Source organism: Scophthalmus maximus, chromosome 22, assembly GCF_022379125.1.
Source record: "Scophthalmus maximus strain ysfricsl-2021 chromosome 22, ASM2237912v1, whole genome shotgun sequence".
Classification (NCBI taxonomy): domain Eukaryota; kingdom Metazoa; phylum Chordata; class Actinopteri; order Pleuronectiformes; family Scophthalmidae; genus Scophthalmus; species Scophthalmus maximus.
Genome location: NC_061536.1, coordinates 6,160,484 through 6,304,662, shown reverse-complemented (window position 1 = coordinate 6,304,662; position 144,179 = coordinate 6,160,484). Strand labels below are relative to the sequence as shown.

The window sequence follows — 144,179 nt, the reverse complement described above, 5'->3', positions numbered from 1 at the left end:
GGCATGGGGAACCAGGTGGACAAGCTGGCACATCTAAGTTACGCGGAAGTTCCCACGGTGGACCCGAACGGCGCGGACGCGGACGACGGACCGCGGATCGGCGTCTCGTACATATTTGCCAACGACGACGACGACGGCGACGACGGCGGCGGCCTGGAGGATGGCTGCGCGCTCGACGGCACGGTGAAAGACCCGAACCAGGAAGAGAAGCAGTACGACCGGCGCGACGAGGTGGAGTGCGCCGTCTTCTACAGGGACGAGTGCATTTTCGAGAGGAGCGCCAAGTGCGCCGGCCTGGAGGTCTCCTCGCCGGAGAATCTGCTCAACAAATGCAAAGCGGGCGACCTGGTGGAGTTCGTGGCCACGGGCCAGTACCCGCACTGGGCGGTGTACGTGGGCGACTTCCAGGTGGTGCACCTGCACAGAGCCGAGGTGAAGAACAGCTTCCTGACGGACGCCGGCCAGGGACGGAGGTGCCGGGTCGTGAACGAGCTGTACAAGTTCAGGAGCCTGGGCCCGGACGTGGCGGTGCAGAACGCCATGGAGCAGGTGGGCCTGAAGGGCCGGGAGCTGAGCTGGAGGAACTCCGAGTGCTTCGCCGCCTGGTGCCGGTTCGGCAAGAGGGAGTTCAAAACGGGCGGCGAGATACGGATAGGCAAACAGCCCTACCGACTGAAGATCCGCGCGGCGGACAAGCGCGCGCACGTGCTGGAGTTTCAGAGTTTGGAGGACATGGTGATGGAGAGGCGGAGGAACGAGCACCTGGGCCGGAGGGCCGCGCTGCAGGAGCTGGCCACTCACCTGCACAGCGCGGGGGACACGAGAAGTGAGCCAGCCCGCTGACTGATGCCAGACTCCTTTCTTCCTCTTCTTCTTCCTCTTCTTCTTCTTCTTCCTCTTCTTCTTCTCCTCCTTCGTGCTCTTCAAAAGGAAGACGCGTTGCGTCAAACAGACTAGCCGTTACCAGACCATCCGTTTCAGAGCCTTCCCCCCCCTTTAGCTTCACGTGGAGCACACGTCCCTCAGTTCCGTGGGGCCTGTTGCTCCGTGCTCTCACGGGTTTAGGACGATGGTTTGTTTTGGGGTTCTTTTTCGCCTTAGAGCCACACTTCTCCACACACACCGTGACGCGCACTGGACCGAGCAGTGGTTGCGCGTCGTCGTCTGTGGCTCCCCCTCCGCGCAGAGTGTGTAGTTTTCTAAGAGCTCTGTCAGAGTGAACGTTTCTCTGTATGCGCACGGTGCGTCCCGTTGCTCGGCCCAGGCACAGAACATGTCAGCGCTGCTGAACACAAGAAGGATTCTCTCTCCCTCCGCCTGTTCGAGGTCAAATCCCCCCCCCCCCCCGATCTGTGTTGCTCCGGTCACCGTTTGTGTCAAATGTACCCAAAGCTCGAGTAAACCGTGAACCCCTGTGTCTGTCTCGACGAGTCTTCTTCTGTCCCCCTGTGCGCTCCGCACGCCTGAGGTTCGGTCCATCAGTCGATCAGTGTGCGCGTCCTGTCTTCATCGGAGACTTTCACACGCCAGATCATTTGCCGGGTTGGAGGGGTTAAACGATTCTTTCCAGGGAAGAGGAAAGTTGTCAAAACACAGAAGATGAGGCGAGCTTTTGCTCGACGTGAGATATCAGTTGGTAGATGTGCGGTGTTTTATTTTGAAAAGTCACCACAATCACACCAGCAGCTGACGTGTTAACTGTCATTGTTTTTGTTTTTTTTATACATTTAAGTGTTTGCATCAAAAATCCAAATGTCCATGCCCTGTTCAAGACAAGTAAATGGTTGGTACACTTTTGATTTGACTTTTGCCAGAGAGGTTTTTCTGACCGGCATAAAGCTGATGGGTGCATCCAGTGCATTGCCTTGCAAGGCAAGACTGTGAAGACAGTGAATGTCAATCCATAATCTATACTCATCTTTACAGGTCAATCATTAAGAACACAAGTATTGGGTTTCCACATTGTAAACAATCCCTCGGAGTGATTTGTCTGTATGACCACTTGTCTTCTTCGAAAACCGCATGATCTGGATCCATCTATCAAGACTTGATCGAGTATTTATTGATGTATTACTGAGGTCGCAGTCTTTAGAAGTGCTAAGTCAGAGGCCACTGCACTTGCTTTGTCTGCATCAAATTGAAAAGCAAAACACCATCTTGTAAGTATTTTATAAAACGTTAGAAGACTAGAATGGCACTCAGTAGATTGTGTTCCTCTGCGAGGCCCAACAGTTGCCTCGTGAAACCTCATTTAAAATCTGCTACATTCAAGTTACTCTCTGGAGCCGCACCAAATTGCGCTCACTCATAGATATCAGATGCCTCAATATGCCTGATTTTATTTTTTCATCAACATCCGTGAATCATTCCTTGGGAAACTGGTGAAAACTTGCAGAGTTACAGAAAGTGATTAAAAAAAATAATTAAAAAAATCCTGGATTTGTGCCTTTGTCCGGATCTGTGCCAAAATATAATGGGTTATTTCTTGGCCCAAGTTTCGTGGAAATATGATGAGAAGTTTTTGCTTAATCCTGCTGGCAAACAAACAAACAAACAAAAACAGATGGGGGTGAAAACCACCTCCTTAGTGGAGGTAATGATCCATAACCTATTGACACACCATCAGTTACCTGTATTAGAAAATGATGCTGCATGCTTTATTTAGGTTTTGTCATAGCTAACTTTGCGTTTTAATCGTGCTGTTTTGGTCTCACAAAGTTGGCTCGCGTTTAACCGAGGTGTCACCGTGGCAACCTATACGCTGCCGGGCTAATCTACCTTGAACCCGCCCCGACATTTCAAAAACGTGCAACACCTGCTTCCTCATCAGTCAACCGTCTGGGACGACGAAGCCCAAACCCCTGGAGGCGACACCGTGACGGGCTGGGTGAAAGATTGTGAGGATTCCAGCTGAGGAGGGCAAACAAAAAGAACCTTAGCTTTAAAAATGAATTGCGCTCAGCTCAAAGTGACAAGTGACGAAGTGGAGAGTATAGTATTTGGAGGAAGAACTTTATGACAGAATCAATTCTCCTTGAGTGTTTGTATCAGAACTACAATGATTCTTTTTTTTGCAGCAGCATTTTCAGACCATCTGCACACTTGGGCAGTAAACTAGGGCTTGAAACAAATAGCAGGTGGCAAGTTGATCATTATATCATTAAACCTAATTTGCTGTCGCATATAAATTCCGCTGCACAGTCTTCGTAGGAGTCCAGACACTGAACCGGGGGAACATTGTTATCGTGTTTTCACAGCGTCGACGATGTGATGACACATCTTTGCATCAGTGGCAAGAATGCTCATTGTGTGCCCCGATGACGCCAGCGATAAGTGTATTTAGTAAGAGGCGCAGAAGACTTTAACAATCCTGCCAAGATATTAACTTCACTCACAAAGAACAAGACTTTATTGTGCCCGGACGAATGTGGCGAGAGTGAGCGTTAGGGGCCCGCTGGAAGAGAGAGACGACCTTCAACCAATCCTGTGGCGGTAGACTCCCGTCCTCCGCACCTAACTGTCGGCCTCCTTTGTGCCTCAGTCATTTTTCAAACAATGATTAGATTTTCTTTTACGGCATTGTTCACCTGAATTCTTCCGTGCAACAGAATGACAAAGAAGTACACCTCCATAGCTTAAAACCTATTGACTCCATGTATGAATGAGCTGTGAGAATCAGCACACGGTCGGACTAAAACAGTTTTGCTACGTACTGCGTGTTACACAGTGACCACACTGGCGGATAACTGGCTTGTTTAGACACCAGGTGCTGCTCTTCCCAGAGGCTGCCTCAGTGTGCCCCGTTGCGCCGCCATCAAAGTAGGACACGGCAAAGCCTACTTACCGGCGGGCCCTGTCCAGCCCCGCCTCCCCTGGACTACATGAGACAATCCCATGTTGACCCAAGAGCCCTTCAACGAGACCGGAGCGCAGCGGCGCAGATGTTTCTGAGGGAGGTTCTGTTGTAAATAAACGCGGGGCCGTCCCGTGGTGGAGTTACAGGGTCTGGGTCTTTTGAGACGTCGGGCGGAATTTGAACTTCACAAAGAAACTAGGGTTCGGCGGATGCCTTGTTTGAGTGTGGAAACGAGCTCTGAGCAGTTTTCCTTGTCCAACTGTTTAATTTGAAGGTTTAAAAAAAAATAAAATATATCCTTTATTTAACCAGGTTAGTCCCATTGAGATTCAAATCTCTGGAAAGGTCTTTATTTTTCTTTAAACTATCATATTAACACTGTTCTGATCCCTGTAGGTTGGGAACCACCACATTAAAGAATGCTTAATCCATGACTTTTCAAGCAGGATGTCATCTCTCAGGTCATTTCTCACTGTCGCCGCCCAGACTCAAAACTGTTTTTTGCTGTTTTGGTTCAGGATCTGGAACAGCCCTCTTTTGTGTGTCTGTTTTTAGTTTGCTGCTGTGTTTGTATTGACCTGGGAATCACTTTATGACATTGTAGAAAGGTACTTTAGGAAAAAACTTCCCGAGACATTTAACTCAGGCAGATAGGAGGATAGCATTTGATCATAGATATGAATGTGTGAGTGACATCTGTTCCTCTGTGATGGACACGTCCTGGATGTCTCATCCACCTCTGCCTCCTGCCTGATGAGACCAGCCGGACAACCTCCAAATTAATATCGCCGGGGTTGTTTTATTTGTATCTGTCGTATACAGTGAGAGAGTGCACCATGGTCTGTCTGCTCTTACAGTGAAGCAGCACTCGTCCAGCATTAACTGTCTGCCAGGACGTTCCTCGTGATGGGATGTGAAAGCCTGGACGTAGCAGACGCAACCCAATTATATTCAACTGTCAGCGCCTGCCGTCGGGTACCTGGGCCTGCTGCGGCTCACTGTGTAGGTTCTGTTTCCACCGGACGCGCATTCATTTATGAGATTAGTTGTGTTTTGAGATGCAATGACATTCACTGGAATTCATGTGGTGCAAAAGTCCGGAGATGTTTACTCTTAAGTGATTGGTAGGCAATGCAATTTAAACAATTTTATACTCACAGTTAGATATAATGTGCTTCCCCATTCACATTAACACACGGACAGCTATAAAAAGATGGTGGTCATTTTTTCATTTCCACCATCCAGGAGTGATTTAGATTTGAAAAAAAGAGAAAGAAATACGCAGTTTTCCAATCTGTTAACCAAACACTAACAGAAGTCTTATAACACCAATAGAGGCCACATAATACTTAAGGTTTTATTTTTAATACAAGGACCTAGAGACTGTTATAATTAGCATACATTTCTTTTTTGTGCTTGGGATGTTTTTGATTCAGTCCCCTATAAATCCCTTTATATACAATAAATTTGCAGCCTGTCTGACCCAGTCCAATGAAAAATAATAACACCTTCCATCCCATAGTTCATAAATTCATTGCATCTCACCTACTTTCGGCAAGAAAGCAAATGACCTCATTTCCCAAAATGTCATAACTATTCCTTTAATGGTCAAGAAAAAATGTCATTAGTGCCAAAAGATTGCATCATGCCATGTCTTTTAATATCACTGAAATGAAAAATGTGTCACAATCACATAACTGCACCATAGCTAAATAAATACCACATTTCAGCTATAGAAATAATAGTACAAAAGTCAATGGAAAAATGAATGTCAGTGCAGCATCTATAAATAAATTATTTCACAACCAAAGCAAGGGGCATAAATACATATACATACTGTACACACACACACACACACACACACACACACACACACACTTCTATAACAAAATAAACTAGGTAGCAACAAAGGCTCCCAATTAAGCTCATTAAAAACTGCTTATTTACACTCAAATGCTTTAGGATTCTCTCTGTGGCATGACCTGTGTGGACAAACAGAGAGGATGGTGGGTAAAGGCTGGGTGATTAGAAACTGTCCTGATGGGGGTGATTAATAGCCACCCACTGGGGCAGCACAGCCTCTCTCTGTGTGCGTGAGTCATGCCAACAAAACTCCCCAATGCCCAGAGGACCGTTGGCTGTTGTCTGTTGACATCTGTAGTTCTTTTTATATAAGTGGGAGACATGGTTGGTGAGAGAAAGTACCAATTCTTTCAGACTAGGAAATACACGTTCGAGGCTATCCTGAAGCTGCTCATAATTATGGTCTGAATTATGTGGCATTCAAATGTTCCTCCTGCTACATTCAACTCCTGTCCAATATCAGTGTAACACTAGCAACAAGAAAAACAATTTGTGGTCATACATTTGAACTTTCTTTTCCAGATTTTTTCGACATGTAACTGTTTCTGAAAAGCAGCCGCTGTGGCCAGAAGTGTCAATCAAATAATCTTGGTAAAGGCTAAAGAATGGTGTAGCAGTAGCACAAACAGAGAGGAGCCGTTGTAAAAGTAGCTATCTGTCTTTTGTCTCACTCAAACAGCAACATCTACCTTCGCTCTCATTAGCATGACAAGCTAATGGTCAAACCAGACCAATTCTGGCGAATGGCAGAGTATAATTAGATGGCCAACTTTAAGTTTTGTTGCTCAATGATTCATCTTTTGATTTGTGAGAGGGAGAATTTGTTAATTCTACCATTGTCATACTTTAAAGGGGTTGTAAGTGATTTTAATCCAATACACTTTTTGTAAAATTCAATATCTCCTAACGGTCCGCTAGCTGTCGGTTCTGTGTGTTCGGCGGCAACAAAAAAAAAATCCAGTTTTTCAGCGCAGCCCCGGCTTTGTAAATGGAAAACCCCAAAATTGGTGCGGACCGCACCACACAACATCACTCCTCAACTACTTTAGAGACGTGCTAGCGACCAATGCTTTAGGGGTTTTGGCCTCGTGGTAAGCGCTTCCGTCTCCCATACCCGAGGCTGTGGGTTCCAGCTTCGACTACTACAGTTAAAAAAATAACATACAATCGTTTTCAAAAATCGCTTACTGCCCCTTTAAGGAATGTTCCTTTTTCATGATGGTCGAAAAACAGTTTTTCATGTGTGCAGTTTCAGAGCTTCTGTTACACTACCCCCCCCCCCCCCCCCCCTTTGTTTTACTAGATGCAATTTGTTTTCCTCTCAATTTTTTCCTCTAATTACTGGGAAGGCTGCCCGAGTGTGTTGCACACAATGTCGCCTGACGCCGTGGTCTTTTATTTGAGGGGCCATGGTGGAGTGGCACAGCTGACAGGCTTGAGACGCAGAAGTGGCAGGTGGCTGCATTGTCTGCCCAGGCCTTGTTTATTTCCGCTGTTGTCTTTCCTGTGACAGCACTTTCTGGCAGTGGTTCTTTAAAAATGGTCACTTTGACATGATAGAGCAGGAGGGATTCAACAAAAGCTATTACATGCGTGTTTATGTAAAGCTTTTAGCAACTAGGCATGCCTTTTGAATATCATGATCGGTTGTGTTAAACACCTTTTATATCTTACAGTGGCTATAATTATTCCAGCTGTGGAACATTTGACTAGAAAGTCACTTTGCTGCAAAGACAACAACACATAGACACATTGCAACCCAACAGTGAAGGCTTTCCTCTTCTGTGTTAACGCAACATTAGGCTGCTAAGTGGAACGACGCGAGGGCAGAGTGTGAGTCAAAGGACACAGTCGCTCAACAGTTTCTTCCCACTGCTCCCTTGTCTGTTTAGAAAAATGCAGGCAGAGATCAGATTTGAAAGGACAGAACAACATAATAGACTTTAGTATGAATACATCTTAATCATTCATTTTTCAATGCAGCTGTTTATTTCACAAGGACACCAAACTTGTCCCTTTTATCAATTCATTTAGCAACTCCAAATCTAAACATCTGGATAGCTACATTGTTCAATTTGGGAATAATTACCTATTTGTGGTTTAATGACTTTGCAGTTCATCCCAAGTTAAGGAATACTAATGTCTCTTATTTACCTTGTGTCTAATTATCCTTATTTGCAAGTTCCATTGACCTGCTGCTGGTGCAGATTAACACCGACTATGAATCAGAGCTCTTAGTCATTAACCGATGTTTTGCATAAATCCCAGACTGTTAAGTGAAGGTGCAGCGAGTGCGTTGTCTCGGTCCTCCATACACATAAAAAACTATAAGATCAGATCACACTGGACTTAATATATTTAACACTGAGCGAATAATTGCGTAATGGTGCAATATACTTGTGTGTGTTTGCCAGATCTCACCTCTTACAGCCAAACTCTGGTGCTCTGGCTACATCCCTGCATTTACATCCTCATTATGTGGCAGCCTCTGCTCAGACTGTGTTCGCCCGAATCCCTCCTGGCTCACAGCTGTTCCACTGTCTAAAATAATAAGCTTTTCTTTTAGACTCTTCAGAGGCCATTTAAAGTAAGGGAGAGCTTACAAGACACGGTAACAAGCAGGGGGCCAGTGCTCCAAGATTGATTTGCATTCCGCCGCTCCTTCCTCTTCCAGTTACAATTTCCTCAGCCCTTGACAAATAAATTAACGGCAACTTTCATGAGACTGCCTGAGCAATTGCTTGTTCAAAGTTCGATGCTCTTGAAAGCACCGAAAATTGTCCTGCACCACCATGCCAATTTTCATATTAGTTATGAATGCATGTGAGACTTTGAAATGACTGACATCCACTTGTTCACAGTTATTTTCACACAAAAGGTAATTTCCTGAGTTCACCCGAGTGTATCCCGTGTTTTTAGTCACGTCGACACGCTTTTGGCCATTTGCAAAAGTGATGATGTATATTGTCTGTATTGATTAGATCTCAGATATGAGGCAAAGTACCTCATATCTAATGGAAGAGAAATGGTCCCTCTACAATTGATGGTGTGTTTTTCCAATGTTGTTCCCTAATATTACTTTTTTTATTGGCTTGGAAGAGAAAATAGGCCATAATGACATATTTTCCTGACCCCCTCCCCCAGCGGAAACGGAGCAAATTGGTCATATCATTTTGATGGCGGATTGGAGTGTAGTGGATGGGTGGATTGTTGAGGCTGCCATGCCGCTGTAGACCGCTGAGGGCAAGCTCTTACTGGCACATGCCATCTGTGTGGAGGTCTGGGGACCAAGGTGTTGCTCCGAATCCACGTCACTGTGAAATCGGAGCAGGACAGTAATCAGTCACACTCAGAGGCTAATCTGGGGCTGTTTTTAATTTCTTACCTCAGCAGCTGAGGTCAGGGTTTCAGGGAAACGGAGGGACGATCGAGGACCGAAGACTGATGGTGTACAGCAAAAAAGGGCATTTGAATTTCAGGCTTGATAATCAGCCGGGACTTGGATGGCCCCCCCCCCCGAAGACTTCATCAGCTTGAGGAGCGAGCAGTCTCGCCTTTGTCCACAGCGTTAAAGGCTTTGCCTTACCTGTCTCTACAGGGAGGCCATTTGTTCAGATAGAGTGTCAGTTTGCTGAGCTTCCGCTGCTAATGACTCCACAGGCGGTCAAGGTGCTGTCACTATCAGCTTTGCCAAATGAGAGAACTGACTCCTCTGGTATGGTACAGAAATCTGCAGAGTTTAGACTGCAGGGAGGCCAGCCAGCGTGTTATATGACATATCAGTATTCATGAATCTTTACCCCATGGCTTTCCCTTCCTTGATCTCCGGTCATTGTCGGCGGAGCACGTTGGGCCAAATGAGCATCCACGTACAAATTGCTGCTCATTTGCATAAATATTTGACTTCCAGATGCCGAGAATGAGGCAAGTAGCTAACACAGCTGTCGAGATCACCTCTGTGGTGTGTGTGCGTGAGCTCTGAACTCCATTGGGGGTCTAATTCTGTGTGACAGAATTAGACTTTACTTTAAAATTACTCTAATCAATATTTTTTTTCCTACCAAAAGAGGATCAATTTAGATGATTATGTATATTGTGAACTTGGTCACTAGTAGTTGCTGCTATCTCACATGCACTGAAGTCTGGACATTTACCAGTACTTTTCTGGAGGGGTGTGTGAGAACGCAAATGTGGCTCCGGATATCTTCTGGAACATGTCCTGCGAGCCCCCTTGTAAAACTTTATTAAAAAAATGTCCGAGTGAGCCCATGTGAGAATACAGCAGGAAATGGATAGTTCACCGTGCACAGTTCTGATGACTGTAAGGCGTCATGTCCTGCCTCCTGCATGTTGTACCCAGACACCGAGTTATCCGGACTTCAGTCGAAAAAACCTCAGCTCAGCAGAGAGTTGTCACCCAGTTCTGCAGTTTTCCCTCAACTCTACTCACCGATTTCACATCTTCAGCTCATTGTTTTGTGGTTTGACTGCAGCAGGCATCTGTCTTCAGCTCAAAAAACTGTAGAAAGGCTAAGTTAGTTAAGGAAAGTTAAGTGTTTTTTTAAAAAAAAGTTGTTATTTTTAAGCCCAAATTTATTTTACTTTGGTCAATTTTACATGTTACCTGTTTCTCATTGAGATAAGGAGTCTTGTTTCATATTTTTTCTTATATATTGAACATTTAGCAGTTAAGGATACAGATATTTGATCCAGGTTTCAATGGACCCCCAAAAAAAGGGCTTACCTTGAGTCAATATTGCAGTTACATTTGCCAGTTGTCCAGAAAGAAATAAGTTCACTACATCACCCCAAAAGTTGAAAACATAACAGTGAGGTGTTCGCAGCTTGTTTCCGCTGCTCTCGACCGTCCAAACAATCAGTTATTGCAGCTTTTACGCCCTGTCTAACATCAGAGGGATGAACCCTATTATTTCTTAAACCAAACTGTGTTATAGGAGAGAGGACAAATTCACAAAGACACCATTTCAGATATGTGCCTCTGGTGCTTTCCATGTGGTCCAGCTCCTGCACCGCAGCCGCTACCCGGCAGGAGCAGAGCCCCTTTCATATCCTGAAACACAATACCCACCCAAGGCTGGTATGATGGAAAAAAGGAGTCTAATAATCAGGCTTAACCTCGAGAAAACATCAATACCTCCAGGTAGTCGCTGGAATATTTGATGAAAGGAAACTCACATTTAGAGGTTGACAATGATCGTCAGGTAATTTAGAATTCAGTATAAACTAGTGGGGGCATCGCCGGACACCGTATCCCTTGCAATAAGGCGTAGTATGCTTTTATTCAATCGATCCTAAGAGCCAGACATGCAGAAGCCTTTAATGGACATGGATTTTTTTTTTTCATTTAAAAAACAAACAAACAAAAACCCAGCATGAGTAAAGTGTTCTGTTCAGTTGGTGAAAGAACATTATTATCTCCACCAAGGAAGTTGTGTTTTCACCCACGCGTCAGTCGGTTGGTTTTGCCTGAACCAATTTCCATCAAATTTGACAGAGGGATGGGGCCTGCGGAGAATCCATTAACGCGCGGTGTGGATGCACATTTCATGATTGATCCAGGAGCCCCCCCCCCACCTTCTTTTCAACATAGGACTTCAAATAAAAGAATAAATAATCATTATTTTTTCATGAAATAATGCAATGATCTTGATTTTCCATTGTCATGAACAATGTTTTGTGACAAATAAGTTATTCAAGTTGTCAGACCACTTCCTTTTTTTCTTTTATAGTTCTACTCTGAGAGCTGCTGTTGACAATCATGTGTAGGGCTCTCCGGCCTTGGCGGAGGTATGCGCTCTACTGAGTGCTATTAGGTTATGTAAATGTTAAGGCAGCCTGTGTTTGCTGCAAAAACCTGTGCCAGCCGTGAATTCAAGATGAAGATTATGTGATACATTGGTAAAATAGGAAGCAATGCACATGAATATCACACCGGAACCTTTTGTAGCCATTGACTGGAAATAAAAACAACCCAGGACACAAACTATTTCCCCCTATTCACAAGAGGGGAGGTACACAGGTACATCCACTTCATTTATTGAGAGTGTGTAAAGCCAGGAATATTGAACTCATGAGGTGCATTTTTCTTTTTTGTTGCTCCCCTTCTGGCGGGTCAGCCAGAGCAGAGGAAATTCCAGCACTTCAAGAAGCTTGATTACGATAATAACAGTGGCGCAGAAAACAAAGGATCAAGTCAGATACATGGGGAGGGCAGAGCTCAAGAGCCTTATTCTGATTAGCGCACGGGTGTTTTAGCAGCATGTGGAATCAGAGGGAATGTTAATAAAAGCGGGTCATGCAGTGCTACGATTCAGAAACACAAGCGTGCCCCAATTGCGCTGCCAAGTGCACATTTCACAGTGTTTATGTTGTTTAGACAGCTCACTGTTTGGCAACCAATGTATATACATTAATGTCAATATTAAACTGATGTAATGAGGCCTTTTGCTGCACAGGGGGGGTAAAAGTTGAACAGTTATGCAGCTTTCATATTCCCATTCTCCATCTCATCGAAGCACATTATCTACGTTGTTCAGAAGAAAAAAACCCCAATTGTTTTCATTTCAGTCCTATGAAAAATGATTTGTAATGTTTGTTTGCTACCCTGTGAATAAACACTTCATTGTTACATTATTATTGTCCTCACGCGGGACGACAGTCATCAAATTCAGCCTCTCTATCACAGGAAGCTGCTCAGTGAGAGTATGGCCAGGCTCTCGGGCCCAGCAGGAAGTGGGCTATGAATCCAGTCATGAAGAAATGAAAAAATGTCTGCGTGTTCGTGGAAAGACTGCATGCATCTGTCATCCCCGCGCCCCAACCCGTCAGCCGCTTCCATCAGCAGCAGCAGCCGTACTCGTACGTGTCGACCAGGCGAAGGTCCTCATGTTTGCCGAGGTCAAAGTCATCAGTCAAACCCGCGAGATGTCTGGCTGACTCCGCTGGGGTAATTGGTAGCATCGCTGCCTTCTAGGAGAAGCGTGGAAAAAAACGAAAAAAAACCCCCAACCATGTGTCAGGGAAGTTTGTCGGAAGTTGCTGGGAAGCAAACGCGCAACCTGACTGGGCAGCACATTGAAGAGACACACACGCAGCCGTAATCAGACACTCAAGAAGCAGTTATCACTTTTTATTGTTGCTCCAGATGATATCACCACAACATACAAGAAGCTTTTCACTGCCACGCAGCTGCCCAGAGAAGTGACGAGTGGGGGATGTAAATTGTGGGTACCACGAATGCTGTTTAAAAAAAAAAGACCAGGCTTGGAGGTTTATTGCTGTTAAGAAACCACCTGAAGAGAGGTTTTGAATTGTGACATACCTGCGTCTCGGAAATGCCCCCATGGAGATGTTTTAGCTCCAGGCCAGGGATAACTTCCAATCACATTTCAAGGCCAATTCTATGGTTGCCAGGATACAGGGCTTTATAAAGGGAGGATTTCCAGTCAAGCTTTATGACAGCTGAGCCAGGTACTGAAAGTCAGGGAGCTAGTTAGACATTTTCCTTCTAATTCTCTCGTTTGAATTAGTTTTTTGTTCCCTTTCGTCTGTTTTCTCGACTTTTAGCAGGATATTTCGGAAAAGCGAATTGACAGAAAGCAATGCAGTGTGGCTGGAAGTTAAACCTCTGGCCAAAGTAGAAATGACCAGTGTTTGGTGAGTGTAGTGTCATCGATAAAGCCTGTTACCATTATGCTAATATTCCTTGGTTCAAGGTCGGAGAATTATCACCCAACGCTGCAGAAAAGTTAGTTCTCAGCTTAAACCTGCACCTTTTAATCTTCCAATTGTCTTTCATAAAGAGCCAGACAGTGAGCTCCGAAGAGATTCTGTCCAAAATGACTCAAAACCTTGATGTCACAAATCTATGAGGTCCATATCTTTATCTCGTATCAGGGTCTTTTTGGCCTGCAGAATGACATCAGGGCCCTGTCGATGTCCACCGCCTCATCCCCGCTGTCTCTGAATGAGCAAGTCGTCTGCAGTCACGGACACAAGATCGTCGTATCTGTTGCATAATGTTCTCTTTTGTTCATCACTCTCCTCATTATCTTCCTCCCCCCCTGTCACTTTACCAGACTCGCATGTAGATCAGGTGAAAAAGGTGCCGGCGAAAAGCAAACAACGCGGACTGATCTCAGACTGGCCTGTATCCTGCAGAGATGTTCCCGAGCTCTGCTCTTGACAGATGCACACCAAGCCCAGAATCTTTTGACTTTGCTGCGACTGAAGGTCCTTCCCAGCCTTCTTTTCTTTCTTTTTTTTTTTGATTTTTCGCTCAGCAGGAAGGCGCTGGACTGCAGGATGAGGACGGTGTTCAGAGACCCCAGGCAGCTGTGTGAGATGGCTCTGGGAGGTGCGACCTTCAGACAAGTGCAGGCAATGGTGGCCTCGTGGGATGTGGAGTCTTGGAGGCGGGCTGCCTGGCTGGACAACACTTCAATGGACGCCTGCAGCTCCATCATTATGCCATCTGATCCCCCTGTTTGGTTCACTGGAGAGTGAGTGCAGTGGGGGGAGACAGAGGGAATGGCAGCGATGGAAAAGGGAAGATCAAAGACGGAGTGGATATATTGGCAGCAGCAAGAGAGGTGGACAAACAATATGTAAAGGAGGTTTAGAGCCTAAAAACAAACAGGATGAAGGACAACGATTAAAGTCTTAATGTGCCGTAGCAGCCAATTCAAATCGATTCATTTCGTTAAGCAAGACTGTGCACCGAAAGCTATGCTCGCACGTCTACGAGGGGGCACTTGGGCGCAAACGCTAATGAAAAAGAGAAAATCCTCCAAAGAAGGCGAATTCTGGCGAATGGGACAGAAAGTGTATAGCAGGTGGGACGAGGTGGGAGGTTGTCGAGTCACAGTGCAGCGCCTCGGCCTGACAGACGGATCAACACCACGCACACGTGTGGCGCACACGTGTGGCGCACACACGTGGCGACCACTGGCGGCAGGTGTGTTGAGCGGGAAGCATGTGTCTTAACTCTCAACCGCGAGGCTGCATTGCATTCACAGTGGAGGGAGTCAGAAGTGCGAGGCAGCGCTCCCCTTTGTTTTGAAGAAGCATGGAGCTTTGGCTCATTTTTGCGGTCAAGTTCACGTCTTTTTTCTTTTTTGTGCAAGTCCGTCCAGAAACTGACCTGCTGTTAACACCAACCTTGACAAAACAGATGGTAATTGAATAGCATTATCAAACGCCAATTTTTATGTATGCGCCAATTTTTATGTATGCGCCGGTCTTAACCTTTAAGTTCCCCAGCGCAGTTCATGTCTGAAGGGAAGAAGAGCACTAATGGCTTTGTGAGCCTTCTGACGTGCTGAGATGCTCTCCAGCGCAAATGTAATTATGGCCAGACGGCGGGCAGGGGCCCTCACAAAGGCCCAATAATCAGAGGCGGGTGATCAGAGCATGCAGCCCATGACCAGCAGAGGCAGTGACGCTGAAAGGTAATTAAAGTCACCCACAGAGTGGAGCCATGCAAACTGCACCCGCAGCTCGATACAACACACCTTCTTGACGTCTCGCTGTGCTATTATTGCCTCTCCCTCCTCTTTCTTGTTTCAATTTCTCTCACATCCTGCTGCTTTTCTCTTGTTTAACCCCCCCCCTCCCCCTCCCGAACCCTTGACTATCTCCCCCTAAACTCCTGTCTCACTTTCCTCCCCATCTGTCCATCATCCCTCCAGCCCGTGAGCATTCTTTTCTTCTCCACGTCCATCATCCGTTGACTCGTGAACCCGGCTGCCGCCTGCTTAGTGCGAAACCAGTGAACAAATGGACCAATGGCATCCCCTCGACATTATGTTCATCCCAAACTTGAGCGTGTCAAATTCATTTTTAGCCAATTTTACAGTATGTTACGATTATGGTGCTAGTTTTAAATGACAAAAATCTTTTTCTGTTCTGTGTTTCTGTTCTGTGCGCACAAACATGTGAGCTTCTGTATCTTTGCATGTATAATTCATTGGCTCACGTTCATCCTCTCAGATTTCTCAAATGTGTGACCAACTTTCCTTCTAAGTGTTGGTCCGTCGAGGGGGGTGTCTGTTTTATATTACTTGCCATGTGTGCTGCAGAGTGTGAGCTTATCTCCAGCTAAACCTTTGTGCTATGCAAAGGAATGAATGATTACTGGCTTTTCTCTGCCCCCATGTTTATAACCCCCTGACCCACCCATGGGGAGCTCAAAGTAAAATTGAGAAAAAGGGAGCCAGGTCACTGTGCAAGCATGTGGATTGGTGACTTGATCGACTTTCTTGTCTGACACAGTTCAGGAGCCTTGTCTACCCTGACATTGTCACCAATGAAAGGATTGTACAGAGGTAAATATCACACTATTGTACACTCGCAATTCCACCCACTCAGGGACAGCCAATGAGCATGCATGCGAGATAGCGATGATCCAATGGAAATGGGCCTCAGTAGCAGATTTAATGAGAGAGTAGACAGCATGTCAGGGGAACGTTTAATCCCTCATTGATCCCCTGTGAGGATCAATGACCTTCTGTTCAATTAGACATCACACCCTCGTCATAAGTACAAGAATAAGAAAGTGCTCACGGTGATTTCTCTAAATGTAGACATACCATTGTTAAAATTCTCCATTTACCTGCGCACTAAATTTGAATTTCAAGTGGCTATAAGTTATATTTTGACACTCAAAATGTTTGAAATGTGTAAACAGTGATGGATTTAAATAACGAGTCGCTTGTAGCAAACCCACAGAGAATTAGAACCTCGGTCTGCAACACCCCTCAGCTTCACATAGCTTTATTGTGATTTTCAGCTCATTGTTTCACTGTTCTGGTTTGCTCTCACCAATCGCATGGCATCATTTTGGGCCCCAGCAGGCAGCTGGGGCCAGAATCCCTAAAGAGCCACTGTAAGTTCACCACACAGCACCAGACAGGAGACAAAGTTACCAATAAGCTGGCAAACAAAGTACCACATTTTAGCCGATAAAGAGACTCTGATATTTCCCTCGTGAGTTGGTCCAAAGCAAAACAACACGGGGCAAAAAGGAGAGGGAATATTAGACACATCATTCTGAAACATGACTCCAAGGGAAGGGAGCTGAAGGAGAGTTAATGTTGGACTTACATTTTCCAGGTCAAGTCCATGTGAATGCTAATGTTGGATGTGTGTGAATAAGAAAACCCTCTCCATTGAAGAGCCATGAGATGTCAAAGTTGTGTTCACAACTTGATTCTGCTGCCCCCACATGGCTGTCTCTGTAGTTGAAGCATCGAAAAAAAATACTTATTACTACTACTTATTATGCACAATAGTCCCTGTGTTAGATAATTGTATCATAATATAATATTATATAATATTATATATGATGTTTGTTATATAATTTCCTTTTTTGATTGTAAGATTAAATCAACCAGATGATGAAGTGGAGATGATTTAACTACTTTACACAGTTTGTCAGAAAAGTTTTGCTCTGAAATGTAGTGGAACGTGGGTATAGTCAAAGTACAAGTACCTCAGAATTACACAAAAGAACAGTACTAGAAGTGAATTAACTTGTTATTCCTCACATACATGCACAATGGTTCTCCAGCATATTTTCCTCTCCGGGTGTGAAGTTTTGAATCTGGGTACACAAGCGGGACAATAAGGGTTAATGCTGCCGCTGGCTACAACCAATCCGTGTATTTTCTCCAACATACAATGGCACCTGTGTACTCAAACATCTAATCCACCGGCTTGAAGTGAGCAGCAAGTTGGCTCATGGGCATTTTTAAATAATGAGAATCGTTGAAAAGCTCAGTGGCATTACAGTCCACGAAGGCCGTAGCTATATTGTATACTCATTTAGTCGACACAGGCTGAGCAAATCCCCTTACACTACGCTCTTTGTTTGATTTCGAGCTAATCTGTTCGGCTAATGCACCACATTCTCTCTGCCATCGGTTGGAGAAACTGCTGATCTGTCATTTCAGAGCCAGGGGGAGAGGAATTAAGCAACTTATATATATATATATATATATCCCACAGTTCACCCTCAAGTAGCGATACAAATGTCAGGTCTCTTTCTAACTATTAAAATACCATTTAAAAAAAAATCAGGTCAGGTCTCAAACTAATTAAGTTGGCTATTATCAGGGGATCGGCCTTCTTTGTGACCCATCAGCTCCAGGAGCAGGAATGTCACAATACCAGACATTTGGTAGTCCGTACGAATACTTTGGATTTTTTTTAGGATATGCCTTTCTCATATAAAGTTAACAGTTGAAACTCTCTCGCCCTGAATTCTGTAAACACTTTCAGATGCCTGTCTTTGAGGTGTATGTTCAGACTGCCCTGTGGCGCCCATTAGCCTTTGGCTGACAATGACTTCCTCCCAGATGAACTGCTTCAAATACAAAGACTCCAAGGACTGAAGAAATGACAGTGGACCTGATGTTACAGCCGCATTCCATTTGTCGTTCATATTGTTAATATGTCTTTTTCTTCCTTCTTCCTTCGTCCTCTTGCCTTTGCATTTGACGGACTCGATTTGTTGTCACTATGCTGCTCTCGTCAGTCGAAGAAGAATCACACCTCCAGTACAACCGCGACCATCTACAGTATTTTGGCATTGACTTGGTTCATGACGCTCCTCGGCTCTTCACCGGAGTGTTCAGTTCTCCAATGCGGTACAGATGATAACACCGAACAATCCGCCCGGCTCGCCCAGCTCATCATCTTTCCAAAACGTCACCAAACGGATGTTCAGTAAAACTGTTTTTCAAACTGTTGAAATTCTCTTGTCTGTTTTTGGTCTTTGGTTACAAACTAAACCATGAAGACAATAAATATTTGTTCTTTCTTTCTCATGACCTTCATATTCTGGAAGAGCTTTTTACCTTTCCTGAAAGAAATAATCAACTCGTGGTTGTTGTTTTTTTCTCTATCCTCTTCACTTGCATGGGTCTATCGCAGAGAGACTGTGTTGTGATTGTGTTCCAGCATGTGAGTCTGTGAAGGGAATCTAAAAAGTTCGCCAAGTTGATAATGCGCCATTTGAACGAAGCAGCCCTGGAGATCATGTTCCCCCTGAAGCACGAGAGACATGCAAGAGAGGTTATGTTTTTATAATTTCTTCTGACTAGAGAGTACTGCTTCATTACAGTAAATATCAGAAGGCAAAAGAATACCACTCTACTCGAGCAGACAATCCTTTTGTTTTTGTGTTGCCTGTCTTAATTTCACTCTTTATTTAGCCAAAAATAAATGTGATATTCAACAGCTCTGCAATTAAAGGCAGCACATAAGAGAGTCACTGCTGATGTTATTTAACTCTAGTTATAAAGCATTGTTTCGCTGCGAAAAGATTGCGTCTGATCTCGATACTTCTCATGACGAGCTTGGATAGTTTGTGAGTTATTTTACTTTGCATCCATGTTTCCTCCCACTGCATCAAAGATTTAGTCAAATCAAAGTGTTTGAGATTATCTATGTGCTATAGGCTAGAGGTGGTTTTTCGGCCTGTTTGTCACCGCTCGCCATCCAGTTCATGCTTGAATGGGCGTGATCTCGTCATGACCCTGACCACAAATAATAAGGACTATATGTACTACATGCACTATATGTACAACATGTCAGAATTAAAGTCCAGATTAGTCAGAGCTGGTTTTATGAATTACACAAAGCTTATAGAAAACACTCTGGAACACCCCGTTGTCGTAGCTCGTTTGTTCCGCTGACATTCAGTCATGTCAGGCCGAGTGCACAGTGCCTGTGGTGAAATAACACATTTCTAAGAAAACTGCAGTGAAACATGAAGTGGTTCTCATGGATGAAATGACACGCAGCCCACTTTCTGCTCCACTGCCCCTTTGAGAGATGAATGCATATAATGATGAGCTTATGTGGGATTTTGAACGTATAGTATGTGTTTGATATTGGACGAGATCACTTCTCTTGTTCCAACCAGCAAATGTTGGTACAGAGCAGATTCTTGTCAGAATTTCAAGTTCAACCCTCTGCCCTTTTTGAAATTTGACTTACACTACAGGGTTATGTGCGGTATGGCAGAAGCACTTTTCCACTGAGAATGATTTCAGTAATCCACAACATTACGAGCTGTCTTTTCACTATATGATTGGCTAATTTAGCAACATCTTTCTGTCTTTGGGTCTGAGCTGAGGCCAAGAAAATCTGATCGGTTCCACAGACAGATGGCCGGTTTAACAGCCAAACGCTAACAACAGTATTGGTCAGCTGTCGTTTATGGCCCCATAAAACACAACGATGAGGTTGATTCATGTAAAAAAATATATAAAATATATATATATATATATATATATGGGTCAAATTGTGTGAGCATGGGACCTACTCAAATGACAACCAACTGGTGTAATATAATAAAAAACAACAACTCAGTATTCACATGTGCTTCATGTAGATTTCACCAGATACATTATTGTTTCTATTCAGAAAAACAAAGGCATGTTAAATCTGTGAGGGAAATAATAATTTCACTGTTGATCCCATGCCGTCACATACGATACGGATAACCTCAGATTCATCGGTTTCTTGTGCAAAAGAGGACAATTTCATTACCAACCATGTCACTGCAGTGACACAGAGGAGTGTCAGTGTTAGTAGTAGGAGTTAACAGGAGGAGTGAGAGGTCCTGTTTTCAGTGTAAAATCTTTGTTTTTTTTCCACCAGTCGACAGCACAGCTGTAATTGGTAATAATCTGTAACAAAAGCCTCTGATTGGTCAAGTGGATCTAAAATGGACGGCTAGAAGTCCGCTAACAAAACCAGGAGCCCTTATACATCTTGAAAAACGGGATAGAAATGATCATCAAAGTCATTCAATGTTGGATTTATCATCACGGACATGTTGTACAAAGTCTCCGAAAAGACACGGAAGTTCCAGGCCGCCCTACAAATCTTCTGAAAGGGCCACGGTCGCACGGAAGCCCTGCATGGACCGGAGCAAGTGTTAGCTTCCCGTCAAAAACAAACCGTAAGTTGCTGGCATCAAATGCTATGAGGACTTTTATAACACAACGCATTTTCTGTCGCATACGACAGGTTTCGGGCTCAGACAGTTAAATGGTTTAGCACAAGCTTGGTTAGGAAGAAAAAAAATTGTATTGATAGATTTGTTTTTTCCAAGTCATGATAAACAAAGCCTGTAAATCCTGGGGTCTTGCCATCAGCATATGATAATATCTGAACCATGTTTCATCCTGTTTCACCTTGTGTGAACAGGAAACAGTTGTGGTGATAACACAAAGCCCCCAGGAGCCACTTGGCTCGAAATAACCTCATCAGAGAAATCCTCATCATTCCCCTCCTGTCGGTGTTTAAGGGGCTATTGACCCAGACAACTCTCAAGACTCCCATTTACCTCCAGCGGTGACTCACGCTCTCTGACAAACATGAAGCGACTTCATGGTAGTTTTTTGTTGTTGTTGTATTTTTTGGTTTTTTCTGAATCCATTTATATGGTGTTGCAAGTGCTCTTCACTGCTGATTAATTTGCTAATTATTTTCTCGATAGCATGTGAAGTGTTTTTCAGTGTTGTTATGAGGGAGTTTAGTTCCTTTTTGTACAATGACACACATTCCCCGCGGTTTCATAACAGTGGTCGACAAGAGGTGCAGCAATATGACGACAAAGGTAGTGAAGGAGCCAGTTAACATGGAGGGGCGGACAATGTAGGTTTTAAAATTTGAAAAATTGGCTTTGCAAATACAGTTGAAAAGCATTAGTTTGTTGCGCTTCAAGGAGACACGTGCAGTTTTGGTGTGAAACACTGAATGTAAACATACAATTTGTTTGTTTACTAGGAAACACTATCTTTATTTAAATGCATACAGCAAAATTATCCATTGCGATTTTCCAATATCTAAGGTGACAAACTTCAGATGCCTCAACAACAGCCAAAGAACCCCCAAATGTTCCATTTAACACTGATGAAATAAGGGGAAAGCAACAAACCCTTCATTTTAAGAACCCCAAAAAATGTGATTAAATGATTATCAGATTAGTTGCTGATTCATTTTCTGTCAATCAACTAATCTATTAATCAACCAAGCATAAGTGATTTCAGCAGAGAAAAAGAATTGTCCAAAATGTTCTGTGGTAAATTCAAATAAGACATACCTTGAAAAGATTTTGGAAGTAATTGCTTCAATTATTGTAAAAAAAAGAAAAACAAACCCAACCATAAACCTCAATAAACATGTCTGATACTTTATATGACATCATGTTTGCAGTTCATTATTACTTTAAAGGGTTCTTCCTCAACAATGATCCATCAGGTCTGAATGTGTTAACTGGAAAATTGTAATAAGCTGTTATTTTTCTTAAATGTCTTATTATAAAGTTGCAGCATGTTTTCTTTTATAGAATTACAATGACTGTTGGTGTATTGGAACTGTGTTTTCAGTGCAGCACCTATCTGACACAAAGCTGCAGTCTGCTGTACCTCCACTGGGCGGCGTCGGAGATCACGGCTCGACTTCATTCAAATGAATTCCAGGTATGCCTTTGTGATTCAAGATACCAGCAGAAAATACCAGGCCTGTTACGAGCACTCAGTCTCCTCGCGGAAATATGATCAACACAATAACTCGGATTCCTTCAGGGATTTGTATTATGAAATAAATCAGGTCAAAGAGTCATTTAAACATAAGGGTCTGTTTCCATTGCATCAGTGGAGCGCTCGGCCGCGCCAGCGAGTTCCAGGAAGAAGCACAATACCTAACATATCACAGTGGAGACTGGAGCAGGTGTCCGATCTGTCAGATCTCAGATCTGCTTCTTCATTTCCTTATTTGGTTTTCCCGTACGGTCTACAATGGAAAATAATAAAACAACGTAGTCTTTTGTCGGAAGAGTTCACATTCCTACCCGGTTAATAGGTGGCTATAAGCAGTACACACTGTGTTGTGTCATTTCTGTTTTATCAAGTGAGGTCACAGTGGATCAAGGAAATATCTGATGGGACTCTGGTGTGTGTGACAACCACCGCGTCATGAGGAAGTTTGTCAAGTGTGTTATAGGCTTACGTGGCGGGGAAATTTTCATGATCCCAGATTACAAGGAAGGAAAAGGAGTTTACACTTTTGGGCGAGGGACAGGATGAGCTCACGCAATATTCAGACTCCATTTCTTAACGCCTAACCTTTATCATTTTATCCTCACTGTGACTGTGTCAGCTAATGCTAACCTGGAGGGGAATCATTAGACATTTTTTTCCGAGAGTTGCATGAAAAGAGCGAAACCATTGTTGCTTCTGAATGATAAATATGGGAAGCAGTCTGTGAGCTGAGCACAAAGACTGAAAACAGGGACACAGCTGGCATTTCTCGGTCAAAAACCTACCAACACCTTGAACAACTCACCAAATAGAACATTAGAAGAACACCAGGGTCTGTGTAGGCTACAAGAAGTTGTGTTTTCTTTTAGGGGAGTTGTGGATCAGACTCTCGATTGTGTTCCTTTCCTTAAAATTAAATCTTGCACCCCCCCACCACCACCGTTCCTCAACCAATCTCTCGTCCCACCCCCCATTACTTGATATCTATCACAGTAAATAAGACCATTATTAGCCTACTTTTTGTGGGGCCCTGTTGTCGTCCCCAACTCTGACGGGTTAGGCAATCGGCATTTTGGCAGCTTCCCAGCAGCGGAGGCATTCCAGCTACCCTGTTGATACCTAATCTCACTCTTGTGCTCTTTCTCTCTCTCTCTCACACACACACACACACACACACACACACACACACACACACACACACACACGCATAAATGCAGACACGCAGGCAGGTATGCGCATGTACACACGCACACCCAAACGCTTACGCAAGCCCCGGCCAGCCGTGCCTAGGGTAGTCATAACACACACAGAGTGTAAACATGCCAAGTACTTATAGGTCAAACAGTGGTTCACTGGGGAAAAAGTGGATTAAAGTTTTATTTGAGTTTAAATGGTGCTGGTGTTCTATGTTTGGTGAGTTGACCTTGAGTCCCACCCATTACTGCCGAAGCTGAGAGGGGAAAAAAAGAATGAGCGTATGCTCTTCATCGCGTATTCCAGGAAGAGCCACTGACCCATTATTGACATTTGAGTGTTTGAGGAGTTAAATGTTACATTACGCAAAGGTCAGAGAAGAGTAAATGGTTGGAGGCAGCGATTGAGAGAGGGCGAGTTTTTTTTTGTTGTTTTTTTGACTTGCAAGGACGAATTTGAAAGCGTTGAGGAAAATGTGGAAGTGATGAAGAGCTGTGTGGGGAGACTTCTTGCAGGGAAACCTTGCAGGCATGCAGTCGAGCTGTGTAATGTGCAGGTGTTTGTAAGGGTGTGAGAGAGAGATAGAGAGAGAAAAGGAGAGAGAAGACCAAAATAATCCGTATGAAAATGAAAAAAATGTGATCTTTATTCAACATCTCCACACGTTTCAAATATACAGTACATATTTACATCTTTTTATACAATGAATATAACTCTTTTGTGTAACCCGTTTGGACCAATAAAAGTCTCCAGGTTCTGTCACAATTACATAATTCACAGTGCAATATGAAGTTTGTGCACCCGTGTCCGTTCACTCTACATGTCACATGAACGTGTGACTCACTCTACATGCGTCAGCCGAACCAAAAATCCTAAACCTCTTAATTTACTTCTCTGCAAGAAAAGAACCCCTGATTGTCACGAGTCTGTTCCCCACCAGGTATCTCATGCAGATGAGAGAAAATAATGAAAGAACTGCAACATACGTTGCACTTGCCGGCTGCTTGACCAAAACATTAAATGCAAAGCGCTTCTCGGATATGCCAGATTTGGTACAGTTGTCAAGATCATTGTACCCAATTTGAAATAGCTGGCTGCAGACCTACAGTAGGCTGTGAGGCTAAACGTCACTGAAGCGCTGCGTCCGTCCGTCACCATCAAAGATAACACATCATTTAGAGCGTGGTACATCATTTCACTAACTATGATAACTAGTCTCCATGCATCCACAGCTTCCAACAGCCAAAGAATAAAATGATAAAAAGGAAACGGAGGGGAGGGGGGGGGGAAAGTACCATTAAAGAGCTGAAACAGTCGGGGCAGATTCTTCGTGCCGAGGTCAGGACCATTCTCTACAGACGCGCTCAAGTGTTGAGTCATCGTCAGACAACCGACATCAAACGTCGCCTGACTGTGACTGATTCAGAGCCGTTCAGTTTATGAAACACAGTGATACAGGCACAACACTCAGAACAGCCCGGCTCTGTTTGAGCAACACAGAGCTCCAACGGAAATGCACAGAACACGTCCAAACGCTCGACTGAGAGCGTCTTCGTTTTTTTTCCTGTTATATGTTTCTCTCTGATTTGGTGGATATTCTTTAAAAAAAAAAGAAAAAAAGCAAGTATTGTTGGACAGAGAGGGAAGGCAGATTGTATGTGTGGGAAGTACCATTTCAACAGCTCCGACAACAGTCTCCTGCCTCTGTTGCGGCTAAGGCAGGTGACAGACTCTTTAAAAGATTTTAATCCCTGCATCCCTGCGTTCTTTTTTCAAACCAGAAGCATTAGTGTTAAGTTTTCAGCAGGGCCGCACAAATTGATCATCGTCTAATTCGGAAGGTCTGACCATGGTGATAAGACACTTCCCGAATATTTAACCTTTATGTTAAATATTCAGCATGGAGCATGCTTTGATTTTTTTTTTAAATGATTAAATGTTGGCCTAGTATCACTGCTATATTTTTTGAGCATGAGTGTGTGTGTGTGTGTGTGTGTGTGTACGTGTGTGTGTGTGACAAACACGTCCCACTTTTCCCGCAAGTCTTGCACCAGTAACACCCTGCCATTCTCCACCCTCTGCGCCTGGTGTGAGATTTGTAAATGCTCTCCACTTGCCGAGGGGTTGCCAGATTGGCAGCGAGACACTTTCGTGGCGTCCCGCTGAGTGTGACACATCAGTCCACTGCTAAGCGTCGCTCTCAGTCCGTGTGTCACTGCCCGCTGTGCGAGGCCGAAGCTTGTGCGAGGCCTTCCTCGAGCCGGTCCGGTGAGTCAGTCTGTGAAGCCTCCAGGCTGGTCAGAGAGTGAGAGGAACAACATCCTGATCCCCTCCACTGCCCTTCAGGATTAATCTAATGCTATCTGGAGTCCGGGCATTGGTGACCGCTGTTTGCCAGAGTTAAATTCCTGTAATCCACTCGTATTAGCCTGCAGTGATTATTTTTGTTAAAATAATCTGGCAAGTTTTGATTCCTTGTTATTTCTTTTAGCACCACAAATAATTTCAAAAACACACATACAGAAACACAATGAATGATCATTGTGAGCAATGCCCTTAGCAAGTAACACATATACGACGACAAAATACAGTACAGTAGAAAGCTTGAGGGTGTATGTACACACAACAGTAGACATATGACTTTCTAAAAAGTGCCAATATAAAAAACAACAACAATGAATCCCTCATAGCAATTTTGGTTTTGGTCCTTCAGCCTGACTCTGCTGAATCAAGTCCATCAGCAGAACAGATCGTGGTCCTCTTCCACGTCGAAGGAGGGCACCGTCTGTTCCGCCGAGCTCACTTCCTGTTCTCCCAGTGCCACTTCCAGTGACGACGGTGGCTGATGGAACCACGGATGAGCGAGCAGCTCAGTCGCTGTGAGTCTCTCCCAGGGTTCTTTCCTCAGAAGGCTCTGGAGCAGACACTTGGCCTTGGGCGACAGGCCCTCTGGCAAACAGCACTGGCCTCTGCGGATTTTGGAAAACAGCGTGGCCGGGTCCGGGTCGTGGAAGGGGTAGCGGCCGACCAGCATGGTGTACAGCATGACTCCCAGGCTCCACATGTCAGCCATCTTGCCGGAGTAAGGCGCGGAGCCGCTGAGGATTTCTGGGCTGACGTACGCGGGGCAGCCGTGGGTGTCTGACATGGAGTCGTTTCTTGGGTCTTCCAGGACGCGGCAGTCCTCGAGGCTTTCTAGTCTCACCTGTGTCCTGAAACAGAAAAGTCAAAACCCGGTCAGGACTTTTGCCGTGACCTTTAAGAGCATTCAAAATGCTGAAGAACGTTTTGTTTAGCTTTTTGTCCACTTACGACACATACTTGAGTTAGTGCTTAAACCGTGCCGTAAATTAGCACGAGGGGCTGTGGCAATGACTTAATCTGTCATCTTGTACAGCAAGCAACTTGACATGTTATAGTTACATCTAAGAACATAATGTCTAGTACCTCCTACAAATCTGCATTTCAGAAATGGATTTCTTTTGGTGGTCATGTTGTCTTGTTCTTTCAAAGCACACAGGACGTTCTTTGATTTGATACAACACAGAGTGAGAGCTGTGTGTGTGTGTGTGTGTGTGTGTGTGTGTGTGTGTGTCTATTTCCAACAGTGACTTTGTTTAACACTGTCAAACATTTCAGAGATCTGTTAAATGTAAGTCACTAATTGCATCATGGAAAAACAAGCCTCCATCTTTTATGTATCCTTAAGCTGTGGACAGACAGATGGACACATAAATGCAACACATGCATGCACACACACACACACACACACACACACACAGGTGCCAGTGAACTTGCTGTGACCCAAGTGCACAGCAGTGAGTCCCGTTTAAGAAGCAGAGCTGCCTAAGCACATCTTCAATGACTTGCTGTCACACACACATGCTCACATAAACACACATATAAATATACCCCCCCCCCCCCCCCCCCCCGCCCCCCCCCCCCCCCCCCCCCCCCCCCGCCTCCTCCACTCTCTCACACACACACACACACACACAGTGCTATATTTAGCCATGTTAATGACAGGACATACATTTAGTTCAGTCGCGATTAAGATTGTGAGAGTATATTTGTAGAATTAGACATTTACCACAGAAACACTTTTGCAAAATGAATAATGAGACAAAGACTATTGTTACATAATTTCAAGGGTGATTAATTTTCTACAGCAACAGACTTAAATGTTTAATTGAAATTTCATTTGTGCCTCTTGAAATTTGCTCCCAAAACTGAAACAGGAAAAGGTTTTATTCAAGTCAAATACTCGAACACACAGGAGAAGTGAGCTATTTTATCTCACATTCAGGCGATGTGAGACTCTCCAGTCGGAGTCAAGACAGAGAGGCTGGAGAGAGAGAAATAGACAGCCAGGGAGTGGATGGACAGATTGGCAGTTACAAGGACCAAGATAGAACGCAACTGATATTTAAACACCAAGATAGTGGAGGAGATAAGTCAGCAGAGGACAAAGAGAGATGGAGACAGAAAAGGAAACAGAGCAGAGAGAGTTGGAGGGGTGGAGAGAATGACTCATCCTTCTGTTGAGAGTACATATCTCCTCTCCTCCTCCTCTCTCTCTCTCTCTCTCTCTCTCTCTCTCTCTCCCTTTCTCGAGCCGAGGCTATCTGCACCTGGGTCCCACACTCGCGGCGCCAGCCATCCCATAATTACCCTCAAATGGCTGTTGCCACATCAGTGACGCACGGGAAGGCTGGCCTGGCAGTGAAGCTCTGCATGCTTCACAGTGCTAGTCACCTTGCCTAAATTGGCTTTTTCTGCTGCAGTGTGTGTGTGTGTGTGTGTGTGTGTGTGTGTGTGTGTGTGTGTGTGTGTGTGTGTGTGTGTGTGTGTGTGTGTGTGTGTGTGTGTGCGCGCGTGCACGTGTGAATGGAGATAGCATTTGTCAAATTGTTGTAAATTTCTGTTTCTGGCTTGAGTGCTGCTTTGTTGGCCGGGACATTGCATCACAACGGGATCGTCGGGGGGTTTGAAAGATGCCCCGATTGTGAATTTGGAAGAATGTGTGACTGAATAAATGAGGTCATGCAGAATTGCAACATCTTCGTGGAGACTTGTGTTATTATGTCGGCGTGTGTCAAGAAAGTCTGGCCGTGATTGGACGGAAGCGACAATGTCAGGGTGCAAAACAAAACCGACGGATTTTTCAGGAAAAGGGGAAGTCAAAACCTATGATGTCACGCCGCCATTTAATGTTATCATCAAAATCTGCAGCTGTTGTTCTCACTGTCACGTCGCGGTGGGGCCTGTCGCAGTGGCGCTACAGTGTGTCACCTGGCAAAGAGTAAAGGGAAGTGAGTTTCTAAAAAGGAGATGTCAGCCCACACCTCTGGGGTCAGGCGGGGCTTGCGGGTCAGTCTAACAGCATTAATGTTGCAATGCCGTCACTCGGATAGAAAAAAAATTTCAGAAAAACACACGTTTGAGCTTGCAGTGAACCACAGCTTTACAGCTCTGAATGTGCACACTCACAAACACACACACTTGCCATGCAGCCCCCCCCCCCCCCCCCCCCCCCTTTCCCCGCTGCACATATACACTGTGACTCATCGTTCTGCAGCTGTATAGCTATCGGAGGGACACGACCAACCTCAACTTCTCTCACTGGCTGTCTGCGCTCATTCATCCAACGTGACCCTGAAAACCCGGAGGTCATGGCTGGAGAATGTTACTGCTGAAGAATCTCCATGAAAAAATCGGCCTTTGGAAAACAGGGGGGGGGATCAGCGGACGCTTACAGGAAAGAGAGTGACGCAAGGGCAAAGAGGCGACAAATAGTTTTCGTAAGCACTGGGGTTTTGTGTCTTCCTGAACAGAACGTAGTCCTCACAGATGCAGACAACGTGAGTGTGTGTGTGTGTGTGTGTGTGTGTGTGTGTGTGTGTGTGTGTGTGTGGGAGCGAGTTCAAAGGACAGTGCTTTCATCAACTCCTTCGTGGAAGTGTGTGTGTGTGTGAATGAATCTTTGTTGGAAGCGTCAGTTATTCTGCAGCATAGTTATGATGGCATTTATTAATAAATAATGAGTAATGAATATATTCCAACATATATGGCCACAGAGGGGGACGATTGTCTCATTCACCAGCCTCGTCTAGCAGCTCTGCCAAACTACCACCCACTACATTCACACATGCATACACACTCTCACACACACTCACTCACACACACACACACACACACACACACACACACAAATGCAAAACAAAGACACAACACGCTTACAAAGAGACACATCCAGATCCAGAGTGTGAAAAGGAGACAGACAGAGAGGGCGAAAATCTGGGAAGCTCTGCAGTCTGCCTCCACAAGTACACAACCTCCTACTCTATCTGTACCCACGTTGATATCTGCACACATGGCCCGTGTGTATCAGCTGCTGCCATGTTTGCTGGCACGTCCCACAACTCTGCATGTATTCAAGTCTGAGATCATCCACAGAAAGGTTACCTGATACTGCCAAGGTTGGATGAGAATCGGTTTAGAAGTAATGTGATTGCTGAGTGGATTGTACAACAGGGTGGGAAACTTTCCGAGTTTTCCGCGTGACATCTGACACTGAGCATCAGCATTTTGTTTTGTTTTCGGTCCATAAGTGGACGGCATGTTCCCACCATCTCACCTTTTCTCGTCGGTGAAGACAAACTTGCGCAGTTTGAGGTCCCCCAGCACGATCCCAGCCTGATGGCAGTGCGCCACAGCCAGGGCCACCTGACGGAAGAGCCTGCAGGCGTGCTCCTCGTCAAGCCTGCGACAGCTCTTCACCAAAGTGTGCATGTCCCCAAAGTCTTTGTCCAGGAACACGTAGGCCTTGCATTCGCCAAGGATGATGTCCCTGATGCCGGCCACATTCTTGTGGGCGGGCAGTATCCCGTAGGCTCTGATCTTCTCCTGGTACAGCCCCATATCAAAGACCTGGGAGAGAGATGGGAGGAGACGGAGGAAGGACAGGGATGCAGGATGGAAATTAGGAGGACGGAGAAGGAGGAGGGGGGAGAGAGTGAGAGAGTGAGTGAAAGTGAGGGGGAGGAGGCAATGGGTCAGTGTGCTCTTAATGATCATCTGAGGAAACAACCTTGCAAATCTGGCAGCATGATAAATAACAGGCGCAGAGGATACACTTTGATCAAGAGCGTGATAAATGAATCACCAAAGCATGAAGTGATTAACTTTATTAATCAACAAAGTCAAAAGCTTGCAGGTCCATCGTGCAAAATAAACACATGGATCTGTGAACAGTGGCGGGGCCCTTAGGTTCCCCACCAGGCTTATCATGAGAGTCTCTCTTTGCGTCACATGTTTGCATTTGTATCAATGGCCTGGCCTATTGCAGTGACGTGTATGCAAATGAGCCGGGTTGACACACACACACACACACACACACAGTGCCATGGATAGGTGCGCTTCAGTGGGTAGGCTGTTTCCACACCCCAGTGTGCCTGCGTTCTCCGATGTATTAATAATAAACGACCAAAAATCACATTCAAAAAAATGTCATTGTGCCTTAAATATTCCAGGCTTTAAAAAAACGAAAGAAAGAACAAAGCTCATTGGGAAACACTTTCATTACGCAAAGTGTGACACATTGCGCGTGAGAGTGACTCTGGGTGAAAAATACTGATGACACGTCAGACGGGCCGTTGAGCAACGCGCCGTCTTGACACACCATTCATTCAGAGAAATTGCACAACGGCGGGATTGCGCATACCTTGCACAGCACCTCGTCGCCGGTGTCGGTGTTCATCGCGCTGTGCACGTTCTCCCGGTCCGCCAGAGGCAGGAGCAGGAACGCTCCTATCCTGGACGGGCCCTGGTGGGTCGCCGAGGGGGGCCGCGGGACGGGGCTGCCCGGGGCCCCGGGCGAGGCGCCCAGGAGCCCCTGCGTGTCCCCCGCCTCGGCGCTCAGCCGGGCGCATTTCGCCGGCGGCTGCTCGTCCGCGTCCAGCCGCTTGTGCGCGACTCTCGCGGCGCGGACGCAGGGCGCCGGGCTGCCCCGCTGCAAGTTCATCCTGATCGACCGATTCACCATCGCCGCCGCCGACGAGACCCCGACTTGGCTTGGGACGTGTCCTCCGACTGCTCAGGGGGTCCGGTCACATAGTGCGCTCCATTGCTCCGCGTGAGACTCACTGCTGTAGATGGAAGTTGCGCGGATTCAGCGACGCTGCGGGCTTGTTTCTGCTCTTCCCCCGTCTCTCTTCTGGTAGTAATCCAATCCGCGTCCGCTTGGAGAGCGATTGCGCGCGGCTCCGAGGTCTGCGTACTGCTGGTGAGAAAATCCGGATCCCCCAGAGCCCTCCGACTGAGAGAGGGAGGGAGAGGGAGGGAGACAGAGGAGAGAAGGAGAGACCGCCTCACACCCCGAGGGAGAGAGAGAGAGAGAGAGAGAGAGAGAGAGAGAGCTCCGGTGATGTTGAGCCCCGAGCTCCAACAGTCCAGCCTCCTGGTGACACAACCGTTGAGCAATCCTGTAACGGCACCGTCTCCAGCTCAGCTCGGCTCTGATGAAACCGGCTGCTGTTCGAGGCTCTTCCTTTCACACCAGACTGCCACACGGATCAAACATTCATCTTCTCCATGTTTCTTCCCCTTCTTCTTCTTCTTCTTCTTCGTCTTCTGCGTGTGTCACGGTGCCACGAATGTGCCAATGCCCCGTGTCGACCACTCGGATTTTAAATTGAAGAAACAGCACGTCTTAGATAATAATTAACCATCTTTGAAAGTCATGACTCAATTGTTCCTCTGCATCCAGCTCTTATTGCCGGTCGTTAGTTGCAACAGTCTCTCCTCGAAGGGGTTGCTCTCCAAATGAACGTGAACCTGTATGGGGGGCCCCCAAATCACAAAACACAATCGCAAATAATAAAAACACCCCCTCCCCAAAACAACAACAACAACAACAACAAAAACAGGATGGAAATAAGAAAACTCTTTTTTAAAAACAGTATAGCAAATAAGAAATTTGTCATTATTGTTTTTAATTAATTTCTGAATAGCCACTTCAGGGGCCACCGTAAACTAGGCCCAAACAGCGCTTCAGTGTATGAGCCTCTAGCTTTAACATCACTGTGATAAGTTCCCATGCTGGGCCTGTTTGTTATGTGGACATGACTCACCCCCATAAAGCCTTGTTGGTGTTGGGCTATAAGCATTCACATAAAATATGCCAGTGCCGCTCTGTAAACAACAGCAGCTGGGCTCCCACAGACACCGATCCCGAGTTAAAACTACATGTATACCCCAAATACCACAAAAAGCAGCCCGCCGACGTTGTGCAATCTGCGTGAAAATGATGCAATATTCTTGAAAAATATATAATCAGTGAACTATGGACTATTACTTAAGGATGTGAGGGCCAGAAATTGAAGGGTGAAGTACAATATGCATATAGTCACTTCGAAATGAGTGTTGCGATGTCGTGGCGGTACGAGGTGATTAAATGTGCATGTGTGTTTGTGTGTGTGTGTGTGTGTTTGTCAGGGTGCGTACATACCCATAACCATGTGCTTGTTGCGCAAGATTTCCCTCTTTTTTTCCTTCTTTTCTTTCCACTGCTTTATGTTGAACAAGCACAGTGGCAGCAGTAAAGTCTTTTTGAGCGTTCACAAAAAAAACCCCCACGGAGGACCAGCTGGCCTGTGTGTGCTTGTGTTTGCACCATCGACCCTCCTTTGTGCAGCCCCACCTCCTGCCAAACAGAAGCACATCGTTCCAAACCATTTCTTTTCACATTCCCAACACAATTCCTTCCCTAAGAGGTTGCACACTCCGCCGGGTCGCAGTAGCTCTACTCAGAAAGGTCAATCGGACCTGTCTCTGAGGGGCCGTCCAAACAGCGATGAGCGGCAGATTCCGTAGAAATGATGGCTGTTATTTCTGGGCCTCGCATTCTTTCTCCGTGCGGTGGTCGTCCTGGGGATAAGGTGACTCAGCGGCTGATTGATGTGTGTGTGTCTCTCTCTGTGAGCAAGTGTGTTTGTCATGCCGTCGAGCAGGCCCAGGGAACAGGTTCCCTCTGTCGCCGCGGTCGCTCTGGCTCTTTTGAAGGAGTTCAAAAAGCAGGATGAGCAGTCACAGTCGAAACTGGAGGCAAAAGTACAGGAGGCCGAAAGGTCAATTGTTTCCTGACAATAGGTCGGACCATGGTGTGCCTACGCATCAGAGTGATGGTGCTTGTTTGTAGCTTCTTCGTGTGATGTAGTGTTCAGACGTACACTGGGAAAAGGGACTTTTTTGTGTCCAATTTAATAATTTGTCTAAAGGTAACTGAGAGTTTAAGTGCTGGTAGCATGACACAAGAAAACACCACTTGTTAAGCCTGTGTATTACTCAGGTGCAAGACAGTTTACGTAGCTGGACTCCAGTGTGCGGCTCGCGAGTTGCGCGGGTGTGTGTTATGTGTGTATATACCATGCCTGCGTAGGAGTGTGTTTGCATCCCCACGCCAGCGAGCGAGAAGAGAAAACAGTATTTAGGGAATGCTCTCCCTTGTTATAATTAGCCGAGTCACTCACCACCAGCGGCAGTGAAGAGAGGCTGGGAATTGATCTGCTCTGAGAATAGTTCAATCTGCTCTGGCTGACAGCCAGCCATTGCCGTGAATTATTCCTCCTTTGAGCGGCTCCATCACGTCACGCGTAAACACACGCTGCATGGAAACCAGAACTACAGTTAGTGACAGAACTCGATTGTCTGCCTCCAAACTGTGAAAGATCTTTTAAATGATCCCCACCGCAGATATGCGTGTGGATTGTGACGATGGCCCGACGCCAAATGAACACACACTGCCAGCTCCTTTGAGAGTACGTATTGTAAACTAGGAGGCACTAGTACACCTGCTCAGTTCACTTTGTGAGTCTTTTTTAACTTCGGAAAGCACGGGTGTTACTGACAACTTCAACAATGGGAGAGACGAGAAAAAAACTCCCCATTATTCTGACTTTCCACAAATTACTCATAGTCTGGAACTAAATGACCTGTACTGTGTTTGAGGTTTGTTAACAATTAAAAACAAGAGATTTAAAATGTTTTTATTTTTCATTTGCCAATTGAATGTATTAGTGGTGATGCTGGTTTTTATTTAGATATTGAAGGGTAGAGTCATTTTTGAGTTTATTTACACTAGTTTTAATAGTAGTGCATTTTACTAATTTAGAAACACCTGCTATCCCCACGTCGGAAATCCTCTGAGTTACGACTATGAGGCGGAGGTTAAATTGTTTTTTGGACTTGGCTGCTTATAATAGCAGTCTCAGCAATATGACAAGGCATCAGTGTGACAGCGAGCACTACATGCAGAACTATACTAAATATGGTGAATATTGTAATCAAAGCTGACGTTTGACCCAATTCATGAGTATCTGAATGTGGTCACATGGCAATAGAAGGAAGTACGGATGCAACTGTAGTCTATTTTCAATAAGTCCATTATCTTCCTCTATTGGTTTTTATAACTGCTGCCACTGTTACTCTGATAGTTATTTTACAAAGAAGAACTTGTTTTCCGAGAACGTTTGGTTGTCAGCCATCAGTGGTGTGTCGTTGGACAGACGACAGTTTGCTGTGAATGTAGAATTGGACTGTGGGAGATAGAAGTTGGCCAGTGGACATTCAGCTACATGCCTGTAATAAAAATGACTGAATTTCTATTCAGGGTGTAAATTCGCCCCGTAGAACCCAAAAGAAGGTTTTATAAGACTGCAGTCCACCTCTGGTCCACCGTATATCTTGATATAAGCTCCAAGACTCCGAGAACTGAATGAACCCAAGAGTTGAGGTCTCATCCAGAATTAGTCATCAGTCCGCCATAACCATCTCCACTGAATATGCTCTATATTTTCACAACCTCGACCGACCTCGAGGACAATCAATCAAACCAGGAGCCGACATGGGGGATTGTTTCATGTGGATGGACTCCAGACTGTAGTCTGGCCAAAGAAATTCTGCCTTCCTTTGCTAGTTATCCCAATCTGTCCATCACTGTGGCTTTGAACTGCTTTTGCTTCAGTTAGGGTTGGTTTGGAGAGACTGGCCCATTGGCAACACAGATGTTTTTGCAATTCAAAACCCAGTTCATGTCTAATACATTCTTTCAATTTCTTACACCATGGATTTTAAAACACATGGCTACTAATTGTTTTACCAACACCTACACATTGTTCCCCGATGATTGAAAACATTTGTTCCTCGCACAGGGGGAGTTTTCATGTTGGCACACACTCAGCACAAAGACTTCCCCAAAGGTCTTCTGAGAAGCCGTTAAGCTTTGGCTGGATACAAAAGTTCTTCATCTACTCTCGACAGTGTGTTCACGTGAAGTGTTCCTCTTAAGAGCTCGTAGCTGTTTCATAAAACCAACTGTAATCTTCATTTCATTCTAAAAAAAAAGCAAAATGTTTTGTTGTCAGCGATGATTGGGATGTGGCAACACACTTTTACTCTTCATCCACATTTACTCTTTATTATTCTAAGAGAAAGGATTTCCTCTTCAACACACACCGTCCACATGTTGAGCCCTATTGAAAACAAAACAAAATAATGCTCTCAAACTTCCTCTTCTCAGAAATATATTTGAGATCACATTATCTGGTTGGTTGATGGACTTTTGGCTTCATACTGACAACAAGGAGACCTTCACTAACACAAGACACACTGTCACCTTTAATGTAGTTTGAACTCACGGATCAATACTAATATCAATAGGATTGGAACAAAACCCCCCCAAAATGGATCCGCAGATTGGTGAGTGTGTCCCTAGTATTGCTCAGTATCATATCCTGGTTTCTTGCGATGGTTGTTGTGCCTCCACGAACCTCCAGCAGCTTGGAAAATACTGCAGGGGATTAAACACCACTCTTCCAAAGGATAATCCCTGGTTTAGTGTTTTTTTTTTAGTATAGTGAGGAAGAGCGCTAACAAACTGATCTGCAACATAATCTCCCATAGGTATTCAGCTTGGTTGAGATCTGGTGACTGTGAAGCGTATGATCCACACCACTTTCATACTCATCAAACCTTACAGTGCCTCAAAGAGCAGCATCTGCCTTTGTTATTCTTCCACTCATTTATATGTTTTACCAGTATTATAAACACGTGATTTTAATGACATTGCCAGAAACACATTCATTCTTGTGGTGACTACTTATTGGCTACACAAATAAGGACACCAGACAGACACTGTAGATCCAGAAGAGAGATAATTCAGCCTGCATGACTGAGGACCCTGCTTTGAAGATCCGCTCACATAAGATCTGGTTTAGACAACATGGGGAATCCTGTTGTACCCATAGACTGTATATAAAATTGGCCATAGTCACTGGGTCTAGAAAGTGAAGCCAATGCGGAAGTGCCCGAAGCCTGAATTCTCTGGAATCACTCGCAGAGGGCGACTCCACTTGTTCCGAAAAAGATGTCCATTTGGAAACGTCTATAAGGAAACGTCTGCATTGCTGCAGGTGCAGGTGGACGTGCTCTCAGTCAGGCCCACTCACACTCCCCCAAATACTGTACTAGTTTAAAACAAACAAAACAAGATGGCGCTGGCCAAAATTCCAAACTCAAGGCTTAGAAACTGCAGTTTTGCAAACTTTAGGGTGATGTCACGGGGGGGGGGGGGGGGGGTTACCACTGGATTGTACAGCAGCAGGAGACGGAACTGTAATACCACTGAGTTAACTCAAAGTGAAACAGCCGTAACCCTCTTTTGGAACAATTACACCATATCTCCCCTCAAAACCTCATCAGCAGAATTTCACTTCAAAAAGTTCAGCTCACTTCCCTTCTTATAAGAACAGAGCACGGATTCATGAATCCATCTTCATCAGACACTCTTCTACACATGGTTTCACTGAAATAGACAACATTTCACTCGGTGCTCCTCTCGAGAATGACTCAAGGGGATTCCTGTTGCTAATGGGAAGTGGATTGCAGTTGTGTGTGTGTGTGTGCGTGTGTGTGTGTGTGTGTGTGTGTGTGTGTGTGTGTGTGTGTGTGTGTGTGCGTGCGCGCGCTCGCTGTGGCCACAGCAGACACGTCACCACCATACTGTCACCAGCACATCACTGAGGTTACACAAGCTGTCTCCGCTCGGCCAGGGCCAGTCCATGATGTCACCCTCAGTGGAATGACAAAACAGCGATTGAGAAAAGGAAACGAGAAGTGACTGTCATTTATTTATTTATTTAAAGATGATGTTGTTTTTACTATTGTTGGTTATTTTTGTTTCACCTTTGTTTTCCGAACGGCAGTGTCGCAGTGGGGGAGGGGGGCGCACAACGATTTTAGGTCAAAGCTTGCTTCCAGTTGCTGACGCTGGTGTGCATCACCGTGTTCACCGTCATCGTTCAAGGGTGTTGACATGCTAACATTTCCCATCAGCGATAAACACAAAGTACGACTGAAGTCAATGAGAATATGATTAGTTGCAGCCGGTATTTAGCAATTTAGCCGTTCCCCCTTCAACGTCCACTCTCACACAGTTCCTCCCAGGTATGACTCGCTTTTGATTTATTTTGTCGCCGCAGTTAAAATGATTATTTTACAAACAGCGCCTCAGAGGACGGCGCATGAAACTGTCATCCGACATTAATCTCCTCGTCGTAGCCTGATGAAATATAAGCTACAGCTGCTGCTCAACAGGGGCGTCTGCTTTTGACATACCTGCACTAAATAACATTCTGAGGCGAGCGGATCCTCGGCCCCTCGCCATTAAATTAACCGAGGACACAAAGCACCTCCTCCGGGCCAAAACACAAGGGGTCGGATCATCACCGATGACACTTCTAGTGAGAGAGTGAGACGGCGGCATCGAGTAAGAACTGTTCTTTGTTTCCAGTTCCATCTACAAGTCCCCATAACCCCCAAACTCTTTCCTACGTGAGTCATCCAGCGCTGAATGTATCAAAGTGTGTGAGCACGAGAGGGCGAGAAGAGCTTAGCGTTCGGAAAAAGCAATTAATTGTCGGATAATACCCCGTGTAACAGGATTTAAATGTCTGTTAGTGCTGCTTCACTCCAAAAGGAGATTTATTCTCGTAATCCCGTGATGAAAGGGATGGCCAATTATTTCTCATGCATTTGGAACACACTGCCTGAACCAGGGCTAGACCAGCGGGAGAGGAGGGAAGCGAGGAGCAGGAGGAAGAGACGAGAAAGTGTTTACACATACACACTTACTATTCAGCCAGCAACAACAACAACCTGTCACTCTTTACAAATTACCTAACTCGCAGCTCTTAATGATATGATTGCACTGCAACTCACGGGAGGAAGATGAAAGGCGCGCGTTGCTCCATTAACCGCCGACTCCATGGTTTCTGAAAATTAGGGTCCTGCGTTTCGCGGCGTTTCATCAGTTCTGAAGGATGCTGAAAGTGTGGCCTAAAATGTATGTAGTTTGTGTTTGAGTTTTCAACGGCAGAATGTCATCATAAAGGCGTACACATGATGTTATTGAAACGGGCACTGAAATCTTTCAACGGCATTTATTCATGGACTCTGGTCCTGATGGTAGGGCCTCCTTATTACTTGGTGATAGTAGACGAGAATGTGGTAAATACATTTTTTCAAAAAAACTGTTGATCCATAACTCAATCAAATATACCTCATGGAGTGTTGTTGTCCTATTTGCACGGGGCATATTGTTTGTCGTCACCAAAGCAGTGAACAACACTAACTATTTCATAAACCCAAACTTCAGAAAAATGAAAACTGTTGGCAGCACAGCAAAATACATAATAATAATAATAATTCATTTCATTAATAGAGCACTTTTCATTGCTAAAGCAATCTCAAACACATCACATTACCTCAGGGAACTTTTCTCAAAGGCAATTTAACTGCCTGACTGCAGATTTAACATTGTGACGTAATCTCATTTCACAACTGATTTGAATCGTTGTTGCAAAGTTGTAAGGACACATTGCTGATGTTATTTATTTTTCTGGTATTGCAGACAGGTCACAGGAGAGATACAGGCAGGAAATGATGACAGAGACAGAGAACCGTATGCAACAAACATCCCCAGTCTTTGTTTCTTCACCACGTCGTGGTTCAGAAGTGTGTATGTGTTTTTGGATGCTTTGCGCACAACTAACAAAATTCAAATTCATGTCCATTTTAAAAGGGATTGATATGACTCTGGTTTTTCTGGGATAAATGGGAAGTGACTCTTGATCAACAGCAGTCAGAAGCAATTTGTATCCATGTGCGCTTCCTGTTTTTTCCTTGGCAACACTATCAGTTCAACATCAGATAAGGTGCATGAGAACTGAAACCTCTCAGTCGGTCTTGAATCTTTAATAAACAAGGCCCCGTCGAGATCATTATCATGCATCACTTTGTTGATTGGTGATTTATTGCACCAGATAGAACGCAGGCAGCCCGACCTGCAGGAAATAGGTTTTGTGTTCATTGCGGCACATTTAGGTTCATGCTGAGTCAGTGTAACAGGATCACTGTGGGTGCGTGACGGCCGAGTGAACAGCGTGTCCTGCAGTGGCTGTCCAGGGACAGACAGCTGCACTTACTTCGAGCACCTCGTCCGGCGCTTTGGGTGCCGTTGATGTGCTCCCTCCGCGGGGAGAGAGTGTCTGCGTGTCTGGTGCTAACGGAAGGTTTTGTACGTGTGTGTTGTTGTTGTGTGTGTATAGGGTGTGGGCGGAGGTAATCAAGGTGTCAGGAAACATGCATTATGTAACACGACGTAATAATGGAGAGGCAGCGTGATCTGTCATGCCTGGATGCTTAAACAGCCCCTGGGTGTGTGTGTCTGCGTGTGTGTGTGTGTGTGTGTGTGTGTGAGAGAGAGATTCTGGTGGGATTTTGGTTCCTCTGACGAAAAAACGCACTACAAAGTTTGTTGAGTGAGTTTGTTGCATCTGTGCCATACATAGCCTACATGACCCATTTCAGCATGAGTGCTTTCAACAGCACGTGTCCTATTTCGGATACTCTCTCGCTTTCGTTTCATGCGGCCCTTTTTTGTGTGCCATTCAAGCCATAACAAAAGCGCTAAGGGACGCTCGGTGAGTGTAGTCGTGACAGGGCCATCACACCATTGAAGACAGAGGCAGCTTTTGGCTCAGCGGGCCGAAGAGGAGCCGTGCGTGTTAGTGCTACGGCGTTGAGACAGAGCTTCGGTGTTGGGCAAGTTACCAGGCTGTGACTCAGTGTTTGGTGTTGATTTTCCCTCAGGTTAAATTCTGAAGGGGGTTACGTTCATCCAGTTGTTTTGAATCCAGGTTGAGCGGTGATATAATAGCCAATGTTACAAGAGACTTGTGAAGGCTCGGAGAAAGTTGTTTTCACAGATCATAAAGCAAGCCAAAAAAAAGAAGACCCAGGGGCAAAAATCTGTAAATTAGTTTCAAATAAAAGCAAAGGTGCTTTTCAAGAACAGAGTACCTGCTTCACTCACTTCAAATAAACGCTAAAACACATAAAAGGTGAGTCTATAATTTGTTTTCAGATAATGAAAGTTCTGCTCATACGGCAGATGTCTACAATGTGACATGCAAATAATTGCAAAATTCATATCTGCATGTGGTTTTTGTTTTATGGCTTTGCAGTGACATTGGCAACCATACACTATAAAGAGAGTAATAAATAAACATTATTATTACTATTATTAACGTTATTAGTCTTGCTGGACCACAACCGTCAACAATTTTTAAGCCAATTCCTTTTTAATTCTCCGAGGCAGCAATTGAAGATGTTTTATGTGGCAATCTTACAAACAGCAATACAATAATGCTGGGGTTACAGAACTCTCCCTGGTACAGTTAACTCGTAGCACAGCGAGGTAAATCAGGAAAGTCGTGCCTCAGTGTTTCCTTGTCCCCTGATCCTGAGCAGTAGCCAGGGGTCGTGGCACTCAATAAATTCAAGAGCACCGCGAGAAATCTTGAAGTGTTTTTCCACCCTGCGGCATGTTCCATTTTCTGAGGCCTGTGCTGTTGTGAGCTTCTTTGACGTGTTATTATTCTTTACCGTGCCTGGCTGTGCATCTGAGCGAACCGCTAAAACCTGCATGGAGGCTTGCCTGGAAAAGATGGGGGAAGCATTCACAGTGTGGAGAGGAGGGAGGAGAGAACTAAGTACTTGTTTCATCGCTCTAGTAGCTGCTTAGGGTCTGAGTCTTACAATTCCTATCTGTTCAGAAATTCCAATAAAATTTGCAGAGAATGAACACCGCCGGCTCTAAACAAGTCGGTAATAACTAAATACGTTTTCCCGCTGTTCTGTTTTCAACATGTGAAAGAGGAAACTCTGTATGGCTAATTACACATAGCAAACATTACATATTAATTATTCAAGAAATCCCTATGACGATAGATAGACAACATAAATGCTCCAAGCACAGCTCGCTCTCTCAAACCAGTCTAGGTGAGAAGTATTATCGGCATTAGGGTTGGGTTGTACATTAAATATATTGTGATTGAAAGACTTAATCCACAGTTGTGTCACACAATAGGCAGATGGTGGGTGTAACATCCTCCTGTAATCTTTGTTGATGCAGTCCAGTCTCGTATTTAGTCTTGAACATGTCAGATGGATTTGAGAAGCAGAAACTGTGGAAGATTGAGCAACACACAGTGAAGGGAAAAAAAACAAAAAAAAACATGACGCCAACAATACAGGTTGGCATTTGGACCCACTTCAAATATACCGCCGCCAAGAGAAAAAGTCAGAGTGTAGTATTTTCCGGGAGAGAAGCCCCGAAGCTATGAAATCTCTGGTGAGAAAACCACAGACCTGAAGAGACTCGGGATGCACCTCGAGATGCAACAAACAGAAATTGAGGTAACACGACAGATGTTGAATACCTCATCTTTATGTCTAAAGTCATATCGAGCCGACGATTAAAGGCAGTGGTGCAACAACAATCCGTTAACATATCAACTCCGGTCCTTCACAAGTGTCCACACTGACAAGTATGGCAACCTGCACTGCCCTATAAGCACCCGGATGGTGCATTTGAAACAGTCGAAACGTTGAGTGTGATCGCCATCTTGGTCACGTGGTGGACGGGTACCTTGTGAAAATGACAGCTGAGGAAGGAGGAGACCTCGTCGGTGCCGATCTCCATGTCTGGTGAAAAAGTCGGTCGGGAGGGAGCGTGCCTATGTTCCCACAGCCCTATGTTCCCACATTTCCTTTTTCATAAATTTGTATCAGATTTTATCGCCCTTTCCTTCCAATTTGATAGCCAATTACACCCAACCTATTACCCAGTAGCCCTAACCCTAACCCTAACCCTAATTTTGAAAATGTCCTAGAAATGTGGGAACATAGGGCTGTGGGACCATTGGGCTGTGGGAACATAGGGCTGACCCCGGTCACCGGTCAGAAGGTTGTAAAGAGTCCATTTTTAAGTCAAGCGAGCGGAGCAGCCCCGTAGATCACATGTCGCATTCTCCATTTCCAGCTAGTGTGCAATTGCCGTGTTTGATTTGGGTCACTTCCCTGTTGGAAATCATGCACTATGTCGGTAATCCTTCTGTGTACACAGCATTAGTCTGACTGGAAGTCAGCGGCTCAGCAAACTTAGTGTTGGTGTATTAAACATAGCTAGCTGATGCACTCCTACTTAGTTTTCCGTGCACATTTTAGGTCTTCTCAAATTTGGATGCGCACATGACGGCTGAACTACGTGTTCAACGGCATATACAGCATTGTCGACGATTGTTCTGGGCTTAAATAATGTCTGCTGGGCAGCATTAGATGTAGTAACCTACTGTAAAGAGGTTCCAGATATTGTCTTGATTTAAATTTATTGAAATGTATTTAACTCTTACTGGATAACACAGTCTAGTACTACACAACCATTGTAAAAAACCTCTCTGGCACAGTCTTGATAAAAGCCTTGATTTATTGCATGGCTGTTGTACAAGGTTATATTTGATAATGAAGGGTTTAATGTTTTGGATACGTACGTTTTAGTGTGATTGACTCACTTAGCAAGAGTTAGATTGCTATTTGTTTGCAATGATTTTTATTTGAAACATGTTTGACTAAAATGGAAATTCTTGGTCTTGACAGTTGTTGTTTTACGACTAAGAAAAGACTAGCATGTCTACAGTTTTAGTCGACTAATAACTACTAAAAAAGAAAGGATGAGGTTGATTTCTTTTAAATCTCAGGACTAAGAATCAAACAAAATCTTAAAATAGCTGACAAATGAACTCTAGCTTTAAGATCCTCTAGCTTTAAGAAGAGGATGAGGCTCACAAGCGTTGCAAATGAGCATAGTTAGTATTCTTTAAGTATTTTAAAGGATTGTGTGGTAACTGAGAGTTGTCCTGTGATATACTGTATGTACATACGGTGCCAATCTGACAACTGAAAACCTGGCAGGTGGCTGATAAGCATGATGATGATCTATCTGAACCATTTAAATATCCTTAAAAAAACCATGATACATGCTGGACACCATCTTTCTGAACTCTGTGGAGCAATGCCATGCCCTTTCCTAAATCGTATTGTAATTTATTTAATTTAATTTTCACTAAACAATACTGTTTATTGTTTAGTGAAATTTACACTCACTGCTATGAGTTTATACACCAATGAACAGCTCACACATGGGTCACAAAAGAAGACTACAAACACATGGTGTGAATCCTTCAGAGATGTCATGATCATCGACAGTGCTGGACGGTGTGTTTATTTGAGAGCTGTCATCACAATGACTTATTATTCAGCCATGTGGTTTATACACTGAGCTGGTTCATGGTCCAAAGGTTGGGTTTAGTGTGCAAGAGGCTCCCTGAGCAGACAAGGGGAAGGATCAGTGCAAGTAAGAGCAAGACTGTGCACGTATTATGTGACCTCTCAGGTTAGTGATAAATCTATTAATGAGAAGCTTTCCATCTGCGGACACTCCCAACGTCAGAGTGTATGTACAGTCACAAAAGAGGAGGAAGTATAATAAGAATGGGAAATGGGCCTTCCCATTGTGTGTGTGTTTCTTGGTTGTTTGTTCAGGTACTGTGGTTTGTGTGTGTGTGTGAATGTCTGCAGATGACTTCCCCTGTGGGATCGTGAAACAATACACTTCTCTTATGATTATCATTCTCCACCACTCAAACACACACACACACACACACACGCACACACACACACACACACACACACACACACACACACACACTGAGGGTCTTCTAACAAAAGCCAGCTGTCACCTGGAACAGTGTTTGAGATCATCCTCTTTAACTTTCAGGGGCAAATACTTTTCACCGGTGAAAGGTGACTGGAAACAGCCAGATTGAGAATCGGCATTCTACTTAGGCGCTGTGTGATCGATAATACAAGACAAGATAAGAAAGACTTTCCCACCTAGGAAATTAACATGGAAACAGAATGAGGCTGATAGAAAAAGAATAGAACTGAGATCGTTCATTTTACCTCCCCAAGCTGTGATATACGGCTTATTCTCCCAAGTTTTACAGGCATTCTGACTCATCCAGTCCTGTGTGAACCTTACACTTAATCCTTTTCCGTATAGTCCTTCCAACAGTGTTATGGCTGCTGGTTCTTAGTGTTGTGTAAATTCATTTTACATCTAGAAAAAGGACTATTACATGTGAGGGTTTTATGGTTGTGAAAGCATTGGACTCCCCAAAGTAGAGTGAAATTTGGGGACTCAACAAAACACACATAATTACATAAATGATAAATTCACCGCCCGACTCCTGACGTCGGAGCTCAGAGTTCCGAGGTGTAATGGAGCGCAGCATTAATCAGCTAGCCTGTAAACGTCTTAGCCCTGTGCTCACTTCCTTATTTTTTCTGATCCACTGAGTTTTGAAACAATAACTGTCCTCAAAACTGGCAAGCATCTTTCTTTTCAACTTGAGATGTATAGACAATGAGGACCAAAATAACTGAGGTTAAATGTCCCAGGTCTATCATGTGGAAATTGAATAACCTGTGAACTTTTTACATATATATTTCAAAATGGTCTGATATCAGATGCCTGCCCAATTACTTTCTTTTGGCAAAGGGTCTGCCTGATAAGCTATAATTCCTCACTGAACCAGCCATCTCGGTGCTATTTGGGTGATAATTTTACTGATCTTACAAAATGTATGATCATCTGCTGATTTTTTTTTTTGCCTGGTCAGACTTCCTCTTAGGGAAGTTGCTGCAATCGCGGTCGTCAGCTGTTAACTTTGTGACCGCGGTGTTATCATTAATGACGGGAGAGATGGCCAAATGTATCAATAGCTGGAATTGTAGTTTCAATTACATTATTAATGAATACCTGCTGAAAGTCAGGGTAGCCGTGGTAGAAACCGCCAAACCCTGGAGGAAAGACTTCTTGCTCCAGGCAGCACAGGAAGAGAGATATTGTATACTGTATTTGGGATTAATCTGTCCAGATGTACCCCCTGTATCCTGTCCAGCCCAAGCAAATCCTCTCGGAGGGACAGCAGGAAACTTTGTGAATCTGTGTATACGTCTCATTCAGGATATGTGTCTCTTTCTTACTCGCCCCATCTCTCTGGTTATTATCAGCCTTTGCTCTTCTTCGCGCATTTATTCTCTTTCCTCCCGTCTCCCTTTCTTCCTTCAGCTCACTCCGTAAAGGGCATTTGGAAAAAACGTTAAGCTCTGGGGATGTTTACATCATTGAATGATTGATGGGATGTAATGAACCAATCTAACCTTGAGTCGACAGAACGTGTTCCAAGCAGCTATGGATCAAACTCCCTTCAGAGTCAGGGGCCTAGTATACTGTTACATTATTTAGGAGAGAAGCAAGAATGAAGTAATGGATAAACTTAATCAAGATAAAGTACCATGTGTGAAGACATCACCTAAAAAATTTCCAGAAGTCCACAACCTGAATTCTTGAACTAGAGCGGCGGCTTTACTGTAGGTTTGAACAGGGATGATAATCGCAATTATAAATAGAGCCTTGATACCTGCCAGACTTTTTTTTTGCGGTATTTAATAGTGTATTGTCAGGAGTGATAATGAAAGTAGAGGAATATAAAAGAATATGCTCAAGTTCAAACCTCAGTTAAGACGATGAACAATATCATATTGAATTTGTGAAATTGTTTCATATAATTGTTTTTCGTGTGCACTGAAAATAGCATTGATTGACTGGGTATTGTAAATGCAATTAACAATTTGTGCAAGGTGCGACAATCTCTGTCCTCAACTCTCGACAGGAGCGAGGAAAAACCAATATAACCTATGTTTTACTGTATCTAGTCAAGAAAAATAAACTTCACACAGTATTATATAGCAACGCAACATATGTAAAAGAATAATTGCATTAACAACAATAATAATAATAATATTATGAAGTATTCTGAAAAAGTTAAAAAGTTAAACACTCATAACTTTTTTGAATCAAGATCTTTGCATTATTCCCCCGAAAATGGAACTAAAATGGAAAAGTCTGACAGACATCACTTTAAAGAATGAAGGAATCCTCTCTGATGCCAGTGTGGACCCTGTGTCCTGTGGCTCCTGCAGCAGTCACACAGCCGGCGAGCTGAAACGATGTATTGTTTAACGCGGCGTGTCTCTGTATCTCTCCTGTTGTATACAGGACAGCATTCCATGCCTAATATAGACTCAAGTTATCCGAAAAAAATGTTCGCAATGACACATTAATCAAGATAAGATGTGGTGTAATTCAAGAGACGAGCACTTTTAGTTTTAATATTTCTTTCCACAGTCTGTCCATTTATTGTCCAAGAGTCATGGCTAGGACGTGTTTGTGTTTGAGCTGGAGACAGACTAAAAAGAAAAGAAAAAGTCTAATCTCAATGCTTTACGGCAGATGATTTTTTATTGTTGAAAGACGCGTATTCATGGGAATGTGTTCATTTAGCCCTGTGTGTTGTATGCGTAGACTTTTGAGATAGGAGTTTGTTTGAACTATACAAGCCAAAGGAATCATTTTACTTGGCAGCGTATTGAAACCACAGTCAAACTCATTTTCTTTACAGTCAGATATGAAATATAATTCTTAGCTATTTTGATGTTGGGAAGTAAATGTCATTCACTTTGAAGTCACCATCCACACAGTTGCCGTGTGATGGGCTGTGATGATTCAGACATGGCTGTTTTCACAGACACTGCGACATGAATATGAATGAAAGGAAAACAGCCTGTTACAACCTGAAACATGCTTATTAAGGAAGAAAAATTCCCCTCACTCCCCACACAGTGTGTGGTCTGGGGCATTAATCAAAAAGGGAAAAAAATAAGGGACATTTTTACATTTCAAATTTACTGCATTTCAAAAGCCCCTCTGTCTGTGCGATATGCCTCGCTCAGGGCCGGCAGACAAAGGATTACACAGGACGAGATGACTCAAGTGACAAACCGGCTGCTTAGGAATTTGATCAGCTTGGAAACCCACAAGAGAGCATCAGAGCAACGCTACAGCCAATTAGAACGTGACGTTGGGTTGCAGTGCTGCAGCGGGTTACATATGAGACATATTTTGTATCATATGGGGAAAGAGTGACAATGTAGTGTATAACCCTGAGCTCACATAAGCTAAGGAAAAGGGCAAAATGTAAAAAAAAAAATCATAAACATACGTGCACAACACATGCAAACGTAGAAAGCCACGCACCACCTCACTGCAACGGTACGAAACCTGTGATTGAATAAGGATGGGTTCAAGCTGTGGAGTAGGTTTAGTATCTTTTTACACAATACTTTAAATGACTACGTACTGGCCCAAACGAGAAGGAACTCCTTTCTCGAATTACAAATATTACAACCATGTAGACAAATAGACATGACATACACCGGGTTTTGTGTCGTACACAAAGGGGCAGAATAAACAGCAGAGAAAAGTGGTTTGAGCGCCGTTCAAAGCCAGATTTTATTATCATTGCAAAAACCAGCATCGCTCGTCTCTGTCGTTCAGCCATATTTTGTCTCCACGGGACAGTAATTATGGACATGTGACGATTGAGCGAGATGGGTTACCGACAGCATCAGAGTGGGCAGAGGAGTGCCGCCAAACAGATGACCGGCTCATATCCTGATTATGGGAGGGGCAGACATCCGTATGTCACCACATGGGAAAGTGCACAGACCAACCGGCTGACGCACAGTTTGTATGCTCAGGGACTGTAAGCAATCGTGGTGCCAGGCACTGGCTGGTGATTGTGTGGTCAGCAAACACAGGTTTCCCATGAGCGACAGTATGCAACAGTTACAATGGCTCAAGAGGAAAAAATGTCAAGACTCGGCGCGGATCTGAAGTCACCTTGACCTCAACAGGGTTTTCACAACAAGTTAGGTAAATTTCTAAAGGGGATCTGTATTCAGAATCGGGTCGGTGTTCCCCAACACGCCCACACGCCCACACCTCCTCTCATCAGTCTTCTGGTGAAGTCCATCTGTCTGTGGCCTGTCAGTAAATACACAGAGTTACCAGGAAGGCTGAGAGGATATTACCCCTTCATGAGTGCACACACACACACGCACGCACGCACGCACGCACACACACACACACACATATAAACAAATGCTGGCGCATAGTTCACTGTTGACTGTTGACAGGATTACCTTGTTACCAAGCATCTGTTTCATCATCCTTCATATTTGTCTTTTGAAACAGGTGTTCCACTTTCCTGTGAGCTGCGGTTGAGTCAGGGTTTAATGCAGGATGATTTAGTCCTTTCCTGCTTCTGAACAAAACACAAAATAAGACTAGATTGAGGGAGTTTTTTTGTTGTTTTTGTTTTGTTAAACAGTTTATTTTGATCATTTTATTGCATGTCTGTAATAACTATCATTTTTTTACCGGTCAACATCTTCTTTTTTTTAGCACAGTTTCAGTTTTGTCGGATGGCATTTTGCTCAATAGTTTACACTTTCCTTTTCAAATGTGTGAGAAGACGAAAGCTTTAGGCACCTGGCAACCTGTGACTTCCAGAGGTTATAGTTATGCAGGAATGCAAGCAGACATGCAGGCTCTTACAAGAAGAGCTAACACCTATGTGGCAAGGCATTCGTGCAAACCAGATGACCTTTTCAAATATCCCAAAAACCACCAGTAAGCTGTCATTGTAGACTATGATTAAAACGTTATTAAAATGGTTCCGTCCATGATTCATATCCATGCGCCTCAGTGTATTTCATCAAGTGTTTTTGAAAGGCCTGCTGCGACTGTTTGTGACCTTTATCAGTGTGTTGCTCGGCATCAAATGAAACAGAAAATTGTGCAAGACCCACAGATTAAACTCAAATGACCTTGGTGGAAAATAGAAAGAAAAAAAAAACGTGAAAAACCTCCGCAAAATTCAACCCCCCTTTCTTCTTTCTTAGAATGTTGCTATTTGCTTTTGGTAAATGGGCTGTGGTTGCACAACTGAACAGCCACCAGCACATCAAAACTTCACACACACACACACACACACACACACACACACACACTGCATTTATTGCTATTTGGAAAAAAGTAGCCAAGGCAGTTTGGTGCATTCCACGATTGTTTTTTTTCCATTGAACAGACCTTTGAATTAGAAACACCTTGTTTTATTGCAGTGAGCCACCTCACGCAGCCTTTCCCAGGCCTTCGGTGAGCTGTAATACAGATTGAAGAAACCCCGGCCTTCTGACCCCTAAAGCTTGTGAAATTGTGTTATGGCTTCAGACGTGTTATGTATCTTAACTTTGTTTGAATTTACATCACAGCGATCTCCTCTGTTCGATAAGCTGCGTTTAGCTCTTGTTATTTACCCTGAAATAGTAATCTGGTCCACATTGACTCCATTGGAGTCAGAACCAGGGAGCCGATCTTAGCTGCTGCTTCAGGGGCGATACCCCTCCTGATCCACCTTGGATTACTGAACTCGCTTTCACAGTGGCTCTGGGAAAAGTCCTGATTCAAGTCACGAGGCCTACTATGTCTACGACGACTGGAGTCCATTCAATGGCTTTAACTGTGGTTATGACATAAATTTATACATAGAGTTATTGTACCATTTTGTTAGCAGGTTCAAAGAAATTATTTTCCCTGGAAAATCCCCTGCACACAATTCTCAGATAGTATCATGTGCTCAGATAGAGGGCTCACACTTTCACTCGTATCAGATAAGATACTGAATGCATATCTTTAAAAAAAGGAAATCTATGGAATAGTTGTTTATATTTGTGTGTTCTCTGGAGATTACAAACTCACCCTCATATCCACCCCACCACCCTTCATGCACGGTCCTGTCCTTGGCCAGAGTAGGCTGTTTCCCTCCCCAGGGCTCGGCCATATGTGAGTGTTGGCTCAGTCCCTCATGTGAAGGTCAGCCCTGACGGGACATGTGAGGCCCAGATTGTCACCCCTGGGGTTGGGAAGCAGGACTAATTGACTTTAAACCATGCTGCATGACAAACATCGTGACGCAGTGACTGGACTTCTGAGGGACAGAAGACAATTTTTTCATTATGAAATTTCGACATACGCTGACTGGACTTAGGAGGAACAGCTATGATGAAACACTGTGGCTACAAGGAAAAAAAATATATAAGTTCACCAGAAATCCCCATCTATATCAAACCGAAGAAATGGTTTGACATTTTTGGAAACAGGCCTGTCTTACCAAAGACTGAAGACTAACAGCTCGCATTTGGCTGTTAAATACAAGGCTACAGTCAGGACAGAAGCTAGCCTGGCTCTGTCCAAAAGCAAACTAAATTTGCCTATCGTTGCCAAAGGTCAACGTACAGTACAGTGTTTGTCCGTATCGTACACCTGGAGCAAAGTGCAAATGTATTTTTCAGACCAATGCGGTTGTCATATTCCTGTCCCAGCACCCACATTTTACACCTACATTATGTGATTCCATGTTGGTCTTAAAATTGGCGCAGTAACCTGGTCTGAAGCTGGTGGCGCAGAGTTAATTTGAGGGCACATTATTAAGATACCGTACATGCTGCATGCGCGAGGAGTGCGTTTCCTTACCCAACACGCCTTTACAGTAGCGGCCCACCAAGGTGCGAGCACATCTGACTTTTACAGGGAAGGGGAGACATGGCACTCTGATTTACTGTGTTATTGCAAGTTTCTTGCACTCGCACCATTCACTTCAAAACGGAGAACCGTTAGGTTTTATTTGTATAATCCATAGAAGAAGATTTTACGAGGGATTAAGCGCCAGACTATTAGCTTGACCGAGCCAAGCGGGCGGTTTCCCACCTGCTTCAGGTGTTTATGCCTAGCCCAGCTAATCGGCTGCGGCCTGCAGGTCCATGTTTAGCATGCAAATGTTAGTCGGCTTGGTTCTATGCACACGAAGAACGTTTGTTTGAAAATACATAGGTCAATGATTAAAACAATCCAAAACTTTCTTCATAAAGCATTTCATAGAATTTGCTACAAATATGATGCTTGATTTGGCCTCACACACACGCGGAAGCACACACACACACACACGCACACACACACACACACACACACACACACTCTGCAGTTGACAAAACACACACACTTCCTGTGCTCCTTTCATTCCTGTTAGGCCAAGTGAGGACAAATCATTGTGGGGAGGCGACAGCATAAATGGTGGTTAGCGTGGTGTTTGATCAGACGTTCAGGGTTACCCGCTGATGGAGACGAGCCAGGGGGAAGCGTTGTGCAATCACAGCGCTCGGTTAATTACAATAGATCAAACACGAGCACCATGGCAACCCTGCCACATTTTCCAAAACAAAAGGCCTGCGAGGCAGTGAGCGTGCACTGTGGCTGTGACATGGCGTTGCGCCTGGCTGACACCGGGACGGTTCGCAGTGGCCCGGTGTTTATTTCCAGGGGATGGGTGCAGGGCGTTCGCATATACTATCATTGCTAGGGCAGACCATGCTATATATTCCATTAATGAAACATGTCATAATTAACAAAAACCAGACCACATGGAACTGAAAGGCTTAAAGTATAATATACAGTAACCCCCCCCCCCCCCGCCCGCCCGCCCTTTTTTGCCACATTAGCAACGTAGCTCGACAGATATGTTGGACTGTTGCTACACCACTTAAACTAAAGACTGAAATATCTCAATAACTATTGCATAGATTTTTTTTTCATGAATCATACGATTTTAGTGGTTTCCTCTAGTGCAACCATTAGGTTGACATTGTTTTTAAGTGAAATATCATTGTCAACAATTGTCAGATGGATAATATCTCCCAATCTACAATCCAATGGAATTGGATGGTGAATTCCAAAAGACTTTGCCGAACTTCGGACCTGTCCACCAGTGGCAACAATTTGTGCTTTTTATTTAGAAAAATGTCTCGACAACTTTTGAAAGGATTTTCATGATGTTTGATGCAGATATTCATGTTCTGATGAGATGATTCATAAATGCTTGTGACCCTTCAACTAAATCATCTACAGTTCAAAACTTGACCATACACATATAAGAATTGACACTCTGTAGCCTGCATTGTGTTTTGGGCTTATTATAAAATATCAGCATGCTGACATGCTAAATTAAAAAGGAAGCCACGATAAACAAATACCAATGTGGTTTTTCTCGAGCAAATTTTGTATTGAAATCTCCCAATCATTTTTTATGTATTTTATAGTTGTACTCTTGAGTGTTATGTCCACACTCCCAATTGTTTGGGTTGGCTACGCAACGGCAGGCGCACTTGCATCCCAAGAAGTTTCAAAACACTCATGAAGTTATTCATGTTAAACCTCTTCTTCTCTCTCTGAACAGTAGAGAACTCATTTGCGTGTTCTCAGAGAGAGTCGTGACAGGGGCCCACATGCTGTCCGTCTCTCAGCTAGCAGACGGCATCGGCAACAGGCCACCGGCGATGGGGGTCCGTGTGCTTCAGACACCAGATCTGTTCTAGTAAACTCACTCAAAGTTGGCTCTCCCTACCAGAACACGAGCCAATCTCGAGAGCAAATGTTAAGTGCAAATAAAACTCGGAGATTCAGGCCCTCATAACTCAGTCTCGCTCTCCTTGCATCGCTTTCTCTCTCTCTCTCTCTCTCTCTCTCTCTCTCTCTCTCTCTTTCTGACCCTGCTGCGCCCTTGTTTATTTATTCCGTCTTCTCATTCTGTTTTCTCAGACCCTTTCCCCCCCACCTCCCCATTTCTCCTGCCTTTACTTGCTCTCGTCCCAAATTAGTGTCAAATTCCCCAGAGTGCCTGTTATGTTTGGTTTCTAAATGCTGTTCCTACGCAATTACAAGTGTCCCATTCCTATGCCTGCAATCGGTTCTCATTCATGTGTAAGAGGGCAGCTCTCGGACAGTAAAGAAGCGCCATCTGTGTGTGTGTGTGTGTGTGTGTGTGTGTGTGTGTGTGGTTGCGTGTTTGTATGTGAAGGCAGGTCAGTCATGAGAGCCGAGGGCCTGCATTCCTCTGTGCAGTACTAAATCCTCATGGGATAGACCTCATTAGTGGACTAGCTGTTCCCAGGCTGTCTCTTAGCCACTGCCACAATGTGTGTGTGTGTGTGTGTGTGTGTTGCTGAAAGGATTTTGTGTCCATGTCCTCTTATGGCTGTTTGTCTGTGTGTGTCTCCTCTGTTTGTCATTTTTTATGATGCTCCTATTATATGCTTTGTTTGTGTATAGCTTAAAAAAAAAAAGACAGGTTCCACTGCTGTAGCGGTCTTCTTGCCTGTGTTTTGACATGTTGTGTGTGTGTGTGTGTGTGTGTGTGTGTGGGGGGGGGGGGGGGGGGGGGGGGGGGGGGGGGGGGGGGAAGTGAAGTCTACAAGAGGATGAGATGTACTCAAGAAAATCGCTTTTCTGATGGACTCTTCTCAACCTTAGAGAAACACACACACACACACACACACACACACACACACACACACACACACACACACTCTCTCTCTCTCTCTCTCTCTCTTCCCCATGCTGTCATGTACCAAAGTGTCCCTGAGAGACACTTAACACATCACTCAGTGACTCTGTGTTCCAGACATAGCTTTGACCCCCCGCCGTTGACCCGAGCTGGGCCTGACAGCCTCTCATGTCACATTCTGTCTTTGGTTTCACTTTATTTTTCAGCTGGAAGAGAGCGACACTGGGGGGGGGGGGGTAGGCCATTCAGGGGAAACGCAGTTCACATTTTTCAAAAAAAGGGAAGGAGAATGCTGTCTTTGTTGTGCAAGAGCAGATGATAGACACCCCCCCCCCCCCCCCCCCACTCCTCATGACCCGCAGTGCACATTTAGCCACTTCGCACTTTCTTGTGAAATATAACTCACCTGAGACGTGAAGTCTGTCGCTGTCTCTGCCTTCTGTTTGGAGAGAAAAAAGAAAGCATCACTTATACTGTAATATGTGTCATGAGGGCCAAAGCTTCATCGATATGCTTTAGGTTTGAATAATAGATCAGCCACTTATTTGCCTATTTATTTTTTGTTGCCCCGGTCTTGGCTCGGAATATGAATGTAAAATGGACATTAAAACAGAAGTGCTCCCATGTGCGTTTGTCATTCTGTTTGACATCTTCTGCTCCTAAGGATCTGTTACTGAGCGGGAAACAAGCACCAGGTGGCTGCAGACCAATCTGCTGTAAATAAATTCACATTTTATCAGTGAAGGACAGAGAGGTGGCAGAGCAGAGTTTAGTTTAAGCAGTGACGCTGAATACCAGTTGTGTTGAGGTTGAGCTTTCCTTACACATGGTCCGAATGTTATTCCTCATCTTTTGTTTTTTCTTTATCAGCAGCAATTTCGTAATCTGTGGCCAAGGTTCAGGATTTGTTTTATTTGGAGTTTAAGTTCATAGAAAATAGTTTGAAATTGAAGTGGACTGCGGCAGCGATAAGGCTGATGGCTTGCAGGTTACGGCTGATAGCAGTGCAGTGTTATACTAGGAAGTGATTGGTCAACTGTAAACACTCTGTGCTCACCTGGCGGAGGACAGAAGTTGGCCAATGCACAAACAGGCTAATAAGGACCCAATGATACCAGGCCGTTGGCTGACGAGAGGCACGGGACAGAAAGGGAGGACAGACACAGATGTCAGTGAGCTGACCCAGACACACGAACATACTCGAGCTACACACCGAGGCCGTGAGCTCCCGTTCAGGCCCAAGCCACGGCCTCCCTCGCTGATCACAGCCCAGCTCACACACACACACACACACACACACACACACACACACACACACACACACACACACACACACACACACACACACACACACACACACACACACACACACACACACACACACACACACACACACACATAGGGCGCACACTCTTTGTCTCACTCCTTCCCATTCCTTTGAGAGCAGATGATGTCGAAATCATTAATAACAGCCATGGGGCGGGATAGGCTGGCAGGCAGAGTATGAGGACAAACCTGGATATCAGGTCCAGCATATGACACACACAAATACAGTAACATGTGTAATGCACTTACAACTGGATAATTAACTTGTTTTGCATGCGCAGTTGGCCTTTTGCAGGTACTTTATCTTTGTGAGGGTACATAACCATACATCGAAATCAAGCTGTGGGACACACACACACACACACACACACACACACACACAAAACACACACCAGGTTTCTCACTTCCCTCCTGTTCTTTGCAACGTGTGATTTATGCTTATCCAAGTGACACCACCATCAGGCAATGGAAAGTAAATAAGAAGTTTCTGTTTTATCGCCATCCGATGATATACTGTAGCAGAGCACAGCTGCACAGCGTCGGCACACATGCTGTAGACATGTTTAAAATTCTGTATGTTTGGACCTATGATCCTGGACAGATCGCGCACATCGCCTGTTACCACCCTCGACAGCGAGTACGCTGCCTTTCATGTTGGTGCATAAATCAGAAGAAATGGGAGCACGAGTCGTTACTGTACACACGTTGGCAAGACATTCAACAGCAGCTCGAGGTCTCCTCTCTTGGTAATAGCAAACACGTGATTGGAAGAACACTGTGTTTCTGCAGTTACACAAAAACATGCAATCTTGCTTAAACACACTGCATTGCACACCTAAACCCTCCAAATAGGGAGGGGCAGGAATGTAATATCTTTACCTTATTACCCTCAAGGTTTAAACTTAAACTTTGTACCTTGTACAGATTAAAATATGAGAATACTTTGATTGTCTCTCTGAGGTTATGTATCCCTCCTTTGTACTCTCTTTTTGTTTGTGTTCTTCCCCCCGATATATTAATAAGAAATTTGGAACATTCCAAATTTCTTCTCGCTTTTCTCCCCCCCCCCCCTATTTATCTACACACTATTCCTCTACGGAGAAGTTTCTGTGATCATTCTTTCCTTTTCTGGGATACATCATGTGAAGATCGAGACATTGTTCTGTTAAGATTTACATTTTCCGGGAGCTCTCAGTACAGTGTGGGGATCTTTTGCAACGCACATGGGGTTATAGGAAAGAAGAGACGCACACTGCACATTCACACACACATATGTAACCTTGTTTGCTGGTGTGAAATCCAGGGAATGTGGCAGGGTTCAGAGTTCTAAGAACACCAGAAACACAGCGGGTCCACCAGAGGAATCACAGAGTGTGAGATTCACACACACGCACACGCACACGCACACAAAGAGAAACATACACATGCAATGGCAACGCTGTCAGTGAGTCAGTGCGTGAGTCACACTCCGGCTATGCTGCTCTCGATTTTATAACAGCCGCCAGCGCCGCACTGTATTTAATATTCCAAACAATTGTACTGTAGCAGTCTGCACATAATGTATGTCCACATATGTATATTCTGTGCGTCCACTGACATTAGAAAAATGCAATATTTCCCCTGGCCAAATAGGCCTGCACGGATAGGAGTTACACTGACACGCATACAAATAACACACTGGCTTTCATGCCTCTTCTCCTCCGTTCAGACACTCAAGAGGCACACTCGTCACTGGGAAGGACTGCGGCTGAGTCACAAGGCGAGAGGAGGGAATCCTTACCTCTGTGTGCCCGATCAATAGGCGAGCCAATCATAAGGTCCGGCACCATAGATACTGACTCCATTAGATTTGACCTATGAATCACTCCCTCTGTATATTCTCACGAGAGAATGTTTTTGGAAGCTTTAGGGGGAAGAAAATATAGACAGGTATGTACATAAATGATCAAGTCAAGACATGAATCAAAGACCTGGATCTGTGTCAGCCTCCGAGGTGGGATATCAAATCCCCACCTGTTTCACAGTGCTGAACTGGCAAAGCACACGGAACGCCGGCTCTTCCAGACACTGATATGGTGAATGCCAAGTATTGATCAAAAGGACTGGACCACTTTCCAGACCCTGCATGGCTCAGGCAGTTCTTTATTTGGTATTGTTTCCAAAAAAAACCTTCAAACTGTAATGGAGAGACCAAAATGCTTCAGTCATAAAGCCAGGTTTTAAATGCTAAAAAGGCACGACATATTCACGGTTCAAAGCTCAATTTTGGGCCTTTCAAAATGCAATCAGCCTCCTTCTTTAAGGAGGCGAACGATAAAATGCAATGCACAGAAACGCACTGCAACTACCCACAGGTTGAAAAAGAACACAATGTCTTCATGTTCCCAAAATTATGCAGTGCAGGTAAGAAAACTTTTAAACATCACCCTCTGGTGGGGGCTCGGAAGAAGTGAACAACCCTGGGAACAGAGGTACTGTACATCAATTCAACCTTGGAAAACACATTATTTATTTAAAAATAGAAGTATAGTGTAGGGACTGTAAGTTTCCATTAAATGGTGAATGTGGAAGACATTCAGTTTGATGTCCGAAGAATAAAAACCTGTGGCACACAGCTTTTTAATCTTGCTTCTGGCAAAGATCAGTGGCACAGTGCTCCAGGGAAAGGTGCTGCATATTGAGGCAGCTGCATGAGGCCGACATGTGCTGCAGGAGCTGGATTTGATTTGAGCGATGTGACGCCGAGGGCCAACCAGCCAGACTTAATGATAAGGACCAGGGGATAAGACTGACCTCTCTCAACTGTCCCCCCCCCCCCCCCCCCCCCCCCCCCCCCCCCCCCCCCCCCCCCCCCCCCCCCCCCCCCCCCCCCCCCCCCCCCCCCCCCCCCCCCCCCATACTCCGCCCCCTCGTTTCTCCTCACATCTGGTGCCTGACATGTGCATCCCTCCTTGTTTTTGACAGTCAATGAGTCATAGGCACTTCTCGTCTCCCTCCATACCTTCGACTCTCGACTAACATGATGGTTGGCCTTTAATTTTACCTCTTGACTTTTATGCTCATTTCTTTTTGATTCTTTTACGACTCTTTCCTCTAACCATTCCCCGTCCATTCTTGTGCTCCACGACCAGGGAGTGGAGGATTTAGGTTTTATCTGCAACTGGAAAAGCTCTCTGACTCACACAAACACACTTTATAGGTGATGACTCATCGCAGCACAGGCCATTCAGAGCTACAGTGCACCACAGTCAAACTGGTACGCGAGTGTGTGTTAGCTTGCATACACATATACACATTTATATGCATTAACGTGCCACTGCGCGGAGGGATGATGACACACCACCTACGCAGCCTTTATCTTAGAGTCACTGAGATAGTCAGTGTTGCTGTAAGGGAGGTAGTCGGCAAACAACAGCAAAAAATAACATGTTGGTGACACGATGGCTCTGTAATTTACACAAGTGTTAAAGTACAAATATTGTTTGTTTGTCAATAGTTGTATGAGCCTGTACTGTGTGCAGTATGTGTGTGTGTGTGTGTGTGTGTGTCCAGGGGCAGATAAGTATTCATCATGACACGGAAACCTAAGGAATGATAAATGTGCCGAGTGACTCATGCAAGACGGACACAGGAGCTGTCAGCTGACGGTGCCAGCAGCCTCCACTGTGACAGACAACACATTCTGTAACACACATACACACAAGTGGTTTTATACAGTGCCATATATATATATATATATATATATATATAAAGCAAAATGTCCCAGACTTTTGCGTGTCTGTGGAGATGAGTCACTTTCATCTGCAGTCGTCATGTAAGTATCATCACTTGCACTGATTCACACTCTTATTCTAAAATGACAATCACCCGCTCTGCTGGCTTTTTTTTTTTTATGCAAAGGGACTGAGGGTACACCATGTACATATTAGAACAGCAAATCATTGGAACAAAGAGGTACATAGCAAATTGATTTTCTTTTATTTATAAAGACTTGTGAACATACAGTGCACTGTTTGGTAACGTGTGCGATATAAAAATATTGCAAAGACGGACAGCTACAACACTACAATACTGCACAGACCACCTGTGTCTGAGGTGATTTTGGCAATGACATCCCTTTTCTTTTAGAACAGAATCAAACAGTTAATACATGTTTTGATATCACCTTTTTCTCCCCACAGGACAACGCAAAGGGGAAGAGAATTCAATTTTCATCGTCTGTGTCTTCTTCATCCTCGTCATCCTCCTCCTCATCAGATTCCTCTTCATCCTCTTCGTTGTCCTCTTCCTCCTGCTCACCTCTCGTCTGCTGACTGCTAGGTCTTTGTTGCTGTGACAACAAAAAAAACCCCATCACTGTGCAACTAAAACACGCAGCGGGTAGTCAGTGATCACAACGGGTGATTCTGTGGAATCCGTTTTCATCTGAATATTTATCTTGAGGGTTGTGGTTAAGAGCAGAGACAATACGGGTTACAGGTGTGAACACACTGCAACATGCACTGACACCATATTTCTTTCGCTTACATTCGCTGTCACTTGTGGTGTTGTATTATATGACCATAAATATGTCTAATGTTGACGGACTGTTCCTTCATAGAAAAGCAAACAGGGTCTGGAATCCAATTCTCAAGCTGCTTACCAGACTGCAAGTGTGTTTTTGTTTAGCAGTTTTAACGAGATTAAAATCAAAAACTTAATCAAGGAAACAAGGTATGATCTCAAAATGTGACACAGGATGTTTTTGAGGCACATTCTGATGACAGCTGTAAACTGCAATCTGCCTCTGTGAGCTAGAATCTCTAGATAGAAGATACCTAGAGACGGCATGTTCTTCAAAAAACATCTCAAATGAAACTCCCCATTCAGTGAGAATGTGAAGACTAGCTGTCCAGACGCTCTACAAGGGAATCCTATAAATGCATAAGTTAGTGCAGTAACACTGTTAAAATGTTGTGGTTTCACTGTGAATGTATGAGGAAATGCATGACGCGTCTGGCATGCCATGACATGGGGAAATTCAAAGTGAAAGATGGCTGGGGTGATGCCACACACAAACCCTGGCAGAACTGATAAGACTTGCTGTTATCGAGCACCAGTCTCTCCTGGTGTGAGGAAAACTACTGGGTTCAATAAAGGACATGGGGATTCTTCATAATTAAACTTGGACTGTCAAAGGCAAGAGAGAAAAATCAGTGTCATAACGAGAGATGTAGTTAAAGGGGGAACTTGCGGGGGGAAATTCTCGTATTTGTTTCAAAAGTTAAGCGTCTAAGCGTTGTCTGCTTCTTACCTGTAGGGTTCCTGACGTACTCAGGAAGGACCCGGTCCGATCGAGGGAGGTTTTGGAATTAGCTCGCACTATGTCTAAGCGTGACTGGTAGTCAGGGGGGTGCAGTGAACTCCTGAACACCTGCCAAAAGACATTGGGAGGCACTAGACTTTTTCCAGAGACACAGAGGAAAGGAAGTAATGCCTACACACACACACACACCTATGGGTAATCGTATTGTAGTGTACACAGAAAGAGCGCAGAATTTGGATTGGAATATTACTGAAATTGCAAGAGTGAAACATCCAAATCACAGGAGCTGTGATGTTTTGATGAAGGTCAGATGTGTCACAACATACAGATATCAACCAGGCTTCATCCCACAGACTGTAAGGTTGATGAACACCTGAACTCCTTCTGGTTTTTTATTGAATGTTTTTTTTCTTTACACATTTTGCACATGATTTATAATATTTTAATTCAGCTATTAAAATGCACTTCTAAGCATACTACGCGTCTTTTAGGATGATAGTATGTTCATTTGTGTGACGCATACCACAATCACAATATCTTTGCATATCATTCAGCCCTCAAACAAAGCTTAGGAATATTAGGCAACATTTTGAATATTTTATACTACACAACGTAGAGTTTCAGGAAGAATATATATATATATATATATATATATATATATATATATATATATCCACACAGGCTCTTGATCAGGATTATCTTCATGCCTGTCATTGTCCCTTTGAGATGATTCAATCTGCCATGCTTTGTGCTATGAGTCACTGAAAAACAGCCTTGGCTGGGTGAGGAGTTTCGCTTCGATATGAATGGAAGGTAGATGATTCAGTGCGAAAACACACAGATGAGATGGCGAGGGGTGGAGGAAAATAGCACAAGGGACATCTGCAGGAGGAAACTCGCTCGCTGAATATCATTGATCCTTTTGTCTTGTCTCTACTGGCTTAGCTCTTTAAATAGTTCAGCAAACCTCTCAAACCAAGCTGTAAACAGATGAACATATGTAGAATGACTCTGGATTGTGCGTCTGTCGCACGGGTTACCTGAAAGTTACCACATCAGTAAAAGGGTGTGGACTGCGGAGTACATATGAGCAACAATTTGATGAGTAATAGCCATGTAAGACCGTGAAGGCTTAATTTGTTAAATATAACCGTGAGGTCAATCGAGTACAAAGCATAGGGTGTATATAAAAACTCATAAGCTTTTGTCCTCAAGTACTGTGACACACTTAAATACACAGTATGTTTCTCAATAATTACACATCAGATTTTCCTATACACAGACATCGTCACGCTGGAAAATGACTGGGTGACCTACCTCCAGGTCCTCCTCCTCATCCACGCTATGAATGCTCTGATAGGCAAAGGTGTACATCTCCAAGGCCTTGGCGTGGAATGACATCTCCACTGTCACAAAGTCCCCAAATATCTTCTACAAGGGGAAAGAAATGTATAATCTTTCACCAACGAAAAGATTATTGTTATTAATCACAACTTCCTGGTGGCTATGGGACATGAGAATGAGTTCTAAAATGACATGGTAAGAATAGTTTCAAACAACTGAATTATGATTAAAAGGTGTGTGGGCAGATGACAGAAAATAAGTTTCAAATCATCCCTGACTGGTTTTACTTCACTGTCACCCACTGCTTCAACAGACCACAACAGATATCGTTATTCTCAGTTTGAGGTTGACAGAAAGCTCAGCGTGGTGGACCTTGATGTCCCGTATCTTCTGCTTCTCAAAGTCATCTATGGTCTCCTCCAGCTGCTTGGTTGTCCGCGTGGCATCCATGGTGGCTCGCTGGAGCTCACTTTCAGCCTGGTGGCAAATCAAAAGGAAAATACAGCAACACTTGGAAAACATATCGAATGAACACAACACGTTATGGTTAAGAAGCATTAGCCATCAAAAGCAGACAGCATCAGTGTATCACAGTTGATGTATTAACTTTAAAATCCAACCTTTTGTACTAATTGATTTGACTACTGAGGGAATTAGTGCCAATTTGTATTTGGCAGTGTCATTAATGTGAAGGACCTGAAACCGGGCCAGTATCACCCAGTAGTAAAACTGCAGTGGCATCAGTTTAAGACCTGCATTTACAGTCCAACCAGAGGCATTTACTGGCCAAAGCCCTTCAGATATTTACATGATAATACGCTCCATCTACGGGAAGGGAAATTTATAGTTTCTGCAATTTTTTGTCTTCTGCAAACATGCAATTTTAAAACAAATTGCTACACACATGGGAGAGCACGTGATGAGCTGCTTTTTCAGTTCCTACAGGTGCTGTAGGTGTAGAACTGGTCAGACGATGACTAAACACCTTCTTGTAAAGAAACTGCAGGGAGTTTGTGAGTCAGTTACAAGTCAACTCCCATGATGCACTTCACCAATAAAGAGTGATGTGAAAAGCTGCAGCTGTCACTGCATTTGAAAACCAAACATTCACCACTGGTTAATGTTGGAGTTGTTGTTTTTTCCATTTCAACGCAACTCTGAAATGTGTGGTGTCTCATGAGGTCATTCATCACCAGTGATACGCAGGTTAAATGGAACACACCTGAGACTGAAGGCTTGGTCAAGGAAAGATGAAAATATGTCCCTGTCGTTTGTGTTAATATATTTCTGCAAGTGGATCGTGAACTACACAATCAATGTTATTGCACCGAGTACAAACTTTTCAATCTTGACAAGATCAACAGTCTACATTTTATTTTCCTGTTGAACTAACTAAAGAGTTCAGCTGTACCCAAGGCGCCACCTGGAATCAAATATACAGTATAAAAGCAGATTTGGTAACATTGTCTTCTTTTTGTATTTTCACTATCAGAGAAAAGAAACATGGGAAGGATACAATGATCTGCCTGTCGGAAGGGTTTCTCTGTCTGGTCTTCTCAAGCTGAGCCATCTGTTTGGCTTCTCTGTCTCTGGCACTTTGAGTCGTCTTCAGATCCTCCTGCATGGATGCACAAGCACACAAGGACACAGTAGTCATTACGTAAAGTCACAGCGATACTGATTTAAATACAGAGGACTTGGACTTGAAGTATTTGGTTAACCTCTGTGTTTCCCAATCACGCCCTCAAGTTCACCCTGTCGTGCTAGTTTCTCGGTTATCTCTGATGTCGTTGGTAATGTTAAACAAATGGGTTGAGTGGTACAAGCATATTGTTTCAGCTTTAATGGAAAATTTATTTCGTACATCATGAAATCAAGTGTAGAATAGGCATAAATCTATTTTAAATACTTTGCTTAGTGCTGCACTGCATTGTGTGACAAAGAGTCCAAATGTCTCAAAGAAACTTGATACTCCTCATACCAGCAAGATATTTTTGATCCTGATCAAAACTGGACACTGACTAGGGTAGATAAGATAAGAGTATCCTTTATTCGTCCCACAACGGGGACCATTGGGCTGGCTGACAAAGAATGGCTTGTGAGACATTTGGATTTTATCATTAAGTCAATAGTGCACTCATGTGGCCATGCAGTGGTACTGATCAAGACAGTAACTCCATCTGTGATCCAAACTACATTATGTCCTCATATGTGACAGGATCACGGAATTCTTGTAGGCCAGAGAACATTTAACGTTGAATAGAAGCTGCTGTAGTTTAGATGCAACTGAAGCACAAATTAGGGAAGATGTACAGGCAAGTAAATCATTTCGACTTCTTTGGGGGATTTTCAAATGTGATAAAACAAAAAGTAATGTGAAAGCTGTGAAAAGTGATACATACGTTTATATATGTAAACATTTTTGCAGTAAAAAAAATCTCTAACAAGTTTCTCATTGGAATAATTGTCCTAATTTTACAACAATTGCAACTGAATCATGGTCTTTGTCATTTGGAATAAGTCCGGATGTCAACATGGCTGTGGATCGCATTAATATTTACCCTTTTACGTTTCACTACAGCTCCATAGCTTTTTAACGGCTCCAGGATTTTGGCCTCAAGTCTCTCCACCTGCAAGGTAGATGAGTTTATGTTAGGTTTCAACTTTGGCTGTGAACACAAAGTCACCAAAGCAGCAGGACGTAAGCCTCTGCAGACTTACCTCAGCCTGGCGGTAGTCCTGAATCTTAGCCAGGTGGTCGGCATACTGCTTCATGCCCCTCTTCAGGCTCGGTGTCTCCGTGTCTGCGTACAGCCCGATTTCTCGTACCAGGAGGTCGGCCTTGTCTCGTAGCCTGGCCGTCTTGCGGACATAGGCGGCAAACAGCTGGCACATGTCCCCAAAATGTTTCTCCACATTGGTGATGTTCTCCTGGATCCTCCTCGTCTGGTTGTCCCTGGAGAGGGTGAAGGGCAGCAGTGTGGGGATGAAAATTAAAGAAGAAGGAAAAAATGTACAATAATAATAATTATATATATAATAATAATAACAATTTTCTGCTTTAATCTTTGTCTTAACCAACACATCTTGTTACTATTTCATCATTGTGGATGACTCAGACACTTGGCCAGCTAAGTGCAACAATGTATTCATCTATTTATAGACTCAGATAGCTTAACAGCTATTTGAGAATGAGACACTTGACTTGACTGAACAATAACTCCTAGACAGTTATATCGCCATGTTTTTGTAAACGGATAATGTAGCCAACTCCGGCAGCTAGCTAACACGTTGCGGTTTCTCGTTAACGCTAACGTTAGCGTACAGAGCACTCGTTCCGCTGCAGCTAACGTTAGCGGACGTGTTGGTGTTGACGTGTGTTGAGTGGCTCTTACCTCGCTCTGGCATCGGGCATCCGACTCATCTTCGCAGGAGAGCAGTGAACTAGTCAGCGTACGTGAAAGCCTCCTTCACAGATTCACGCCAGCAGCTAACCGTGCTCGGATCCAGGGACACGCCAGCCCGTCGTTTCCATGGAGCCGTTTCCGCTTGAGGCGTTTCCGCTTGAGGCAGCGTGCATTCTGGGAAATTGAGTCTAATCGTTGATTGATACCTTTATACGCGTGCGATGGCGGTGTGATTGACAAACTTTTGGAATGAGGGGCAAACAGAAACTCTAAGCGGTTTCCTTCGGAAGGTTAAAGGTAAGGCAGCAAAGATTGTTACGTTGGTTTTGCTTAAAATGCTGTGTTTTGCTTACCTCAGTGATACTGTTTATTAAAAACAGAAATAAAAGCACATTTACAGACTGTCCTTTGCTGAACTGCACCGCACCGCGATGTTGTGATCTCGTTGAGCTCGATGTTTGATTCCATTTCATGCTATTTTCAGAGATGAAAAGATGTGAATGCATTATTTATTGTTTCTTTGAACATATATCTTTGCTCCTCGCTGCCAAACTCGTCTGTGGTTTGAAAGTTCAACTGCAGTACAGTGTGCAGGGTGTATTAAGTGTCTTTGTAAATCAATGATGATGTTATTATTGTTTTTAATCTTCCGTTCATAAACATTTCTTAAGGCATAGCCACCTGTTTCATTGTGAAATTCCTCACATGATCATTGTGAGCTTATATAACTCTCAGGGAAAATCATTTAGAATAAATCCAAGGAACATTTAAAGCTTTGATCTCACAGTTAAATTATCTGATTTAGTTCAACTCTTATCACACAAACAAAACACAAGCCACCAAAGGCACATGTGCGACCTGTAATATTGTGTCATGCCTATTACAGATTTATCTACCAAAATATAAGATAAGTTGATGACACATGGAGGTGAATACCCCTGCTGGATGAATCCAAATATTTGGCAATGGTTTCTCTAATTCCCCAAATAGATCAAGGTACATTGCCTACATTGCAACAAAGAGGGCCGCAAATAGTCCTTTTTTTCAACAACAGCTTGACTGTTTCTGAACTGGTGCCAGGCGCAGACTTTGTGATCACGGAAATGAATGGAGGCCTCATTGTAATTCCCTCCTCTGTGTTTGGGAATGCATGAATGTCACCAGCTGTCACGTCTGCTCCTCTGTGGAAAATGTCCAAAAACCTTAATTATCACGCTTAATCATCCATGGGATTGAAGCAGGGGAGATCCCACTGTAACAGATTGGCGGTGTAAAACATGGTCATTGCATTGAGCTGTGTGCCTGGAATCCCAAGAGGATCTGTTTTGTACTTCCTGGTATACAGCTGATGCTGGTATACGTAGTAGATGAATTTATTTGTTAAATGCTTCTGATGTAACCTTCTTCGGCTGTGGCTTGTTTTTTTCTCATTTCATGAAAATAACTTGATCGATTGCTGATGATTATGAAGTACTGTTATGAATTTCCTGGAGAATATTTAGGCCTGTTTGACTTACGAGATGGATCAAGACCATACATGAACATGAGCACGGCAAAAGCAGAACTTACATTTACTCAGGTCAATGTGCAAAATGAAAGAAAGAAAAAAAAAAACACACGGATAAAAGCATACAAAGCAACATACTATACATGTCAAAGACAAACAACAGTACAATGATTCTGTCCATTGCTGCAGTTCTCTGTGTGAGTAGATGTGTGTGACTTATATATAATGTGTGAGTGGTTGTAAATGTGAATATTTTTTGTGATTGGAGATGGTTGAAGATGCTACTGGCTGGGGAATTTGAAAGTAGTCTGGCAGATCCGTTTCTCCCAGTTTTCCGTTTAATCATTGATGTCTGTTCGTCAAAAGAGGACTCACAATGTGTCTTTTTGTGAATGTAACCATCTTATGGTGAGAGGAGTCTCACAGACAATGCTGTTTCCCCATTTCTTTCAGTGTAATTGCATCACTCAACCACAGGATGGCAACCCACTTCCATTTGGTAATTAGCCAAGAATAAAAGAAGGATTTTCCTGGTTACAGTTGGCTTCTGAGCGGTTTTTGTAGTGCTCCTTCGTACACAAGCATATTTACATTTTTTACATTTACGTTTAATATTTACATTTCTCAAGTATAGTAACTCAGGACTAGAGTCAAAGTACCTAAACATGCCACCGTTCATGTTGCAGTCTTAACTGACTTTGTGTGAAATGAAGCCTGGGGATGTTGAGTTATTTCCATTTGCTTCTAGTAAATGTTTTCATGAATGGTGCCATCTTTTCAGACTGTGCGTCTGACTTTCTTAGAGAACAGATGGTGTTGTTTTCAAAGTATCATTTAGCAAGGAGAGGGCAACCTTCGGCTCTTCTCCGTTTCTCTCTCCACCAGAATCTCCCGCTTCTGCAGCTCTCTGCGAGCGCAGCGGCAGTAGGACACTGGGGAGATGTGTGGCCCGCTGAACAGATTGGGAGTGACATATGTCAGACGTGGGGCGACTTGGTGGGGCAACTGGGTACGCGTCCCCCAGCGTGCTCGTGTGTGTTGGCTCTTTCCCCTTCAGGTGCAAGACCTGGTGTGAACAGCCCCGACTGGAGGCTGTCCTCCCACATCGAGGTACACATACGGCCGGAGATTCCCTGGTAATAACAAGAAGGAGTCTGTGGGAGGTGCGTGCGTGCGTGCGTGCGTGCGTGCGTGCGTGCGTGTTTGTGTGTGTGTTCAGGGACACTGAGGATTACAAACAGTGTGATATCTTGTTTGCCACTTTGTGCATAAAATGAAATTACAAGCCAAGAGTCAATATCTCATCATGCTGATTTTGGCTACCTCCGCTCTCCTTCCTTCTACGGCTACATGCCTCTGATTTGGCAGAGTGAAGCAGCGCTGCTCTCTTGCAGAAATGAACCCTGGAGCATCCAGTGGGAAATAAAATAGATCCTTCCTCCCTCTGTACTTCAAACTCAGTTTTCAGTTGTCTAACTTTTAACTAGTCCTTGAATTAAAAGTGTATTTGTTCTCCGATGCAGTTAAATGCTCCTCTGGACACGAAGAAAACAAAAGGCCAAATTCCCAAATCTGTCATACAGTCAATCGAGACAACACATCTATTCAGTTCGGCTTTTTGCATTCAACCAAACTTTGTTAGAACTGAGGTGTTCACTTAAAATTGAATTCACTCTCTCAACTGCAACAGCAACATGCCCTCTCTAACCCTCTCCTGGTGATCCCCTGCAAGCGGGTGAGACGTGCATTATTCTGACATCATACATGAGTAAGATCACAGAGAGAGTGAAACATTCCCGACACGGAATTCAGCGGTATTCCCTTTTAACTCCAGCAGTCCTCTCTCTGCAGTTAAGCGGGCGCTTGAAGGGCAAGCCGACGCCGTCACGGTCCAGTGCTTTTATTGACCCAATGAAAAACCTCTCCGTGTCTCCGGGGGCTTGCAGCTCAGGTCAGGGTCTTTGTTGTCTGCGTTCATTAGTGTCGCCCTCGCCGTCTCTCCCCTTTTCTCCCCGTATACCTCTCCCCCTACTCTCTCAGACACCTCTCTCTTTCTCGCTCCCTCGCTCCCTGTCTGCTGCTCTTTTCCCCCCAGGAGCAGGCGAGGAAAATGTCACCAGATCAAATTAGCGGGAGCCTCCAACACTGCCTGTCTGCCTCTGTCTGTCTATTCCACCCAGTGTCTGCGTCACTCACGGAAGTTTTGTGAAGTTTCAATCGTGTCCAAACTCTATCTTCCCTGGGTAAAGGGAAAGTGGAAGTGCAGGTAGCATTTCCGCATATTTTTGTCGAGTTATGTGCTTAACCCAAATGATTGAAACCTGGTCCGTTAATGGTCCGTTTCATTTGGTCACCTGTCAGAGGTTTCACATCACCTGTGTTCATGTTTTAGCTTTTCTCAGAAGCGGTAAAAATTTACTTCGGTTTTAGGCCACATTCTACATACATTGACATTAGATGTCTATGGTTTTCAACTAAATCTTTTAATCAGACGTCTGGATCTAAAGCGATCAGAGAAACAAGCGGAGCACCGTGTCCGTGGTGCAGTCCCGCGGAGACGTCGTGTTTCAGCCGAACAGTGTCTGAGGAGCAGATTTTTGACGTCAAACTGCTTCATTCAGTGTTTTTTGTTCTGAATCGTATCTTTGTCACAGTCCAGGTTTACACATTTAAGGACAGAAGTTAAACGTGAATGCTGAAGCTGGAGCCAGGATGCGGTTCGCTTAGGTTGGAATGAATCAACACAAATTATCACAGTATGTCTAGTTTATTTCGTTCCAAAATTCAAGCGTAAAATTGTCAAGTTGCGGAATTATGGCGGGATAATGATGTGCGAAGTCCCAGCTCCCAGCCGAGAAATAGTCCGACATATCACATAAAAGCACAACTTTTTAGTTTCTGACATTGGTTTTTGAACAGATAAAAAAAGGAGCTGTAGAGGTTCTCATAAGCCAGTTTCTTCCCTCTGCTTCCAGTCTTAATACTAAGCCATGTTAACCAGCTGGTGGCTCCAGCTTCTTCCCCAATGTATAGAATGATCCTCTCGTTTAACTTTCAGCAAGACGGCAAAAGGCAAGTATTTTGCAAACTGTTTCATGAAACATATATAGTTCATAGATCACTTTCATGATCAGATTGACTGAGGAAGGCAACAACTTTGCATACGGAAAAAGCCTTGATCTCACACCGAGTCTTTTTTGCAGTGTCACCACCACCGCATAACTTATTCATAGCACATTTCATATTCATAGCCTTCTTTACTTCACTGAGACGCATCGGACCTAGTGATTTCTCTCTGTCTGGCGTTATTTACCTTAATGCATTTGAGTGGAAAGAGAGGGAGCGTTGCCAGACCTCCATCTTTGCAAACAGATAACTTGAATGCATGTTAACCTTGGTGGCAGTAAAAAGCCTTCACCGTTGTTCCTCTTAAACCATCCTGTGTCTGTCAGAGTCCATTGGGGGTGAAATTGGAGCACTTCCAGGACTCCTCACATACCGACCGCAAAAAGGGCCTTAATTGAAAATGACTTCAGACTATTGAAAGACAGAGACAGGCTTGGTTGAGTGCACAATACTGGGTGTATTTAATAATGTAAAGAGGTAGGGGAAAAGATTGTTTGTGTGGTCCGTTTTTATTCCTCATCACCGGCGACAGCAGTGGCCGGAGGCATTATCTTCTCGCGTTGTTCGTGCGTTCATCTGTCCATCTGTGGACGTGATATCTCAGGAAAGTGAGACAGACTTTCAGTTGGACTCAAGGAGGAACTGATTAGGGTCAAAGTTCGATGTGGCCTCTTAAACACGTTTATGGCCATAAGTCAAGACCTAATATGCTAGTTATGACAAAATACAACTAATACCTTCCATTGAATCCCCTCAAAGTTTAACATATATTATATGAATCTGGACAGCCTTGTATGCAAATTGCAATTTGACTGGTTGGCGGAGGTGCATAACTGTAAGATAACTGTGGTTCCTACTGTAACTGAATAAACATTGTGTTGTAGGCTGAATTTAGGCGAACCATGAAACCATTAAAGTAGAGAGCAAACAAAAAACACATCAAAGACAGAAAGGAGCACACAGAAGTCCATTTCCATGGTGCTACATCGCAGTCGAATTGAACATGGCCACTGTCCTGCTGCCATCAGCATGCAAATGGTAAAAATGGCCCTTGAGTGCGGGGAACAGTTCCCTCAAGTGCATTCATTACCCAGCGTTAGCATAATTGATTCCCAGTCCTGCCATAAAACTGGTCACTCCCTGTGCCTCTCACTCGGCGGGATCCTCTGGGGACTTCACGGGCTAACTTCAATCATAAATCATTAAAGGACACCACTAGCCAATGGACTGTGCCAGGGCCCCAGAGACCTGCGAGCAACAGTAAAACTGTCACTGACGTCTAAATCATCGATGTGACATATAAAGGTGCCTACGGGGTGACATATCCTACACCGCACCTCTCTATCCTCATTTCTTAACTTGGTGTCATAAAAATGTATGCGGCCTACACAGGCAACATGCATCTTAGCGTAGCATATGTCCGAAATTGAGCTTTTGGATTTGTGCCAGAAATTATTTGCATAATTAAATAACACATTTTGTGATTTTATAAAATGTCATGAATAACCTATGAAAGTAATACTTTATTGCTGCATATGTCACGGCTATCAGTTTATTTCTCAGAAGAAGCTCTGATTCTTGTTCAAACGACATCGGCATTCTAAGAAATTCGAAGATATAACAGGCAGGTTTTTTAATTTTTTTAAAAACCAACCTTGCATGAGTTTTTTTCTCGTCCACAAAACTTAAAATATACCAAACCCATGAGTATTCTATCTGGTGCACCCCAGTCATAAGTTACTGTGGTAATTAAATGAACATCAGGGCTGCAGACTAGTTACTGCAGAAGTCATGATAGCTATTAGCTTCAGCTGTATTTCTCTCTCCGGCATCACCATTCAGAGCAGGTGTGCGGCTTATTAAGGCTCCTATTAGAGGAAGGGAGAGTCTATGCGCTGGAAGATTTTTTTCTTCATTCATCCCATCCAACCTTCCCCCCATCTGTCCATCCATCCATCCATCCCTCGTCTTTACAGTCTAATTAAACTCATCAAGTTGTGCAGTGAAGGTTCACAGCAGCTCAGAGAGGCAGAGAGTGTGGGGAGAGGAAAAAAAACAAACGGTGGCATGTTCATGATGTATCGCCACCTTGCAAAATAAAACATATTCATAAAGAATATTCATTGCCTCCACCAGCCATCCCCCAGATGGCCAGAAAATTGGCTTTGTGTTGAGATGTGGATTCAGGCATGCATATTAATGGAAGACAGATGTAAACGCATATTCATATTCTTTGGCTCCTCTTTTTTTTTTTGTGATAGACAAAATGATAATGCATCCACTTAGGAGAGGGGAAAAGGGGGCTGCATCCGGAAAGCAATTCACCTCTAATGCTCTGGTGAGTTAGTGGCTTTTTGTCAGACTGGCAGTGTGTGTGTGTGTGTCCCTATTTGTTTAGTGTGTATTGTGTGGAGTTGTCCCATCTACATTTTTAACTAAGTGCTCTCTCTCCCTCTTTCAATCCAGTTCAATTTAGTGAAAAGGTCCTTTATTGGAATGAAAGTTTAAAAAGCCATTGTACAATCATAAAAATATGTATAATAATATATATTCATATTTATTATATATATATATATAATATTATAATATTTATTATCACTTCTCTCTCTTTCTCCCCCCCCCCCCCCCCCCAAACACACACACACACACACACACACACACACACACACACACACACACACACACACACACACACACACACACACAAACACACACACAGTGTTTATACTGTACATGAATTATCCATGGACTGGACAAAATAATAGAGAGACACCTGTCAATATAAAGTGATGAAATTGAACAGCACAAAAAATTGCAGCTGCAAAAATGACCTTTATATTTCATTCAAGGCTCTTTCAACAAAATCTGGACACTGTAATCTTTCTGAAGATGGAATTCAGGTCAGATGGAGTAGGTATACCAAATAACCTTAAAGGTTATGACAGTCTGAGATCAATATTAGAAATTATTGGACACTTTTACCACCAGCACCACCATCACCACCCCAGGTACTCCTCACCAGACTTTATTTGGAGTCCCCTCCTCTGAGACCACTACCTCCAGTGGCTGGCCAATTGCCATAACCATCATTAATGTTTACATTGCTGCCACCAGGGGGCAATAGCACTCTCTCAGCTGCCTCCTTTAAGGCCTCAAAACAAAACTCTTCTATCCCACCTCGGATGCCCGCATAACTTGAATACTGGAGTTATGTAAATCCTATTGATGTACATAGTCAGCTGAAAGAAAAAAAAGTGCATTTACAGCAATCGGTAGATTTTTGCACATCAGTGAGTATCTGTAGGTGTGGTCAGATTATGTCTTGCTTCATGAGATATTGGAGGAACAGTAAGTTGTAGGTTTAACTACAAGTTCTGCAATTCAGTACATTAAGGCCATCCCAAAACAGTTGTTTTAGATATTTTCTGAATAATGAAAATCTTAATTTTATATCACTATTCAAAATAGAGCACTTTGTCCTAATACATAATTAAACCATCCTGCCAACACCCATGACATGTACAGGTACTATAGCCACTGCTTCAATAACCAACTGCAGAGCTTCCCTTTACATATTGGATCTCATCTCCATGTTACAGCCTTTATATGTCACGATGAGAATAGAGGAGGTTTTTAATAGAAATGGCCTCATAAACCCTCAGTCCTGTAACAGTGCACTTCTCAATTGGAATAAAACCTTCTTTGTGTAAGTGTGTTCCAATATGGAGAATTAAAGTCAGTTAATAAAAAGCAGCGCTAAATCAATGGGAGCCATAAAAGTTACAGGAGGATATTAAAATGTGGGAGGAGGTGGGGGGGTGGTATTGGCATTAACATGCTGGGCCTGAATTATCATGTTAATTTAATATCCAGTCTTCAAATGAAGCAGAAAGCTCAATAAAGGTCAATTAAGCAACTAGCCTCCGATCTCCATTTAGAATTTTATGGCCTCATCTAAATCATGGAGCTGATGCCGGGTCCAAGGGGCCCCACTGGCTGCCGAGGACCTCTGGGACCCGATGAGGACACAAGCTTTTTAGATCCATGTACATGTAGAGTCCATGATGCTGGTTAGTTTGGATTGGGCCAGGTCTGTGATTGTAGCCCCCCAATAACTATACTTTGAATTATAGATGTTATTCCTGCTGCTGCTCACAAGAAATGTTTTCACACTTCATGCAGCTTGGCGGAATCAAGACCAAGTTGTATCCAACATGAACTTTGCACCCCTGTGGATTTTGAACGTGGGAGGCGAGCCCCATTTTGGTTCCATCTCTGTGTTGTGTAGAGAGAAAGAAAATCTCTTTCCCCCTTTGAAAACTGTGATACTATCAAATGTTCAAAATACTTCCTACAGAAATTGTTTTGTCCTTACACTTACAATTAAAAGACAATAACTGATCCAAATTATTATTAATATGCTTGTTAGACTCTTTGTACATCTCTACCTTTAGGAGAACTGATTAATTGTCAATTCAAACCACCAATAACCATGATTTTTCTATTAATTTATTAATAAATATTAATGCCTACTGTATGAATTTTAATTAAAATGGATTTCATCATCAACAAGGCTTTGGTGTAGTTGAAGGTCAGTATGTACGGCCTCGTAGAAATATAACAGTGGGTTGCCATGACGCAGACCGCAACAACTGTGATTGTTCCGCTTGTTTCTCTACCGCAGTTCCTCATACCTTGTCCCTGTGGCCAGACAGCCACAGTAACCTCCACCTCCTTCTGCCTTTATCAGCCTTCTCTGTGTTACAGTCATTTCAGAAAAAGTAGCTGTTGTCCATTATGTATTTTCTCCAACTCCAACATGATCCACTCAGAGTCAGATACCATTGTTTGAAATGCCCACAAGGGCATAGGCCATTTGCGTAGACTACAGCATAAGTTCTGCATGAATCCTTTGCAGATGTACTAAAAAAATCTGAAGCCTTGAATCCAGCCTGTATTCTTGTAGAAAGAGACTCAATATAATTACCACTGTTCAGGCTTTACGTCTCTTTGCTGTGAATAAATCATCTCTGGTCCTACAGGATACAATTATTGATCATGTCAACCTTATGACCCGAAAACCCGGTGCATGTGTCAAACAGCAGACCGAAATAATGACAACTCACAAGTGTGGTACCTGCAGTTTGAAATTGATGTCCTCTGACACGATAGTGGATGAGCAGTCAAGAGAATGATGAATTCTTCTCATGTTAGCACATGCGCATCGGCCATTTATTGACCACTTCAAGCGAGACTGCTCCATTGACACGTCTTCATGCAGATCCATAGTCTCATAAATAAATCACACTGAGCTAGTTAGAACTCATCTTTCAAGGTTCACAGCTAATAAACAAAGAATGAGCTCAGTTGTTGTGTGACCTGAAGCACAGCACATGTTGCCTCTGTAGGCAGGGACCAAATGTGGATAAAGAACAAATCATCGTCTCATGAACAATTCTGACTTTTTAAAGATGCTCGATTATTATTATTTATTACACAGTATGTTGTTTTCAGGTGAGCTTCTTGAGTAAATAACAACAACGCAGGAAGTCACAATACACACATTATATTGTTGGAATGTAGCTGCTTACTTCTGCTTGTTTGTTCTGTCATCTGGGGAAGAAATCATGAATTAATTAGTACTATTGTAATCATCAATTAATCTTTTATGGCAATTTTAAAATGAAAAATGTTATAAAGCAGTAGTCGGTTAGTTCCTGTTGGTCAGATAAAACAAGACATCTGTGCATGTAACCTCAGGAAACAACAATAAATGATTAAGTGATTGTTCAAGACGATAATTTACAGATGAATTGATTATTAAAATAAACTTTTTCACTATCAAGATTCAAATACTATTCTCCTGAATATGATCCAACAAGGATATAAGCCATTTGAAATCAAAAAAAAATGTATGAAACCGAATATGCATCCTGACTGTTGACGATGGGTATCAGTTTCTTCTGTATTGAAAATGATATTATATACTGCAATGCGACAACCAGAAATATTAGGGGAAAAAAAAGGTAGATGGTGTGGAGCCCGATTTTGATGTCCCATCTTGATACGGAGGATCTGACTTGGAGAAAGCACTCCCATAACCCCCCCCCCCGCTGCTCGTGAAACAGCAATTGTGATGCACACATGGCTTGTGCATCTTTAACCACACTCTCTGTCTGTAAATCTCCCCCATACAAAATGCATAATGCGCAACAATTCGGCAAAATGTTATGGTGGAAAGTGAGTATCCTTGCTTCGTTCCACATGCTACACATCTGGATAGTGTCTGGGCACATTACATGAGTGAACGGGTTAGTGACCCAGATTCCCTAATGAGATTTTAGGTGTCTTTTTTTTTTTTCTCCCACTGACAGAAGTTCCTCTTTGACAATTACATAAACATTAAACCAGACATTTAAAGGAACAACACTTAGAAATTACTGTACAGATGCATCGGTAATGCCTTTTTCGGGATGGTGCAAAGGTTTGATGATGTTTCCTTCAGCGTGCGTGACGTTGTAATGAAACATTTATTCTGTACTCGTAGCCCCTGCCTGAATGATTGAAATCCTAAAGTAGCATTGCTCTCCTTTTAGCGTGTTTCTGTATTAATTAGGGTGGAAAATAGACTTGGGCCATTGTTTGCCAGAAGAAATAAGATATCAGATATTCCAGTGTTCCCAGAGAACGAACGAACGAACGCGCGCGCACAGACACACACACACACACACACACACACACAGCCTGTGCTGCCTGAACATGCCTGTGAAGCCACGCTGTGCTGAAGGCAATCTGTCTCCCCCACCCATAACGACCATCTGTCATTAGTGCAGATCAATGGAGATGATAGATGGGGAGGGCTTGCTGTGCTGACAGAAGCACTGAGACAGGAGTCCAGGAACGACCACGGTTATGGTGCGTGGGTCCTGACCCAGCGGGCAAAAGCCCCGATGTTAATTTTGTAACCATGCTGAGGTTCTGTTGATATGGATTTGGAGCGTCTAGAAAGCTTCAGACTGGCATTCCAAAAATCAGATCAATTCTAGTCACTCCAGTCAGTGTTACGTATGTTTCGGAGCACTCATCCGCAAGTCTTTAGTCCTGTGCCAGGAGTGCTTTAAATTCTCTCTGAAAAATCAATTTTCCTAAGCACTTAATGGTTTATTCAAAACATGTCATATGGAGTTGTTTGGAGTTGAGTTGGCAATAAAAAGAGGCAGAGAATGGACTGTGCCACGTCCGCCTCTGCACATCTGAAAGCATGACATCCCAGTAACCAGCACAAACCAGTTTGGATCCACTGGGTAAAATTAAGAGGACTGGACAATGATTCGATGAAGCCCATTTCACGCTCGCTGAGAGAGATGGAAAGTCCAAGGCCTGTTAAAATCCCTGGGGGTCTCAGGCAAGAGCATCAGAGGATTTTCAACACAAGTCATTCCTAACACAAAATGAAGGGCTTTTCTCCAATTTTAGCCACCAAAATTGAATTCTGGGGTAATAGCAGCTCCCCTGTGGGATTTATCCTTCATCTGTGTTCACAGCTCTCTCATATGAATTCCGTTTCTTTTTTCATCTTTTCGCTTTTCCTGTAGTTGGAGCCATGACTGACAGAGAAGTCTTTGTTTTGATAAGACGATCCTTTATTCTTCTACACAATGGGGACATTTGGTATTATGAGGTGAGGTGATTACTTTCCCTCAGATTACTCTCACACAATGACACAAGACCCACACAATCACCTGGATACATTATGACTAGTTCACACACAAACACACACACACACACACACACACACACACACACACACACACACACACACACACACACACACTACACACTTTCCTCTCTTATACACTCGGGCAGTGGGGATTGCTTCGGAAAAACAGCACCTGCTCCTCCATTTGGAAACTATTTAGGGAGGCATCAAACTCTATCAGGGCAGGTCTGATTGCGGTCGCCTCTTCACAGTCCTCCAATCACTCAGTGAGTCAATTAGCCCCCTGCCCCTCCACACACTCACTAACACACACACACACACACACACACACACACACACACAGTATGCACAACAGACTCCCATTCCCCTCCACCCCCTGTGGATTCCGCAAGGGAATGAGAGTCCATCGGCGGCCTCCCGACAACACCTGAGGCCCCCCACCACCCAGCCCCAGCCCCAGCCCCCCTCCCTCCAGCCGCAGTCAGCTAATAGCGGGTGCTCAAAGGGCACCCGAGCCACAATGGCATTCAATTCACCCCCATTGTATCCCTTTTACCAAGCATCAGCAGATGATAGAAAACGAAAGAGAGTTTGAAAGGGAGCGAGGGAAAGTAGGAAATGAGCGATGCAACAACAACAACGGGGGTAATGCGTCCGCTCACCTCTGTGATCATTTACTTTGTTCAGCGGAGGCGAATTTGATTGTGCCGTTCACTGTGCATGTGCTCGAGTCGGTCTTCGTCTTTGCAAATATTAGGCGGGTGTTTGCGTGCCCGCAGGCGTGCCACCGTCACCCGTGTGTATGCGTCCGGAGCCTCTTGTTTCGTCGACTCTTTGGGTGAGCGGGCGGCGGTCGCTCACAATCGCTTATTTATTCAGGGCCTTTTGAAATAATCGAGTTGACACATCTGTCAGATGGTGAGAGGAGGAATGCTAAAAGGTCACCGGGCGAGGTACCAGCTGCTCCCGCACCAAACCTTTCCTGCCTCCAAATAGCGCAGTCATTACACCACAACAGATGGGGCTCTTGCCTTTCATTTCTGCCTCACTCGCGCACACGCACACACACACACACACACAGACAGGGACAAACAGACAGGGACATGTACTATAGACATCTGCACAAACACACAACACCCACATTTATTCCTTCCCTCTCTCTTCGTCTCCTGCACACTGTACTCTTTCTCTCCAGGTCTGATTTCCATGTACAGGGTCAGTATCAGCTGTCTACAGGGAGCATCACTCCCTGATAGCCAGAGCGCGACAAAAGGACAAACACAGTCACACTAAGGACAAGAGGGGGAGACTTTCTTTCTGCAGTGTACCCCTTTTATTTCTCATTCGACCTGCTTCATTTTATCTCTGAGCTTTTGCTTAATGATATCGGTCCCAGAGATGTAATTTAACCATTAAGCCACGGGGAAAGTGATATATAATTCAAACCTAGCGAAATGTGATACAACACGATCTTTAATGGACTTATGTCTTTGACCGGCTTTGCTGGGTGGAAAAAGTGCTAGGCATTGTGAACCCCCCCGCCCCCCCCAAACCCTGAGGCCTTGCTTCAAGTGGGGCCTTTGATGGAGCTCTGTAGATTCAAGTTTGCTTGAATAGGAGGATTTTTTCTGATGACTGCGTAAAAAAAAAAAAAAAAATCTATTTTCTTCCCCGAGCGGTGGAGACATATGGCAACCTTTAATCACCTTCTGAGAAAACCAAACTAGTTCAAACATGTTTCTTCAAGAACGCTTCAAAGGTCACTGCTTATCCAATCCAGCTGATGTCGATTCATCTGTGTACATCATCAGATCTTATTCAACACTTTGATATTGTGCGCTCTTTCAAGTCGAAATAAGATACAGGAGATGGTCTTTGTGTTGCTTTGCAAAAGGCAGATATTTTCTTCAAAATATATAATTGTTCCACAACAAACCCTATAGTCATTTGTTGTGTTTGCCAACTTGGCTATTGTTCCAGCTAATGAGCTTGAAGGAACCCAGGGCTTCGCTGGAGACAGCAGGGCTAGAATGTTACGCGACGATGCAAAGCTCGCTGTATGCAAATGTGTTGAAGCAAAGAATAGTTAAGTCATGCAGAATTCATCAGTTATTAATGATTACTCTATGTATAGTGTACAAAAACGGCACCGAAGGCATATTAAGGATGAGTCGGTAGTGCTTTGTTAGGCCACACGTGAAACGTACAGTGTGTTGGCTGAATTCTGTTTTTAGGTGAGATCACCACACAACATTGAAATGCACAGTATGCATTTCCCCTTACCAATAAAGAAACAGAATAATACAGCAGTCCACGCTGTGTGGCCAGTTATACAGTATAGGCCAGTAGGCTGCATTAAAAAAATAATATGCATAAATCACATAAATGCCCAGTTAGGATATAGCCACTGATTTTTATAACGCACTATATGGGGAAACATTATTTAGATGTGTGTTATGCAGCAGGTTGAAAGATGACCTTTCCCCCTCTATGCTGTCTGTGCACACCTTGGTGCAGTAAAATATCGAAACCTCTCCGACTGGATGTTACAAGTTGTTAACAGACTGTATTGCATATTTTATCACTGACATTTATGAGCTTTGCAGAAAATGGAAGTACCAGGTATACAAGGAATGTCTCTTTCTCTAATGCGAGCCGCAGCAGACAGTACTTTCATGTCACGTTTATCCATACGCCAATGCACCTATTATGTTTTTTAATTAAAAGATTTTTCATTATAAAAGCCATCAAGACTTACTTCTAATGCGCTGTAGGGCTACCACATTTTAGCAGTTGCCACACGGATTGTCCGACCTGTTGTGCGGTCCCAGTGTCAGTGCTGGTAATGTTTGGTGGGAGTCGTCACGTACAAAACTATCACTATGATTAAAAATGTCCTTGTCTTTTTTGTGGTAATTCAAATATAGTGATGATATTACAGAAACCCCCCCCGCAACATTGTGATATTGATTTGGTCATTGATTACAATGTCAATGGTCACAGCTTTGAAGCATTCAACTCTAACAGGCACGGATGGAAATCTCTAATACAAAACTGTGATTCGAATCACTGTCATTTGTGGCTAAATTATATCAAACAAACATTGACAGACATGCTATCGCCGCCCGACACCCGCGTTGTCGACTGTGAGTAACTCCTATCCGTTGTTTGTGTCGCCGCAAAGTTCTTTTGTCACGCCCATATGTGACCCATTAACATAACGATCAGAAACACTCACGGTGAGAGACTTCACCACGCACTCACTGGTGCCTTCAAGCTCCTCTCTGTCCACACACACCGAGCTGCGTGTGTCAACTCCAGCGTGTGTGTGGGGAATGGTGAACAAATGTGATTTGACGGATGACGGTGTGTGTGTGTGTGTGTGTGTGTGTGTGTGTGTGTGTGTGTGTGTGTGTGTGTGTGTGTGTGTGTGTGTGTGTGTGTGTGTGTGTGTGTGTGTGTGTGTGTGTGTGTGTGTGTGTGTGTGTGTGTGTGTGTGTGTGTGTGTGTGTGTGTGTGTGTGTGTGTGTGTGTGTGTGTGTGTGTGTGTGTGTGCACCCTATTTGCTCTATTGTCTTGAGTGGGTAGCTGCCATTATTAATAACCATTAATCTTACAATCTATGCATTAGGATTCACTGCCGTGTGTGTGTGTGCGTGCGTGCGTGCGTGTGTGTGCATTTACATTCTGTATGTGTACACTGATGTGATTGATGTTCCCTCCTTCACTCCGTCTCGGCAACCTCTCAGATTTAGTGCCCCCAGACTCCCTTTGGCCCTGGCCCCCTTAAGCACAGTAAGCATAAAGGAGTCGATTCACTTTATGACTCCTGTGCTCCTTTGGTAGATTTACTGTCATTTTTATGTGTTGGCTGGTACTGGAATGTGGTGGGTGATAATGACGGACAGGCAGCTGGTCATGGAGAGGTAAAAGTGGCAGCTTTAATGGAAGCATCAGTGCAGTGAACGGGCTCCAATTTAAAGTGGTTCTTTGCAGGGTTAAATAGCTCCAACCATTGTGTCGAGGTTGGTGCTATATGGCGAAATTAGAAACAGTTTCAAGGATGATTGATCATTTGACTTAGAGAGTGTAATTGGCTTCACTTGTGTTATTCTGCATCCTTGATGAATCTGATGGAGAGGTTCATGTAACCTCTTTAATACAAGTCAATCATTTAGCTGATTGACTTTAACATCACCGTGCGTAGCTCCATGGATTAAAATCAGCTTATTCCTCATGGTCTGACAGTATCACACAAACAGTATATTCTGTATCCACTTGTTCAAACTCTCTATTGCAGCTGTAGGATGTATAAATATTGTGAAATATTCAAGCCCGAGCCTACGGCCGCACTATTCCATTAAAGGTACTAGCCTATGTGTAACATTCAGAAAACCCTTGTTTTGCCGGTGGCCGTTCAGTGAACTGTGGTCAGCATTCTGTTGAGCATTGGACTGCTTAAGTAGGAGCGAGCAGAGGTTAAATTGGGATATGTTATGTGCAGCGTCTTTGACCAATGACCTTCTGACCCCGCAGCTTGGTGGACTCGGAAGGGTATGACATGGAGGACTTTCCCCCACAGTTTTATTCAGGACGCTACCCTCCTCATCGATTAGTGAAAGACGTGCTGGTAAGAGGAGTTTGTTACCTTCACACAAGAGCCAGGCTGTTTCCAGTCTTTAAGCAAACCTAAGCTAATTACCTGTTGGTGCCAGTTACATATTTACTGTGCAGACAAAAGTGGTATCGTTCTTCTAACCTAACTCTGTGAGGAAGCAAATAAGCTAATAATTTGATGGTGTATCTTAATGGTGCATCTTTATTGCCAGTTTGTTGTTTGGTTGTGAATTTTCATTTTTGATATGCTCTGGCATCCTATACCACTTCTGTCAGAAGGCAGGGTGAAAAATACAGGGAATTACTTTATGAAAGAGATGTGGACAAGACAAGTCGAGGGAAAGTACATGAAAGATTGTTTGCAAACCCTTCACCACAAGATACCTCACAGTGCACTGCACAACACAAACTGACACAACAAAATAAGACAATCTTCCAGTGGAAATGAATGCTGTTGGGGGTTTTAATGAAGGGCAGAAAAATGAGGCGTGACTCTTACTTTCATTTTTAAATTGAATGTGAGCCAAATGCCCAAATGCACTGATATATACTGTATTATATTTACATAGGTTTGCACATACTGTAAGTGGCTAGGCGAAAGCACTGGCATCTGGACACACAAGTTTCATCAGATAAAATCCTCTTGAACCTGATTCCTCATGTGCTTTAAGGGTTCAAAACTATTAAGTCCTGGGACTAGTTGTGAGGCCATTAGGATGTAAAGATCTTGTTATTGGCGATCATTCAGTCTTGGGCTGAAATACTTTGACAGCTATTAAAGAGCATGGCGCCTTCAGCCACAAGCGTTTTTTCAGTGCGATTTAAAGTCTTTGTGCTGCAGTCTTCAGCCTGTCAACACTTGGTCTGCGTAGACATTTTAAATGTCTAAAGGACATTAAGACACTCAAAATGTCTTTCCATTGTACGCTCTCTCTTGAGAGTCTCTCTCACCATTGCTCTGATTCCTTTCTCCCTTTCCATCTTTAAGTCAGGACAGTGGCAATAACCCAGTCTAATAGCAGATGACAGCTCCACATAACTTCTGACATTAGCTTTTCAGCCATCACACTTTTATGGCCCCTGGTCCTGATGGCAGATTTGTCACCCAGCAACGGTGGCAGTGGTGTAGTCTCCATCTGTATGTCTGTCTCTTTCCCTCTCTCTCTCCTAATGTCTTTGTGACCGGAGAGATCCAGGGGCCCCGTCACACGCTCTTTATTACAGTATGGACCATAGTGTTTCATCACTTTCCAGCCTCCCATCACACACACAAAAGCGCATGCACACGCAGTCAAGAGTGCATGCACACCCACATTCACATTTGTCCCTTAAGGGCCCCAGATTATAGTTTCAGAGTATAGTGCTGTGGAGCCCCATCTGCTGATGAAAATGTGGTTGAAAGCTCTGAGATAAAGCTTTTGAGAGGACCTCCAGTTACCCTGGAAAGTTGCCTCTGCATGTCAGTGTTAAACTTTGGAAGTAAGTTCCGTTTGAACGTTCCTGCTCCAGGCTCGCCCTCTGCGAAGTCCCATTACGAGAACAACGAAAACACATATTGTATCTGTGGGTTCATCATTCCTGTTTTATGGCCTGTGTAATTTCAAAGAGAGATCTGATGACGTTCAAACAAAGAGCAGATGTAGGACACTCAAGAGAAGTTCCTTGTTTTTTTCAAACTGGGTGCAGTTATACGCATTTTGAAAACACGTGAAGCCTTACTTTGAATGACAACTTTTATTGAATCATCCAATTGTTAATGTGAATTAAAAAACAAATCCAACTAAACTGAACAGTAGACATGTTGGGAGGCACATTAACTACTCAACTTGCAATCCTTGCAGCTTTGGTTAATCTTGCAACATATTGCTCTTACGACAATATTTGGCAATAACAAAACATTTCATTCGCCGCAACAGATTGAATAAGGAAATTCCCTGGATCATCTGTAAGAACGTGCGTGAATTGAAAGTAACTGTCTTGTACCTGTGTAACATGTCCAGTGATCTTGAGGCTTATCAGTGCATTTCGATGTGTCAGTGAAGCTCCAACAGGGGGATGAGGCAGGGGGTTGGAGTCTGGGGGATGACATAGAGGGGTGTGTGGGGGGGTTGGTAGCCATATGGCTGCTGACAACGAGAGGGGGCAAAGCTGACAGGGCCAAGGGAACAGAGATGGCAGGCGGGAGGGAAGAGGAAATCACACTGGAAGGACAACATGCTCCCCTTCTGCCAAGGCGGAAAGCAGCGGCATCCTGTGTGTGTATGTTGGTGTGTGCTATTGACTGACAATACTGCTGATTGAATCCAACATGGAGGCCTGTGTCCTGACAGCAATGATGCCACAAGTCTGGACAGGGCCTGGAGTGTATGAGTGACTGAGAGCCAGAGAGAGAGAGCGCAAAGAAAAGAGTATTTTGTGTGTGTGTGTGTGTGTTTTCTGCGTGCGTGCGTGCGTGCGTATGTGTGTGTTTGTGTGTGTGAGAGAGAGAGAGAGAGAAAGAGAGAAAGAGGGAATGTTTATGTATGTGCGGCCCAGCATGGGTGTCAGCCAGCCAGCCAGGGTCCTCCGTGTGCCTGAGGAGTCTCTCTACCAGCTGGGTAAGCCAGGTGCTTGGTTGCCCCCTCATGCCCCCTGGCCCTCCCATTACTGCTGCCCTCCAGGCCCACTCAGTCAACTGCCACTTGCTACCAGATCAATATTAGCTCACACCGAGGACATGTCATTCCACCACTGAGGGGTCAGACAACCCATTGTTAGGCAGCGTCGGGTACAAACTGGGTTGGGAAACAATTTTCTGTATCAGAATGTGCAGTTTTGTCTGTGCGGCACGTCTTGCGCATTTGTACTCAGGAATTTTGCAAAAAGGGCACATTTAATGTTAGAAATAAAATGTCTTTCAGGCTTCAAATTGATAATACTTGTAGAACATAGCTATTGAATGCTTTTCGTTGCGTTTGCATGTCAACATTTGACAGAGAGGAAAGTTTGGAAGTGTTCCCTCATTTTTGTGCGTTATGTCCTTTATTAGCTGTGGCTGTTAGTCCGAGCTTCACACAGGTGCAGATTCTGACAAGTGCAACTGCTGCATTTGCATTAATTGATTAACAGCCCACGCAGCCAAATATGCGTTTTCCATAATAATAATAATAATTATACCATCTTACTGAGAGCGTCTTGGCTGCAGCACCGTTTTGCTGACAAAGCTCCAAGGACACAGACGAGTTGAATGCTGAATGTGCACATCGCCACTGCTTGCCTTTTGCACATGAACATTAATTCCAGCACCAAGATTGTTTTCATTTCTGCTTAAGTAGTGGCACAAAAGTGATAAGTAGGTAATGACTTCTAATTAGCGGTGTCCCAAAAACATATCTACAATAATCAACAGCATTCCATAATGTTTCCGAACAGCTGCGCGACGCTGAGCGTTTCGTCAGCGCGCGTTGAATGATGGCCTGTTTTAATGCGGCATCAAACTCTTAATAGCTGCTTTGTACCTTTTCACGTGCGGGTTCACTTTAGAGCTATCTAATTCAAAACAGGGATTCTCAATTATGCAACGTCCCATTTACATATGCTAATTAGGATCATATTAATTATCTTGAAATTGGGTAATTAGCCAATCTCAATTAAGGCATTGTTCATTACACTAAATGCACAGGAAAGGTGTTTGAAGTTTTTCCCCCACGCCTTTATTCATTTGTGTGCGCGTGCGTGCGTATGTGTGTGTGAGAGAGGGAGAGAGGGAGAGAGAGGGAGGAGAGAGAGAGGAGAGAGAGAGGAGAGAGAGAGAGGAGAGAGAAGAGAGAGAGAGAGAGAGAGAGAGAGAGAGAGAGAGAACTGGGCTGCCTGCCACATCTGAATCAAGCCTCGGCGGTGTATTTAATAATTTAAGCATCCCATCTCATACAAGGGATGCACCCACAGCTTTCATCGTTACCAAGCATATGGTTCTGTAATGAGCCTGCTTGCTTGTAAAATAGTGATGCCAGTACAGAGGAGAGTGGAGGAGACAACAACCAGCCTTTTTGCTCTTTCTAGCCACTCAAACTAGCTACGGTGGCAGCGGTGGCCAATGCATTATACAAGCTTGTTTGGGGTTCCCATGTTGCTAAGCTGATGCTGGGAAGACCAATTTGCTCCAGCCATAAATAGGAAATGAAAACACTGTTTTCCTATGCCGTACAATGAGGGATTATAATTAACATCATTATGTTCATTTACATGCATACTGTATGTCCACCACCAACCAGTGGTTTATATAACTGCAATATTGTTGCCTTGTTTACCAGAGAAGTAATGGTGGTGACAGAAGATGTCAAATGCATCCTTCTCCAACCAAAACAAGCAGTTTACCTGCGGGGAAGGAGATTTAAATACTCCTCTAAACTGACTCACAGCGGTGAGATGCATGCTCAGCCAAAGTAAACACATTATCATGCTGGTTGACTGCTTGGCATCTTTTGTGTGGCACATAAGTATGGTTACGGAAACTGCATGATGCCCTTTGATTCGATTAGGTTGGACTGCGTTTGAAGAGCACTACTTTGGGTGTCATGTGCCCAGAGGCATCGGGGGATTGTGAATCCAGCTGGAGGTCCGGAAGTGCTCACTTCCTGGTACATAGCCTGAGGCATTTTGGGACATGAGGTATCTCTCTGGCTTTTCTGGCACTCATCTTCCTCTTCGTCCTCCTCTTCTCCGAATCCAAGGAGCTGTGTGTACGTGCGAGGATATACGTGAGAGTCACAGGCACTGCGGGGGGGGGATATCATCCTCGGGGTGCGGAAGAAAAATGACGAATGATGTTCTGCCCTTCAACTGTTCCTGAATAGTAAATTACCCCTCCATCAGGATGTGACGGAAGGAGAAGTCCTCATTCAGTGATACTGAATAGCACATGTCATACAAGGTCAAAGGCTTGAATGCAATGACCTTAAATTCCCTCCTATATGTCTATAGATGACAGAAGAAAGATTTTTGAAATAAAAAGCGTTGATTGACTTTCAAGGCTGTTGTCGCATCACAGTGTCTCTTTGCTTTGACCTGACCAACACACACGCGTCGAGACTCGTGAGCACAACGGAAATGTCACATTTGGCATAAATCACCTCTGAAAACAAAGTAGCACGTATAGTGGAAAGTGGAGTGCTATTTATTCTCAACCTGTGCCCATTTTTTTAATTTTTGCCCCAATGTCACACCAGAGGGGCACTGCAGGCGTACCCAAGTATCCCTCTGACACGCCAAGTGGCCCTCTAGTCAGTCCAAATGTCTCTCTGATCAGTCAAAGTGCTCCCCTGCTCTTCCCAAATGTCCCCGTGTTTAGCTCAAGTGCCACTATGGCCTCGACCCCTTCGGGTAAAAATAAACCCAGTGCGTCCAAGAAGGGCCCCTGTCGCATTCACCGGCTTTCCATTTGAAAATATTGCGCATGAGATACATGTGTTGTGAGCCAATGTGGATGTTTGATGATACCACAGCTGATATCTGTTGATAAAATCCTTCTGTTGCTGTCATTAAAAAAAAAATTGTTGTATATAATGATAGAATGACAACTACACAGACAGGCTGCCGTATATTTACGAAGCATAAATTACTCTCATAAAATCTTCTCTTCTAACCATAGACTCTCATGATCCATATTAAGTTTAACTGCTGCATCAACAACAACTTTTGCACATACTTCCCTTCAGAGTAAAACCTTGACATTGACAAGTGAGTGCGCTGCAATATCTCAAAACCTCCATAGCTAACTACCAGCAACATAACAGCAGGTTTTGGTTGAGCTGAGGCAAAGAGCCTTTGTCCTCGTGGTTGATTTGAGTTCTCCCCTCCACCAGGGGGAGCTGTGGTATGGCCATTAGGGGGCTCACATGTTTTTGGCAGAGTAATGAATGCCAGAGAATGAACCTAACATAACATAACATAACATAACAGTACATTGTCAGCACGTCAGATGCACATTTTAAGATCATGAAGATAAATTATTCTTTTAAAACGAGAACCCCTGTTCTGAAGGACACAATAAAAAGGCAGGTGCTGTTTCTGTGCAAAAAGATTGTCTGTGTTTTGTGTAATTGCTGTTTCTGTGCAGCCATCCTGTGGAGAAAGACTAGTGTTTAGCCCTTGATCCATGGACTTAACAACAGGAGAGGATAAGATAGAGAAAGGAGAACTCAGAGGTATTTGTCAGTGGCAGTCTGTCGTTCGCCTGATTGACTTCATGGAGAAAAACGTTGAGACTTCACCGGAGCGATGCTTGAGTGCCTCTGATCTTCATTTTCCGCCGCCCCTGTTATTTTTCTTCTTCTCCCCTCCCCTCCCTCTCTTTCTCCCTTCCCTTTCTCTCTGTCTGTCTTGTCCCTCTCGTTTCACTGGACTCCGATCTCTCCATCGCTCTAACCTTTCATTATGACAAGACAAAGCTTTAATCTCTCACGAGCCATTTCCCCCTGTGACAGGCAGAGTGAACGTTGACGGCCATGGCGAACACCCACACGCTCGCACACACACACACACACACACACAGGAGGTGTGTACATCTGATGCAGGTATGCCCACCTATGAATCGAGGCAAAGTGAGACATCGTGACAAAGAAAGAAAGAAATAGAGGGGAGGAAGCGATAGTGAGAAGGTGGCGGCAAAGAGAGATGGAGCACTATAGAAACCAAGGCTACTTTTTTGTAGTTTCATGAAAAAACTTTTTTTTTTTCAAAGGATCCATCCACCACCAATACCATCACCTCAAAATATCCTGACCAAGTATTTCTATTTCTATTTCTGTACAATGTGGAACATAAGCAAGTGGTAAAGGCATGATGACGGACGCGACAACACACAATAACGATAAATCAGTTCATTCATCGGGGCCTTTTCGGAGACATCAAAGTCCTGACGAATATTCAGACTGATTAAGTTGGGAGCGTGCGTGCCAAGGTCGGATCGGTCGTCACGCGATGAGTACACGTGCAGGTACATCTCTTGTCTGCGGCATCAAACAATAAGCGGTCATCCGAACAGTGTGTCGTCCTGTCTATAGTCTGCCCCCTCCCTTGTTTTGCATAGCAGCCTAAGAGCCACACTTCATAGGGACTTCATAATCACACCCCCTGCTGAGGTGACAGCCTGATTGGATATCTGAGGGAGGCACGCACATGAATTTACATACTAATTGACAAATCCCCCCCCCCCCCCCCCCTCTTTCACACACACACACGCACTCACGCAAACACACACACACACTCTTATTTTGTCTTTTTGTCTCTTTCCCTACCACTCATTAATCGAACGTCATGCCTGCGTGGTGCACAGTGATTTGGCTCTTACGTGTATCAGCAGCGTAAACATTTAGCGTCCTTCTGCGAGCTGATTCCTTCTTCAAAAAGTGTTTTTTTTCTTCTTTTCTGGATGCAAACAGCACGCATTAAGTGCGGGCCTTTGAATCGACATGCAGGTGACCCTGTAGCAGAGAGGGTCGGTATCAAAGCATGCACTAAGGCCTGACGGAATGTGAGTGAACGGAAAGGAGAGATGGAGACATGCTAACAGTGAAAAAGAGAAGAAAAAGCATATTTCACTGCTCTTTTGTGCTGAGCTATTGATGGAAGTAAAGAAACATGCTGGGAAATGTATCAAGTTGGCACAACAAGCCACCCCTGAGACTTGACACCAAGCAGAGCTGCAGCAAGCCGGGCAGATGTCTGCATCGCAACGTTCCCACACCAGTGGAGGAGTGCACAGGGCCACGCATTACACTGCATCCACGAAAACACGAGCACAACGTCCCGACTCCAGAAACCCCCACGCACGCAGAGTCACAGCTTTGACAAGTTGTCTAGGTGTCAGCATATGCTGAACCTCTTGCGCTCACTAACCCCCCCCCCCCCCCCCCCCCACACACACACCCATCACGTCTCAGCAAACATGCATTCGCACATTCGCACATTTTTTTTTACACCCACAATTTCCCAGAGCTCATCTTCGAAGCCACTGTTTTTAATGACATGTCGTGCGAGTTCAGCCTTTTTCTCTCGGCTGGAGCTGAGCAAAGACCACGCGCCGCCGAACCGCGCGGTTGTTTGAGCGAGGGGCCAGCGTCACCGGAACACCTCCCACAGTGTGGTACAAGGCGGCGTGCGGCGGCGTTTGAGGGGCCCATTGCCAACGCCTTTCTGGTTGTGCTGTGAAACACAGCTGCGGAGGGGAAGGAAGGGGACGAGGGCGAGAGAGCATGAGAGTGCAACTTAGGGGAGATTTAATTATTTTTAACCAGAGGCGGTTGGGTAAAAAGGGCCGCCGACTTAATGACTTCATTTAGACGTTTAATTAGTGGAGCGCACGTCTCTCTGGCTTCTGCAATCTGTGATGAAGTTTGGTGTGAGCGGTGTCATATCTGTCTCTCTCCCCCTCTTTGCCTGTCTCTCTCTTTATCTCTCTTTTCCTTTATCTCCCTCTCTTCTTGGACCACATAAATAATTCCCATTGCCTCTCTGGGCATGCACAGAGCAATAGAGATGAAATATGTATGGATACACGCCATGGTGCTTTTGAAAAGAACTATTTCAAAGGTAGTGAGGTCTGCTGAAATCTTCATGAGTGCCTCCTCTCCCTCCTTTCTCCCTGCTAGACAGAATGGATTCTTTTGCGAGGCTGCATCAGCTCCAGAGCCCCAATAAATAACTGCTCAGAAATATGAGCGCGTGCTCCCAAAGATTCAAATGCATTTCCAGTTGTGAAGAGAAATAAATACTCCGAAAGCCACACCTGCATACATGATGATAAATACCACATGGGACAATATCTCATGCTATTGTGACACAGTGCAGACATGCGGTGCATAAACCAGCATTTATAAAGATGTCACCCCCGACAACTGTTGCAGCAGACATGCAAAATAAAGTTGAATTAATGCAAAATGTCTTTAGCAGTGCTGATGTGGAGCAATGTATGTGACAAATTGTACTTTTGTGTACAACACAGTGGAGGGAGATTGAGGGTGTTTGTATGTTTGTGCGATTGTTTGGATGTAGGAAGGAACCTCGTACCTTAACATTAACTCTATGAAACTCTTTTTAGTACAAGAAATGTCCCCCCCCCCCCCTGTATTTCCATGTTTTATGCTTGTTGGTGCATGATTCTGTCCTGCAATATTTTTGTTCAGTTAGAAAAATGCTATTCATTGTCCCAATATTGGCTATATGAGAACGCAGATGTCCACAAATGTTGCTCTGGACATTTTCCGGAACTTTTCCTGCCAGCCCCCTTTCTGGAAAATGTCCCTGTAAGCCCGTGTGAGAATGCAGCAGGAATATCTCCACATTCACATTCACATTCTGACTGCAAACAAAAACACTGCTTTCCGCGGCAGAATAATCGTCATATCCTGCTTCCTGCCTGCTATAACCAGACGCCACAGAATGTTCTGGAATTTCTGCCTGCTGTTGTGAACGCGTCTGACTCGGACAATCTCCCGCTGTGTGCAGTCAAAGAAACCAAGAAAAGAATTTGAATAAGAAAGGGAGAAGACCAACAAGTACACAAGGAAGACAGTTGAAAGTCTTTTTTTTTTCTTTTAACCATTATTGCCGTCTGTAGTAAAATAATTGCCAACAAAGATAGAATGCATACTGTATGTTCACCACCAACCAGTGGTTTATATAACTGCAATATTGTTGCCTTGTTTACAACCTTTCTGATTATCCAACACCCCCCCCCCCTCTTCTTCTCTACTACTATCTCATTTTCCAAATTCACATCCTTTCACACCTCAACAAACAAACAAACAAACAAACCCATCCAACTATGAAGCCCCTCTTCACTCTGTCCCCCATCTCCCTCCGTTAACCCCTCTCTCCTCATCTGCCTTCAATTCTTGCTTCTTCTTCCCTCGGTCTCCGGGGAATGACAAAAAACGGCGCAAAACCTTTGTGCCACTTCCCCCGCAGGCTTTTTCCCGCCTTGTTATTCATTTTTCTTCACTTCATTGCAAAAGGTAGAGGGATGTTTAATAGAACAGGACACTTAAATAATGGGGGGGGGGGAAGAATTGTTGAGTGATGGCGCGGCGGTTTGTCTCTGTTCTGTCACAGAGTGCAGTGTCCTTGAACCTCAGAAGGAGAGGGGAGAGAGGGGAAGAGACGTAAACACACAGACACTTCTTTCACGGTACAAATGCCTTCGTCTAGCAGCAAAACGTCTCTTCTTAGGATGAACAAATGCACGCAGGTTGGAATTCAAAAATCTTTCCCTGCGCAGGTAGCAGGCTGGACGATGTGGACGGACTGTGTGAGCTCTGGTTGTTGGTGTTTGGCCTGTGAGCAGACTGCTGAAGACTTTCTTGGGTCATCGGGGGGCCGGCAAAAGCATGTTGAATTTGAATGTTGCCCTCCGACTTGGCTGCAGATAGTGCTGCAGGGGGCCGGCATCCTATCCGCACTGCTGAGAGGGAGCATGGAGTGTGTGTGTGTGAGTGTGTGTGTGTTTGTATCATTGCACGTCAAGCTGGAGATGGTCTGTCTGTTGTGGATGTGTTGTCTCTGCTCGTGCTCCAGAATTTTCAATAATGAGTCTACTTCAGCTCTCTAGGACACTCACATGGAAACTACATAATATATTTGCCTTGGTGTGTGAAGGAAGTAAACAAGACAACGGGCTGCCATGCCCCAACATTAACGGCACCTCAACACAGGTTTCAGCGTGAAAGAATTCACAGAAATTTGTGTAAGAAGTGAGGCACAGATCAAGAATTACAGAATGAAGGAGGAGCTCCCTTAATAACTCTCAATGGAGGATTACATAGTATGCAATCATAATTTGCATGAGAACAGAATTAAAGATATTAAGTATGCATTGATTAATAGTTAGATAGCTGTTAATCCACGCGTCTTAATAAATCATTCATGAATAACATCATGTCAGCTGTTGAACATAAAAATATATTCATTAAGTTCTTAATAACTTACATGTTAGTTTGTTTATTAATTTTTATTGTTGTTTTCACGCAAGTGTGTGTGTGTGTGTGTGTGTATGTGTGAATGTTCACAAGATATTATTTCAATATCAAAAAGTGGGGATTGCCTGATTGGGGTATATACAACACGCAAGCAGGGTCCGATGCTTTTGATTATATTCATGGCCCCTCAAGTTGGGTTTTGGGTTATACTGAGAGGTTTGTAGGGGTGATTAATTTTGCCATGTTTTCCTTTCAATTGCTTGTGATAAAACAAACAATCGTCAACTCAATTGCACGGGTTATTTTGTCAGACAGAATTTATTTTACTTATCAATTTCCTATAACAATTATAGAGCATTAATATCCACATTCACGTCATATTATTGTCACTAATGATGCTGACATTTGAGGTTCATAACATTTTCTATTTCCCACTAGATCTATCAAGCAGCCAACTCCGACGGGCCTCTGATCTCTCCGCTCCGATAGCTCCAACTTAACAATATTGTAGTCTGCTCTCTGCGTGTCTCTGGCGGCCGAAAACAGTCACGAGCTGCAAGACAACTTTGATCAAACCCTTAGTCTTGAATACCACCCTGGACTGCAATTGTTCAAAGAAATCCAAACACACTCCTGTAGTTCCATTGCTTGCATTCCCCCATGACGACAGTCTCGAGAAAAGGTTTCTTTTTGCTGAGGTATTTTCGAAAAAAACATGAAATCAACAATGGCAGAAATGAGTCTTTCAGGGGTAGCACCAGTGCAGTGTTTGTTGGAAGTAAGTCCAAACCCAAAATGAGACTCGGTTGATGGCTCCCCATATAGCAGCACTGCTGCTACTTCACGAGACAAATTGTTTTCATTAGTTTGGGCCATAGATCACATTTTTTCCAACGTGAGTCCCAGATGGTTAAAATATAACCACCCCATCTTTATTAAATCCTATCTGGATATTTAGGACGCAACCCAGTTCAAATGACGTTTACTGCCGCCCAGTTCTACAAGGCACAGTGCAGTGAAAGATAATAAAAAGTTTTCCCCCTCTGCACTGCGGAATGGAAGCCATGTGTTCAATCGATATAAGTTTTCAAACTGTGTTTCTGACTCTCCCATCATTCCTCCCTACAGACAAAAATCTCTCTCCACTCTCTGGCTTTCAATCCACACTTTACCTGCCTCCCTGCACAAAAAAACAGAATTAATCTCCAAAGTCTTCTCCCCATCTTTTTGTGTGTGTGCGCGCGCACTTGTGTGTGTACTTTCACATTTGTATGTTGCAGTTCTCGAAGGTGTGTGTGTGTGTGTGTGTGTGTGTGTGTGTGTGTGTGTGTGTGTGTGTGTGTGTGTGTGTGTGTGTGTGTGTGTGTGTGTGTGTGTGTGTGTGTGTGTGTGTGTGTGTGTGTGTGTGTGTGTGTGTGTGTGTGTGTGTGTGTGTGTGTGTTTCTCCACATTAGAAATTCACCGGCTCGACATGATACTGTTCCCCCGCCTGGAGCTCCGTGGCTTCGGGGGGGTTTGTGTTTGCATAGTAGAGGCTGTGCTCTCACTCATGTAGACCCCACGGGGACTTTCTTTGACACTGTCAGCCCTTTGAACTCGCTGTGACATCGAGCATCAGGTCACTTGTGTACAACCCCCGCACAAAGAGAACTCGCACTAATTGGCCCACATGCACCTGAGAGACAGTCGGGACTTCAGAGTGCTTCGCCCGGCCAGTTGATAACAGCTTTGATGGGGTGACTTTGAGACTGTGGATTCGCGGTTTCGCGCTCTGGAGAACCGCCGCACATTAGCTGTTCACTGTGCTCTGCTGTTTGTGTGATCTCGGCGTGGAATTATTCCACTTGAATGTCATTTCATCTGCGCTACCTTGTCCTGTAATAAATGCTATTACCCGGCACCCCGTAGTGAGCTTTTAATCAACGTCAGGGAAAGTTTACAATGAAGAGAGACGGAAAAACCAATGGTGTAGTTATGATTCAATATTGTCCTCATCGCCGCATGCTGCTACTTTTCTTCCTTTAGCTTAGTTGTCCTTGCCACCATGTTTAAATGACTCCCACTTTGTAAATATGTAACAAAGACACTATGTGTAAACAGACCTAAATCAACGAGAACGCTCCCGAGCTTGTGAGTGTGAAAAATCAATTTAGCTCAGAGGAACAGCCTCGTACGATCTTATTTTGCCTTGCAGACTTATGGCTGTCCGCTGTGTCTTTGTGTGACCCTTCATCCTCTGGAAGTCGGACAGGTGGCGAGTCCTGGCGGGCCTGGAGGGGCCTGTCAACCCCATACAGTCCAGCAGCTGACCAGAGAGAAAGAGAAGGCGAGCGAGAGGCCGGGGGAGAGTGGAGGGGAGACAAAGGGGATCAGAACATAGAAAGAAAGTAGAGGAAAAGTGAAAGATGTGGAGAGAAACAAACCGGACACTGCCGTGTCTAAGTCTGAGTCCGACTGAGCTCTACCTGCTGTCATAGTTTCAACAGGAGGCTACGTCCCCTCTTGACTCCAAAAGGCGTAGCGGAGCGATTGGTTTCGCTCCAGTATAAAGGCCGGCTATGAATGCCGAGTGTGACTGCGGGGGACCATTAGGCCCACAATGTCCGACAAGACACTAAGCACTCCCCAGAGGTCTAAGGGGCCCTTTCATGCCTGTCCTGGGGCTGGGAGGGCGACTGGGAGCTGGTGGCCAGCTGGTTCTCTAGCCCCCCAGTGCAGCCTAACGCCATCAGCGCCCTCGGCCCGCTTTGAGCTGGTGGCCGTGTGGAGACGCAGAGACACGCACACACACAAAACACAGTGGCAGCTGTATTTAGTATTAACCAGCTCGGGGCCTGACGATGGGGCCTCATCAGCCAAGGAAAGTGGAAAGAAAGAATGTTATTTAAAATAAAGTTATATTTGTCCTCGGCATTATTTGATCCTCACAATGGAAATTCCACTTTTGTCACATCTAACCTTGGTTAGACTGAAATGTGGTTGAACTCAGTGAGTGTTCATGCCTCCTTCTCTTATGATCTGCGCTCAGTTCTTGATGAAAATATCTTTCCTGCTCGAGCTCATAATTAGGAGCGCGACAAATAAATGTACAAAATTGTTAGTTCAAATGCTTCTAGGTTATAAAAGCATCTATTTAATTTGGAAAACTCCTCAGTCTGTGTTTTCTTTGCAGAGAAGTTGGTCCATTGGTTATCTTCAGAGCACCATATGGGGAAAAAGGGCCCCCGATGCAAATGCTGTCACACCCAGTTCAAGCCTCTTAGGAGAGAAGCAGCGAGTGCCGTGTCTTCCTCCCTCCCAGGTCCTAAATGGCCTGATACTGCAGGCAGAACACTTGTTTTGTTGACCGCCCGTTTGAAAGACAAGCGTAATAAAAGGCTTTTCTTTTTGTGCCAGGCGGTGGCAATTTCAGAGTCTTTTCAGAGCCGAAAGAAGGGGCGAGAGAAAGAAAAGTTTCACTAATTGATGTGGTAGCAGAAATTCCGCCACCATTTCACTCAGCTGCGATGAAAAGCCTATTAGGGAACGTTTTGTCAATTACTTTTGTTTGCGTCTATGCGCCGTGGCTCTTTTTAGAGAAACTCGTTTGTGTTCCTATTTATTTATTTCCTCTGCTGGCATGTTTTTTCTGGCGCGGCGCACAATGACAAATTAAAGCTTTAGTTTCATGGCAATGACATGGAAGGTCTCGGGCTTTAATGTGGGCTTTGAAAGAGCGCCAGGGAAGTCAGCACTCGATAGCTCGTCCTCGCTTCGCCGGCTCAATTAGGTGTCAGCGCATTAAAGCATCTTTTGAGTTCTGACTCTAGTCAAGGTTTTTGCATGAGCAGCTAGAACACATCTCAAATCAATCAGAGTCAAAAGGAGACTGATACGACTCATGCAACTAATCCTGTTTACAGCCACATCTAAACAAACCTAATGATCTGCAAAAATAAATTAAAGTATTCTAAATTATAAGTATATTATTAATATATATTATTGTAAGTATAAGGTGTATCCTTCAGAAATACTGCACTTGTGCACAGCAAGAGAACAAGCGATCAAATGTTTGACACAATGGTTCTCTATACAAGTGAACGTGACAAGTAGGCTCAGATTTGCCAATTCACATGCAAATCTGGTTCATAGACGAGAGTCATTTTTTGTAAAAAATGTGTCTCATGGTAGTCTGCTCTGACTGAGCACGGCGGAGATCAGCATTTGACTCGAAATAGTATCTTATTTTCTCGCGGCTCAGCCGTGTCAGAATCGAACTTGATGATATATCTTCAGTTTTCTACTCTTGTTGGATACTGACACGTATTATTAAACCCCAGCATTCTGTTGGAAATACTTCTCAGAGCTTCTGGATTTTCTTTGAGCCTGGCTTTTTTTTTGTTGCTTCTGTCTACTATGAGAAATCCATCCACTTTAAAAACACAATTTTCACCCGCAATGAAATTGATACCTTGCTCCTCTCGAACATATGATTAATTACCTCCGAAAAATGGTGCAGATATTCACGTAGTCTTGAATACACAAAATGGCTTCTCACTGCAATGTGTTTTGGGGGGGGGGGGGGGGGGGGGGACTTGTATTGAGTTGCACTCGCGATGCTGTTTCATTGGGGGGGGGAAAAAGAAATCCACTCTTTGTGGGAGCATAGGGCTCGAGAAAGCCTCAACAGACAGAACCATCTCACAGAGGTCAGCTGATGTCGAGGTACATCAATTTTATGAACCCCCCACTACCACTCCCAGCCCTCGCCAGTTCGCTGCCACTCATGTGTTAAATGGGTCTTGTAGACGGAAGAGAATGCCTTTGTGCTGGAACAAATGGAAGGGGGAGAATGAGGTTAAGACGACTCCTTTGAGGTGCATCAACCTACATCTGTTCATTTTTCTTTTCCTCTCACTTCTGTCCATCTTCTGTTCAAATAAAAACCCAGCGTCTGCTGCATGCAAGCGGTGCTTATTTTCTTATCACACTTTGTAAATGACTCTATTTATAGTTTCTTTTGTACGGCACGGTCGACGCCGTTGCTCTCCTCCCTTCAAAACTAGCTGCGGCACATATGATGTGACACTGGCTCTCAGCTGATGACAGGATTTAAAAAAAAAAAAAAAGAAGAAAACAAAAAGATCCTTAAGATGAAGCATTTAGACATGTTTTAATACGTGTATATTGCATGTGTAAAAAAATCTTTTTGCTGCCATAAATCTGCCAAAAAAGGGGAATATTTTTATTCTCTATCCACTAGAGACGGCTCGACGGGAGACCGGGCTGTTTGGACAGATGTTCGGCTCAGCTAAACAGTGGCTGTAATAGCACACACACTTGGAAAGACACGTATATTGTATCAACACACTTGTACGCAAGGGTTTCAAAGCCTCCAATTCCACACACACACACGTACTGGACGTACACAGAAGAACACACAAAAGCAAACACACTCCACCCAGAACAAACCCCCTAATTTAGTCCCCCCCCCACCCCACACATACACACAACATGCTGTCTCTCTCTCTCTCTCACACACACACACGCTCATACACACACACACACACACACACACACACACGCTCATACACACTGAGGAGAAATGACTTTGAACTTGGTGTCAGGCGGCTTGAATGCAGCTGGGAGCAGCAGGGTCACGAAGCTCTTTGAGAGGTGAGATGAGGTCCGGCCTTTTTCTCTGCCGCCCGTCTCCGCTCTGATGTGCTGATGGCCAACAGGGCCTTGGGGTTAGTGGTACACGTTAGACCGTCGGCAGCCTTGCCATAAAGCTCTCTTTGTCACGGGTTGACACTTTGATGCACTCCACGCTCACTGCCGCACAGCTTCCACAGACGCCGGCTCGCATCAGACACTGGCGGTTTTCACATTGTCACCCTCCAAACAGAATTATCTTCGCTTTATGGCCATTAAATGAGGAGGGGAAAATTATGAAGTGTGTGATTTAGTTCACTGCCGCTTGGTCACTGCCGTGAAAAGACGCTGCGGTAGCGAGACGCCGGCAGGGACGCGGTTACTTTTCCTCCTCGGGAATTTGTCAGCACCAACTGTGGCGATAACGCAGGCGAGGAAAGACGTATGAACACTGAAGCTCCCACTTCGTTTTCTGGCCCCTAACATTGACTACAGTCAATGTTGGCAGCATGGCAAACTCAATTCCACCAGTCTGGCTACTGTCCAAGGCAGAAAACAAACAGAAAATCCCAATTTGAACAAATAACCTTGAGTTAAATGTCCTGCAGTATCAATACGTAACTTTTTTTTATGCCTCTCAGGCCCATTGAGCGAATGTCCGTCTTGTTTTATCACTATCCTTCTTCGCCTGCTTTTCTTCCTCCGTCAACAGTATTCTTTTTTTCTCTAGCGAGGCTGATTTGTCTTTGTCATTTTGGTTGTTCCCCCCCCGTCATTTGCCATACCAGGAGAACGCTATTCTCCTCCTTGTTTTGGTTACGCAATGGACGACGCAGTTCCTTTGAGTCGTCCGCTGGCCAAAAAGAATAACTTGGTGAAAGCAAGGCTCATAGTGGACCAATATAAGTGTGGAAGGTGTCGTTTCAGTTTTAACATCTTAGCCTGTGTAAGCCAATAAGTTGTCCATTTCTGCTTCAGCTTCATACAACACATTCATGCTCAACCAAATTATAATAATTATCCCTCATAATTTTCTTCGATCAGAAATACGCTTAGGTAATTTAGAAGCAATTTTTACGAAAATTGCTCCACTTAATGAGGAAGGATGCTGCTGCCTCGTGCAGTGGTGACACAACAATAGGAGCCTTAGCTTTTCTGAGACTTGCTGTAAATTAACAAAGACTTTTTGATTAAAGAACTAGAATAAACAAAAACACAATCAAACCGATGACTTAATTGATTCTGACTATGAGAAGTTAGGGTGTCTCATTCCAGGCTCGGTTATCAGGACTGGAACTGCTGCCAAGATGTTTAATCATGTTTAATAAATTGCAGCGGACAAGGCTGTATCTAATCTATTAATAGGCCCACGTCATTACATTGTGATTTGCATCTGGAAAGGATCCAACTGCGGACGAACTCCTTTTGATCTGAGCTGGAATTCCGCGTGAAAGCATTATCTCGTGCAGTAGTTGTACATTACCTGCCAGGGGATGGAAATATGATTAGCTGACTGTTCCAGATGCATTGTCTATATTAAGAATAGCATCCAAAAATAAGCTCGCATTGCCTCTGTTTGTGCATATGTAAAACTGTAAGCATGCAAATAACTGATTTCATAGAACAATGTTGTCGAATAAAAACACAAGGCTGAAGATTAGCCAGGGCGAAACAAAGAGAACGCCAATAAAAAGCAAGCATGTGTTCATCGGTAACCCCCCTGAACACACACACACACACACACACACACACACACACACACACACACACACACACACACACACACACACACACACTGATTAATTGTATTCTTGATTCATTGTGAGGCATCCTTCTACTAATTAGCTTAGGCATGGTTTTGCATATTGTATTTATTTAATTTCTTCGTGGGCTGTACCAATAGAAGGTGTAATTCTGATGAGGCAGGGGCCACGTCTTGCCATGGTTCATACACACAAAGGGCTGGAAGTGCTCGGGCTGATTGCTGTTACTACGAGGACTCTTTCTGTCTGTGCCAAATGTAAAACAAAACCTAACAACATCCCTCTGGCGTTTCTTTTACCTTTTAAGTTTTGGCCATGAAGACAATACTGAAAATCGAATGAACAGATTATGTTTACAGTTCCCCTGCTCTCTCAGCATTTTAGATTGATTTCTACAATGCCACAGTTTCTCTTTTCCAAAGGTTCAACTCAATATCACTATATTTTAGAGAAAGGGTATTGCAGGACTCTTTGGAAGAACATGACTCCAAGACAGCGGTGGGTGCAACATCGGAAGGCGGAGCATTTTCATGTGGATATGGAGAATCGTTCCCTCAAAAGTTATCACTCTCTGGTTGAAGTTGACAGTTTTGCAGAATCAAGCAAAGACACTTTGAGGTGATTGGGCATCCAGCTGAGCTTGGCCGAAAACACATTCCATATGTATTGAGTCTTATAGCGGGGAGCAACTCTCTGCTCTTCCCTATCCTCCCAGATTGCAGACACAACATCCCCCTTCAGGGCCCTACTTTGCATCTGCATGTTGTTTTTTGTTTGCTTATTTGTATTTCTTGTCTGCCGCGTATACACAATGCGCACGCATGTTTGTGAACTTCGTGTGCTTACATATATGTCCACCGATGACCAAATGGCGAGGGCATTGAGTGGTCACTGTGCAACATCCATCTTTCCAGCCATGCTCACATCCTAGTGCAAGCAAGCAACAGATGGCCCGACAGGGTGCTGTGGCCGATTTAGTCCAGTCGTGTTTGCTAGGAAGCAATTGTGTTTTAACCTGGAGAGGAACTGAATATTACAGCCATGCAGGCAAACAAATTATAGTCACCTCGCTGGCCGGCAGATGACTCTATTTGTCCCACGTCCAGATGGAGTTTGAAGAAAATAAATTGCCCCGTGATGCCGCATGGACATGATGCACTTGCGCAAGTGTGTGTGTGTGTGTGTGTGTGTGTGTGTGTGTGTGTGTGTGTGTGTGTGTGTGTGTGTGTGTGTGTGTGTGTGTGTGTGTGTGTGTGTGTGTGTGTGTGTGTGTGTGTGTGTGTGTGCGTGTGCGTGTGCGCGCGCACCTGACTGTTTGCTTGGCCGTCTGTTTGTCGGTCTTCCTACCTACCTCTACCTGTTTACATCCTCAACAGATGCTTGTCTACTTCCTCATACATCAGCCTGTCTGTTTTTGTGCTGTGGCAGATGTTTCAGTGCTGCAGGTCTTTGTAGCAGAAAATGCAGCACAGGAACAAAGAAACTGTTCGAGTGGATTAGAGCGTCCATATATTCACCTTAGCATTGTGCCACAGATTGTGTTTCGACGCCAAACGCGGCCCCGGGGGACAGAAATATTTACCAGGGATTGGTACGGTTTAATGATAAACGCTCATTAGCGTGAACGTCAACAAAAGATCTGCCACACTGATCTCCGCACAAATTAAGTCACTTTTTCCTATTTCACGTCTTCCTGATTTCCAACACTGGCTATTTATATGAAACATTCTTGAATGAAGCGTTCAATTCACTGTCAGCTCCGTGTGCCAACTGTGCGCATCACAAAATCCCCTGCAATCTTTGTTTTGGCTAGTGTGAGGCGGCAAGTGATTACCCAGAGTGCTTTGGGAAGTTAATGTTCATGGTCTGCACAGCGGGATTCCAGGAGTGATGACAGAGGAAGTGCCTGAGGGCGAGCGTCTCTTCGCTGCCATCTCACTTTCACCGTTTCTGACAACGCCTTTACCCCAACAGATGGCTCCAATGCTCACACACACGAGACACTGTGGGCTGATACAACAAAAAAAAGATGTGCAGAGAATCCGAAATCAACGGTGTCACATTGACTAATGGGATCTCAATAGTCAGTAATGTGTTGAATATGAGACTTGAGCTTCATCCTGCTTACTTTGAGATTTGAAACTTTATTTTCGTAACTTTTTTTTTGAAATTCAAATGGTATATATAAGGTTTAGGAAGAATTTGTATATAATGGGAATATGACTCGACAACACCTTGTCCCCAAACTGAAGCTCGTTCAGTGATGCCTCAAGTATTTTCGTTGTGTATCAAAGAAGCAGAGCTTTGCCCTGAGGCCAGAGAAATGGCACACAGCACAACCTCAGACTAATTGAGTGGTTCAGTGGGATGTCATGGTGCGTGCGTGTGTGTGTGTGTGTGTTAGTGAGACCACATTATCAATCAATCATTCTTGGAACTTAATGGCCATGACATAAACCATAGCATTGTGTGTTGTTGAATTAATCGGGCGACTCCCATGATTTTGTATTAAATATCACTTCTATTGTACGTGTAGAATGGAAAAAAAAGAAAAACCTTGAGCTTTTAGTTCTGCTCAACTCATAAGAGCATCTGTCCGCGGTTGTTTGTTTTCGCGAGAGAAATTCTAATCAGACAAGGTGACAGTTTTCTCCTGTGTGTGTGTGTGTGTGTGTGTGTGTGTGTGTGTGTGTGTGTGTGTGTGTGTGTGTGTGTGTGTGTGTGTGTGTGTGTGTGTGTGTGTGTGTGTGTGTGTGTGTGTGTGTGTGTGTGTGTGTGTGTGTGTGTGTGTGTGTGTGTGTGTGTGTGTGTGTGTGTGTGTGTGTGTGTGCGTGCGTGCGTGCGTGCGTGCGTGCGTGAGCGGGCGACTGTGAGGGTGAATGTCACACCCATCAAAGTGCACAGGTAATGATGCACTGTAGCTGGCAACGCTACAAGGCGATAACCTGGATGTCCACTTACCTGCCCCCACAACCCTCTCTCTCTCTGTCTCTCACACACACACACACACACACACACACACACACACACACACACACACACACACACACACACACACACACACACACACACACACACAGAGTCCCTCAGGCTGCTTTTCACACTAACCTGGCATCCTTTCACAGGCTCCAGTGGAGCGTGCTAGTGTGACTCTACTCTCGGGCTCTATTGAGGCAGCATGCTGCTGCAGAGACAGAGTCAGAAAGAGATGGTGGGTGGTGGTGGTGTTAAAGGTTAGGGTTGCACATGCATAATAATTGCCCATTGGCATTTGACGTACTTTCGTTTTGGAGTTTGATTCCTGCCTCCTCATTTTCTGTGCCGAACATTACCTTTTTACTATTTAAACTGCATTTTATTATCGACCGAGTTTACTTGCTGTGAGAATTGACACATTACCGTCTGTAAGTGATTTTAACAGCGCACGACAACCCTGGCATTTGTGTAAAAATATATACAGCTTTTAATGTTTTGCTTTCTTATGTTCATGATCTCGACATACCAGGCTTTGTTTTGTTTTTTTAGATTGTGGGAAAATTGAGAGAAGTTAGTAATAATCCAGTGATCCCAAGTTTGGTTTAGTTTTTTCTCATGAGCGTAAAACAATGATGTAATATCAAGATAACAAACGTGTTATGAAGCGATCAAGAAAACATATTTTTTGTCACAATCCTGAGAAAATCCTGCTCTGCCATGTCCACTCGAGCCTTTCATATGCACGTGCAAATGAATATAAGATCTTAGATTAGTGATCGTTTAATGCGATATCGATTTAATAAAACATCATTCATGCAAGTACACGCGGGGATATCCACGTTATCAGCGCAGACGCTGCACATGCACTGATACACTGCACTGTAATATACCACACACATGTGATCGACAGTGTATAAGTCTGTTGAGTGCATACATTTGCACATCTTTTATGACTTCAGACTGTAAAATCACTCACAGCTGTCCTCGACTAGAGGAAAAGAGAAGAGGGGAAAAAAACATTCGTCTTGTGTTTTTTTTGCCAGAAGCACACGGAGGAAACAAAGAACGAGAGGGGAGCATGGATAGCACACAGCGAGTGGACATTCACTGTGAAATACTTTTGGATTAAACTGACTGTAATTATCCCCCCGTGCCCTCTCGTGGCTATAGAAGGGTCAATGGCAGCTAGAATTACTGTGCTTCAGCCTTTTATTCTCAGCCGCCATTTTAGCTCATTATTTTTACTCTCTGCGGAGGAGTTGTTCACATCTGCACGGTTATCTTTAGAGTAGGGTCACTTTGGATTGCATATTAGGGTTGCATGTGAAAAAAAAAAAAATGTTTGCAAGAATAAATATCCCCCTATTTAAAATATGCAGCAAGTGCTTTACTGTTTTCATTTTGAAACAAGTGATTTTCTTTTACTGTGGTCAAATTCATGTTCCGTTAGGCTCATTCCTGCCAGTAGCGAAACTAAATGAGCCTCTTTATTGGTTAACCGGGCTGAAAACATTCCCCATTTAGCTAAACAAGATTGTACTTTCTCCTATCTCCCGTATGACTCTGCCTCTAAACAAATTAAGACGCGCATTTGCATAAGCGAGATGGATGAGATGGGAGGAAAATACGTTTCTCTCTGAGAAACTGAGTGCACTGTTAGACGGGGCTGGGGATCTCGGGCGAGATGTCGCAGCCTATTAGAACGGCCATGCGTCATCATTTTTCATACAGCGTATTGGTGTAATAACTAAATGTTGAGAGAGCATTTGATGAAAGAAGATATCAAAAGGCGGAGTGTAAAACGCAAGTTAGGAGAAAGTGCATTTTGCTCCACAACAAACCAGAGCGCTTTCTTTTGCTGCCAAATTGTGTTTGCCATGGATTTCAATATTGTATAGTTACATATGTATGAATGTACGTTTCTGTCATACTTTAGTTTACCTTCAAAAATATATATACACTTACAAACGTATAAAAGTATTTTACAGTTATATCACACATTACTGATGCTGTCAACTGTATGGACCTGCACCCAGAGACCCATTGAAAAAAAACAAAAAAAACGAGAACATGATCATATACAACATATCTTACATGAAAACACTAACATTGCAACGACCCACTGTGTCTCTCCTCTGTTCTCAGCGAACCTGCCCAGTGCACGTAGCAGCCAGACACAGTAAGGTTTGTTTGTGTACTAAAAACAGCAGCGCAATTTACCACAATCAGACACCGTGTATGGGCCGGGGCACCTGGGGTGCCCTGTGTGTGCTCCCTCCCTGTGGTGAAATTGCTGTCAACAACACCCCCCCCCTCCTTTCAGTGTTGGTAGACTCTGGGTGAGCTCTGTCCACTGTCCACCCCCTCCCCCCACTGAGAGGAACACCGCGATACATTCACAGCTCCACATTTACTACCTTCAGCTCTTGAATGCGCCCAGGGTGAAATTGGCTGTTATTTTCTCTTTAGTGTGCATGTCTTTCTATACCTCGCCGTCTCTCATTTCTGTGTTTGCCGCTCACACTTTGTTGGACTTGGCTGCGCAAAAAAAAACCCGGGCCCGGGAGCAAAAATGGTTTTACAGCTTGTTTTAGTTTGCGGGGGAAATTAGAGAGAAGTGTCGGGTGATTGTGAAATACGATTTTTCTTTGTCAGGTTTACTGTCTGTGTTGCGGCAGAAAGAAAAGTGCTACTTTGCTGCAGGCAGCTGCAACTAACATTAATGCAATGAAGGAAAACAAAGATGTGTAGCGTTTGAATCCAAATTAAATCGGTGTTTAGACCACAATAATATTCAGCCTGTTTGGATTTCCATACAATGCACTGCACTGTACCCTGAAGAGGCAATTCATTTGCTGCTAACTCTGTCTCAACAACCTGTACGATCCTGTGGCTTTGACATGTGTGAGTGTAGGAGTGCTCATTGACTCAAAACCATTAGCGAGATAATGTAGACAGTTTCCAAGGAGAGAGAGAGAGAGAGAGAGCGAGAGAGAGATAGAGAGAAAGAAAGACACAGCCCCCCAGGAGAGTTTAGAAGTGGCCCTAATGAATAATGCATTACTGCTTAATTTATGGCCAAACTTTAAATAGCGCTGAAACACAGGAGACGCCTATGAAAATCCATCTTGGTACAATATTTGCTCTGCCATTCTGCTTCAAAAACCCACGATCTGAGGCAGCATGATTACAACAATATCCGGCCATTATAATGAACGGACCAACTTCACATCTTCTGTGTCTGTGTCTCTTGACGACACATGATTAAGGTGTGTTTGTTTTTTTCCCGATTTCCCGCATTTCACTTTCTTCTCATTCACCATCGACACATGCACACATGCTATCCCAACTGGCCTGCCAAGTTAAATACTAGAAGGTCCACCATATGTACTGTTCGAAGAGCTGCTCTGCTGTCAGCGTGTCGCGAGACTGTGGGTTACAATGACAGGCTACCTGTAGGCTAATAAAGGTTGCACAGGCAACACCACACGATCAATATTCACTTTACCGGCTGGCAGTAAACCTATAGAGCTGACTTTTATATGCAGATCAGTAGAGAAAGGTAATTAATCATAATATATGACATATAATGGGGAAAAAAAACACCCGATTAGAATGTGTGCATAACAAGACACGGTGCAACACAGACGGTATAACAGCAGCAATTTGGCAGCGAGACATGAATGTAAAATCTATAGTTAGTCACTTACCTGTCGATTCAAGTTTATGATTCAAACTACTATTGTCAAAGTTAAGTGTTTATTTTACTCATCAGCTGGTGGTAACTTTCTCACTCGAGGCTATGGGGCATGCCGAAAACCACAATGGGATACGCAATGCGTAAAAAAAACAGCAACAGGGAGCTGATTGCAGTCTGTTCAGCCTACCTTCACCCATCCTCTGCTCCTCTCCTCCATGGTAATGAGGCGTTGAATGGCAGCATGTCCACAGGCAGGGGAAGCAGACGCGCTGTGCAGCTGTGGACTCCTACGCATGAGACACGCGTTTCTTCCCGTTCCTCAGGCACCCACCTGAGGGCCTGGTACTTAAATGGTGGAGGTGGGCAGGGTGGGATTGTTAGGGACGCTGATATCACATGGCGGGGCGGCAGGAAGGAAGGAAGAGGAAAGAAGGAGGAGGACAATGCGTTATTGTCATTCCTTTGTCTTCCTTATTGAGTGATGAAACAATGTGTGCTCTATATTCTGTTTGCACAGTGTCCATAATGGCTAACTGCATTATCCTCGGTGTATGTGCATGTTTGTGTGTAGCAACGTGACAGGCTTAGATATCACGCCACCAAACCAGCCCTCTGTTCCTTAATAAGACAGCGTGGTCTTATTTATCTGACACTTGATCCAATTAAAATGATGGATGCTGTCAGAACTTCCATTCAATTTCGGAGTCAAGAAGAGCTGCACCTGAAAAGAGTGGAGGAAAGTTGCACTCCTTTACGTAGCTGTCGTTTGTCATCACGTCAGGCCTTCCTGATCATTTATTTTAAGTGTTTGCCATAGTGACAAAGTGCCTTGTGTTCATCCTGCTTGATGCAGATCTTCCTTAAATATCGCCTTGATCCTTTGCCTGCAACTGTGGATTTCCACTTCTCTGCCACTTCATTCAACTTTTTCAACTTTGGCCGGAGCACTTGGAGACACCCTGTGCTCCGTTTGTTGTGTCACACGGCAGGAACCCTCTCATTTTCCTTTGGCAGCTTCGGAAACCCCGACCCCCAAATCCTTCCGTGTCAGATAAGGGGAATTCTGTGTTTGACCATATCTGTAACTTTACGAAACCACAGATCCGGCATTCACACCCACTTCACCATGATTGGTCAGCTTTGAAGAGGTGAGAAAGAATTCATGGATTGAACTTTTTTCTCGAGCTCTCTTCTTTCTTTTTTCTTTCTTTAAATTTCTGTCACATTCAATTCAAACAACCAAGCGCGACATAATGAATACCTTTCAGAAGACTCAGCCTTGAAAATATGTGCCCTTATCCCTTTTTTTTAATCAATAGGCTTATGGTAAAAACCCTTTGTCAGTGCCTGTCTCCAGTGAGTCACCGGCTTCCTGACAGACAGGAAGCAGCAGGAAAAACCCCATCCAGCACCTGGACGATTGGCTCTGGTGCCCCCCAGGGACTTGTGCTCTCCCCACTGCTCTTCACAGTTTACACTAAAGACTGCACCTGAGGAGACCCGTCTGTTAAATACCTGAAATTTTGGGATGACACAACAATAATCGGCCTCGTTCGAGACAGTGACGCGTCTGCATACAGACGGGTGGAACAGCTGGCTCTCGGGTGCAGCCACAACTACATCGAGGTGACATGAGATACATGAGACAACACTGTGCTAGCCGTGGAATCCTTCAGGTTTTTTGGGGGATCCACAATCTCCCAGGAGCCGACATGGTCAACGTCAAGTCAGTTGCCAAAAAAGGCCACCGCCGGCTTGTCGTGGCCTCAAACGTCTTTTTCCCAGAAGAGAAAGTTTCTCTCTACAACGCATCACTGTTGATTCTCCTACTCCTGGCGCACCGGCATTGTCTCTTTCTTTTGCTCCTACTGTTAGGTGATATCTGTGAAGGCTAAGCTGGTCTCGCCCTTTCAAATCCTAGGAGGATCTATGTATTCTATATATTTACTAGTACACATGTTAACATCTGCAGACAAACCTTTGTGAGACAAAAGGAAACCCATCAATCAATCTGAATCAGCACAAACCTGTTAAACCCAAGCAGACTTCTGATGATGATGATGATGATGATGTATGATGATGAATGTTAAATCTTCCTGAATATTTATTCTGCGGGAAGCATTGTCATAAAAGCCGGAGATGAGGTGCACATTCTGAACCACAGCAGTGAGCGATAGGATAACAAGCGAATCAAAGGAACAGATGGAAACGTTAGTAGTTCAGCGATGAATACATTGATAACAAACCTGTCCATCAGAAAAAAAGTGCTGTCTCCTTACAAGCACTCCTTTTAGGTAAATATTTCATCAAAAGATACACCCACCACAAATCAAACTTCTCAGGAGTCATCATATTTAATACACTGCCCCCCTCCCCCCCTGTCTCCCAGGGATGCATTAAAAAAAACAAAGGATTCTCTGAGGGGAAACGTGTGATCTCAAATAAATTCATTTTCTCATGCTGTGAAGCAGTTCATCTGAAATGCTTCGGAAAATTGCCTCTATTCCCCCTTAGTGGAAAATGTCTCAAAGACTGAATAAAGCTTTGCAGCCTTTGAAAATGTATCCCCTGTAGGCTTTTTTGGCCACTCCTGAATCCCTTAGTTACTTTCATTGTTTGTGTTGGCGTTAATATTTCATAAAGATGTTTCAATATTTATTCATCTTTTTTTTTTTGCCACGTAGATAACCGTCTCACTAACTCCCTTGTATCATGCATTTTAATGAACTGAGTGATCGCGTCCCGCAAGCACCGTGTGTGAGTTTTTCTACCCCTCCCTCTGTATGACAAGCAGCTTCATCAATAAAACATAATGGATGGCTCCGCCAAGAATCACTCCCTTTCGATAAATGTGGTGTACAATAGGCTGTCATAAAAAAGCTCTATTTAAATGAAAATGATATACATCATCCAGCGTTTTGATAAAATCATAAATTACATTTTCCTTTTTATTTTTGAAAATGTTGCGGTTTTGGAAGCAATCAGCGATTACATCTTTTATTTTGGGGGAAGAATTCGGAGCCTGACATTTAACACTTGGAAAATATCCTTTTGATGTTGATATTTGTATAAAATGATTGTGCAAAAGAGAGAAATTAAATGAGAAAAAGGCCAACTGCAATGTACTATACAGTACAGTGTGGTGCTATTGAGTTAGTATTCAAAACCACATTACTCTGTTCGTAGTTTAAAATCCCGCACTGAACATTTCCACCAAAGTAAAACTATGAAAGCATTATTGGAAAAATGGTTCAGCAAAGATACAATATCAAGTTATTTGCTGGACTGGAAGTTACCTGAGTGTGAGTCAGTCGGCTCTGGGCAGAACCAGGGCATTTAAACAGGATAGCCACTTGTTATCAAAATTGCATATATACAGTATGAATTATCTTCATGTCTTTCCTTCCTGTGCATCATTTATCTCTCTTTGTTTTCCAATTTGCCGATCCCACCACCACAGGATCTACATCTGATTGTTGCATTCTGTAAAACACACCTGGCTGCGGCTGCTGCTGCAAAAAGCTATTCCCATGTTGTCGAAACACAACACAACCAACAGCACATGTAGCAAAACAAAGCTTTGCATATTCTTCAATATTTAACTTATTCCCCTTCATGCGTGGATTGTTAGGTTTGAATTTTTCATACATGCCCAGAAGCCTGCACAGCAACGTCGCATACAGGTTTACATGCAAATAAAACAAGACCCCAAATCATGGGATAAATTATTAAACCTATTTAATGCCGGAATAGAAGTGATGCATTTTAAATAGAGGGAATGTCTTCAATGTACATTTACGTTTTTCTTTAGAAGACTACACTGTGAGCTTATATAATGAAATTTGGACAAATGAGAAATACCTGCCTTTTCTAAATGAACGGTTGTCACCTCCACTTAAGAGCCCTTTGATCAGTACACTAATTAAATTTCTTGCATTCTTTTTTAGAATCCAGATCACAATGACAGGCATATTGTTAAGAATTAATCCCTTTAATGCCTAAGCTCTAATCATGCAGGAAACTTTTGACACAAATTGTCACTCTTTTGACACAGCGATTGCTGAAGAACTGAAAAGGAGGCAGATTGTAAATTATCTGCGGCTCCTATGGCTTCGTTTAAAAGGACCTCATTCACCATGTCCTTTTGTGCAGCGAGCACCGACTCCTGCCTACATGGCCATTAGTCCAAGAAATCCCCTCAACTCTGCCCAGACTTCTGGAAAACTGAAGTGTGAACGTTCGAGGTGAGGAGGCGTCTCAGGGACGGACGCGCCCGTGGGGAACTGGAGGCTGCGGCTTCACCCCTTCTGCCTCCAAAAAGCAAATCAGGCAGTGAATGTTATTTTGTGCTCGAGTAACAGCTCAGTAAATGCTAAATTATTGTCGAAATAAGTTAGTTTGTTATATATTTATTGATACTTATCCCATTTTATTTTACATTTATTCTAAAAGAATAGTCTCTCGCGATTAAAAACTCTCTTTTTTTCCGGGACTCTTGTTAGATGAACCGACATGAACCAGCAGACACAAAAAAAAAGATGAACATAGAAAACTGCAATGACACAACTGCATTAGTTTGTTCACAAAAGTTGTTAACATTTTAAATTAAAGACATTTCTGCTTGTATACAATGATTTAGTGCAGCCACAATTTGACATTGTCAAAAGATAAATATGATGGGATTCAACAAATGAATAAGGATAACCTGGGCGGAGCTTACTTGAACATCATTTCTTAATCTGGAATGAACATAATGTGGAAATAAAGTAGAACAGTATTATATTGATTCTTAAAATGGCTAAATTAAGGGTTGGATTCATTTAAATTAAAATATTATTAGTTTCATGTGCTTCTGTTTTAATGTTTTATCCATTATTATGGATGAAGTATGTCTGCTGCAATGTACAATAAAATATATATTATTTAAAATTACCAACAATCTTTTATTCAATGTGAGTCCATAATTAACCAAAGTTCAAACAAATCAAACTGAGAGCCAGTGGGGGAAAAAGGACATTAATATTTCAATTTTTCTCTTATTAATTTAATCACATTTCATATGCTGATTTGAATTGGCCACGCTCCTCCACTCAGAGTTGACTCTAATCCCAATCTAATTACTAATTATACGGTTGGAGGTTGATTGGCCCAATCCTCCCAGCCAAGGCCAATTTGACTCCCTCTGATGTCGAGCACCTTTCATGTGCAGTGTGTCCCAGGTTTTGAGGACAAAGTGTGTGTGTGTGTGTGTGTGTGTGTGTGTGTGTGTGTGTGTGTGTGTGTGTGTGTGTGTGTGTGTGTGTGTGTGTGTGTGTGTGTGTGTGTGTGTGTGTGTGTGTGTGTGTGTGTGTGTGTGTGTGTGTGTGTGTGTGTGTGTGTGTGTGTGTGTGTGTGTGTGTGTGTGTGTGTGTGTGTGTGTGTGCGTGCGTGCGTGTGTGTGTGTGCGTACATACATACATGCCGGTGTTTTAATCTTGAATCATTATTCAGCACCCTCAGTCAATAAGAAGTACTCCTAGTTGACTAAATAATGAAACAACCAGGGGTGGAAAGAGCACTAGAAAGTTGTACTCCAGTAAAACTATTGCTACAAGAATTTTAACTCAAGTTGAAGTGAAATGATTTGAGTAAAACTGTTCTTACGTAAAAATACAAAGGTAGGTAAATTGTACTCTTGAGTCAACGTTACTGTGATACATTTTTCCAAACAAGGGGTAGGGGTAAACAAATGTTTAGTAAAGAATTAAAAAATGACGGATATTTTTTTCTGTAGTTCATGACCCCTCCCTGAAAACCAATAGCCTCTCCTAGTGATAGCCCAACCTCTTCAAATGTCCGACTGTGCTCTGCTTATTACTGTCGTCTTCACCATGCTAACTTGAACACAAAATGTTTCTTGCGATAAATAGCCATATCACTTTTCTGAAAGATTATTGCAGCATCCCGAAATAAACCAAGAATTGGCTTGAAAAACATGAGACACATATTAAGCACCACAGCATGGTATTTTTTCACAAAAAATGCTGTCAATGGAAAACACAATATAATATACTGTAGGCTGTGAAACCTGAAATAAAGTGATCAGCTTGTGTCCCCATTGTACTTCAACATGAATGCCTGTTTTCACTTTTTCTAAATTTGAAATAGAAACATTTTAATGTAAAAATGGGATTCAGTTTATTGACATTATATGTTTAGTTTTGTGTTAAAGGCAAAAAAAACCCCCAACTGATCCTGGGTTTTGTCCCTTCTCTCAGTGTGGCAGCACAAGCTGAGAACTGTGCAGTGTGATCACACTGTCTGTTGTGCCAACCTGCTGCCGAGACTCTGTGAAACTAATTAGAGCACCCACACATCGTGACTCCTCCGAGTTGTGCTCACTGCAAAGTAGGATGTTGATCGGGTTTATCGTTAAAGTGAGCATGCATAGGACAGAAAAAGTTTTACCCTGTGAACCCAAATTTGCCCAAATATTATATTATCATTTGCAAAAAATGTCCCAATGGTATATCTAAATAGCATACAGGGATATGGTATGAAAATACATGCCAATTGTTTCATACCTGATTGGTACCAGTGATAAAGTTGGCTGTCACCATAGATTATATATAAAAATGGACGTCGTCACTGGGTCGGAAAAAGCCGATGCGGGAGTGCCTGTATTCTCTGGAATCACCAGCAGAGGGCGACTCACAGGTTGCAAAAAGAAGACCCTTTAAATAGAAGTGTGAGAGAAAACGACTATTACTCACTTGATTTAGTCTCAATCGCTAGTTTTCAAGTCTTCTTCGATACAGCAAGATGTTCATTTTGTAAATTGTAGTGTCATTTAGTATCAAATACACAATAAAGCTCCTTATACATTGGAGTGGGGATACAGCGTGATTGAAAGCTGGTTCGTTCAATCGGTGCATGGTTGCAGGGGTAGGTGGGCGCACAGGCTCCGATCCTACGTCCGGTTGCAAAAATAACCCGACATGGCGCTTGTAAAAAATGCTAAAAACGGCAGCTCACTAACCAACGGGTGACGTCACGGTGGGTTGCCACTTGGCTATCACCTTAAAAAGGAAAAAGAAGTTTCAAAAGTAAGAAGAGCATATATGTTTTGAGTGCAGAGGAAAATAGTGGAAAATAATGCAGCCGCTGCTGCAGCAGCAGGAGTCCACTCTGTTGATGTAACCTCTAATAAAGGTTTAATGTCAGTGTTTGAGTATATATGACCCTCTCTCTCTCTCTGTGTGTGTGTGTGTGCGTGTGCGCGCAAGTCTAACAGCTCATAGCTCATTGCGGTGTGGGCAGTGTGTGTGTATCTGGAAATGTCATCTCAATTAGTTGCTGAGCCCCGAGTCGTGAGAGCTCTGACAGGGAAGTAATGAATGGCATCACACTGGGACTAAAATATACCACAGCGACTGCAAGGAATGACCAGAATATTCTATTCCCTCTTAACAACTCCTTGCTAGTGACTGTGTGCAGGACAGAATGATAACTGGGTGGGCGGTTGCTCTGTGGAGAAACGGAGAAGTAGCAAATAAAACTTCGAAACACTCCGCCTTCATTGTCTTTTATCTGGGCTGTTCGTGTTTTGAGCAAACCTTCCCTTCTATCCCCCCTCCCAATTTCCTCTTCCCCGCTTCGGCAGCTGTTTTGAATCCACAAATCCTCCATGTTTTCATTGTTCGCGGCCCCACAGGCAACATCTCCCTCACGTTTTTCGGAAGCCATAACATACGCCATCAGACAAAAGACCTCAACGTATCCCCATTCCCTCTCGATGATGGTATAGTTTTAAGGCGGCTGTAATAGAAGATTTGCATGCAGACAATTAGGGTCTCGTGTAATTAAACTGTCTTTTATCTATCACAGTCATTACATTGGCCATGTCTGAAGACAGAATACGGACATTAGGCAAGTCACATTAAAATGTAATTGACTGGTAAATAAAGAAAACAAATAAATTATCTCCACAGCTGTGCAGCTCTAGTCAAAGAATAAGCGAGAAAAACACTGTTGCCATGGCCTTGGCTTCAGATGCATTCGTATGAGGTGCTTGTTTTAGAATCAGCGGTATACCTTCAGAGGGTATTTCTTCTATTTCGTCTGTCTTGTAATGATTGCTACCTCCTCTGAATCCCCCCCCCCCCCCCCCCCCCCCCGCCTTTTGTCCCATTAAAATTAGGTATTTGAAATTTTTTTGGACTAATTTACACCTCTGGTGCCTCAACTTCTCTCGACTTCAAATAGTTCATCAGGGAAAACTGTCGTATATGACTTTTGACAGCCTGCGTGACGGAGGTCTCCAACAGAGTCATGGTCTTGTTAATGACGGCACCACACAATGGGAGAGGTTTAAATGCACCAATCAACCCTTGTCTAAATATCAACCCTGAAAAATAAGTAGCTCCATATCACTAGCACTGATTGAGGACATTTTATTATTAATTATTCCAATAATCTTATCTCAGGGATAGATTGTGTTTCAAAATATCTTGGAATTTAATTCAAGTTTGGTTCCTTACCACTCAGCAAGAGGGTTAAAAGAAGGCAGTAAGGTCCCCTCTGTGAAGGTTATCAAAACAGGAATGTTAAAGCTGTTTTACTGTGGATGTTTCTTTTTCTTTTTTATTTATATATATGTTCTTTGAAATTTGAATGTGACTTTGACTTGATAAGGGGAACTGAGGAGTAAGAAAAACGTGTGATGTGTATCATCTTTTTTTTTCGTGTATGTGAAAAATAAGTAGCAAAACATCCGCTGCGTGAGCTATAGATGGTGGCACTTATAGCAAATAACCTACTGTTTAACTCAGATATGATATATTTCTGAGAATTCTCATTTTTACATTTCACTGAGGACAAAACAACGATTTGTTCCTATTTTTTAGAAATAATTCTGTGTAACCCTACTATTTCGACCAAATCAGGATCATACCTGTCGGGCCTATGGATCAGACCACACGTGTTGAATGAGTTCAATTAAACAAACCGAACATCTTAACCACTGTCTTGTGACTTTATGTTTACTCCCAGAAAGTGTATTCATTCACCCTTCACCACGAGATCTCCCAGGTCTGGTGCAGCCAATAAAAACAGCATTGCTATCTGTGAATGTAGCACATTCCTCCCGTGGTTGTGCTTCGCTCCTCCGTACAGTGCTGGCCCCCAGCGAAAGTGATCTGACATCTCCAAATTGCATGGCGATGAAACCATATCACAGTGTTCAGATTTCAATTCCACCCCTTGGGGAAATATTGTTTCAAGCCATTACTCTTCATCAGCGGGACGTCATACCCACTCTGTGCAGCTATTGTCCCCCATGGAACCGTGTCTTCAGCTGTGCCCCCTGAGACAATGGCATACGTGATGTACATGCGGCTGAACTCCCATCACGAAGCCACAAAGGACCTCGTGCAATGATCGAAATCCTTAACTGGTGCTTGCATAGAAATGTCATCATTATTTTGGGCACTGAGATGCATCAAGCGCTGTTCACTTGATGAGATGATCATATGCCAAAATGAAATGGTGTGGCTTACAAAGTACTTATGAGAAAGCTTGGTGTCATGATTCACTGGGATACTTTGATCCTCCCCACTGTCTGTGTTGAATATGCTCAGCTGCAGTACGACTGGCGCGGCACCAATGATCCATGCCCGCTCCCCATTCATCTCCGCTGCTCGCTCTGTGTACGGAACGCCACAAATTACAGCCCTGGTGGATTCACGCTGCTCTAATCCTCAGCAAAACTGCGAGGGGTAATGCGGGGAACCCTGCCAGTTACCTTGGGGGACAAACGATCTCGACGACCTACCCCTACTAACCCCAGTGCTCGCATCGCAATGGGAGAAGATCTATTTCTGCTTATTATTACTTGCACCTCCCACCGGCAGCGCAGAAGATGAATCATACCTGTCAATCCTCATCCCTGGCGCAGGGAGGCCATGTTTGTTTATATTGATTGGCAGCATATGTGGCACAGCTGTTGCTGAAGGAGGCTGGTGCTGGCAGAGGTTTGTTTATGCTTTCCCTTGGCAACCGTACAGTTGGCAGGCAAGACTGCAAGCAGTATGCACTTGACTAATCAATACAAACAATGAAGCAGCAAATCAAGAATAATGTCGGCGCAGACATGAATGAGGGAGAGAATAAAGCTTCTGATTATTTAGTGCGCAGAAATGATTTTGTTTTGGGATCTGATGAAATGTGTTTTCAAAATGCTGAACTATTTATTTGTGTTTTTCCCTCTGTGCGTGTGTTTAAATGATTTCATTATTCTATGTGACTATAAGGTGGGGTTTTTTGTCTTCCTTTAAATAGTTGGAAATCGAATTCCCTCGTCGTTCTTTCTCATTATGGCACCAAAACTGTTGAAATGGAATAATGGATGGAGTGGATGCTGAATCAGGAAGACGGAAACTGTGGATGTCTTAAGCAGAAGTATTTATTAGAAGAGCTCAATATTGAAGAGTTTTCCGGTTCGCTGCACAGATCGACAGGTTCACAGTGTTCGGCTTCTTAAGATGGTCTGCCCATCCCCGGTCTCTGTCGTGTATTTAGCTTTGAGTAATGTCGTCATCCCCCCGCAACTATGACACCTTGAGAGAGACACTTCAGCTGCTCTCAGATTGTTTCGGCTTGCCATAGATAAGATGACCTTGACTCGTCTTAAGAGCTTCTCAGGGGAGGATAGATGAAAGTTCCTCAACAACTATCACAGGCACAGGTAATGTTTACATGCTTTTCCCCTGATAATGTAATAGCTACGGTTTTATTCTTACATTTTGACCACTTTTAGGTTAAGGAAGACCTTCAGCTTTCATTGTCATTTGAAAAAAAATGTATTTTTCAAACTGATTAAACCTGTGTAGATGTGCATTTAATAATATGGGAGAGAGTACAAGTGGGAGAAATGTGGTGCTGCGAATGCTCAACAAATGATAGAAATCCAGGATCGCGTGAGTGTGTGAAATTGCAAGTGCGAGTGTAGGAAGTGGGGCGAATTACTCAAGTTGCAGCATCTGGCAATGATTAGTGGCCATTAATGGGTGTTAACTGGTGCTACTAGTGTTTACGGAGTTGAAGGATAATTAGCTGGGGGTCAACTCTGGGCCCAAATTAACATGTCAGAACTCTGCAGCTGTCTCATGACAACTGGACGGGGGAGTGGTGGGGTGGACCAAATGTAGTTGGCGGGGTAGCGTAGGATTATGTGGATTGTGATGAGGATTATTGCGGGCATTCTTGTGTGTGTGTGTGTGTGTGTGTGTGTGTGTGTGTGTGTGTGTGTGTGTGTGTGTGTGTGTGTGTGTGTGTGTGTGTGTGTGTGTGTGTGTGTGTGTGTGTGTGTGTGTGTGTGTGTGTGTGTGTGTGTGTGTGTGTGTTGAAGAAAGACAAATAGAGAAAGAATGGATGTTGAAGTGTGTGTCTTGTTTTGGATCGCCGCAGGAGTCATAGTGACAGAAAATGAAGCGTCTCCGGAATAGCTCTCAGCAGGGGCCTTGACTTGACTTGCCAGAGTAAACAGTGAAAAGAAAAATGCAGTTTTCTAGCCAAGCCAGCCCGTCTGCAGTGTGTCCATGGGGGGACCGAGTGGTGATCCAGCTGCAGCACCTGCACAAACACTAAAAAAACTAAGTGTGGGCAGCCGCCACACACAGCTGGGGACGCAGGCAAAGCGCTGTGTTGTGGAGAATGAAGTCGATGCTGCTCTCCGATTGGAGTTTGACATGGAAAGCGGATGCACCATCTGCATTCAAAAGTTCGGGCACTGTCCTTTAACTAGCTGTGGATGGGAAACACAGGAAAGGAAAGGCAGCATAGCAGATCTGGTGGTGGTAGCAGCCATCGCAGTGGTGTGTTGGAAGACTGACTACCATGGTGACAACCCGCTAATGATGTTTATTTCTTTAAAACATTGATTGGTAAATGATTCATTACACTACACACTGCATTTATGGTTTGTTTTGTTTAATGCTCAACTATGTTTCATACCTGGAACTTTACTGCACACAATTCTTCTCAAGTCTTTTCCAACTGCTGCAGATCACAAAGGGATGTCTGCCGTGATGGCCCTGACACATCCAACCCACCCCAACACACCGCAGGATAATTCCCAGCCATCAGAGCTGCTATATTCTGATACAGGATAATGACTGAGGCAAAACGGGACTAAATCCATTGTACGATAACTTATCTCTCTAGGTCTGTGGGACTTTTTTTTTTTTTTTCTTATATGAAGTTTTGCGTTTCATAAACCCCAAATTCATTTCACTCTGTATCTGTGCTGATACAGTTCCCTGTCAATGAGAGGGAACTCTGGTGCTGGGAGATAGAGAGGAGAGAGAATTCACCGCACACTGCAGGCATAGCGGGGAAACCGAGATAAGAATATTAAACAGGAGAGAAGAATTGCGTCTTCTACTCCAAACCAATAAGATGCCCGAGGATGCAAATGAAAAAGAATCACTCAACTTCAGTCTCTAAGAATTCACATGACAGAATTTAGGGGGAAGAGTGTTTCCACGTCTTTGTGCATTTGAGGATGTATTTTGGAAAGTGACGGACAATTTTTGTAAAACATTGTTTTATGTAATGCTTCATGCAACATATTTAGGTAAAATATCTGTTAAATAGATGTTACGGGAGACATGTCTCTAAATAAATATATTTGTTTCATCATTTCACGAGGAATTTATGCAACAAACTCACATGCCGCCAAATTAGTAGCAGTACCAGTGACTGAGATTAAATAGTTTTTAATTTATTTTACATAGCTTGACAAGCATTAAATCAGCTCCTTAAAAAATTATTAACTGCATTTAACTTTCTCTTAAACAGCTGGATTTATGTCAGATACTGTATGTCCATATTAATGTGAAGGCATTTTGTTGATTGTTGATCACTGACTTGCTTTGACACATTTAAACTCATACATGAAAATTTAGAAAGACAATCTTTCTTCACTCGGAAAATTAATCAGTCCCCCCAATGATGACTGCAAATTGCCCAAGATTATGTTGAGACGTCTTCATTGCTGCATGAGGGGAGGAGGCGGCAATGACAGCGAAGCTGCCATTTAGCCTGCCAGTGGCTCCAGGCGATCCTTCCTCTTCAGCATTCTTTTTAATGTCTGGCAATTAAAGGCCGTCTAACTGCCTTGGAGCGGGAAAGATGGAGGGACAGAGAGGAATAAAGGGAGAGTGACCAAGTTAGTGTAAAAGAGCGATGTTTAAAGAGAGATGGGAGGGAGAGAGAAAGGGGAAAAAGAGAAACACGTAAAGGCAGGCGCTCACAAGAATGGATATCAAAAACTAGTTGAGAATATTAGGAACAATGGCAAGGCTTGACTTTATTTTGTACAGACAATGGTCAGGTCGCTTAATGCAGAAGCCATTTGTGAAGCTGAAATTCAATTTAATTTAACAAGGGGTACTCAGTTGTTAGTGAAATCTACTCAACTACTATTAAGTGTTATCTATACTGTATATTTCGCCAATGTGCCCAATCCATATACACTATAACTGTTCCATAAGGCAAATCCATCCTGCTTAGTTTTCATTCGCATTAGCCGTTGATGTCAATGTGACAGGCACAGCACGTTGGTTTGTTTCACTCAACAGGAGAAATTCATCACGCACACTTAGTGTAACAAGAGAACATTTGAGCTCTGCATTAACTACACTCACGCTGGTTTTGATCGCCACATTAAGACAACATTTCAGGCTTCTCATTGAGGCTATTTGTTAACAGTTCTAACTTAACTGTCACGGCAGCTTTAAGGCTAGCATGTATGGAAATTGTATTTGTTTATATAGTATGTATCACGGTTTAAAGGTTATGTCTGCTCATTTATCCTCCCAGTCCTTCACAGGCTCATCGTCGCGATGGGCAGCAAGTCTACTCAGTGCTAGGAAAGAATCAAGATCTCTCCATCTGACATGGAAGCAACCATTCCAGGAGTGGGATGCTCAACCTAAACCTCAGCCATCTCCCATCACTGCTCCAACCCCTCCCTCCCCTCCCCACGCCATGTTGCTTCCCTGGAGCCTTGTGCGTCTCCCTCAGAACGCTGCTCCTTTTTTGATTCAGTGCTTGATGACCTTCAAACTCCACCTTTCCCACTGAATGCTCTAAGGTAACCTACATTATCTCCCTGCTCTCTGGCCGAGCTAAACTGATTGGAGTTTGCTCTTCCCGCACTCAGTGAACCTACAGGCAGCGCTTCCCCAGAGATAATGTCTCCGACTGGTGGCCCTAGGTTCACCTCCCATTTCTGGAAAGAAATTGTGCAGGCTGCTGCAGGCCTTGGTAAGTCTGTCCTCTGGGTGCCATCAGCAGTCCAATGGCTAAACTGACTGGAAGAACCAGGAGATAGAAGGGGCCCTATAGTGCATTGCCTCACATACTTCTTTCTCCTGGGGGAAGAAGCTGTTGTGGGTCAAATATGCCCCCGACGCCCTTCACAGTTCTGCCCTGGCTTGTTCCCCTCCCACTGTTCCTGCTCCCCATCTTTTTGGAACAGGAAATCGAGGCCGGTGTCCACTCGGTGCCGGTATTCAGTAGACACTGCCACTGTACTTTGCTCAAACTCCGCTCCTCTCTTACTTGGACCTCTGAGAGGTATAAAAATTGGGACTTACCAGAGGTGCTCTACATTACCCAGTGCAAACCCAATCACACAGTGAGTTGTGTCTGCACCTTCCACGTTCCTTAAGGATTCACCCCACCTCCACGTCTCAAAGCCGGTCAAAGAAAGCCCTCTGCAACCTGCCCCCTGTCCGTCTCAGTGATGGAGAGCCTGGATACACCATCAAGTCTAATCGAAACATTGAGGGGGAGGCCTGAAGAGGGCTCTTGGGTCCCTACTTGCAACATCCTGAAACCACTCAGCTCTGAGTCTCGCAGAGGACTGTGCCAGTACGTAAAATTTTAAGTACAGAGTACAGTACTTTAATGTAATTTCAGTGACATGCACATGAAAGCCTTTTGGGTGAATATACAGAACAATTTCCTGTTTCCTGGGCAAAATTTCTGGGAATAAAAATATCAGCATCGACTCGTCATTCAAATACTTGTTCTTCCATCAAAGGGCAGTGTTAAAGTGCTCACTGTCGATGGCGGTTTCATGTAAAGTAAAGCATAATGCAGGCACATTATGAGCAGATTACATCTATTAGTTACTGCTGTGCTGCATGCAAATGGCATGCCCATGGGAGAGCAGAAAATCATTTTAAACTTCAATAAGTTACAAGCGGTGGCACGTCTACCCATAATCTGCACAAAGCCCCAGGCAGCAATGAGGCTGGATGCAATTAGAGGGAAATAAAATTATACCCCATGAACAAAGAAAAAATGTAACAAAAAAAAAAAAAACAAGTCTTAAAGAGAAATGAACATTCTGGAGTGAGATTACCTCGTCTTTGATGAGGTCGGCTGTTGCTTCCTTTAATTGTCACATCATAATGCTACTGTTTTCAAGCAAGGATAATAATGCAATTTGTTGTGCTTTGACAAGGAACGAATGACTTAAGGCCAACATGTCAGATGAATATGACTTTTTAATTAATAGAATATTCGTCTTTGTCACTTGAAATGATTATATATTTCAATTTTCGGAAGATATGAGGGTGCAGTAACATTCAGATGTGTTCGATGCCTTTGTGATGATCTGCAATTGTGCAATGATGGAGGAATTATGCAAATCATTTACTTTAGTAAAACTGGCAATACAACACAATTAAAGTCACAAGTAAAAGTCCTGCATTGAATTTTTACTATAACTATTATTATAATCATTATTATTATTGGTTTTTTTACATAAGTAAAGTCTGATGTAAAATATAAAAGGGGAAATAAGATAATATACTGTTGAACTTAGTGGATCCCAAAGGAAATTCTTGTGCCAGATTTTGCTCCACAGTTAAAGTACAAAGAACACAAAAAATAAAGTATGAAAATAACTGTGTATAAGTGTGTGATTAAAAATGTCAAGTGTAATATGTGAACACAATAAGCCTAAAAAAATACAAGTTAATAATTGACTAAAAAGCAAAAGAATTGGTTAAAAAAACAACTAAAACACATATATTGATTTGCAAATTATGCTCTATTGTTGTGGTTGCTTTGGAGTTATTTTTTGTTTTCTGCTGTAGGCAGTTGATTTCTTTTAACCAATTTATCATATTTTAAAACGTAATATTGATCTGCAAAGTATCTCAAAACCTTAGATGTCAGATTTTGCTGTTAAAAAAAAATAAAAAAATCCCTGCACACAATTCTTTAGGAATTACTGGAGTATCAAGTACAGTAGTTTTGTCCTTCTTCTCAGAACAGCTCTGTAATGATTCAAAGATCTCTTTGATAATTTTCACTACATATCATAATTTCCCTGAAAATATCTTGATTCATAACTTGAACAACTACCAATCCAGACAGTTTTTATTTAAAATTTTTATAAATGCAATGCTCTTTATTCTGTGACCCAGGTGGTTTTGTTTATTGAGAGGAGTGGGAGTGTCCCCTCTATTATTGACCCTTCGTGTGTTCCCCCGGTGTTTCCGTATGACAGTCCCGCCCCCTTCTGATTGCTATTGGTCCGCGCGCACACAAACACTCATGTCCGATTGGGTTGAACGTCCGTCTGTCGTTGATGTTGACGGTCGAACCAGGAACTGTCGCTGGAGAGAAGTGGTGTGTTGGCATTCTGGAGAAATTTAGACCAAAGTGCGGTTAAAAAAAAAAAAAAGAAAAGAGAAAAAGAAGCTCTCATTGTTGTCGTCCTGCGGGTCGTTACTCGGTATGCAGGGACACCTCCACCCAGCCACACAGTCTCTGGATTGAACGACAGCAGTGTAAGTATCTACGTGAATACAAAGACTGACGGCTGCCTCCAGTGGGTTACCTCCACTCGGGGCTGCTGTACGTTCTGTTGAGTTGAATAATATTGCATATAATAATAATATATCACATACTGTGAAGGATTCCTGCAGGATTTTCTTCTCCATGTGTGGGTCTGCAGCAAGACAAGTACGAGTGCATAATTAATGTCTGGTTTATTTCAGTCTTATCAAAAGTCAGTCTTATCAAGAGTCATTTTTACACAACGCTAACATATAATGAATTGTAGAAATCACAGTTTCCCTTAAACGCCTCGCTTAGCTGTAATAGTACCTAATGCATCTTTCTGAGAATAAATCCTAAGTTTATTTAAAGGCAACCTTTGAATTTTTTTTTTGAAACCATTGAAAAGGGAAGTGTCAGGGTGTTAGAGAGTTGAGGAGGGATTTTAAAATGTTTTGCACACACCATTAATATTATGTTATTAAACAGTGCGACAACAGTGCGAGGGCTCTGAAAAAGTCACAGGTCTCCGGGGCCCAACGCGACATCTCTTCGTTCACTGTGTTCCTTAACACAGCCCAAATCCCTGGATAAGATACTCGGGTTTTATAAAAGTATGAAATGGAGAGAAAAGCAGAAATTCTTCACATTTGAGAAGCTGGAAGTGGAGGATAATTGATGTTTCAGTAAAAAACAAAAAAAGGAAAGAACCGTGACAAAATTTGATAATGACTTCAGCTTTATAGAGAGGCACACACGTAGACTCTGAAATTAAGTCGAAATGAACACATCTCTTAAACGGTTTAATTAGTAACTGAATGTCATAACCCTCATGAATCTAATAATGCCTGCAGGACTGTTGCATCAGACTACATTTACCTTTAACAAGGTGGATCTAATAAATTGACACCTGAGTTTATTTTCTCGAAGAGTTACTACACTGTCCTGTTTTCTGTTGTGTCTGCTTGCCGTGTTTTACCTGGTTGCTTTTACCTGGTTTCTGTTCAATATCGGCGATAGCATTGATCATCATTTTCAACTTTCAACGGAATAAAAAACTAATTTGCTGCTTAATACATTTTACTCAGCAAGGACAATTTACCCTTATATTAACTTGTATAGTGTGGCACCATGGTGCTATTGCATATTTGACAAAAAAAACAAAAACCTGGGTATTACAATTGGAAAAACATACATGTTTTGGAAACATAATTGAAAGATGTCATGCTTGTTAGATCCGGAGATTATTGTTAACACTGTTAATGACTCAGAAGGCCTCATTGCACGTGTCATCTAAGCTTGTGGGATGATGGAATGAACAAAACACTTTCTTTTTTTTGTAAAAGTCAGCATGTGTCCTTGCTATTTATACTCCACAGCTGCAAATTCAGTATATACTGTAACACATCTGTAGATGTTTCAGAGAGGAATGACTATAGGCGTTGACAGAGGCGTCAGATGGAAAAGGCTTGAATTAAGATCTTATATTATGATGTTGCCGCACACATTCAACATAGCTGGAAACTCTGAAGTGGCTACCGGGTCCAGCTATGAATGTAACATTTGGAGTGGATGATTTCCTCTTTTGTACTTTTTTGTCCTCCTCTCACTTCCTTTAACTTGCTGACTCTGGTTTCCAGCTGCTGGAGAACAATAGCTGTGCATACATCCTCGCTCTCCGCTTGGCACTCGAGGCGCATGAAATGTAGGTGAAAACAGTGTTTTTTAGTTTAAGGTAAAATTCAGTTGTCCCAAAGCAGCCGCGGTCTCCCATGGGAAGCACAGGCAGACAGCCACGCTCCTTGAACATGCTAATTCAGTCTCTTTCCTCTATTCCCCCGCCTGCGCCTCTCGACTCTCCACCGCTCTTGTTCTTCTCGGATGCACATAGATACTTCCCCCCCACAAAAGGAAAGGCTATGGATGCAGTGTAATGCAAGTCTGGATTAAAAAAACAAACTATTTTGCATGTCCGTCGCAATTACTCTGTTACACAAGCATAATTACACACTTGCTTAGTTATATGTGGATAATATTTATGTAATTCATAAGCCTTTGTCTTTATGTCTTCCCTGTGAGCTGTCAGGTTATTCAAAGAGAGAGCTCATGGTGTGAAGGGAAACGGTGTTAGACTAAATGAGATGGATAGGAAGTGCACACACTGCGAACGTAACACACATCCAAGGTGGTGAGAATGAATTTCATTATGTCTAGCAGATGTATGTGAAAGATAAACCATCTGTCTGATCAAAACTGACGACTCCTCTCTATATATGATCGCGTCTTAACTTGAATCCTTCCTGCAGATTTCACAAGTTATCTCTGGCTACAGTAACGGGGATGGAACCATATTTGATTTAACTAAACGATCAGGTGCAACATTGAGACGCAGCTGTGAGATTATCTCGCTCTGAAGGTTGTTTCTCTCTTCTCACGTCTTGTCAGGCTGAAGAGGGAACATGGGGAAGAAAGATGCCAGTGCGACCAGATTACCAGTTGATCAGTATAGGAAACAGATCGGTGAGTCTCCTTTTTTTATCCTGGTGCTGATCAATCAATTTGTCGATCGATATTAAATTACTCAACTGTAATTGAATCAAGGAACAATGCTGGTGTCTGTAAATTTGTTCATGATGCTTTTTGAGAGCTGAGTTTGGTCTGTCACTGGTTGTGTAACTGCATTTCAACCAAAATCCTCCCTCACTGCTTCATGTGGGCAATTTGACCACAACACAGTAATCCACTTATTGTCCTGTCAGAAACAAACTAACGTCACACTTCATGAATCATACATGATCGCGTGTTGCAGTCAGTAGGCATTCCTGCAGTCGTTTCACATCCTGTAAATCTCCAACAGCCTATCAGCTCAACTCTTTTGAAGACTTTTATCAACACTGGCTATGTAAGAATTCACATGGTTTCTTTGTTAATGAGCAGCATTTGAGGTCATTTCATGTACAGACAGTGAATCCACCCTTAGAAACTGCCCCTTTGATATCATGTCAGAAACAGTTTTGTCAAAGCTGGATACCCCCTAATCTTGCTGTACTTTGTTTTTCCATATTCCCCCTTACATCACAAAGGCCTAACTAAGGCAATATGGTAGGTATCAATCAAAAATGTGGCCTCCTTTAGCATGCCAGCTGTGGTCGATTAAAGAGCACCGCTCATATCATGTCTTGTTGTGTTTGTTTTCCTCATATGGAGCGAAAACCAACAGCAAAGCGAGGTAATTATAAAAGCAGCTATGACTGACGCAAATGCAAAGGGAAGCTCAGTTTTCCTCAGAGGCCTTAATTTTTTACCTCATATCCCAGAAGTAGTATATTTTAAAAATTAAATCGGCCTGTATAGCCTTATTAGATTAAAAACAAACATGAATTTTCGGATCAAAGGGGGTTTTGCACGATGTGTTGTGAGATCCTTACTAAAGCTTTGGCATTGGTTTTGATCATTGAGCAACCACCAGGAACTGGTACAAGGCCTGAAATAGTTGAGAAGAAGGAGAGAATGAGATCCAACAATCACAGCTATAGATGATGAGCTAGGGAGAGGGAATCCAGAGGGATTGAGGACACATGTTCAGGGATGAGGTTGAACCCAGATAACCCAATATGTCACCTGTCCACTTCACTTGTGAGGGACTTACTGTATTTGGTGGCCTCTCATATTCAATTAAAGCCCAATTATAAAAAATTCAGTTGAACATGTAACAGTTTCTTTCATAATGTGCAGTTTCCCATGTGCAGCAAGATGTTGAAAATCGTTTTACCAGTCTTTGGCAAGTGCAATAGACTTTGCTGCAACATCTCAGAGCCAGTGACATGAACAAACGGATCAGGAAGGCTGACTCTGTGTTGGGTACTAAACTCACATACCATCCACCGTTAATGCGCTGTATGAATTAAATCATTACATTTTGTGGTCCACTGCTCCCAGTGGATTCACATTCTCCGATTCTCTCAGGTTGTACTGTATGTTTCCCAGTGTAAACTTTGAGGCTCATGAGAGCTTTCAAACTCCTTACCAATATCTTTCTTATATCTCAAAACATCTCATCAATATCAAAGATATGCAACAGAGGCGTTACGGACACTTTGGTCCTCTCACTACCTCCACCTCCTTCCAAACCCTCAATTTCCATCATTGTTCCTTCTTTTTGAAAAGATTGACCATCGGGCAATTTCAGCGAACCCCTGTTTAACAGCAAAGGTGGAAAACAGAGAGAGGGGGGAACAGACACAGTAGAGGAACAGGAAATGTTCAAGTGTACCATGGGGATGGGTCATTTGAGAGCTAGAATGGGGCCACACATGGTAATTCGAAATCGCTATAGGGTGGCTTATTCATGGCGCATCAGCAGTAGTCCAGGCTGGTTGTTGAGCTGTACCATCATCTCTGCTGGAGTGCTTTTGTCATGTCAGATGGCCGTCAAGGGGCCCCTGTTGACACTCTCTTTTTAAATACCATTATTAGGCCTCTTATACATGACTGTGCCAAGCTGCCCTCAGGAGAGCCAACGCTTTAGTTTTTTTAGTGCAAGTTACGAATTCCAAGTGCTGAATAACAAATAGCAAATTATCACCATTTAGAAGGAGATAATCTCACCTCGAAAAAATGTGAAATTTTTCCTAGTAAATTTAATAAATTTAGACGTTGGTGAAATATTTGCCCTTAATCTGTACCTAGGCTTTATATAACTGATAATCTTCATTTAGTTGTTTTTGAATGTGTTGACTATAAGCCTCCAATTGCAATAAATCACCCAGAAAAACAGTCAAAAGTCTGAAGATTTTTTCATGTACTGTATATCCAGGCTTCTGCCACCACCTTGCAGCATTTGGCCTCTCCTCTCCTCTCCTCCCAGACACGATGCAAAGGACAAGGCATTAATATCTCCCATGTGTCTGGCCTCAGCCCTCCAGTTCCACTACCATGCATTCTGGCAAATGCCAGCGATCTGCACCATGTGGTCACCCCACTATTTGGCCGCCAAAGCCAGACAGACACGGAAGCAAAGCAAAGCCCGGCGAACTGTCAGACACACTGTCAGTGCGATGCCCGAATGGTGCCGGGGTTCTGGGAGAGTACTGGACGGTGGGCTGTCTGTCCAAATCACCCCATCACACTCCATGCAATGCATATTTATGACGACTAGTCCCCCCACACACACACTTTTTTTTTAAAGAAAGCACCAATTTTAAGATAAGTGCCTCATAAAAAAAGTTTTTTCACATGCAGGTGAGTTGGTAGTTAACAGGGAAGTTAGTTGATCTGTGATAGCGTTACTCTTAATTCTCCCCACCAGTTCTATATTTTTCCTGTTAATAAGGTGAACGCTGCTCAAGCTTGCATTTTATCCTACGTTGTTTTCCGCCTGCATCACTCTGGACTTGCTCCTGAAGGATTTACAGTGATGGTTTAATGCACTCTCTTGAAGTTGGTTTTATTATCACTGACATGGTCAAGTTTTGGTAAAAATGGCATAGAATTTCAATATGAATATACATTATATTCGAACAGTGGTGTGTACATGGCACAAACCTTTACTACTCTTGTTTCTATTCATTCGGGCAAACTGCGATACTCTGAGATGTCAACCCTTCTCCTAGCGTCATTTTAATGGCCAGATTGTGTGACACACAAATCACATACCTTTCCACCCTCCTTCAATCACATGTGGCTAATTTTAGCTAATACCCCCTACCTGCCTCGTTATGCCAAGCAGAACAATAGCTCGAGATAAAAAACTAACCTCCCCCCATCTTAATCAGATGCCATTCATAGTCAGTTGACACGATGATGAAAATCCACGACGAAACACATTTCCGGGAGTCTACGGCGAGTGGCGTGGGGAGGTGAGGGCCGCTTTTGCTTTTTCTCTTGTCCTCTTGACACAAAATCAGCGGTGGCTCCGATGAAAGGCACTCTCAGGGGAGCCTCTCAGCGGGCATTCTAGGCCACCTTGCAAGGACTAATGTTCCTCTGAGGCCCCGCATTGTTGGCGCTGTACTGGAGGACAGTGATGCCTTTTCAGTGTGGCAGACAGAAGCAGGGAGGGACGGGAGGACAGCGTGTAGCCCGGCGCAGATAGATAATTGGTGACAGGAAGTGTCTACAGCAGGGGGAACAGCGATGACAAATAGGAGTGCTCATAATCCCAATGCAATATCATCAGGACTGTGTGTGTGTGGGTGTGCAGGCTATAGATCCAGGCTAAAAAGAAAGTCAACATGAGGTTCTAAGAAGTGCGGCCCTGTTATACAACAACACTACCTGACACAGTTAGATGTCATTTATTCTTTCCAGATGGTTATGTCTTGAAAAAACCCCACTCAGGTGCATGTTTCGGAAGCAATTCATTTGCACGTTCCATTATTGGTACTGTACATATACAATGCCAGGATGTACAGAAATTGGATATGTCTGTCAGTTAATAGTAACTTAGCAAGTTGTTTACCCCCTGTGCCCATGGAGTGTCCACGTTCTTGTATAGTAGTGGAATAGTTTAGTATATTGAGGCCTTACGAATCTGTTTTCATAGCAGCCATGTGAGGCTAAGTAATTTAAATTTTTTTTACAATCATATATTCTTCTGTTAATCTTTACACCTCTCACAATGTTTCTGGCCCTCGTGTTTTTCTCATGGGATGTTGAGCTTGTGTGAATGGAGAGAAACCCGAGGTGCCCTCCAATCAAATTTCCACCTCTCCTCTTTCTGACAAGTGGAGGAGACATCCAGTGGCCCTCCTAATGAATTCCCACTAGCTCGCTGTCTGCTCCTGGCAACATGTTCCCCATTTCTATTAGCCCTCCTCTGAGTCAGAGGGAGGTGGAGGAGTGACCAGGAGGGATGGAGGCAGAGATAGCAATTGAGTGCAAGATCTCGGAAAAAGAAGCAGGGGGAGTGAGAGGGTTGAAACAGACAGAGTGTGTGTCCGTGTGTGTGTGGGGGGGGGGGGGTGCAGCTCTGTCTGTTTGTTTTCAGAAACACAACAAGCACACAACTCATTACCCCACCCATCTCACTATAGCTCATTTGAGGCTTTTCTCACACACAACCTATCCAGATGGACGTGGATGTTTTTTCGCCTTCTTTCTCCTCCTGTTCTCTCTTCCAGAAATTCTATGTCTAAGTCCTTATGAGGACCGTTCATGGATTCCCCAACTCAAAACATCATAACTAATCTCAATCTCTCGTCTTTATCTTAATCTAATCCCATCTAGATCCAACCCAAAATGAAAATCCTAAGAATCATCATCACATCATCTGTATGGTCTCTGTAATATATCCACAATCTGTGCATTTAAATAGGTTATGTCAAGAAGGATTTACACACACACAAACACACACTGTTAAGCAAGCTGTTGCTTTCCGACCCTATTGTTAGCAAAGTTCCTTTTCCTGCATTGTGTTGTGTCTAATTAGACCAAGACAGCCGGCTCTGCCTCTTGTGAAACACACACACACACACACACACACACACACACACACACACACACACACACACACAGGTGGCTGGTTAGTCCAAAAGACTCACCCATGAGAGTTGAGCCCATGGGAAGTCGACCAAGTGCAGGTGAACCGTGGCTCAGGCCAGAAAGCTGCTATTTATTTTTTATACATGTGCAGAAAGTGACGTGTGGCGAAATTTGACAGCAGAACTCGTGAAATCTCAGAGCTGTATTCAACCTCCGCCTCTGTTTAATATTTTTAACGTGGCAATATTACAAAGGTAGGGTCGAAGTGACAATACTGACTGAAGGCCTTAAGCTCCTTCATCACTGGCTCAATTAAAAATGTTTCAGTCTTGAATCAAACTTGTCCACGGGTTGCACCTCTTGGCATTTGGAATTCATATAAATGAAGCCCAACCCCTATTGTAGTCGGGCTTTTTGTAATTGCTGCAGAATCGAATACACCAAACATATTATAGGTTTGCGCTCATTTGATTATGTCTTCCACGTTCTCCTCTCATTCAGGTAAACAGGACTACAAAAAGACCAAATCGGTCTTAAAGGCCACACGGCTGAAAGCTGAAGCGATGAAGAATTCCTCTGGATTCAGGGTGAGACTTGCCTGGACTGACTCTCTGTTTCAGATTACTGATATCTGCATGTCTTCTTCTATTCCTGCACGCTTGTCCGTCCCGGTCCATCTGCTTGTCTGTTTTGTCTGCCAACCATCTTCTTTCCATTTGCCTGTTTGAGAGCTTGTCGCTCTATAGATCACTTTTCATATCCGGGACTCTTTGCTCTCTTAAAACTCACTAGAGATCTTTTGAGAATGTAACTATACATATCCACCTGGAATGATATGACATGGCCCCCTGCCTATCTGTTCAAGATCTGTGAACGTGTTGAAAAGATGAGGAAAGGGAGGATATCTGTAGAATAAACTTTACAGTACTCATATCTAAAACAAATAACAGACATTACATTCTAACACATGATGTGAATTCCTGGATGGATTAAAATTCAAGAGTTTTCTTATTTAGTAAAACAGCAAAGGAGAAAAAGAGAAAAAAGTGGGAAATATAAGAGGCAAGAAGAAGAATAAGAGAAAATAAGAAAGTGGCAAGATAGAATTGAGTGATGTGAAAGTAAAGGGAGGTGATGGTGTTGCTAGGGCAGAGAGAATGCGTCTCTCTCTCCGTTGCTTTGTCACACTGCAGCGATTAGGAGCTGTTGTGCAGGTAAAGATGGATGACACCACGTTTATCACTCTGGCTGCTTGTGCTTCTCCTCATTCATTTGGCTTACCAATAAACAATTTTACAATTTCAAGGGTTTTTTTCCGGCATAGTGTGAGCTCAAGCAAATGCACTAGTTTATGAACAGACAGTCTTTAAGGTTTTTAAATATTCATTTTTTTCAATTGCAAATTCCATCTGATGAAATCAAGTCTTCAGTGATTTTTTTTATAGTTGTTTTTGAGTGAGAGTTGTAAGAAAACATATTTCAGTCAATTTTCCTTTGTGGCATTTAAAATTGGTTTCCTTTAGCGGTAGACGTCAAAAGCCAGAAAAGGCCTCACTTTCTCGTTACGCTCCTGTCGTACACAGAGATGAACAAATCACAGTGAGGATTAAGACCTGGGTGAAATGGTCAGGTTTTAAAATATGCATCTTTTAGACACGCACGGCCTCATTAAGCACGTCTTTAATCCAATTAGATTAGTCCATATCTTGAAATATTGATATTGCTCATGAATAATTCAGGTTTTTTTCACGCCCAAGACGAAGGGAATTTTCAGAGGTTGGATTAAAAATACCTCTGGGACGAGGATATTAAACTGACTTAGACTTCTTGGACCCCCCCCCCCCCCCCCGAGTTCGATTGAAATTCAGCCCAGATGTAATGGATATTTGGTCACGCTTGCTTTACCGTTGAGTCGTCTTTGGTTAAATAGAGTTGTGATTTTCGAACAGGCTCTGTGATGACGGTCGAACACCCCCTCCCCACATTTGGTTTCTGGCAATGAATTCGCAGTGGTTTATATAGATATGTTGCTTTATGCATAAAGCCTCTTCTCCTCCTCCTCCTCCTGCTCCTTCTTTTTTTCGCCGTCTTCTTCTTCTCTGGGTAAGATGCTGGTCTCAGGTGCAGCTGGTGTCTCAGAAAGGCCGGCAGACATGCGGGCACAGAGAATGTGGCAGCTGCCAGGGCAGGCTGTCTCGGGGCTGTCCTAGTAGCGGGCCAGTCTGGATTAGTTGGCAGAGAAAAAGATGGAAAGACTGAGAAAGAGAGAGTGAGAACTTCTGTTCCCACAAGAGTGATCAGTTGCACAAAGCGCTGACCCGACAAGTGGAGGAAACCAGCCACCTGTTGTACGAGCGCATGTTTTCGGACGCACGTGGAGTCCACGTTGTGTTCTTTGGAGGTCGCAGTGGCTGCCTGGAGGCAAAGCTGCAGCTCCTGTAAATGGGCGGACGGCACGAGGTCACGGCAGCAGAGATGTAGAAAGTGGCCGCGGAGTCTTGCTGCGGTCTCTCTTTTCTCTGCTCGGTGAAGAAGAGGCACCTTCGAAGTGGCTCCGGCACACTCGCATGCAGCCCAGGAAACAAGCCATGCTGTCTCGTCTAATTGGCACACTAGCCTTCTGTTCAGTTCTGCACTGTTTTCCCTCAGTCTTGTTTAGCCGCTGAGCCTAGAAAGTTAGGGAAGATTTGCTTATGGAATTGGCAGAGGGTGGAGGCTACCAGCTGTTACTTGTGAATATATATTGTATGGCAAGTAGGACCTTATAGAACAGAATTATAAACATGTTTACTTGATTCAACCTATTTCCTCTACTTAGTTTTTTGTCGCAATATGCTGAAACCATTAATATTCATTGTGTCACGAAGCTGCAGGTTTCATCTTGAAGGAGTATTTCTGATTAACAGGAGCAGCAGTTATTAACCCTCAGGAATCCAGGGCTATTATGGCCAATTTTGAATACTTTTGTTTTCGCCTTCATGCACCACATTTAAAACATTTTTGCCTTGAAATTGTTTGGTGTCTTTATTTTTCCGCACAGCATTGCCAGACAATCAATTTCTCACTTTGACATAGTATCATCAACGTGTCGGACCCAAACGACACATCACGTGATTTTTTCAGGCCCGGCATGATGGGAGATTCCAGAGTCATTGCCGGTACACTGGATAAAGTATGAGGTATCAGTCTAAACTGGAGGAGGCTGTGCTGAAAACCTGGACTCAAACTGTAACATCTGCTTCAGCCTCTGGCTGAAGACGCAGACTTCCCGATCCGTTATCTGTGCTGGCCATTAGGTTTATGAGGCTCATTCACACTTTTTAGCTGGTGAGCAGCGTTGCCAGTTAGCACATGGGAATCTGTAGATTTTATGGCCTTTTTATGCCGTTTGATTTACAATAAGCTTCATGAGTTGTGATAGTGGCGACAAGGCTTTTTCTGTTCACAGAGATGTTTTTTGTAAGTTTTCCTAAAGTAGCAGATATTGCGAAAGTAGCTTATACATCTAGTTACATTTGAGGACGGCATACATATGTATGTGTGTGTGTTAACAGCAGCTGTTATGACTATTAGAGTTGTGCTGAAATGATTAGTCATTAAAACCGATTAGTCGGATTACAGAACATTATCAAAAACAGCCTTGGACAGTCTGTCAGTCTCTTGCTGTTTTCAGTCATTGAACTCTGGGTAAATGTCCAGAAAATTGGGTCCGGGCGTTTTCCTGGAGTTTGCTGTTCGTAAACATAAAGGAGGGAGGGTGACAGAGAGGCCAGCTCCCAGCGTTTGCCGGCGGTGCGGTGCTGAGCTGAGAGAGCGACGCCACGATGAAGATGATGATGTGTCTGGGCCCCCGTCCAGGGGTCTCCGTCAGAATGTGGGCAGAGAGCCTGTGTGTGTGTGTGTGTGTGTGTGTGTGTGTGTGTGTGTGTGTGTGTGTGTGTGTGTGTGTGTGTGTGTGTGTGTGTGTGTGTGTGTGTGTGTGTGTGTGTGTGTGTGTGTGTGTGTGTGTGTGTGTGTGTGTGTGTGTGTGTGTGTGTGTGTGCGCGCGCGTGCGCGCGGGCGCGCACAGAAGCATGTGTTTTTGAGACGAGGGAAGAGTCAACACAGTGGGCCACTCTCCTCGAAAACAATGATCTCAATCAAGCGCAGGGGCTCTCTACCACTCGAGTGTTTTCACAGACAAGTCGGTGTAACCAGCTGTTCTCTCTCTCCCGCTCTCTGAAGCCTGAAGCAGGGAACCAGGGGAGAACGGAGCTGCATTGTAATTCTGTGCATCCTTGTGTTCCAGCAGCCATTCCACACACAAAAACCCACACACACACACACAAAAACCGCCCTCACCTACGTCAGAGGCACCGCGTTTTTCTTTTGCGATATTGTCGACGGAATTACCGGCGCTTTTGTTTGTCATGTTTTTCAAAAGTGCGAGAGAAACACAATAAAGGCCGAAAAACAATCAAGGCGGCCATGATTTGATAACAATTCTCTTTTCTCCGAGGCCCCGGCGAAATAGAAAAGTAAATCAAGCGGTCGGAGCCTGCCGGTTAATATATGAAACTAAAGTGCATGAAATTTAAAAGTTTTCCAATTAAGCAGGGACTTAAAGCTGTTTGGAGGCTGTCGGGATGTAGATAAATGTGGGCTGAGGCTAATGAAGACCAATGCCGCTGATGACTAGGCACTACAGCATGTACACAGATAGCGGTGGATGCCGTGACGCCTTTTAATTGTTGTCCCCACCACCACCTCCCCCTTTCGTCAGAGTGGAAATATTATTAGGCCCCCACCACCCCTCATTTGTGCCGAGCCTTATCTCCGACTTGTTTTCTGCCTCGTTCTCACTCTTGTTTTTCATTCCGTCTTCTGTCTCTCTGCAGTTTGCCCAGTGGCCTTGAATTGTCAGTCCTCTCTGTGTTTGCCTGCTACAATTTTAATTCTCGTCTTTCCTTTTCTTTTTTTCCTGTTCATTTCGTGTCTGTCACAGTTCTTTCACTGTGACCTTGCATCACCTCGGCCCATTACTCATGAATGCACAGCTTTGCGGGGACATTACTGGCTGATTTAGTTCACCTTGTTCAAGTGGTTTTCCCCTCGAGTGTCTTCCAGGACTCCATAAATAGAAGATTCAAATAATAGATACCAACTTTAATGGAAAATTGTATCTGCAGAAATTAAAAGGTAGCTGCGTGTTATGAATGAGTTTAGGTCTAAAATCATATGTTGAGAATTCACTTGTCATGTCACCTGTAACGTCGTGGCCCAGTTTTCATTTAAAAAATGTTCAGATCAATTAATTTTTTTCCCTCAATAACCTCCAATCAGGCTGTACTCCTCACTCTTTTAATGCTCTCCAAGCTCTCCAGTGTTGATTAGAAAGTTTGCTGCTAATGGATTCCCTTGATAAAGACTAATGAGTGGCCCTAATGAAACTCCAGCTGATGAAGATTGTAATTGTGTGAGCGCCTCATAATGAACAAGCGCTCCAAAATTCCCATTTTCAAGTTGAATGCCACTCCTCTGGAAAGCCTCAATTTGTTTGACAATTAACAAATAGAAAAAAAGAATAAGAAAGTTTATTTTGTCTGTAAAAATGTCAGGATACTTCAGAAAAAAATAGATTATTATAGTGCACTCACTCAACCCTCGGTTTCTGAAATAAGATACTCTACATTTTGAAAGGTCTTTTTGGGGGGGGGGGGGGGGGTGTGGCTCCTTTTTCTTTTTGTACTCCATCAAGAGAAAATCTGAAATCCAAATCATTCTTCACAAATATCCAATGTGCTGTCACACTTTACTGAAACGAAACAATGCAAAACAAAAATAAATAGTCTATCCAGTTCTCTTTTGGAAAAAAATTGGCAGTTATACCCATCATTAAGCCGAGTACATCGTACGTTGGCTAGATGTTGTGTCTAATATCTAACTAACTTCACACTGTGGTTTGTCATTGCCTTGTCGTGAATACATACAATACAGCATTCGTGCTATTATAAATTCTGAACCTGAATCATTTCATCAGGTAACAATTTCCCACCATGAATCTCAGAGCAGCCGAGTGTTTGTGTCATTAATGTGCAAATGGTTCCATCAGAATGAGGACACCCACTGTGGAGACTTGGTTTACTTTTAAAGAGCCTGAAACCATTTTCACACACACACACACACACACACACACACACACACACACACACACACACGCAGGTAAATTTAAAAATGCATCTGTTTGTCTGCGTTGGCCTGCCATCAGCCCTGAGCGTGTGTTTTCCACTGCTGCAAACAAAGCTTAAAAAAAGAAAAAAAGAAAGATGCTCTCCAGTGTGAAAAGCCTCAAAAACATCAGTCCTGTGCTGCGGTGTGGACGGAAAAACACTGAGCAGTGATTCACAGCTTGTTAACTTTTAAAATGAAACAAACAGGGCTGATTGCTTATTTCTATATACAGTATGTAAGATGTAGAGTTTCTACGTTGACTGTACAAATGTAAATTAGGATTGGATTAAAAAGAGGCTGGATCGACGTTGGAAGAGTTATAATGACAGAATGAAGTCACAGATTTATACTGTGCAGTCATCGAACCACCATGGCTGAAAGTGAAGAAAGAGAACTTCTTTCTGTCATCATCACTTTCAAAATGTGGAGGTAATAAAGACATTTCTTTTGTTTTTAACACTTCAGTGTGAATGTAAGACATCGACAACACAAACTGAAGCAGGTTTTGGACACATCATTTTTTTTGTCTGCCTGCAATAGTGTGGGAAAAGAAAACCTGGTACCAAAACATTTTAGTTTTTTCATTTTTTTTATGTCTGAAATGAAAAGGCGATGACTTACATTAATCATTTTTTCCCCCATTACTTACCTAGACAGTGGCGACCTTCCGCTGTTTCATAATAAACTACAAATCTTTATACAGTGTTTATAATGACATAAGATATCTCTAACATAGTGTTTTTGGCTGTTGCCTCATCTAGAGATGCAAAGCATGTAGCAAAGTGTGGGGCGCATTGATTCCCTCAGCCCCTCCTGGCCTCTCTCTCTCTCTCTCTCTCTCTCTCTCTCTCTCTCTCACACTCACTCACTCTCTCTCTCTCTCTCTCTCTCACTCACTCACTCACTCACTCACTCACTCACTCACTCACTCACTCACTCACACACACACACACACACACACACACACACACACACACACACACACACACACACACACACACACACACACACACACACACACACACACACACACACACACATACACACACACTGACACCTGACCCGTCTGTGATAGTCGAACTGGCCATCAGGAGAACTGGAAGAAATCCTTTGTATTACGTTTTTACCTTCCCCAGTGGTTTCTGTATTAGCGACGAGCGTGCAGTTCTCAGGAGGCGGGCAGGACCCGTCCCCTGTGTGCCGCTACACTGCATTCATATCTTTACCTTTGTCTTTAAAAGCGTGTTAACAAAGCCAAAAAAATTATTAAAATATTTGATGTTTGCTTCTTTTAATCAATAACATCATTTTATTTACAATAAGACAGACTATGTAAAAGTCATTTTTTCAAATATAGACTGAACATTTATACGTAAGCACATTAATTGCACAACAAGTGTTCATCAGACAGGCACATAAATAGTTTTTGGTTTTTTTGGATGTTCATGGTAATGAAATGTTTTTCTTTTCTCTACTCAGGATGCGTTCCTCGTCATTGCAGCGATCCTGCTCTTTGTGCTCTGCGTCTACGCCTTCTTCTACCTCAACCTGAGCACTGAGATTAACCTGGATGTGGATGTGGATTAATAAGAGGCGGACTGCGTCCTGGCCATGTTCTTGTTTTCACAGTTACGGTCACAAGATTCCCGTCCGGATTGGGTTCAGTGTTTCTTGTTTTTTTTATTGTTATGTTATACTCATTGACAATTAACTGCCTCTTCAGGACATTTTTGAGATTTGACATCCAATTTTCTCCCATCCCTTTGGGAACATGCAATGAAACTCCAATCATTACTGTACTGACGTTAATTATACAATGATTTTACATCCATAAATCATTGTCTCCCCCCCTTGAATTAGCTTTGATTTCCCTTCCCTGAAAATTCAAGGACCTCTCGCTTCATGGCAAATTCTACGCTCGGCAAAGAAACAGAGCCTCCTATTTACACAAGTCTTCCAAACCACAGTCAAGCTCTGTTAATCATATTCCGCGGAGTCACGTCCCACTGTTTTCCCCACTAATAGAAAAATGTAAATCTCCCGCCGAACCTCTCGCCACAAACACTTGCCTCGCATTCCAGTGCACAAACCTCTCCTCGCGTATGGCTGGATATCACCAAGTGTGAGATTAGAATCCACAAAGCCCTTGTTCTGATTGAGCGTGTGTGCAGAAAACAGAGCAACACATTGTACCTGCTGCACATACATGCAGCACTTAGACAGACATTCGCAGGATTAGCATTACAAATATGATGCTGTTCTTTCATTTGTATGGAAATTGCAGACATGGAAGACGCCTATTCCTCATAAGGAGAGCACCTTGATGATTTTCTTCTTGAATGTAGAAAATGTATGCATTATTGTCCCCTTAAGGATGCGATGGCTCTCAATAGAAAGGAATATCAAGGTTTGTACAATGTTTATTTTCTTTCACTTCTTACTCAGTTCAAAATCAGGGTCTTATTTTATTGAATCCACTTCCCACTTAGAAATATACATATTTTCATTTTATTAACACTTTCTGATCAGGGCTGTTCTCTAAAAGGAAGTTGATGCGTTGTTTTGGACAATATTTTTTTATGTTCATGTAATGCATTAAAGGCCAAATACACAAGAGGCCTTGTGACTTCTTTCATTCCGAACATGATTTTTTTTCCTACTGATTCTTTCAAAGAAAAAAAAGAGGAAAAAAAACAAGTCTTACTTCTGTTCCCGATTGTGTTCTGTTGCTCGAAATGTGAGACCGATTTTGAGCTTTCAGTTTCTGCCTTTTCTCCTGTTTTCTCCCATGACCTTCTGACCTCTAGTAAAAGACGACATGTCAAAGAAACCATTATGATAAGCACGCACCCGTACCCTCACCCAGGGGCCTCGGTACATCCAGCCCCCCCCCCACGTGTAACAATAGACATCCTGGCCCTAATAGACCTTCATACATGACACCTGTTATCTAAAAGGTCACCATTACCAAATACAAGAGCTCTGACATCAGCACAGCGTAAAGGATCTCGCAGCACAGCTCGATTGTTCACACCCAGACCCATTTGGCAAAATGAGATGCAAGCTATTTTTCACGGCGGTGTAATGGTTAGTTCTGTTATTGAAACACTTTGCTTTGACATTATGATGCAGGTTACTGGATATCGCTTATACTTCTGTATTTTTGTTTGTTGAATAAATTTTAAATCAGAATGATACAGTATCTCCATATTCAGTTCTATTAATTTATTTGAATGAATGCTTTGTGATCTTAAGTGTAAATTGCATGTCGTTAAAATTTTCTGACTCTTATGGAAACAGAGACGGTGTGTTGAGCATCAACGTATTGTTCTGCAAAATCCTGCCGTATAGATTTCAAAATCCTTGGACAATGCTAAGGCCACTAATGTGGCAAACTGATTACTATTGTTGCAAATATTAAATTATACGAAAGAAGGGAGTGTATTTAAACAAAGTGAGAGCTGATCAGGCTTGCGCATACTTAATATAACACCTCGACATTAACTTTAACTACCGGTAATATTTTATTCTTCTTTATTCCTAAAGGTTTATATTTAGCTGTTAAATGCAGGTGTAGTCGTTACTTTGAGCCTTAAAAGTTAATGAATAAAAAATCCCAACGTCGATTTACTTTTATGGTCTAAACGCTCGCCATTATTCCTCTTAGATCGTTTTATTTTCAAAGCTATAAACAGTGGTGTTCTATCAGTGATGGGTTATTAAATTGTGTTGACTCCATTGGTCTGCATGTCATGTCTTGACCTTTTTCTTATTGAGAGCAATGCTTGTGTGTCAACAAGCGACCCTGAAGCCGTTGACGCAGGACTCCCTCGGTGAGATGCTCCACCAGATCGGGCGCGACGGCGGCAGACGGGAGATATCCACCGTTCACCGATGAGTCGATCCACAGCAATGACAAAGGGACACGGGTGTGACGTCAGCACGTGTCATGTGACATAGCATGCTAATTGACTTCTGTTTGCAGGAAGTCGAACAGAGGAGATTAATCAGGCAGTGGCAGCGTGTGAGCATTTAGCGCGACCTCAGCAGCCGTCCACAGGAGTTGGACCCACTGAAGCTTTACCTACCATCCTGTGACGAATGAGCCCGACGCCACGCACCCAAATCCCACTCATTAGTCAATGTGAGGTATGTCACCAAGAATAATTATACTTAGCCCAAACTGTGTGTATGCACACAAAATATGTAATTTTGCTGCACTTTCCCACACTTGGGGCAGTAAGAAATACTCTCATACATGTATGGCTGTTAACCGAGACATGAATCATAATTATGACTTCCGGTGAACCCGACACCGCACACTTGGAGCATGCTGGGCCCTGAATGGTATTTGCTTTTGATAAAATACAAACACATGCATTTTGTCCCATTTTTTGTGTGAACAAAAATGCACACTGACCTCGTGAGCGTTTTCTGTTTAGTTTCTAAGATGGCGTTTACCTCTCTTCTGGTGTGTGTTTGTGTGTGTGTGTGTGTGTGTGTGTGTGTCCGTCCGTCCGTCCGTCCGTCCGTCCGTCCGTCCGTGTGTGTGTGTCCGTGTGTGTCCTTGTGTCCATCCAGAATGCTTGTGCAGCCAATTTTCTCCAGTGTGTTCATGTGTGTGTGTGTGTGTGTAAGTATATTTTCAATATTCAGAACCGTGCCTCTGGCCATGCTCCAGTGGAGCGCGCAGTCTCTCTGACGGACCGGTGAGAAGTGAGGTGGGTCAGTCCCGCCAGGAGCTTATTTAGTCCCTATCTCTATCACACACACAAAACACACACTCCCGCTGCAAGTCACTGTGACAGGGAGACCCATGGCTCCCTCTGTCTCACACACACACATGCACACAAACACACGATGCTGTGCTCCCATTAGGGAGATGTGGTGAGGCGACAGGACTGATGATGCTTGTCACAAAGTAGGCCTACTACTGCATGTCTCAAGCATAATGTCTCCTCCCCCTTTTCTCCCCCCACTCATTGATTTGCAGCTTACGTCACGTCTTTCTTAGCTTCTGCAATTCTGCTCAGAAATTAAAATACATAGATATGATGTCTATCATGTTTTGGACTTAATGGATATAGAAGCTAATATGTATGTTTGTTGCTGTGGTGTCATATATATTTGGAAGCTGTAGCTCAATAATAACTCTTGAAGTTTTATATTATTCTTTGGAGATTTGTTTGCTGATAGTGACTTAATATTCAGAGTTCTGTATTGTTTGTTTTTTTATACGCCTTTGACCTACACATGTACTTCCTACATATCTATCCCCAAACCAAATACAGGTTTGAATGTGAAAAACAACCAGGACCACCTCAGCGCAGAACTTGACAGTAATACTTTGGTGTTTAATTCTCAGCCGACCTCTGTTGCCTCCGTGTCTGATATGAATGCATTAGTGGGATTGTGCTGTGCTGTGTAGATTAGAAACTCCCCCCGTGCTTTGTGAGGTGTGTGGTAATGCCAGACTTAGCGGATTCTGCCGCGAATCACATCCTCCCATCGCCGTCTTAATCCCTGATGCGCTGCGTAATGACACAGAGACGGAGGAACTCAGTGGGAAAGCAGGGAGAAGGCGCGGCGGGCGGGGGGGGGGGGGGGGGGGGGGGGGGGGGGGGGGGTGACGGGGTGACGGGGAAGTTGTGAACGCTCAAACGTACTTAGAGATCTCAGAGTCTCTTGGTGGAAAAGTGTGACTTCGCCTTTCTGACGGAGAGTAAAGACACCTCTCATCTGTCTCTGCGGTGTTCCAATATTTGTGATTTGAAGGAAATATGTCTGTGCAAGTTTTTGCTTTTCCTGTGTGTGTGTGTGTGTGTGTATGTGTTTGTGTGTGTGTTTACAACTGCTGCATAATCATTGTCATGAGCAGATAGAGCAGGTGCTCAACAGGTGTGCTCTCTGATACCAATCCCTCTCAATTTGCCTGTGTGTCCCTCCATGTTTGCACA

The 144,179-nt window shown here is 43.6% G+C and overlaps 4 protein-coding genes and 1 long non-coding RNA gene across 8 annotated transcripts in view; 2 read left to right on the top strand and 3 right to left on the bottom strand.

Moving 5' to 3' along the window:
* The window catches only part of lratd2a (LRAT domain containing 2a), a 2,944-nt gene extending 499 nt beyond the window's left edge, over positions 1–2,445 (top strand). The window contains exon 1 of the mRNA XM_035621071.2: positions 1–2,445. This exon is cut by the window's left edge and continues 499 nt beyond it. Coding sequence (XP_035476964.1) covers positions 4–843 — 840 coding nt within the window. The 5' untranslated portion in view covers positions 1–3 and the 3' untranslated portion in view covers positions 844–2,445.
* Positions 2,446–24,112: 21,667 nt separating this feature from the next.
* Positions 24,113–32,146, bottom strand: trib1 (tribbles pseudokinase 1). Its single transcript, XM_035620796.2, has 3 exons — positions 31,214–32,146; positions 30,128–30,420; positions 24,113–26,702 (listed from the first exon to the last, which is right to left on the bottom strand). Exons 1-3 carry the CDS (start codon positions 31,532–31,534, stop codon positions 26,228–26,230), a joined length of 1,089 nt encoding a protein of 362 aa, XP_035476689.1. The 5' UTR covers positions 31,535–32,146; the 3' UTR covers positions 24,113–26,227.
* A 15,223-nt stretch (positions 32,147–47,369) lies between these two features.
* On the bottom strand, positions 47,370–54,756 carry LOC118292061. The gene is made up of 3 exons (XR_004786821.2): positions 54,718–54,756; positions 49,057–49,178; positions 47,370–48,898 (listed from the first exon to the last, which is right to left on the bottom strand). It is a non-coding gene; the product is annotated as an uncharacterized LOC118292061 (long non-coding RNA).
* A 4,836-nt stretch (positions 54,757–59,592) lies between these two features.
* Positions 59,593–65,838, bottom strand: cibar1 (CBY1 interacting BAR domain containing 1). Of its 2 annotated transcripts, XM_035620690.2 has the most exons (9): positions 65,682–65,838; positions 65,008–65,242; positions 64,848–64,916; positions 63,803–63,904; positions 63,509–63,514; positions 62,659–62,763; positions 62,260–62,373; positions 60,931–61,050; positions 59,593–59,967 (listed from the first exon to the last, which is right to left on the bottom strand). In XM_035620690.2, exons 1-9 carry the CDS (start codon positions 65,708–65,710, stop codon positions 59,842–59,844), a joined length of 906 nt encoding a protein of 301 aa, XP_035476583.1. In that variant the 5' UTR covers positions 65,711–65,838; the 3' UTR covers positions 59,593–59,841. The 2 variants fall into 2 exon arrangements, with proteins under 2 accessions (XP_035476583.1, XP_035476584.1); XM_035620691.2 differs by lacking the exon at positions 63,509–63,514.
* A 101-nt stretch (positions 65,839–65,939) lies between these two features.
* triqk (triple QxxK/R motif containing) lies at positions 65,940–141,419 on the top strand. 3 transcript variants are annotated; one of them, XM_035620693.2, is made up of 5 exons: positions 124,326–124,541; positions 126,171–126,235; positions 126,976–127,050; positions 132,514–132,599; positions 139,702–141,419. In XM_035620693.2, exons 3-5 carry the CDS (start codon positions 126,990–126,992, stop codon positions 139,807–139,809), a joined length of 255 nt encoding a protein of 84 aa, XP_035476586.1. In that variant the 5' UTR covers positions 124,326–124,541; positions 126,171–126,235; positions 126,976–126,989; the 3' UTR covers positions 139,810–141,419. The 3 variants fall into 3 exon arrangements, with proteins under 3 accessions (XP_035476587.1, XP_035476586.1, XP_035476585.1); XM_035620694.2 differs by lacking the exons at positions 124,326–124,541; positions 126,171–126,235 and adding an exon at positions 65,940–65,990; XM_035620692.2 differs by lacking the exon at positions 126,171–126,235 and having other exon boundaries at positions 124,327–124,541.
* The last annotated feature ends 2,760 nt before the right edge of the window (positions 141,420–144,179 follow it).

Excerpts from the sequence above, each read along its gene's own strand:
- trib1 (XM_035620796.2), bottom strand. The coding sequence starts at position 31,534 with ATGGTGAATCGGTCGATCAGGATGAACTTGCAGCGGGGCAGCCCGGCG. Across the intron at positions 30,421-31,213 it reads GCGACGAGGTGCTGTGCAAG|GTCTTTGATATGGGGCTGTA; the intron begins GTATGCGCAATC and ends TCTCTCTCCCAG. Across the intron at positions 26,703-30,127 it reads GTCTTCACCGACGAGAAAAG|GACACAGGTGAGACTAGAAA; the intron begins GTGAGATGGTGG and ends TTTCTGTTTCAG.
- cibar1 (XM_035620690.2), bottom strand. The coding sequence starts at position 65,710 with ATGAGTCGGATGCCCGATGCCAGAGCGAG. Across the intron at positions 65,243-65,681 it reads ATGCCCGATGCCAGAGCGAG|GGACAACCAGACGAGGAGGA; the intron begins GTAAGAGCCACT and ends CACCCTCTCCAG. Across the intron at positions 64,917-65,007 it reads AGGACTACCGCCAGGCTGAG|GTGGAGAGACTTGAGGCCAA; the intron begins GTAAGTCTGCAG and ends TCTACCTTGCAG.
- triqk (XM_035620694.2), top strand. The coding sequence starts at position 126,990 with ATGGGGAAGAAAGATGCCAGTGCGACCAGATTACCAGTTGATCAGTAT. Across the intron at positions 127,051-132,513 it reads TCAGTATAGGAAACAGATCG|GTAAACAGGACTACAAAAAG; the intron begins GTGAGTCTCCTT and ends CCTCTCATTCAG. Across the intron at positions 132,600-139,701 it reads AGAATTCCTCTGGATTCAGG|GATGCGTTCCTCGTCATTGC; the intron begins GTGAGACTTGCC and ends TTCTCTACTCAG.